The sequence below is a fragment of the Pogona vitticeps genome, chromosome 1 (genome assembly GCF_051106095.1).
Source record: "Pogona vitticeps strain Pit_001003342236 chromosome 1, PviZW2.1, whole genome shotgun sequence".
Lineage (NCBI taxonomy): Eukaryota > Metazoa > Chordata > Lepidosauria > Squamata > Agamidae > Pogona > Pogona vitticeps.
This window is the reverse complement of record NC_135783.1, coordinates 83,597,632-83,719,379: the sequence shown is the minus strand read 5'-3', so window position 1 is coordinate 83,719,379 and position 121,748 is coordinate 83,597,632. Positions and strand designations below refer to the sequence as shown.

Here is a 121,748-nt window from a genome sequence, read left to right as displayed (position 1 = left end):
GAAAGAGTTGGTTCACAATAAGAAAAAATAATACACCGTATAACAAAGAAGAGCTTGTCTCCATCTAGTGTCCATTATTCTGCTTTAACCAAGCAGTCCTATTGAATGTGAGGAGGTACATTTTCTGAATGGAAGAGTGGGTATAGAAATAGGTGTCGTGGGGGAAAAGTAATTTCCATAGATTCCGTCAATCAAACAACAAGTAAAATGAAGCCATGAGCACTCTCTCCCTCTGTATATATACCGTAGTACATGCATTAAGACAGTATTCATCATATTGCATGTAAAATCAGAATCGTGATATATTTGAAACATTTTTTCTATAGAATCATTCCAATAATTAAGTTAACTATTGTAATAAGCCTGATACGAAAATATGGAGATGGAGCAAGGACAGAATGAGAGAAAAAGAAATCTGGGAGTTCTTTTCTCTCCCTACAACTTCCTAGGAATATGTACGTTGTAGAGCACCTATAAATTTTGGTATACACAAGGTCAGTTTGGGGGCCACTGTAGGCAGCAAATTTGGCATGTTATGAAAGGGCAGAAATAAAAAAAACCCAACAATTTGTTACTACTGTATTTTTATTGTCAGGTATATGGGATTTTCTACATGATACATGATGTACCAATACAGGCACATATGTCAGTCCCAGGCTTTGCCATTTGCACTTCAGGGCTGGTGCTAATGCAACCTGGATGGCAGGCCCTGGAGGCATTTGTCTTAGAGTTCAGTTCAGTGCTTCACCTTCCCTGATCCCACCTGCCACTTCCATGGGCAGGCAGTGGAGCCAGGTTTGAGGGTAATGGTGAATCCTGTCTCTGCAGTTTCACAAGTATCCTTATGTGTCTGCTTTGGGGAGACACTTTAAACCCATGTGAACTTAAATTAGTGTCTCAGATGTGTGTATATTCAGATACCATTTTCCTTCCTTCCTTCCTTCCTTCCTTCCTTCCTTCCTTCCTTCCTTCCTTCCTTCCTTCCTTCCTTCCTTCCTTCCTTCCTTCCTTCCTTCCTTCCTTCCTTCCTTCCTTCCTTCCTTCCTTCCTTCCTTCCTTCCTTCCTTCCTTCCTAGAAATAGCCCTCAGTGAGTCTAAGAGACATCAGTTTTAAAAGGTGCTACTGAATTCTTCTTACTGATTCAGTTGTCTTCAGATTTATCAGCAGGAGTTGAAATTTAGTTGAGATTCAGATTGTTGGTGTTCATAATAACAATAATCTTGCAACTGCAGAGCTGGAAGGGACCCTATGGATTGAGTCCAGACTCTGTCAAAGAGGCACAGTGGGGAATTTAAGGATCACTGGGGGGCGGGAATGAAGATTTAATTTTAATATGTTACCCAATTTAGAATTCACTCAGAATTTCCTTTTTCAGCTCCAGGTGAAAATCACTATTGTAACTCCTTCTCACACATTTTCAAACAGCTGGGAAGAATATTGAAACAGAGAATTGCAATCGTGTGCCAGCCACTTTGCTAAAACAGAAAGGATCTCGGACTCGAGTGATGAGATTATCCAGTGAGACAAGGATCAGTGAAGCATGAGGGCTGAAGTCTTTCAATGGTGCTTTTGTGCTTCGGCTTGTCCCTCAGAGATAGAGTCCTGTATCAGCAAAATGGAGATGATATTGAACTGTAGGGCAAAGCGGTGGAGAGTCAAATACTTTACAGCAGTCACAGCTCTCCATAGAGTGAGGTGGACAGGAGTCCCTGCTTTAGATAGGAGAGCCTCAACTTGATGTTTTTCTAAGGAGAGAGCCATATTTGACGGGCTGTCCAGTCAAAGTCCAACATAAAGGGAAAGAACCCGGAGAACAGCAATTAGCAGATTGAGAAAACAGATTGGGCAGGAACATTGGACACCTAGTCATCCTGTGCAATTCTGTTTTAAATTTTTATTATGCATTTCTTCTTCTTTATAATTGTCATCACCATCATCATTGGCTGCCCTACCATAATTCTGGCTTTTTTGTTTCAATGCACTAGCAGTGGTAATGAATTTAGGGGCAAAGACATTCAGGTGCAGTTGCAGAATGAGCCCAGTCACCGAGTTCATCTTTAGCAACCTTCTCTGAGAGCTGCTTCATTCTGAGGAGGAACATGGATTCTAAGGCAATGGCCTTCTCATCAGTGCTTTTAAATATGGGAAACTGTGCAACTCATAGGAGACTTCTCTTAGCACTTATTTCCTAGAACCAGAAAATGCATATTTTTCAATGACACCTTCCATGCTAGTGAAGAGATCTGGGGAGCTGTAGTTCAAAAAAGTAAGATTTCCAGGCTCTGCAAGGTACATAGATAAACAATTCGGATGAACAAAAATAAGAAAAGCAAAATAAAACAATAGAACTGAAAAGACTCCCAGAGATTTCTGACTGGAATTGAAACCCTTCTTCCCAGAAGGCCTGTTGTTCTGGGCTTGCCTTAGAAAGAGGCCATACAACTCAGCAAGGACTGCCTCCGGGATAGTGGACCCTCACCTCGCCATATAAGCATCAAAGACAAAGACTTTAAGGCACCGTGAAGATAGTACGCTTCTCCTGGGAGAAAAAAAAAAGCTCGTTGGGACAAAGGCGGCCTATATATGAGACAAATGAGATAAATAAAATTTTAAAGTGTTGATGAACTTAACTGAGGTTGGGGTGGGGGGGGGAAGAGATAAGACAGAGAAAAATAAAATATTGTGGCACTGTGATCATGAAAGCTTACACTGAACAAAATCTGATAGTCTTTAAAATACCACAATATTTTGCTTCCCCCACTCTTTAATTTTGCCAAGTGACTAAAATGGCTGTTTCTTTGGAAATAGCTTTGAAGGACTTTTACAAGCTTTTAATGATTTCCAGCAGCTCTTGAAAATTCTGCTGAATTTGAAATGTTTTTGCTCATTGTTTTGTTGATTAACACTTCAATTGGATTATTGTTTGTGGGTTTTAAGGGTGGGCAGTAAGTGGACCATGACAGTGGGGGGCACCTCACCCAAAAATTTCAGGAGTGTGCCTTAGTCCATTACTGGTTTACATATTTGTCAGCCACTCTGGGGTTATTTTCTTTTAACTGAAAGAAATGGAAAGTTTTAAGGTAAATTAATGTATAAGGAGAGGCTTTGGCAATTGATTGTAACAATGAACTTTAATATTAGACACAAGACTCACTGGAAGAAGAAATACATTTCATAGGAGGAATTTCCAAAATTGTGAGGTATATAAGATATTTCTAAGAAACAAAGCATGCAGAAAACAGTGTGTATATTTTAAAATGCCAGAGGCCAAAATGCAAATAGTTGAAAAACGCATATGCACAAGTATGCTTTAGTGAATGGAGAAAAGTTGCATAAATTAGATCAAATATACACATAAATGAATGTTATAGGAAAGAATGCAGTAAAAAAGGTGCCCAGATTTCACAGTGGGATGAAAACAATAATCTGAGACAAAGAAAAAAATGCAGGTAGGATTCTTGGAAATACAACAAAATAAAGATTGTCGATACACCCAGTCACTGGTATAGAGTCTAAAGATGGTCTCTACTTCAAAGACAGTCTGTTGACATCTAATCAATAAACTGCTTAAACTGCAGCTTTGTTAAGAGTTCAGCACATGGTTACAAAGGGAATTTACCACATGTTATCAAAGAAATGCAACAATATAGTCATTTTACAGTTCAACAGAACTTAACTTTGGAAAGATATGCCCTATTTTTGCAAACTGTTTGTTCAGGGAGAAGGGTTAGAATGAAAGCAAAATTATCTTACTTTTGTTCTTTGAATAGTTATCAAAAAGGAAATGTTTGGCTCACACTGACATTCCCTTCTCATGTTTATCCCTCCATTACCACAAAATACTTCCGTGATTATGCTACTAATAAATTGCTGAGTGGGGAAACTATTTAAAAACAAAAGTATTGCAAAAGAAAAAAGGGTGGGAAGGCCAGAAAGCACTCTTTAATCTTTTTCTCATTGGTAAAGCTTAGCACCAAGCCGGTCATATGCAGTCCATTTTTATTGACCCTAAAAAGGGCACTAACTCAAAGTTTGTTCTATAATAATTGTGTGCCATCAATTCTGACTTATGCTGACCCATTTCATGGCTGCCCATTAATAAATATTGTCAGTCACCCTATAACAGATTTGATAGAATTAGAGTGACAAACCCCTTCATGGATTGATGCCTTGTTTTGGCGAAGGGGCTTGAGTAATTCAGAGAAGCTATGGAGGATGCCATGCAGGGACACCCAAGATGGACAGGTCATAGTGGAGAGTTCAGACTAAACGTGATCCACCTGGAGCAGGAACTGGCAAGCCACTCCAGTATCTTTGCCAAGAAAACTCCATGGACAGAAACAAAAGGCTAAAAGATATGACGCTGGAAGATGAGACTCTCAACTCGGAAGGTGTCCAACATGCTAATGAGGAGGAGTGGAAGACAAGAACAAGTAGCTCCAGAGCTAATGAAGTGGTTGAGCCAACGCCGAAAGGACGCTCAGCTGTGGATGCCCCTGGAAGTGAAAGGAAAGTCTGATGAGACAAAGAAAAAGACGGCATAGGAACCTGTAATGTAAAGTAATGTAAGATCTATGAAGCTTGGGAAGCTGGATGTGGTCAAACAGGAGATGGCAAGAATAAACATTGACATCCTGGGTGTGAGTGAACTAAAATAGACGGGAATGGGTGAATTCAATTGAAATGATTATCATATTTACTATTGTGGGCAAGAATCTCATAGAAGAAATGGAGTAGCTCTCATACTCAACAAAAGAGTTGGAAAAGCTGTACTGGGATACAGTCTCAAAAATGATAGAATGATTTCAATACGAACCCGAGGCAGACTTTTCAACATCACAGTAAACCAAGTTTATGCACCAACCACTGATGCTGAAGAAGCATAAATTGACCAATTTTATGAAGATTTACAACACCTTCTAGAACTGACACCAAAGAAAGATGTTCTTTTCATTATAAGGGACTGGAATGCTAAAGTAGGGAGTCAAGAGAAAAAAAGGAACAACAGGGAAGTTTGGCCTTGGAGTTCAAAACGAAGCAGGGCAAAGGCTAATAGAGTTTTGTCAAGAGAACGAGCTGGTCATCACAAACACTCTTTTCCAACAACACAAGAGGTGACTCTACCCATGGATATCACCAGATGGGCAATACTGAAATCAGATTGATTATGTTCTCTGCAGCCAAAGATGGAGAATACAGTCAGTAAAAACAAGACCTGGAGCTGATTGTGGCTCTGAGCATCAGCTTCTTATAGAACAACTCAAGCTTAAACTGAAGAGAGTAGGAAAAATCACTGGGCTAGTCAGGTATAAGCTAAACCAGATCCTTTTTGAATACACAGTGGAAGTGAAGAACAGATTTAAGGAACTCAATTTAGTGGATAGAGTGCCTGAGGAACTATGGATGGAAACTCATAACATTGTACAGGAGGCAGCAACAAAAACCATCCCAAAGAAAAGGATATGCAAGAAAGCACAGTGGCTGTCCAACGAGACCTTACAAATAGCAGAGAAGAGAAGGCAAACAAAATGCAAGGGAGATAGAGAAAGGTACAGAAAATGGAATGCAGACTTCCAAAGAATAGCAAGGACAGACAATGAACAGTGCAAAGAAATAGAGGAAAATAACAGAAAGGGAAAAACCAGAGATCTGTTCAAGAAAATTGGAGATGTTAAAGAATATTTTGTGCAAAGATGGACATGATAAAGGACAAAAATGATAAGGATCTAACAGAAGCAGAAGACATCAAGAAGAGGTGGCAAGAATGCACAGAAGAATCTGGATGTTATGGACAATCCAGTTAGTGTGGTTGCTGACCTTGAGCCAGACATCCTGGAGAGTGAAGTCAAGTGGGCCTTAGAAAGCTTGTCTAACAACAAGGCCAATGGAGGTGACGACATTCTAGCTGAACTATTTAAAATCTTAAAAGATGACGCTGTTAAGATGTTACACTCAATATGCCAGCGAGTTTGGAAAACTCAGTAGTGGCCAGAGAATTGGAAAAGATCAGTCTATATCCCAAACCCAAAGAAGGGCAGTGCCAAAGAATGCTCCAACTACCGTACAATTGCACTCATTTCACATGCTAGCAAGGTTATGCTCAAAATCCTACAAGGTAGGCTTCAGTAGTATGTGGACCGAGAACTCCCAGAAGTACAAGTAGGATTTTGAAGGGGAAGAGGAACTAGAGGCCAAATTGCTAACATGTGCTAGATTATGGAGAAAGCCAGAGAGTTCCAGAAAAATATCTACTTCTGCTTCATTGACTACGCAAAAGCCTTTGACTCTGTGGACCACAGTCAAACTATGGCAAGTTCTAAAGAAATGGGAGTGCCTGACCACCTTATCTATCACCTGAGAAATCTCTATGTGGGACAGGAAGTAACAGTTAGAATTGGATATGGAACAACTGATTGGTTCAAAATTGGGAAAGGAGTACGACAAGGCTGTATATTGTATCCCTGCTTATTTATATGCAGAATACCTCATGTCAAAGGCTGGACTGGAGGAATCCCAAGCCAGAATTAAGACTGCTGGAAGAAATATCAACAACCTCAGATTTGCAGATGATACCACTCTGATGGCAGAAGGTGAGGAGGAATTAAAGAACCTCTTAATGAGGGAGAAAGAGGAGAGCACCAAAAAAGGTCTGAAGCTCAAGATCAAAAAAACTAAGATCATGGCCACTGGTCCCATCACCTCCTGGCAAATAGAAGGAGACTATGGAGGCAGTGACAGATTTTACATTCTTGGGCTCCATGATCACTGCAGATGGTGACAGCAGCCATGAAATTAAAAGAGGCATGCTTCTTGGGAGGAAAGTGATGACAAACCTCAACAGCATCTTAAAAAGCAGAGACATCACCTTGCCAACAAAGCCCCGCATAGTCAAAGCTATGGTTTTTCCAGCGGCAATGTATGGAAGTGAGAGCTGGACCACAAAGAAGGCTGACTGCCGAAGAATTGATGCTTTTGAATTGTGGTGCTGGAGAAGGCTCTTGAGAGTCCCCTGGACTGCAAGGAGTTCAAACCTATCCATTTTGAAGGAAATCAAGTCTGAGTGCTCACTGGAAGTACAGATCCTGAAGCTGGGGCTCCAATACTTTGGCCATCTGATGAGAAGAGAAGACTCCCTGGAAAAGACCCTGATGTTGGGAAAATGTGAAGGCAAGAGGAAAAGGGGACGACAGTGGACAAGATGGTTGGACAGTGTCATTGAAGCAACCAACATGAATTTAACCCAACTCCAGGACGCAGTGGAAGACAGAAGGGCCTGGCGTGCTCTGGTCCAGCACGGGGTCACAAAGAGATGGACACGACTTAATGACTAAACAACAACAACAACAATAATGACAGAGTCCCACAGGTCCTGATGTGAGTGCACAAACCAGAAATTCCGTTCAATTCAACTTTATTAACAAAACCAGCCCTGTAACATACCATATGTCAACCATCTGTGAACCTTCCATTCTTCATCAAAGTACACCAGATTCACATCTGTTCCCAGGTTTGAGATTGGTGAGTGGTTACTTGCCCCTCCCCTAATTTTCCATCAATGGGTTGAGTCCTACTAGTGTCCTTACAACTGTCCATGGCCACAGCGTGCAGTCCACCAACCCCAAATGACAAGCCCCTCAGCTTCTAGGTGCCAGAGTTGTCCAAACTATCTTTGCCCTTTCCAATTCCAAAGTTTTATCAGAGTGTGTGGGGGGTGCCTTTGGCTCAGGGTCAACAGCAGGTTGATTGCACTGCTATTGCACTATGGGATCCCTTGGCCAACTAAGGCCACTCTGCAGCCTGCATCCAGGTTTCTCCTTTCTCCCCTTCCTCTGCCTCTATAATGCTCTGCTACCACATGCCTTCATCGCCTCTAACTGTTCCTCACTTTGATTCATCCTCCCTACACTTTATACCTTCACTTCCCCCTCCTCTCCCAATGCTACGGTGTCCTCCATTTCTATAGGCAACTCTGGTGGGGTCATTGTGGGGTGATCTTCCAGGGATAATGTAGCCCCAGGAAGGTTACCCTGGGCTTAACTGGTGTGGAAGACACAGGGGTCAGCCCAGCATCAGGGCCTTCTGGGACTCCTTTACAGTGTGTTTTTTCTCTCTCCAGCAATCAGTTTGCTTGCTTGCAATTATTGGAAGGGAATGAATGCAGGGAAATTAATGTGATATGTCTGCAATGAGTTGGAAAAAAAGCACAATTTTTGTGGTAATTTGGTCCTTGTGCTCTGGACTGTGCCACATTCTGTGTTGTACCTACTGTGGGAACTCTTGTGTTGGTCCAAATACTTTGCATGCTTTACTAAGCTCTCAGATTTCATGTTGGTAAAACAAAATGAATAAAATAAGTCTTTCAGTCCTTCCTGTACTTTCACTGTCTTTAGGAAAATAATACCTGGGCCAGAGAACCAAGGTTTCTGAAAAGAGGCAGACAGACAGACAGGAAAAAACCCAAGGTCATTCATTTCTGGGGTAGCTTTTGTTCTTTGCACAGTTTAAAGAAAATGCCAAAACATTTCTAGATGTAACAAATGAAATGCAAAACTCTAGTCCATAAATATGCTGAGTAATCACAACTGCACATTCATTAGTTTCCCCCACAATTTTTTCTATAGTTAAGCATACAAATATTTCTTGCAAATATAGATTGCATGAATCTCTGTTTGGAGGTCCGGCCCAATTCGTTGCTGAATTCGCACAGGAGTTGTGCAGGCATGGTGCCCTCTCCTCTTCCCTGCATGCTCACCCATTGCTTGGGTGACACACACTTCCCTCCCTGCCTCTTCAATGTGACTACGCACTCACTTTTTTTCAGTGTCTCTTCCCTTTTCTGCCTTCTCTGTCAGCCGCCCACGCAGTCCCTGCTCTGCCTCTTTGTCTCAGTGGATGGCTGACAGAGAAGGCAGAAGAGGGAAGAGCATGCTGCAAAAGGTGAGTGGATAGTCATGCTGGCAAGGTGGGGAGGGAAGCGCATGTTGCCTGAGGAATGGGCAAGCATGCAGGGAGGCACCATGCCTGCACAGTACCTATTTGAGTGTGGCTACGAATTGAGCCAGACCTCTGAACTGATGTTTGTGCCCATCTCTAGTTGAAAATATCCTTATCTCTCCACCTATATTGGCAGGAGGACTCTGCATGCTTCTTCCTGTGCTACTCTTTTAATATCTTTGCCAGATCCTTAATGGATATCTCTAAGAAACCAAGATTGATCAGATTTGGGGATTAGAGGGCCTATATTGTAGAATGTCTGATGAATTCCCTGCTCACTTAGCCATCTGTAACACATCACAGTATGGCATGGTGGAGGGAAAACAAAAACAACCACTGTTCTGGGAGCTTTAGGAGAGTAAGTTTTTAGAGCCTTCCCCTTTGCCATTTGCCCTTCTGTACACTAGCTGTCACAAAGAGCCGGACACAACTTAATGACTAAACAACAACACTAGCTGTCCAACCATCTCATCCTCTGTCATCCCCTTCTCCTCTTGCCTTCACACTTTCCCAACATCAGGGTATTTTCCAAGGAGTCTTCTCTTCCCATCAGATGGCCAAAATATTGGAGCCCCATCTTCAGGATCTGTACTTCCAGTGAGCACTCAGACTTGATTTCCTTCAAAATGGATAGGTTTAAACTCCTTGCAGTCCAGGGGACTCTCAAGAGTCTCTTCCAGCACCACAATTCAAAAGCAACAATTCTTTGGCGTTCAGCTTTCTTTATGGTCCAGCTCTCACTTCCATATATTGCTACTGGAAAAACCATAGCTTTGACTATGCGGACCTTTGTTGGCAAGGTGATGTCTCTGCTTTTTAAGATGCTGTTGAGGTTTGTCATTGCTTTCCTCCCAAGAAGCAGGCCTCTTTTAATTTTGTGGCTGCTGTCACCATCTGCAGTGATCATGGAGCCCAAGAAAGTAAAATCTGTCACTGCCTCCATATAGTCTCCTTCTATTTGCCAGGAGGTGATGGGACCAGTGGCCATGATCTTAGTTTTTTTGATCTTGAGCTTCAGACCTTTTTTGGTGCTCTCCTCTTTCACCCTCATTAAGAGGTTCTTTAATTCCTCCTCACTTTCTGCCATCAGAGTGGTATCATCTGCAAATCTGAGGTTCTTGATATTTCTTCCAGCAGTCTTAACTCTGGCTTGGGATTCCTACAGTCCAGCCCTTCGCATGATGTATTCTGAATATAAATTAAATAGGAAGGTAGACAATATACAGCTATATTTAGATTAAAAACATCTACTTTATAGTCCCATGTTAATATTGCATATGACAATGATAGTGTTCTCATTCTGTATGTTCATGCTTAGTTATTTATACTATGGGGTAGAGCTCTGTTGAGCTCTATTGTAGTGCAAGCATCTATACATGGAGTTCTTATTTGATTGCTGCTTTGCTGTCATACAAGCATATAATGCTTCATTGGGAGCAAGAGAGCTTCCTCTTGTGCAAGTTAGTACAGGGTACCATCATGTACATGCCTTGCAGAAGCACAACTACTCATGAAATGGACCTTGGTTGAAGAGAACATGATTCTGTTGAACTTTTGCATTCATAATTCTGTTGCAAATCTCAGCACACAATGCTTCATTGAGCATCACTATAAGAAGCCTTGCAGCTCTAGTTTCAAGCCATTGCTCTGACAGTGGGAAAGGAACATGTTGTCTTCCGTTAATTTATTTATTTAAGGTCAAAGACCAAATAAATTTGTTAGCTATGTTATTGTTTGGTTTCCTGTTGTGAGCTCTTCTAGGATTCTTGGAAGGAAGAGTGGATACTGAATGGTGTAAATAAATAGGTCTGCTAATTAGATAGCTGGGTCAGGTGAGACAAGCAGGAAGCAACTGTCCTTTAGTCATGTTACTGTAAGTATCACTGTGGTTAAAAGGGGGAAACTGGCTGAACTGGCTGAACTGTTGAATTAAAAACAGTTGGGAAAGCTTAGTGGAAAAACACACATGCAGACCACATCAGTGATAATGCACTGCATCAGGCTTCCTTTCAAAACATCTAATGAGCACAGCGGGAGCCACAGCAAAATAAACTTCCTAACGGAGATATATTTTAGGGCAGGACTACTTGTCCAGTGGTCAGTCATGATCTCAATGAGTTCAGCAGGGCACTTGCTGTGTACATGTTCCCTCAGACTGTAGTGATGTCTGGATATTTCCAGAGATCATATTTTCTGAATTTTAAGCCTACTGATTGTGTACGTGTCACAGGAAGAAATCATTTCCATGTTCATGTCCTCTTAGTAAATCCAAACAATAAAGGCTGCACGTTCAAGGATGAGTAATTTGGAAACTTACTGGACTAAGACATTTTGCCACCTGAGGCAAGCAACAAATATCCTTCCACCAACCACTATGCCACATTACAGAACACTTAAAGCCAGATGTGTTATTTTGGTTTCTGAGGCAGAAAATTTCACAGGGACCTCCCCTTGCTACCTTGCAGTATAATAATAACAAAACCATTTGCTGCTCTTTTGTGACAATAAATCTGCTGCCTGTGGGGGCCACCTCACTCAGCCAAATGGTATATCAACCAGGGCTGAAACTGCAGTGGTTGCAGGAAGGCCTATTTTGTGCAATAATTCTTGTTTACTGGTTGGTTTAATGTTATAGCACAAACCCAGCTCAGGGAAGCTACTAGGTAAAAAAAAAAAAAGGAGATCTAAAAACAAGCTAGAGCAGTGTATTCTTGGCAAATGTCAAAAGATTGCAGATATGGTATGATGCGGTTGGAAAGCTCCAAAGGATAAAGAACCATCTCCGTGTACACTGAAGCTAAGCTCTGACACTCAAGGAAGAAGCCCTGTTAAATTCAGTGGAACTGACTTCCAAATGCACCCTCATAAGAGTGTGTTACTGACCTCTGTTTAGGCTGTTAAATACTTGAAGATATTGTAAAGCAATATTTCTTTATTTTTTGCAATTTTTAAGAGAAAATTAAAGGTATTTTCTACAGTTTCTTTATTGTTTATTACATTTATGCCTCACATTTCCACTAAAAAAATGTTCAAGGCTAGTTCCAACATATCTGGAACTCTCTGATTGCCCTTTGGTCAAAACAATGCAATTAGTTTGTCTGTTTGCTAAGCGCATGTGCACATAATACTTACAATGTGGGGAGATTACCTATATTTCTACAGAAAAGTTTTTAGAAACCCCAAGCCTCTCTGTTTTTATCATATGCTCCCAGACTTCCAAAATGATGCAGAATAAACATTTAGAGATTCCTATATTCCTCTGTATGCCTGGTCAACAAGAAGTCCCACTGACTTTAATGCATGTATTCCCAAATGGGTGGAATATTAATCCAGCACACTCCTATGCACGTCTGCTCAGAGATATGTCCCACTGAGTATGAGTCCACTTACTTTCAGAAAGAAAAATATAGGATCACTCTAAATGAGGGATGGACAGCCTGTGATCTGCATGGGCCACCACTGCCACCCCTGCCCCAGCTCCCCAACACTCCCTATTTTTTAAAAAAATGATAAAAATGTCCCATCTGTCCTTAGGAGGTATGGTTGACAATTTTGTTACGCTTCCCCCCCCCCCCCCCCGCAAATGACTGTGAAGCAGTAATGGTGAAATACAATTCGAACATGTCACTTTGTTCGAAGCCCTTATTAGGATGGCTATAAACCTGAGGCAATTTGATAGCATATAAGAGCAACAGCAACAACAGAGGGTATAAGGGGGCTTTTTCAGTCTGTGTGTGCATTTTTTTAAACTATGTTTGGTGTAGAATTTTTATTGTTTTCCTTCAGGAAATGGTGTTTTTTTATGGTGGACCGTGATGGAAGCTGGGGCAGCTCATGCCACCATTTTCTGTTGCGGCAGGAGGTTTCCCAAAAGTGGTAGCTTCTTTCTGTGCTTGGCTGCCCTTGGCCAATGGGAAAGCCAGGACTGAGCCATGTCTGGGTGAAGTGACTATATAAAATAACGTGTTTTTTATTTAAAAAAATGCAATGATACCCACAGGCTAGGTTCAAGAGCATACTCAGCTACTGTTTTTTTTTGCAGGGCTGCTACCGAAGAAGAGTTGAGGTGGACAGCACAGAGAATGGCACCGTCAGCAAGAGGCCACATGGTCAGGAGACACAGTTACTGCAAACAACCACACTATTCCACATCCCAATAAGTGTGGTATGTCCAAAGAGGTGACTGGCAGCAGCCATGTTTTGCTCAGCCAGGCACAGACAGTGCAGGAGGTGTCAGAGACGGTGGAGCATCTTGGAGCACAGCCATCAGCTAGAGAAGCCCAGACTCTCTGGACACAGTGGCTTGAGAAGCCTCTTCCCCCCCCCAACCCCCACCAGGACCACGGCAATGAAGAAAAGGGAAGAAAGTGGGCAGACTAGCATTGAAAACATTTTTTCAAACATTCATATATAAGCGATTTTTCAAATATCTGCCAGACTGTGTGTAAAATTCTATTTCATGTTAGTTACTTCCCTCTGGTACTTTTTCTTTTTCTAATAGACACATCTATTTGTTCTAAACTGCACGTCTCCATGAGCAATTTGACTTCTCCCTTTGGTCACTTTCAGCCCCAAAACAAGCTAACTGATAAAGAGCTGATTTACCTGAAATTTATTTTATGGATTCTGGTCCACAGCAATGTGGACTGTATGATTAATTTTAGCAGATGGGTCTTTCAGGTGGTTTAGGCATGCTATGAATGTGGCTGGCACATTGCAAAAGGAACAGGATGCATGCTTTCAGATATCTAATATTACATGCACATGATTAGTGTGGTCCACATGTTCTTTGCAAGAGGTTGGTGCCGTCTTGATGTGGCGTGGGCCTCACTGATGTGGTTTGCCAGATGAATGTTTCCCATTTGTTTTTGTTCAAGGAGGGGTCAATCTGGAGCTCTTTTCAGCCCAAACGGCTGTATAATCACCACCGCTAGGAGTTTCTGATGAGATCTTAGCATATTACCAACAGCGTGAGACAGACATTTTAGAAATAGCCAGTCCTTGAAGAACTACTAAAAGTCCGAGGGCTTTTTTTTAATGGCAGGGGGGCACTTCAATGTTCACCTGAGTCCCAGAAGAAACGACCACCCACCTGAAGAGTGAAATGACTGCTTAAAAAAAAAAATCTGTTGAAATCAGGTGAAAATGCTGGTGTTTTGCCAGCGCCAGCTGCGATGAAAAGCACCCTACCTGACTGAATTCCCATCTTTATTATTTTTGTGGGAAGATGAGTCGAAATGAACGTGAATTGGTAACTGTGTAAGCGGAGTCCTTTTCAAAGAGGCATTTCTTTCCCACTGGTAGCTTGCTTGCTGAAAACGTACAAAGAAAATGTCTGTTGGAGCGAAAAACACGGAACAGGGTCCATGTGATGTGATATTTTGATTCCCCCCACAAGGAAAGAGAAGTGAAAGAATTAACCCCCTGAATGTTTCCTGAGTTTTGCTTCCCCCCCTCCTCTTTAATGAGTTGCTTGGAATGTTTATGCAGTTGGCTTTTAATCCATTGACAAGCATCTCTCTTCGTCTTCTGCACCACAGAGTGGCCAGGATCCAAAGGACAGCACAGGTCACATGCCAAAGGGGGATTTGAGCCTGTATTTCTTAAAAATCCATTAAAGATCTGTTCAAAAGCCATGTGTGCTGTTGCCTAAGGATCTACTCTTCAGATGGGAGAGAAAATGTTGAACCAGACATGCTTAAACCTGTTGGCATCCTTAAACTTGCAGTTTGGATCTTGGTTGAATGAATTCCCAATGTCACTTTTCTTCTGTAATGCCCTTTCCTCACTGATGAAAATTTACCAGTGGAGGGGTGTCCCCATGCTGTTTTGCACTTCTAGTGTTTAAAAACAGCCCCTTAAACATCTATTTCCCCTACAAAACATCTGTGATTTGCATAAAATAATTACTTTTAAAAAATAATTTTATTTTTTTTAAATTTCCAAAACAAATCCAAGAATACAAAATGCTTACTAATACAATCTAAAACACAGTGCACCCCCATATCCACGGGACCCTTTGGAGAAATACTTTTATTGCGAATCTCCTTTCCAAAATTGTATTGATTGTTGCTCAGAGTCTTTCCCCTTTCCTTTCACTAATACAAATTCAATAAATCTACCCCAAATAGCATAAAAATATTTAAACTTATTTCCCCTCTTTTCATCTTAAGTTCAGTAGTCAATTTATCATTTAACACAATGTTCCATACTTCATTATACCAATCTTCTAATTTAATATCATTTTTATCTTTCCAGAATCTAGCTATTAATATTCTAGCATTTGTCATAAAATTAGAAGTCAGTTCCTTTGAGCAATAATCAAGTTCTATCTTATCAAAAATTGACAGCAAAGCAATTTTAACGTTAAGTTATTTCCTTAAAATCAATTTCCAAAATTTCTGAATCAATTTACACTCCCACCAGATATGATAATACGTGCCAATTTCTTCATCATATTTCCAACAGGCCTTAGAATAGTCTGAATTTATTATGTTCAGTTTCACCTGAGTCATGTACCACCTTAAACTAATTTTATTTTTTCCCCCTTTATTCTTACTGACATTAATCTTAAAACTCTTATCTTCCAAATTTTTGTCCAATCCTCTGTTTTAATTTCTGTCTTTAAAGCATGTTCCCAAATTTATTTCAAACCCTCTATTTCAGTCTCTTTTTCCTCTTGTTCCAAAATTAGGTTATAAATTCTACTTACTAATCACTTCCTCAAAGCATCTTTCTGCATGTCTTCATGTGATGATAGAAATTGTTCATACTTAGTACATGCTCTACATTTGCCATTTGTCCAACTATCTAATTGGGTATAATTATACCATGATAGTTTATTAGTTTGAAGTTTAACTATAATCTGATCCTTCGATCTCATTTTAATCATCCAATCCTTCAGTTTGGCAACTTTTTAATCTTTAAACAAATCAGCTAAACCCTTCAAGTTTTCTGGGAAATTTTCTATTTCGGTCACACATTTGATGGTAAGGGGGCAAAGTTTATTTATGATACCAATACATTGTTTACTAGTTCTTACACTTATATTATCATGGTATGTATAGAGTGTTGGTAACTTATAAACTTTATAGAAAGAGCAGCAGTATTAGAACAGAACTGAGCTATCTGCTGGGCCAGTCAACTCACCTCAAAAACAGGGTGGGAGGTCCTGGTCTTGCAGCTGGAGCCTACTGTTCTTTCATTGATCTCACTGGTCTCTGTGATAACTTTATCTATTCTTCCTTGTGCGTAGTTGGAAAGAGTGTGTTTGTTTAATGCACTTGTGTACATTTAAAGAAATGCCAAATTTAGGATTCCAGGTGAGGCAAACACACCACTTTGCCTCCACCAGTCCTCTGATTTTTAAGTTGTTTGTCTCTGTCAGGAACAGAAATAAGAGAGAGAGAGGGAGCATACTTAAGACTTAAGGAAGAAAAAGTTCTGTGCAATAGTTATGCACAGAAGTTTGTAGATTAATGGTTCCCTGAAGAATTAAACTCAGCTTTTTCCTAATGGTTATCCTGTAAATTATGAGAGAACTACAGAAGCTTTTTCAGTGTTGATTTTACAGAAACTTGAGGGTTACAAAAGTTAGTTAGGAAGGACAGTTGTTAAACTGAAAAACAAGATGATGTGTTGTCTCACTTAGTCCTGGGATAAATTAGCTGTGGAGATTGTGCTGTAGAAGGCCATGCTGTTTGAAATGCATTTTTCTCTGTTCTCTGGCTGCATTCTGTAAAAACTCTAGTAGGACTTTCTCCTTCCTTTCTCATGAGAACATTTAAGTAATATCGCTATGGAGCTGAAATTAAGCTGGAGTCCTTCCTTCCTTTGTATGTGTTCTTTTGCACTTTTTAGAGGTGTCAGGTTGGATTGCTCTACCCTGTTTCGTTCTTAGTTGGGTTCTTCTAAAAAGCCTATAGTGGCTAAATCCTTTGAGTTTCACAAAAACAGTGGTCATTATCAAGATGTTGTCATTCTGTGGAATTTTCTTGAGCTACTTCATCTACATCAGGGCCATTCGTTTAATAGGCTGTATCTAAGGGATCTTGTAGCTGATTTTGCATCCTTTTCTTTGAATTGCCAACTTTTCAATAGCCTTAGAGAAACAGCTGAATTACTGGCCAGAGATGATTTGGTTTAGCAGCACAGAAGGATCCGTGACAGACCTCCAAGGAGCTTCTTCCACAACTTTCCTGCCAATTGGACTGTCTATGATACATTCTTGTTGAAGCTTGAGACCACACTCATGTTCTGAAAGCTCTTTCAGCAATTTCAAACCAAGCTTGTCCTGAGTTTTATGTGCCATAGTACAGGAAGCAAGTTTTTTTTTAATGTGTTGGAGTAGGCTTGTTTCTGCAGACAGAAGCATGCAAAAGAACTGCTGCAAAAGAAACTCCAAAGATACACAGGTAATATACTTTCACCATCTTTTCTTGAGGGAGTATTAAGATATGTAATGAGCCCAATGCAACTTATGTGGTCATCCTAAATAGTGGTCGAAGCATTTAAAATACCAGGTTATTAATTCAAATATATACATATGAACAATGTACAAATTATCCTACAAATGAATTCAGAGTTGGCAGAGGAAAATATATCATAAACAGCAGTGCTCATACTTCATAAACAGCTACACTGTTAGCTAGCTCCATGGGTGGCCTGAGGTTCAGAGGTGAGAGAAATGCCAAAATGCGCAACATAAGGGCAAACGAAATGCCATAGAAGTCTATAGGGCAACTACTCTGACCATATTGTGTCTAAGGGCTATAGCAAGAGATGGCAAAATGACTTTTAGTTTCTGTGATAGAAGATGCCAATGGTAACTTGCCAAAGTTGGTACACCTTGTCAACACTAAACAATTGACAGTTTGTAATTATTGTATCTTCCAAATCTCTTACCTGAAGCAAACTTCTTCACCTTGCTTAGTCCACTAAAATATCTGCATCAAAATAGGCAATCAGACATTTTCCCTAATGGATTGATACTATGAGAGGATATTTCCTAGAAGGAGAAATGGAAGCAGTTCTGCTGAGAGAATAGGTTTTTCATGCTTCTTCCTTCCTCATTTATTACCTGGAATAGGTATTCCATCAAGCTGCAACAGAGAGAGGGATGAGAAGCAGGGCCATCCAGCAACCCTGCTGAGAAGCAAGAGCCATTTGACTCTTCTCCTTGAACTGTTTCCTTTCCGGATGGTCCTTATCAAAATTACTGTATACCTTTAAAAACTGGAGCCTAGGATCACTTGTTTTCCTCTTCCTTCCTTGCCCCCCCCTTTTCCTTTTTTTCTGCAGTGTCTTTAAAATGGTAAACCTAAAGGCAAGGCCCTCTTTTTTATTTGATGTTCTATCTGAAAGTTACTTTTGTGGAAGAGTAGAGTAAAATGCTTTTAAATAAATAAATCCTTCTAAATGTACTGCAGTAAAACTTCTGAGTAACCACTGAAATCCTGTTGACGCATGAACTTATGGAAGTGTGCATGGCATTATGCTCAAGCAATATGTGTTGTGCAATTTGATAGCATAACTGATCACTTACTGAATAGTGCAACAGTCATGCAACGTGTCTGCAAAGCTGGTTCATGAATACTGTTTCTGCCTTGGGACATTTTTCTTCACTACTTGTGCAATTTCAAGTTACATGGGCATAGCTGTGGAACAAGATTCCAACCACTGCCATCTTTAATATGTCATTTTTGCATTGTTTAGACAGTCTTATTGACATGAGGAGAAAATTATAAAATCTTGCAAGATTCTTCATCTCCAACCAAGAGCGAGACAAGGATTCAAATATCTGTGCAATTTGCACAAAATGTCTCTAATATTCTTTTCATTTAGGAAGCAAAGCAAATACATACATTAAACAAAGAATGAGCTGACTGTGAAGAAAGATGGAAACAAACTATTTGGCACATTAAATTCTTAAACAAAGCTGCACTCATCCTTGTTTTGGACTGTTATGCCATGCACTCCGTTTTTGTAATTGTGCAATTTTGTGCTGTTTTCATTTCACAGTTTTGTGCAAAAGGAGTCATTCTTACCAATATAAGAACTTTATTGAGTGTGCAAGGAAATTCCTCACTATCCTTGCTGGCAATGAGAAGCATGTCATAGTTTCTTGACCTTGCATGTGACAATGAGACTTGTGAGGAGTTATATCTGTGTTTGTCATGTATGCTTGCTTTCTACACAATGCAGTTTGTTACACTGTTGGATCTTCTTCCAGAGCTGATGAAACTACTTAGTTATATGAAAGAACAATAAGAGCAGCCCAAATGACAGCAGGAACAGTAACCTGTAAACTGTCAATGTGAATGCAAATTGCAGCCTTTGAGGAAAGAAACAAGCCACTCTTTGATGATGGGGGTATGGTATGCCAACTTTACAGCTATTTTCCAGAGATAAATGGGTGTCTGGAAAGGAGTGTCTGTGAAAACATTCTTCTGCTGATTATCTCACTGTCTTGAAGGAGCAGGATAGAGACAGGAAGGAAATATTCACCAAGCATCAAAACACTGAGGTGGCCAATCAACAAATGAAGTTCTTATTGGCATGGGAACTTTCACTGCTCAATAGGGTCACTATAGTCCAGGAGATGGAAGAAAATTTGTTGGGACCCTGTTCTGTTTGGCTGCATTGACTCTGGAGATGTACATTTTCCAAGAATGACAGAACACCATTTTGTCCAAGCCAAGATACTTTCTCTCGCCATGGCAATGTGGGAAGCTGAATATGCAAGCCATGTGAACTTGTACCAAGCCAGTAGATAAACAGATTTTGGTTTCCAATACTAACAAATTCTAACTCACCTTTCATAAACTACTGTATGAATTCATCATTAGGCATCCATATGTTTACCCTCTGGAGATGATGCTTATTGTTTCAAGGTGAAGATGTGAATACTACTAGAGAGAGTACCTGATATGAACATTGAGACCTTTCTCATGTTTCCAACCCAGAGCTTAATTTATATAATATCAGCGAATTTAATACATGATTAAGAATTATACTGTACCTTGGAAGCCTATTCCCTATAAGCCACAATAGCAGGAAAGAGACACTTTCCACCCCCTCAGATGGCAACTCTGATAGTGAAAGGTGATTCTTGGATGAAATTCCGATGGACCTTGATTGAAATCTTAGAATTTTGGAAGTTTCTTTTATTTATAGAAATGATAGGTCAACATCTATCAAGAATAGACTACTGTAACACTCTCTATGTGGGGCTTCCTTTGAGACTGATGCAGAATAAATGGGTCTTTCCTTGAGGGCACTCAAGGAGACACTCATTAGGCCCATAAGAAAGAAACCTAATTTGGCGGGGGATGAAACTGGCAATTATAGGCCCGTCGCCAATGTTTCTTTCATGAGCAAAGTGGTTGAGAAGGTGGTGGCTGACCAGCTTCAAGCACATCTGGATGAAATGGATGCCCTGGATCCATTTCAGTCGGGTTTCAGGCCGCGCCATGGTATGGAGATGGCATTGGTCGCCCTGTACAATGACTTGCTGAGGGAGGCCGACAGAGGTAAAATATCTGTGTTGGTCCTCCTCGACATCTTGGCGGCCTTCGATACCGTCGACCACGGTATCCTCCTGGGGAGGCTCTCCGAGTTGGGTATCGGTGGCTTGGCTCTGGCCTGGTGCCAATCCTTCTTGGAGGACCGCCCACAGAGAGTTCAGCCTCAAATGTGGGGTTCCACAGGGGTCGATTATCTCCCCAATGCTGTTCAACATCTATATGAGGCCACTGGGTGAGGTCATCAGGGGGTGTGGAGCATCGTGTCATCAATATGCTGATGACACTCAGCTCTACATCTCCTTTTCACCAACTGCAGGTGATGCCATCCTGTCCCTCCAGCGCTGCCTGGAGACCGTACTGCAATGAATGTGGGAGAACGGGTTCAGGCTGAACCCAGACAAGACGGAAGTTCTGAGGGTAGGTAGTCCTGTGGCTGGCAGCTTGGGTGACTCTCTCTCCTTTGGGGGGGTGACCCTGGCCGCGAAGAGTGGGGTTCGCAGCCTGGGGGTTAACCTGGACCCAACGCTCACCATGGAAATACAGGTGGCGTCAGTAGTCCGCTCCACCTTTTTCCATCTTTGGCGGATTGCCTGGCTGTGACCTTACCTAGACACGGGGGCACTCACTACCTTAGTACATGTGCTCATAATCTCTAGATTAGACCACTGTAACACGCTCTATGTGGGGCTGCCTCTGAAGCTGACACGGAATCTTCAGGTGGTGCAGAATGCAGCGGCCAGACTCCTTACTGGAGTGAGGAAATACCAACATATCTCTCCTACTCTGGCCATGCTGCACTGGCTGCCCATCCGATTCCACGTTGACTTCAAAGTGTTAATGCTTACATATAAGGCCCTAAACAGTTTAGGACCTCGATACTTGGCGGAACGTCTTCTCCCACCTAGATCTACTCGGATCACCCACACAAGCCAGGAGGTGAGACTGAGGAGCCTAACGCCGAGGGAGGCCCGGAAGGAAAGGACACGAAATCGGGCCTTCTCGGCGGTGGCTCCTCACCTCTGGAATAACCTTCCTCTGGTGATTCGTGCGGCCCCTATGCTGGGCACTTTCAAGAGTCAATTAAAAACATGGTTATATGTTTAGGCCTTCCCTTCTGTCAATATTTAACTCTTTTTTCCTTCCTTATTTGTTCTATTAGTGTATGTGCTTCGATTGATTGTAATACTATTATGTTTTACTATAAACACTTTTATTGGAAGCCGCCCAGAGTGGTCGACCAGACCAGATGGGCGGGATATAAATCAAATAAATAAATAATAATAATAACACCAAGAGAGGCCAGGTGGGAAAAAAAACAGAAATCTAGGATTCTTGGCAGTGGCCCTCACCTTTGGAACAACATATTTGTTGAGATCCACTTGGTTCCCTTGCTGAGGGCCTTCAAGACTAACTTGAAAACATGGCTATACAGGCAGGCCTTCCCTGCAACCATTACCTAGCCTATCTCCCCTTTTCTTCTTTTTCTTTTCTCTCCTCCTCGTCCTCCTCCTTTCTTTTTTTCTTTCCCATCTTGGATTAATCTGGATTTTATCTTAGGTTATTTTTATATTATATGTAAACTGCCCAGAGTAGACACGTTCTAGATGAGCGGTAAATAAAAAAAAATAAAAAAAACAAAAAAAAAAACAAAAAACAAAAAACAAAAAACAAAAAACAAAAAACAAACAAACAAACAAACAAACAAACAAACACACACACACACACACACACACACATACATACATACATACATACATACATACATACATACATACATACATACATACATACATACATACATACATACATACATACAGTCAAGTCAATTCTGACTTTTGGCAGCTCTTATTAGGGATTTCCCAGTAGAGAATTTACAGAAGTGTTTCACCCTTCTCTTCTGGGGGTATCTTGGGACTGTGCAGCTTTGCCTGTTACTAAACAGGCTGTCTTTTCTCCCTGGAGTCACAGTGCAGAATCAAACTCCCAAGCTCTGGCCCCCCAGCCAGACACCTAAACCACTGAAATATCCAGCCAGCTAAATGATAGATAGATCATAATAAGTTGGGTAGTGGTGGTGGTTTGGTTAAGACTGGTACAAGGGGGCGCTGATAAGTATTGAGGCTTTCCCAGAAAAAAATGAGCTAAGAAGCTATAAATTGCAGGATGTATTGGCCAATTTGTCTGTATTCAGTGGTGCAAAAAAAAAAAATCAACTACCTATGATTTTAACTTATGTTCAGCTCCAAAATGAACATGGCAGCACCTCCAGAAAAGTTCCATGTGGAAGAGCATAGGACTATAATCAAGTTCCTGTTTCTCCAAGGGAAAGGTGCAAAGCAGATCCATGATGAAATGTCACAAACTATGGGTGACAGTGGCCCTTCATATGCAACAGTTCAACGTTGGGTTGTCAATTTTAAAACTGGCCATTTCGGTGTTGAAAGTGAGAAACCCAGCGGAAGGCCTGTTTCTGTCTCTGTGCCTGCAAATGTGAAAGCCATCCATGACATGATCATGGAGGACCACCGAATGTCAGCCAAAAGTATTGCTATATATCCGAGAATATCACGTGTGAAAGTTGGTGCCATTATCTACAACAACTTAGAAATGAGAAAGCTGGCAGCAAAGTGGATCCCCAAACTTTTGACAACCAAACAAAAGAGGAAACATGTGGACTCATCCGTGGCTGTTTTGGAACATTTTGCAAGAAATGAGTCAGATTTCCTGGGCAAATTGGAAACTGGTGATGAGACAGGGATCTACTGTTATGATCCTGAGACAAAGGAACAGTCTAAGGAATGGAGGCACACTGGTTCCCCCAGGCCAAAGAAGTTCCGAGTGCAAAGGTCAGTTGAGAAGCAAATGGCAACAGTTTTTTGGGATAAGAAGAGAGTTCTGCTGGTGGACTACCTCCAACAGGGTTCAACCATCAATGCAAAATATTACTGTGCTTTATTGATGAACTTGAGGCAAAACATCAAGGAAAAATGTTGAGGAAAGCTCTCCAAATGTGTCATCCTGTTGCATGGCAATGCCTTGTCACACACTGCAGGTGAAACAATGGCAAAACTGATGTCCTTAGGCTTTCAAGTGATGTACCATCCACCCTATTCTCCTGACCTGGCTCCTTCTGACTATTATCTGTTCCCCAAACTAAAAAAACAAAAACAAAACAACAACACCTAAACGGATAACGATTTGGGAGTGTTCTGGAGGCAACTAATGCTGCAAATGTGTGGTTACACCAGCAGGTCGGAATAATTTCATTTGCAAGGATTTAAGAAGCTGCAGGACAGATGTCGCAAGTGCATTGACTTCTTGTAGAATAGTGTAGCAGTTACAGCTTCCTAGCTCAATTTTTTTCTGGGAAAGGGTGAATACTTATCAGCACCCCTCGTATATGCTTGTTTTTGTAAAGAGATGTTATAATTCATATGCCATATTTGGGAGCATGTGAAAAATAGGTGCCCATCTGGGTAACCCCTGCAAGAAGAAGAAGAAGCCAATGAACTGAAATGTTTCTAATATACTTCAGTCTATAAAATGGTTATCTCTGTTTCTTTTCAGAAATTGCCATCACTGAAATGAGTACATGCCCAATCAGCCAGATTCTAGATTGTACTCTGGGCTACTGTCCAATGTGTACATTTTCCAGATAGTGTAAAGGATGTACATGCGTCACTTGCACAGGGAAGTGAAATAGTTCAGATTGTTATAATTGCCTTTTGACTGATGTATATGATTGGCATATCAAACATGACTCACAAGAGGATGTCAAAATTTCACAGCAAATATTGAGTCTGCTAGCTACAACATGTCTTTTTTCTTCTTTTCCTGTATTTGTACTGAAGGACAAGCAATAATGAAAAAGCATGTAGAGTATTTATAAGGGGAAAGCTGAGCCATTTTAAAGGTACATAGGGGTGTAAGTACTGTATTAAGTTTCTATAACATCTGGCTACCAAGCTGTATTGTGAAAAGTGATTTTTTTTTAAAAAAAAAAACTGACCAAGAAAGTACATCGTGCAAGTAGCTTTAAGCAGCCAATGATGGCTCCAAGGCTGCCTGAAGTGAACCAGAAACCATTATTCTTGCCCCAGATCAAGGTAGTCATGGCTGTTACAAAATTATTTTGGCATCTGAAGCAGAAAGACCCTGAGGTGCTTTCTAAAGTCCCATTCCCATCTCCAGCAGTGGAAGTATACTGATAAATAACTAGTGATTATCAACTATCATAAAAAATAAGCTAGTTGAGGTAGCTACCTCAGCCTGTCTCATGGTAAGGCCAGGCCTGGAAAAGTAAAGAGAGGCTGTGCTTATTCTTCTACAGTAATTTCCAATTCTGAATTTGGGGCTTCTGCACCTCCTTCTTTAACATGACTGAGGAACTGAGGGGACAAGTTTCTCAGGTCAAGAGGAGAAGAGTGGGTCTCTTTCAGACCATCTAAACTAACAGAAGATGGATTGTTTGCTCTCCTGCTGCTTGTTTTGAGCCTCCAAGTGGCTGAGCCAAACTGTTAAGCACAGTGAAGCACCTGCCCCTGGCAACAGACTTCAGGGTTAATTTAAAAATTAATGATTTCATTTTAAAAATTATTTTTCTGCCTCATGTGCCAAAATCATTTGGCCTTGGCAGTCACCCATCACTCTCTCTATGACAATTGACAAGTATTTGTGTTGAGTAGATAAGTTTATCCTTTCAAGAGACATGAAGCAGAAAAACTAGCACTTGGCTGTTTCTACTGCAAACTGTTTAAGCTGGGATATAAACAAGACAAATCAAAATCCACCTGGTCTTGATTATTGGTCCCTGAAATCACTTACTGCCTTGAGAGCACCATACTGTAGGTTTGCAGCACTGTACCTGGGGCCTGTGGGCTTGCTTGGAGGGCAGTCATGAGAGACTCCGAGTTGCCTTCCAGTATTCACCACAGATGCTCTTCTTCACAGAATCCTCTGAGGAATATCATATTCTTCCATGTAAAGGTGGCTCTGAATAGCAGCTATTGATAGCCTATGTATTTGTCTAATCCTCCTTTAAAGTCTTTTAGATTGGTGGCAGCCAATTTCATTACACACTGTGTGAAGTACTTTGTCTCCTTAAAGTGCCCTTGATGATCTTGGACACTGGAATGATGAAAGAAAAGAAAACCTATTTTCCTGATGTCCATGCATAATTGTATCAACCCCCCTCCCCCCCTTACTTATCTTTTTCTAAACAGCCAGGGGCCATAGCTTGCTATCAAGTGCTTGTTTCCCACCCACTTAGGCAGCGTATTACTCAAGGAAATTGCTAAGTTGCCATATACTTCTGTGCATCAGTTCCTTCAGTTCTAGCCTGCTACCCTTTCTACTTAAAGCGATTGCCATCATTTTGGATGATGGCCCATGGATGTGCACATATTCTAGCTTTGTACGTACATGTGTTCTAACAACTAAAAGGTGCATAGACTTTACAGTCCTTCTGAAAACACAAATCTTCATTAATTCATCTAAAAATATTCATCCCCATGTTAATGCTCATGTGTTGAATCAGTGTGACCTGTTTATTATTAGAACAATCATCTCAGTAAAGCACCCGGCAGAAAAACATTCCCAGCAAGATGACAATCTTCTCAAAAACACATCTGGCATAACATTACAATGTGACATACCTCTGTATGGCACATCGGAGGTATTGTGTTGTCTCTGTGAATCCCATATGCTTGTGCAAAAAACCAAAAAAAAAGTTTTAAAAATTATATATATGTAAGTTATAACACTAAATTTATGGACAACATATAAAGAAGATTCCTTAAAGGAAAGCAATTGCAAGCAGGTTTTATGCCTGCTTCTCAAACCTGAGATGACACAGTTTCAAACTGTGAGCCCAGTTCCCAGAAAACTGACCTAGTTTCAGCTCAGACAGAGCCATCTGAGAGTGATTGTTCTGCCAGCAGGTCATGACTCTCTTCTGAATGTTCTATTTCAGTGTAATTCTTTTGTTTGGGAGGGTAATACTCATGGCCTACTAGCAAGTTTCCAGCTGCTCAAACTGGAGAACCTTCCATAACCCTGTTCTTTGAAAGCCAAACAGCCATTATACCCAGTGAGATACAGATCTTACAGACAAGATTTTTGCATGAGAGAGATCAGCTGATGGGCCAAAGAGTGAAGAAATCAATATAATTTAAGGATAAACCCATGAACAAATAGTATCTCTGCCCTGGCACTACCAGCCTTCTCGAACACATGGTTGTACCATAGAAAAGACCTCTGTAACCAGCTTCCCTTTCAATTTTAGAATACAACACTGAGAATTCTTTTGGCCATGCTTGCTGGGTCTGATGGAAGTTGAAGTCCAAAATCTCAGGAGGACACCAGATTGAGAAAACCTGGCATAGAGGCTTCCCATGAAATCAGTTTCATCTTCATGGCAAACAGATTTCACTCCCTCCTTTCAAGTCCCAGAATTCTGAATTCTTGCTGCAAAACCCAAATGTAAGGTTGTTTTAGCTTGCCACCTTCAAACTTCCCTACCACTTGGGATATCCATCCATTCTTACAGAAGATCTATCTTTTAAAACATTTTAAAATCAATTGCCAAAATCCTGTTGCTTAGTGTAGTAAATTGCACTAGAGTAGGCCCACTGAATCAACTGAACTTGCAGAAGAGTTGACTCATCCAATCCCTATTGATTTAATGGGCCTATTATTGTGCAATTTACCACACTAACCAACAGGAGTTTGGCAAATGACTGCCTTACTATAGTTACTTTTATGGTGTAAACCACATTGGGGCTAGGCAGACAGAACATGTTAAAGCAATCCTGTACTGGCTGTATTAAGTTACCCATACATTTTAAAGAACAATTCCAAGTGTTGGCCTGTTTGGACCTTTAACACCCTAAAAGGTTTGGGTCCTGGTTATTTAAAGCAGTGGTCCCCAACCTTGGGCCTCCAGATGTTCTTGGACTTCAACTCCCAGAAATACTGGCCAGCAGAGGTGGTGGTGAAGGCTTCTGGAAGTTGTAGTCCAATAACATCTGGAGGTCCAAGGTTGGGAACCACTGATTTAAAGGGCCATTCTGGCCCCATGTGTCTGCTCACGTTAAGATCAAGTACAAAGGCTCTGCTCATCAGCATTCTGCCACAATCAGTAATGTTGGTGAGAACTACAGATACAGCTTCCTTGGTGGTGGCCCCTACCTTGTACAGTTCCCTCCTGAGAAAGATACAGCTGGGCTTTCAGGAGAGAGATAAAAGCTTTTGATAGAAAACATATATTATTAGCTATGCACATATATTTTGAAATTGAATTTTATTGAAGCAGGTTTATTTAAAGTTGTTTACATTTGATATGATGTGTTACATTTGAACTGTTTTGTGCTTTGGAAGAATGACAACTAAGAAATTAATTGAAAAAATAAAATAAAAGCAGCATGAAAGCATCTCAGTAATTCTATTACAGAAGGAATGCAAGAGTGCAATTCAAAGCATTAGGAACTTGGAAGAATATAAAATCTATATTATGATGCCTACTTTTAAACCTTGAAAAGAAAAGAACATGCACAGTGCTGGATAAGGCACAACATTAACATACTTTTTGTCAATATTAAGGGTGGGGAATCTTTGGCCTTCCAGATGTTTTAGTCTATAACTCCCATGGGCCTCACCCCCTTAGTTAATGGCAAGGGATGGTGTGAGTTGTAGTTCAAACAGTCTGGAAGATCAAAGATTCCCCTCTAGGTCAGATGATTTATGCTTACAGTAAAAATGGGGGAGTGGTCCAAACTGACAGTGAGGTGTGATGATGGAGGATAATTGGGGTTAACGTGGTAGGCAATTTCTAGCAGCAGTATGTGTAACGTACTGTGCAAATGTTATGTAAACTACAGTGAGAGTAGATAATTTCAAGTCTATTAACAAAGCAAATGCACTGTTAATAACCAACATAGCCAGGAAAATTGAATTACAGCAATGCACTTCAAAAACAAGATGATCAAAGAACAAGACTTTGGGCTCCATCCATGATTCATTCTAAGCAGCAGAGGGAATTCGCCACTCCAAAGTCATCTGCCGCATATTGAAATGTCTGAAGAAAAATACATTGACCCAGACAATAAAACAGTTTCTGTCTCTTCTCTGAAGGCGTGAGAAGCAGTCAACGAACATGCAAAAAATGTTTGTTGTTGTTTCTGCTGTATTTTTGAAAACAAGATGTGATCCAAGGTATGTGTTTTCAATCTTGCGTGCCATCACCCGATCCCAAGTGATGTACCTCTCCATGTTCATTACAGTGTACAAACTTTCTATTCATAGATTTCCTCCTAAGTATAATTTTTGAAGGGTAAGCTGGAATTTCCTTGTGTGGCCTATGGCAATCTTTTACCTGAGGGCTTGCTCCAAATAAATGTTTACATTCTTCTGGCATCTTCTTTCAGATGTAAAGGTATGAGGTATGTGTGCCTTCTGTTAAATAACTGTCTGCATTTACATGTTCAAGTGGTAAAAGGTACATAGCGTTCTTACACCGTACTGGCAGCAGGAATGTCCAGCCCTATTTCCTCTCATAAATATTTCATCATAGACCAGACTTTAAAAATATGCCAGCTAAAACTCTGGACCAGCCCTTCCCTCTTCAGGTACGAGAACTCAGAAAGTTTGAAATAAATACCACAAGAGAGTTGGGCCTACCGGTGGGAGGTCAGCTATGGTGACCACAACCTCCTTTTTGGATTAAAAGAAGATCATTTCATTTGGAGACTGTTACATGGGCAGTGTGGTGATGGGTGGCAGTAGAAGAGCTGAATATTTCAGAGAAGACATCAAAGGAGGAAGAAGGGAGAAGAATTTGGAAGGAATGTTGAGGTGGGAGGCTCTCTTTCGTGTTATTTCAGCTAATACAAACAAACATCCCCATCAGCATTTTTTTAAGTTGCAAAATAAAACAGCAATGTACAGTTATGAGGGAAAAACAAATCACCTATTATAAATAAAGGAAATACATTCATAGTCTGAAATGGTACCAGAATCCTGTTTATGATTTATATATGTGTAAGTTGTGGCAGCAGTTAGGGACTAATTAATGAGCTGCTAGATGAGCAAAGGGTTACATCAGGCATCTGATCAATTAGTGGCAGTTTGGCACTGTGATTTACACACTTCCACTTTTTTGTTGTTATGGACCATCATGTTGTATCTCACTTACGGTGACACTATGAAGGAGCGATATCCAGAATGTCCTCTCTTCAAAAACCCTGTTCAGCTCTTGTAAACTGAAGGCAACAACTTCCTTTAGGAAGTCAATTAATCTCAGATCTAGTCTTCCTCTTGTCCTGCTGCTTTCAACCTTTCCCAGAATGTGTCCTTTCCAGAGAATCTTACCTTTTTATGATGTGCCCGAAGGTGGACAGTGTCAGTTTTATCATGTTTGCCTCCAGAGATAGTTCAGGCTTGATTTGGTCTAACATCCACTTGTTTTCCTTTCTGGACAGGGTATGCACAAAACTCTCCTCCAGCACCGTATCTCAGACAAACCATTCTCATTCATTTACTGTCCTTTATTACAGTCAAAGACCAGCAAGACCAGAACAATATAAAATAAATACATACAATTACATTACAATTGCAATTTCATAAAACTAAGCAGAATTATACATTCTTCCATTAAAATAATGATAAATCAAGCCCTTCTTTCAAATTCATAACATCATAATCAGTTAAGCTGACTCTATATCTTTAAAACAGGTGAAACCTCAGCCAATGTTGTGTTATGAAAGGATTATATTGGCCGTCTTAGATCGCAACATGAACATCATACCTTTGCTTCCTTCCAAGAAGCAAATGGGGCCTATGGTAGTGCAGAAGGATGCTGTAAGTGAAGGTCTCACAGGACTCCTTCTTGACAACAATGGGCAAGTGTCCAGCCCCGAGGTAGCATGGCCCCTATGGCCATGGATCTTGGCTGGCCATGGTTTGACCACCACCAGGCCTCTAGCCTCCTATCTCTTGTCAGCCTTTAGTCCAGAGGTGTCCCCAGCATGTCATCTTCCCCAGACTGTAACCTTGTGATCCGTGGTTCTGAGGGTTCAGACATGCTATTCCCCGCTTGTACTCCATGGGGAACTCACTGATCCATCTTCATTTTGCACTACCCACCAGTGTGACCAAAGCAAACCACCCTATCAAAGGCCTCAAAACCCTTTGCCAGTATGGGGTACATGAAAAATCCCCACATACAACTGCCAATCAGCTAACGGGTCAAAAATTTCTATTTGGCCCCAGTGACGACCAGCGAAGCTCATACTAGCTAATCGGGTGGGTAGGCGGGATGCAGGAGTTAAAAGAGGCTGATTGGGGAAGGAGTGCCTGTTATATATGGCACTCCTCCCTGTCCCTTCCCAGATAGCGAGGCCGTGAAACCACATCTTGCGCTATTCTGGGCGAGAGGGTAAAGACGCCCCACACTGCAAAGTTCCTTGCCGGCGGAGCGCACCAATTGCTGTGGTGCAGAAGTTGGCCACTTGTCTTGTAATATAAGGGATATTGTCAGACAGCAGCAACTGTACATAATACTCCTCTGATTTCCCAGGAGATTTACAGATAGTAGGAAGTAAAAGCTCCATATATAAATCCCAATAGCAAGTACAATATAAGAGAACATGCCCAACTGTTTTGACTTTGTCACTATTATAAGGGCAGATATAATCTGTTGGGAACAATCCTCAAAATCTTCCCTCCAGATGCTTAAAAGGTAATACATTAAATCAGGCTAATGTACAAGTCCTTGTGGCTTTAGATGAGATAGTAGTGGCTAAATACGAGGAGGTGATAAAAGCAGATTTCTTAAGAAAGTTAGATTTCCCCAGTTGGCCAACATGGTCCTGTAATTCTATATCCCAGACCCTTAACTTTACCACTTTAATGGCAGCCGTGAGACCCATTGCTATAAGTGTACTGGGAGAAAAGCCAATTTTCAATATCTCTTCAGTTATATGCTTCTTCCACTCCAACTGAAAAGTATCTAGTAACATCAGTGGGGCCAAGCCTTCCAATGAATAAATAAGTTTAAGCCAGTACTTTACTATAAAGATTTTGGCCCACACTTTAATGGAGACTAACCCGACCTCTAAGTAAAGAGCCATATTGGAAGTACAAGGTGGAACTCTCAGGATGGCTCTCACAAATTTGGCCTGGTCTTCAGAGGCCATAAGTTAGCATAGGTGAACAATTGAGAGCCATAAAGCATTTGTGAAATAATCCTGACCTTAAAAGCTTGTATCGCTGATGGAACATATTTACCCCCATCAGTATGGAAAAATCTGGTTAGTGCCACGGTAATTTCTGGGCACTCATTGCTGTATGATTTACATGCATAAGTCAGAATCCGGATGAATGGAAGACTATGCCAAGATATTTGTAGCATGATACTTGCTCTATAGGGTGTCCATTGAGAGACCATTTATGTTTTATTCTCCTTCTATTGACAACCATAATCTTGGTTTTGCCATAGTTAATTATCAGTTGTTCTTTATTGCAGTAGGAGGAGAAGATTCTCAAAAGTCTTCTAAAGCCTACTGACGTTGTTGACAATAAAATGGCATCATCAGCATAAAGTAGTATCAAAATTGGGTGAGAGGCAAGCTTAGGTTGATGAAAGTTAAATTCCCAACTAAGCCATTGATATAAAAATTAAACAAAATGGGGCTAGTATGCACCCTTGTCTCACTCCATTAATCACAAAAACTTGGTTGGCTAAGATCCCAGCTGAGTTGCATGGAACCCACAAGTGTGTATTTTCATGAATTCGCTGCATCAGAAGGAGAAGCCATTTATCAATACATGTGATCTTGAATTTAGGCCACAGGCTTTCTCTTGGTAGGAGGTCAAATGCAGATTTAATGTCTATAAAGGCTGCATATTGGGCACCACTTTTAAGGGAGGAGTATTTTGTGAGGTGGTTTTAATTTTTTTCTTGTCAGCATTCTTTACTGTCTGCATTTCACACCTGTACATAGTTACTATGAATACAATAGTGTAGATGACCTTGGTCTTGCTCTCCAGTGACACAGCTTTATACTTGATGATCTTTTCTAATTTCTTCATTGCTACCATTCCAAGGTTGAGATTTCTTCTGATTTCTTGGCTGCAGTCTCCATTTGGATTGATGACTGAACCAAGGTATATAAAATCTTTAACCACTACAATTTCTGCATTGTGAATATTAGTGTAGTTCTTAAATAGTCACGATTTTTGTCTTTTTAATTTTCAGTGTAGTCCTGCTTTGGCAGTTTGTTCTTTCACTTCCACTAAAAGTTGTTTCAGGTTATTCTGCTTTTTACCAGTAAGATGGTGTCATTTACATATCTTATATTATTGATGTTTCTTTCAACAATTTTTACTCTTCCTTCTTCTGATCTAGTCTGGCTATCTGTGTATGTTCTCCATGTACTATGGACTGAATGTATGAAGGGACAAAATGCACCCTGGTCTGACACCTTTGCCTATAGAAAACCATTCTGTCTCTTCATATTCTGTCCTAACGGTAGCTAACGGACAGTCAAATTCTGAGGCACACTTACTGCTTTTTTGAACAATTCATAGTTTCTCATAATCCACACAGTCCAAGGCTTTGCTGTAGTCTATAAAGCATAGACTTCTGAAATTCTTTGGTGTGCTCCAGTAGCCAGCAGATATCTGCAATGGGATTTCAAATTCTTCTTCCTTTTGGGAATCCAGCTAGGACATCTGGCATTTCTTGTTCTATGCTCCACTTGTTTTCTTCACTTTGCTGTTTCACTTACGCATGTGTAAATCACCAGTAGGATTCTGGCTATCTATTACCCAGTTGTGTTTTTATGACACACTATTTTGAAATGTGCACTATAGTAAGTGTTCACTGACGTGGGACCCTAAAGAAAAATTAAATTTTATTGATTATTCAGCCTGAAACAGCACAAAACATCCCACAAGCATATAGACTGGGAAATGAGAGTACAGCTGCTATAATCGCCAGCAGGATAACAGGATAAGTATCAATTGTATTTTTGTATGTCTATGGTTTATATACAATCAATAAAAGTAACCCTCCTCTCTATTTGATTTGAAGGAAGACTGTTTTCCAAAAGCTGTGGAGAACTAAGGAGTACACAAACAATTTGGTTTGGACATGTTGAATTAGGAATCTCTAGGAAATAAGGCAGAGAGAACTGCTGTGGCTTGAAAACATATAACATGGGTCTTCTGGAATCTCTAGATCAGGGTAGGCCAGCTCCAGAGATCAGAGGGCTGACTCTGCTTGTCCCTGGACATTGCAGGTCCATGTCCAAACCTACTGCGGATGCAGGAGCTCTGCAGGTACTCTGGTGAATGTGCAAATGCAGCAACCAGACAGTTTTTACTTATATGTTGGGTAAGATTTCCATAAAGCTACACTAATTCAAGGAATAGAGGAGGCCACTATCCTGCCATCTAGTTAAAAAGATTATGTAGTAGATCTTGGAGACCTGCGGTTGGCCAGAGTATGTAGCATTGAACTAGTCAAAAAACATGATCTGGCGTATGACACATTCCTGTATGAGAAGACAGAGAGCTGACAAGAATGACAGAATAATTGCAGAAACTCTTTTGACAAGGAGAGGACTGAGTTCATGGTTAAATTACTGTCTTATTAAAATTCCACTGTTGCATTGTCCTAAAGAAGCATCCTGACACAGACCAGCTGTCGTGATGCATGTCTTTTTGCTGTGGTACCTATATCCTCTATCAGTGTGTAAGGGCTGTTCAGGATAACACCGCAAGTGCAAGAAGGGCTATTATAAAAAGCCATGTTCATGCACTGAGCTCTCTGCAACACTCCTCTAACAATTTTATCAGTACCTCTGTGGTGCCACTAGTGTTCTAGTGCACCACCATATTTGCTCCAACACACTGGATCTGTGGGGTTTCATCTAATCAAGCTTTTCAGGATTCAGAGCTTTCCCCAGCTTCCAATCCAGAAGGATGAGAAAGATATCTTAGTTGCCTTATCTGGGTTGCTTGAAAAGCATTTGGAGGACAAAATCACCCATTGGCTGCAAGTTAAATGCTACCAGTTTTGCATTCAGGATTAGGGGGTTGATCAGTCCTGTTTTATTGCACAAGCCCTTAAATGGCTCTTATAGTCACAATGTTTTGCCTAACATCTCACCCAAGTCTGTCCTCTTGTAATATTATCCCATTGGATCTTGCCCAACCTTCTTATCAGTAGAAAATATCTTTATTCAAAATGCAGTCCAGAAGTTTAAATTGTCGGATTGAAGTGAAATTACTTTGGAAAGGAGGATATAATTTCAGTTTCCTCAAATCAGTGGGAATATTAAATACTTGGGGGGGGGGGAAGAATGCAGCCCTTTCTTTGATGCTATTATTAGCTGCTAAAAATATTTTCAAGAATTAACTACACTTGCTACAGCTAACTTTCACAGCAACAACTATAAAGAAGGAAATCTCATTTGTCAGATTTTGCACTTGACTTTCTCTTTCTGGTGGAAACAATGAAGCATATTCTAATACAGATTTCCTTTTTTAAAAGGTCATTAGCTGAGCTGATTTACCACTGATTTATCCAGTCTAAAACTTTTCCACTGAGAAATGAGATGGGATAATCAACTAAGTGCTGAACAAAGGAGTGTATACATTCTTAGCATTGCTTTAATTTATGCAACAACTTATAGGGATACAAGGTAAAATTTGAAGTTTGGTTGGGCCAAACTATGTACATGCACATGCAGACTTCCAGTTACAAAAGCTACGCAGCAGATCTGACAAGGTACTGTACTGTTCTGATTCAACCAGATGCACTACCAGCATCTGGTCAGGTCACAGTGGCAGCTGGGGTTATGTACTGTATATGTTAATGTTGAACAGGATACCAATCAATTAATATAAAAGCATTGCTCTACAGCAGTGGTCCTCAACCTTGGCCTCCAGATGTTCTTGGACTACATCTCCCAGAAGCCTTCACCACCATCTCTGCTGGCCAGGATTTCTGGGAGTTGAACTCCAAAAACATCTGGAGGCCCAAGGTTGAGGACCACTGCTCTACAGATTTTGCTTCACGTGTCCATTCCACTTAAAACATTACAGTGGATAAATCCATTCCCAAATGGAACTCCCCAGCACCATTTGCCCTGGTAATTTTGTCACTGGAGGTGGGGGAAGATCTCCCTGGCTCCACAATCCAAGGAGCACACGCTACCCTCTAAATTCCATTGGTGAGTTTGTATATCCCCCACATCATTCCTGGTTTAGGGGTGTCCACTTCTGATAACCATTTTGGCATTAAGTAACAGAATGTAGCATATACGTTATGACGGCAGTTGAAGTCTGTGCATCATGGCCACTGACTGGCAATCACTGGGGGAAAAAAATCAGAAGTTTGAGTTTATCCCAGCTGGCATTTAACCCAGGAACTTATAGTCCACAAATGTATATTTCAAAAGCATGGAATAAATCTCTAAAAATACAGTATTAAATTGAAAAATTTATTAAAGAAAATGACTTTCTTAGCCTCTAACCTTTTTAAAAAACACACATGAAAAATTATTAAATAACGTTCTCACCCAGCAAAGCCAGCCTTGTTCCCATTTACTTCTATGGAGGGAAATCCATGATGATTGTTGTTGGTTTTGTGTGTGTGTGTGTGTGTGTGTGTGTGTGTGTGTGTGTGTGTGTGTGTGTGTGTGTGTGTGTGTGTGTGTGTGTGTGTGTGTGTGTGTGTGTGTGTGTGTGTGTGTGTGTGTTTGTTGTGTGTGTGTTTGTTGTCTCCAGGGGCCAGTAGCACCAATTTTTTTCCGGAATGTCCATTATTGTTGCACCTACTGTAACTCCAAGGGCTTGCAACTCTCAATTTAGTAAGCTGCCTCCATGACAATAATGGCATTGTTTTGACTAAAATTTTGCAAAGCCTGGAGGTATAAAAGCCTATAGCATGAAGCATCTCATATGATAAAGTCTTGGAGGACTAGAGTCTTGGAAAACAAGGATATTGTAATTACAGGTAGTGTTTGCTATAGGACCTACGTTTTTTGTTTATGCTTTGTTATCATTTTTAAAATATGTTCAACTCTCAGGAATGTTATGGCATAGTGACCTCACACAGTTGGAGAACTGGCTAATTGTTTGGAAATTACAATAATAAACTGTTGTTCAAGCCTCATTTTTAAAAACACTTTTATTTCCAGGGTTACTTTTTCTACATGCCCCTTAATTATTCCTTATCACATCTTGACATACTCAAAATTGATTTGATTAGACGTTGCATAATCATTGGATTATATTCACTTTCTGTTACCACTGCAAGTGAATGTTTATTATTTACATAAAGAAGCTGTGGAATTTCCACTGAAGACTTTTAGGGAAAAAGAATTTATCAGGGTTGATTTAAAGTATATACCAAGTCTGGATTGCTTTTGTAAGGGCTCCATTTAATTCTTATGTATCAGTCTTTCAAAGTCCTGAAATATCTTACAACCTTTACTGGCTCATTCATTGATACGGATATTTCATATATTGTATTTGCGAAGGCTTTCACAGCTGGGATCTAATGGTTGTTTTGGGTTTTTCCGGGTTCTTTGGCTCTGTTCTGAAGGTTGTTCTTCCTAATGTTTCGCCAGTCTCTGTGGCCGGCATCTCCAGAGGACAGCACTCTGTGTTCTGGTGTAGTTTGCTTGGGAGTTGAATATTTATGGCTGTGAGATAGGCTTTTGTCCTTTTCAGGAGATGGGTAATTAGTGTGTCTTGTTGTGGGTGTATTGTTGTGATCGGGAGGAGAGATTGTCATAACCTTGAGCAAGGAAACAAACAAAACCTTGACAAAATGTTAAGCATGTTTGTTCAAGAATGTTGGCCATTGCAATGTTTGGTTAGAACTGAACAAATCCAAATGAGAAAAGTCATCAGGAAACTTATTCTAATTGACATAAGCTCTAAAAAATTGTATTTATATTCACATTTGCACTCACAGATGCTGTGGTCTGATACAGGGATGTGATGGGTCCTCATAACATTTTTCACTCTTTGCAACTTTTCACGCCATCTATTGCTGAGCCACAACACGTGGCAGGTTCCACATGGGAGAAGGCTGATCTAAGACAGATGGCTGACCATCAATGTGTGCCTTTTTAAATTAAGAAAATATATGTGAAATGTTTTTTTTAACCAGGTATGTGACCGTACAATAAAGATTAACTGTAACTAAACTGAAATTAAGAAAATATCACCAGAACCTCCTGAAACAAACAAATGGAAAGAATCCATAGCACTTGTGAGGAATGGTAGCAGAGGACAAGATTATAAAGAAATAAAAGCATTACGGTGTGAGAAAGGTGTTAGTCCATTGACTCACAACATTAGCAATTACTGTAACTCATCAAAATGTATTCATTCATTTTAATTGAATTTAATTAAAATATTTTAGTGATTTAAATGTTTTACTAAGCTATCTTCTGGACAAAGTCCAATGAGAATAAATGACAGTTTCATATTTCATTGACTGAGGATTCATTCCTTATCTAAACATTAATTAAACATTACTAAGTTTTGGAAACAGCCTTGATTTGGAGGATATTTGTTTTGTTGTGGTGGTTTGCCTTTTACTAGTGCTTTCCTGTGTCTTGGATTATTGTCCCAGACCCTCCTTCTTCCAGACTGATCTTCCGATAGTGGGCCAATTCACCTGTGTTTCTATTTCAGATCACATATGCAATTCTGAGGTAGTTCATTCTTTGCATGAGGATCACATTGCTGGAGGTTACACATGCGGAGAGATATTTGTCTGCAATTATCTCCAACTTTCAGACAAGGAATATTTCAAGGAAATATTTTTTCACAGTGGAAATGGTACAGTTCTCGGCTAGGAAGATGGATTTTTCAGTGAGGAGGACAGTTTAAGCACATGACAGCCAATGCATTAACTCACATTTAAATCAAGTTGTGAGTTCAATTAACTAGGAACATATGTTTCTGTTTACACATTAAGATTTTTTTCTGTGAAATCTTACAGGTTTCCCCAGAGTGGGCTGTGCTATTCTTTATCTTAGTCCCCAGACTCATAAGGATATTTCTGCAGCATAGTGCTATGAAAATTATAACACAATCCTTGATTGTGCCCTTCACTTTCCTTCAAGGCATTGCTTCTAGTGCAAAATACTTACTTTTAAAAATTTTCAGTACTCCAGTTTGGGTATGTGGCAGCTGTTGTGCACACTTGCTGTAGCATTACCACCCTCTTAAGGTACATCTTGGTATTTCTTCCTGAAGGAAAGAAAGGGTTGCATATAAAACCGTCTGTCTCCTAGAATATGTGGAGGCAAGTTATCACTGAAACATTTGCATTACAAGTCTAAAGTAACAACAACAACAACAACAACAACAACAACAACAACAACAACAACAACAACAACAACAACAACAGTTGAATGTTGACTTAGAACTCTCTGACGTAGCATCACTCATAGCAATTATAATGGCTATCTGTAATTGCCAAGGCTTGGCCTTTCTCTTAGGCAAAATAAGGCAATCACCTCAGGCAGCAGATACTAACAGGTGGCAACAAGATGCTCACAAAAGGATCTGTGTGCCTTTTAAGCTGCATTGCTTCCAATAAGTTAATTTGCTGCCTTTAGATAGAGTGGAGGACGTTGGCTCATTATCAGTGTTGATGAAAGATACAACTGCAAGTCCAGTAAATATTCTCTACATGAGTTGGGGAAAGAGATCTATTATGTTCTACGTCCCCAGCAGCAAAATATTGTGGGCCAGGTGTGGCTATTGCCAAACAATCCTTACCTACAGCCTCTGAGGGGAGCTACCAGGACTGTTGGTGAGTCCTAATTCAGTCTTGAAAGTGCTGGGTGCTGACATCCACTTTGTGTGGAAGACACTTGAAAATTACCAAGTCACCTTCAGCAAAGCTCATCATTTGGATGCAAAATGTATGTCTTGCAACCTCTTTGGAACACCCACACAAGGTTCTTCTCACAAATCTCAATATTTATCAAGAAACATTTACAGCCCATGGACATCATTGAAAACAGGACCATATTATCAAAAACATTAGAGAGACATTCCAAAGGTTTATATAACTTTTCACTAAACATGAAGCAAATTCCATTTTTTTTTCCTTTTTGGACTACAACTCCCAGAAAACTACAGACAATATGGCCACTGTTTTTGTCCTGCAAAACTAAACTCAGTCTATCCACTGTTCAAGATGCACATAGATTAGCATCTACTAAGAACAGACAAAACAGGACGGGTATCAGAACCTTGACAGACTCTCCACAGAACTGGGGGCTGTGCTTGAATTGTGTGGGTCACCTGTGACTTATTATTACTGCACACTTTAATTTTGTTAGTCTGATCTTGAATCTTCCAGTTTCTCCAGTCATTGCACTCAAATAGCTTTTCTGGGCTTAAAATAGCTTTCCCTGCATCATGTGACCACACAGTACAAGGTGTACATACACTAAAACCAGGTTGAACTTTGGAGCACTGGGACACAAATAAGTAATAAAGTGGAATGGTGTTCTTCCAAAAGTATCACAGGAAGGGGAAATGAAGTCTGTAGAAAAGAAAACCATATTAAGCAAACAAACGTTCAAAGGTCTGAGTGGAACATGCCATGGAAGTCTTACCAGTCACTTGAACCAACTTGAAGCACATAGAGTTCTCTCTCATTGATTCCCGCAAGAAATACTAGTAAGCAAATATTTACTTCCCGATCTGGGGTCATGGTGATGAATATAAACACTTTGTGCATTACTTATTCCTGATTAGAAGGGAAACATTTTAGCTTTCAGGATTCATTTAGTGCTAATAATATAAACACTGGTGTGTGTGTGTGTGTGTGTGTGTGTGTGTGTGTGTGTGTGTGTGTGTGTGTGTGTGTGTGTGTGTGTGTACACAACAGTGACAATCCAATTAAAAAAAATATAGATGAGTCTCCTGCTATGTATTCAAAATCATTTCGCCCCAGACCAAACAGATCACTTTAGGTCCTCTTTGCCCTCTTGCCCTCCCATACATAGTCAGGCTATGGTCACACCAAAATCAGCGGTATCTTTTTGGCCAGTGGTCACGTGTTTTCAACACATAACTGGATGGGAGGGGAAAAGCTGAGGTGGCTTTTCATCAATGGGAAAAGAATGGAATCAGGTTCTGTGATTGAAATAGACCATTATGGTTTCCAACAGCAAACTGGAAACCAGAATTATTAGCATTTCAGGGAAGGCCAAATGTTTTTGTCAGAGGAAATTAGTCATATTCCAAAATAAATAAGCCATCTGACCTTTACAGAGCTCTGTAGCTGTTCAGAATCTAAGCAGGTGCATTTCCCCCTCATCACGGCAAGACTGAAGTGGAAAAAACCCAGCATTGTTGAACAGAGCTCTTATAGAAGTGAAAGCATGATTTTTTTGGTAAGGTTCATGGTTTATTATATTTCTTATATACTACAGTATATCACAGAAGTGAGTACACCACCACACATTTCATAAATTTTTTAGTATCTTTAATATCTTTAGTATCTTTTCATGTGACAACACTGAAGAAATGACACTTGGCTACAATGTAAAGCAGTGAGTCTACAGCTTGTATTACAGTGTAAATATGCTGCCCCCTCAAAAAAACGCAACACACAACCATTAATGTCTAAACCACTGGCAACAAAAGTGAGTACACCCCTAAGTGACAATGTCCCAACTGGGCACAAAATGTCAATATTTTGTGTGGCCACCATTATTTTCCAGCATTGCTTTAACCCTCTTGGGCATAGAATTCACCAGAGCTTCACAGGTTGCCACTGGAGTCCTCTTCCACTCCTCCATGATGACATCACAGAGCTAGTGGATGTTAGAGACCTTGCTCACCTCCACCTTCCATTTCAGGATGCCCCACAGATGCTCCATAGGGTTTAGGTCTGGAGACATGCTTGGCTAGTCCATCACCTTTACCCTCAGCTTCTTTAGTAAGGCAGTGGTCATTTTGGAGGTGTGTTTTTAGAGGTCGTTATCATGTTGGAATACTGCCCTGCAGCCCAGTCTCCGAAGGGAGGGGATCATGCTCTGCTTCAGTATGTCACAGTACATGTTGGCATACATGGTTCCCTCAATGAACTGTAGCTCCCCAGTGCCGACAGCACCCATGCAGTCCCAGACCATGACACTCCCACCACCATGCTTGACTGTAGACATGACACACTTGTCTTTGTACTCCTCACCTGGTTGCTGCCACACACGCTTGACACCATCTGAACCAAATAAGTTTATTTTGGTCTCACTGGACCACAGGACATGGTTCCAGAAATCGAAGTCCTTAGTTGGCTTGTCTGCAGCAAACCGTATGCAGGCTTTCTTGTGCATCATCTTTAGAAGAGGCTTCCTTTTGGGATGCTAGCCCTGGAGACCAATTTGATGGTGTGTGGCATATGGTCAGAGCGCTGACAGGCTGACCTCCCACCCCTTCAACCTCTGCAGCAATGCTGGCAGCACTCATATGTTTATTTCCCAAAGCCAGCCTCTGGATATGACGCTGAGCATGGGCAGTCAACTTCTTTGGTTGACCATGGCGAGGCCTGTTCTTAGTGGAACCTGTCCTGTTAAACTGCTGTATGGTCTTGGCCACTGTGTTGCAGCTCAGTTTCATGGTTTTGGCAACCTTCTTGTAGCCTAGGCCGTCTTTATATAGAGCAACAATTTGTTTTTTCGGATTCTCAGATAGTCCATTACCATGAGGTGCCATGTGGAACTTCCAGTGACCAGTGTGAGAGAATGAGAGCGATAACACCTGCTCCCCCTTCACATGTGAGACTTGTGACATTAATGGGTCTCGTGACACCAGGGAGGGAAAATGGCTACTTGGGCCCAGTTTGGACATTGTCACTTATGGGTGTACTCAATTTTGTTACCAGCAGGTCAGACATTAATGGCTGTGTGTTGTGTTATTTTGGGGGGACAGCACATTTACACTGTTATACAAGCTATATACTCACTGCTTTACATTGTAGCCAAGTGTCATATCTTCAGTGTTGTCACATGAAAAGACATATTAAAATATTTATGAAATGTAAGTTGGTGTATTCACTTCTGTGATATACTGTATGTGGGGGAGGGGAGTCTCAGAATATCTTACAACAATTAAGATATACAAAAATTGAAAGCGAACAGCACACAGTGGGTTGATTTGGATATCATGGTCATCCATGGTCAGATCTACTTGTTTCTTTTAATGGTTCCTCAATCCACAATCACACCTATTTGTTTCACATTCCGTCACCCAATTCTAGATTAAAATTAAGAATACTGAACATTTGCTTCTAGTTTTGCATCCTATGCTAATGGAACCGGGGAACAAAGGAGTGTCCAACATGCACTAGTGATAGTAATTGTTATATCCCATACAGAGGCGAGAAAGTCTTCGATTAGGAGCTAAGCCTTCTCTGTGGTGGCCACCTCGTTATGGAATGTTCTTCCTGTGGAGATGTGTCAGGCCCAATCCCTCCTAATATTTAGAAAGCAAATAAAAACATTTATTTATTTATTTATTTATTGGACTTATATACCGCCCCATAGCGCTACAAGCACTCTCCGGGCGGTTTACAATTTTAATTATACAGGCTACACATTGCCCCCCCCAGCAAGCTGGGTACTCATTTTACTGACCTCGGAAGGATGGAAGGCTGAGTCAACCTTGAGCCGGCTACCTGGGATTTGAACCCCAGGTCATGAGCACAGTTTTAGTTGCAGTACAGCGTTTTAACCACTGCGCCACGAGAAATATAAAACCCAGAGAACATTGCTTTCCAGAGAAGCATTTCAGAATACCCTCTCTTTATAACTGTTTCTTATTTAGTCTTATTGTTGGGTGTTACATTTTGTAGTTTGTACTTTGTCTGTTACTATCATCTTGAACGTTTCACTGTATAGTTCTTATATATTATATATTTATATTTTTATATTTCTGGGTTGGTGAGGTGTGGTTGTGCTCTTTTATATTTATTTCACTGTTTGATACTGCTCAGAGTAGTGGCTATGCCACTAGATGGCGGACGTATAGAAATAAAATAAATGAATGAATGAATAAATAAATATTTTCAATTGGCATTTTTTGAAATAGGGTCACTCTATACAAAGAGTAAATTTATATATTTTCTTTTTTAAAAAATTGCACTAAACATGTAAAATTCTTAGTATCCATGACCCCAAAATTATTAAACCAGGGCTGGGCTTGTTATGCCGCAGCTGGCATCACAAAAGAAAGGGAAAAATCCAGACAAATGGAACTTGGTCTGTGCATTATACAGAAGGGTAAGAAATACAGAATATAAACAAAATTGAGACTCTAGTTTTACTATATATTACTTTAGATAAACTTCAGAGCAAATGGAAAGGCATATGCAGTCATTTCAGAAGACTCTTAAGCTAGGCTTGGGCCAGGTCTATGGTCACATAAACGCCATGTCAAAGCAGATTAAGAGTATTGTGAATGGACATCGTGCAGCACTGTTCCTTTGGTCGGAATAATATATCAAGTAATATAGAGTAAAGCCAGATCCTGCCTAAAACTATGACACAAAGTCAGTAATAACAAACACACCATGAAATTTAATTAAGCAACAAGGATCATGTATGGTTCTTGTGGGTTTTTCGGGCTGTTTGACCGTGTAGGCCAAACCTTCTTAAGGTTTTTCTTCCTAACATTTTGCCAGTCTCCATGGCTGGCATCTTCAGAGGACAGGAGTCAGAACTTTGTCCGTGTTCTGGTGCAGTTTGTTGAATAGTTGAGTATTTATAGATGTGGGAACAGCTTTTGTCCTTTTCAGGAGATTGGGTGGTTATGGTGATCAGCTTGTTTTTGTTGTTGTTGTTGTTGTGCATGTATTGTTGTGATAAGGGGGAGAGATGATCTGTCACTGTGATTGATGGGTGTCTTTACCTGGTGTTTTGTGTGCAGTGATCACTGGTCCTTGTGGCTGGGTAGAATTCGTTGACCTTTTGCGGGCTGTATTTTTCAGTGCTGGGAGCCAGGCTTTGTTGAATTTTAAACATTCTTCTTTTTTGTTGAAGCTCTGCTGATGTTTGTGGATTTTAATGGTTTCCCTGTGCAGTCTAATATAATGATTACTGGCGTTATTCAGTACTTCAGTATTTTGAAACAGAATTTCATGTCCAGCTTGTTTTAGCTGCTGATTTTTCCGGTTGTTTTAGTCTGCGGTGTCTCTCATGTTCTTTGACTCTGGTGTGAATGCTGCATTTTGTGGTTCCAATATATACCTGGCCACAACTGCAAGGTATCCAGTATACCCCTGCAGTGGTGAGGGGGTCCCTTTTGCCCTTTGCTGACCATAACATGTAGGATCATATAGTTTTTTAAGAGAGGTAGCCATGTTACTCTGTTTCAGCAGTAACAACAAAGCAAAAACTAAAGTATCATGGCCTTTCTTATTGATTCATTTCACTATGGGTTTTTGTGAATTACAGTTTACTTCTTCAGACACATCTTATGTGTGAGGAAGTGTATTGTACAGAGGTAACATATAATATGGGCTGACTGGATAATTCCATGGTATAGGTTCCCACTCTGCCTCCTGTGAGTAAAGTCAGCCTGGGTGGCCTTGGGAAAGCTTCACAATTCCAGGGTGCCCCCAGAAGAAAGGAATAGTAAACCACTTTTGAGGATTCTCTACCAGGGAATCATTGTAAAAGAGTCACTGTAAATCTGAACTTACTTGACTGCACATGATTATTATTAACACATAATGTATTCAACAGTGGTTTTCTTCAGCATATCCTGAAGAATACACAGGAAAAAGAGAAAACAATTAACAGAAATTAAATTTTTTCTTGCACCAAGATCTGTCTAGTATGGCTATTTTTTTAAAGTGTTTATTTTACACCGATGTTACACTGAAGAAGGTTACAGAGCAGAAGGAACTTCCAAGCATTCTTTCCCATTGCTTTGCTGGCTAAGGCTTCTGGCCTGATATCACAATGGTATCTGCCTGTAAGGCCAGTGAAGACACCCTTGTTTCAGAATAAGACCAACTCAGACACATGGGGGAAGTGAACTTTTAAACTTCCTCCATTTTTAAAAAACATGCAAACCTTCTCTCCCCATGCTCCCATCTGGTGTCAAAAAGGGCAGGGAGCTTCACTGGTGCCACTAGAAGATTCTACTTATTTGCATTTTTAATACACAACCTTTTTTTAAAAAAATTTTCAAAAGTGGGACATAGGCCTAAATTTCATTCCCACATATTCACTATTCCCAATACAAAGCATGCATTCTTATACTTGAGCAAAAAAGATGAGACATGTTTGTACACTATGTGTTCTACTGTGTTGTTTCACCCAAAGTCATCGCGTGGTCTCTTCCTTCACATGCTGGAAGTGTGAAGTATATTTACATAGCAATAAACCATGATTTAGTGTTACTTCCACACACAGTCTGTTCTGGAGTAAAAATGCTGGCTAGACTCCTCCCCACTAACCTAAATACTCTTGCATGTATTCTGGCACTATACGAAATTGCTGTACTAAACATTTGAATTTCCAAATTATTTTAGGTAATAGTGTTAGGACCTGTAATAATAACTGGAATACTTTTATTTTGTCTGAAATTATTCTTTAAAATATGTAATACAGTTTCACAAAGTGGTTGAAAATGAGAATTCATACATATACACAGTATATTTAAGGTGTATCAGTGTATGACTGGTGGTCTCTTCTGTTTCCTGGCATTTGCAGCTTTTACCTTCTATAACAATGGTTTCCAACTGCCTTGGATCTGCGCATCGGGCAACATACACATGGAATGAAAATAAATAAATAAATAAATAAATAAATAAATAAATAACATTCTGTCCAGATAGCCCTGCTACCTAAGGGGTGTGTATGAACAGTACAGTGCTCAAACAGTTGTGGTACCATGACATCACCAAGTGTCTAGTGCTTAATAGACTGTGTGGAGGGGGGGATACCTCCATATTTGGGGGTGCAGGTGTGATGCTACTTCAGCATCCACACATTTTATTGATTCCCAATCTGTGGGGTACAGAATTCCATGAAGGGGCACAGGACTGTGAAATGTTCATAGTCCTTCATATGAAATTTGGTTTATTTCTGCTTAAGGGATATAACATTGTTACAAACTTTTTGTGACAAGAAAGTCTAATCGTGCTTAATATTAATTTATTGTCATTTTACTTATGTCTTTATTTTTAAGAATAACTTGCAAATTTGTGAGGGGGGAAAAAGTGTTGGATAAAGGTAGTGGTGAGATTGGAAGGTGGAAAAGTTTCTCAAGAATCAAAAAAGGGGCAGAATGCAAAAAAGTCTAGGAATCACTGACCTAGGTCATCATATCACCTCTTCTGAATATTCAGTCTACTGTGATCTGCGTAAGTTGTTTTAAGAACTGGGTATCAACTGCAAATACTGGCTGTTCTCCTTCCTGCGTTATAAAGCTTCAGCCTTTACCACAGACACCCTGGCAAACTGCCCCAGATAGCCTTCTCACCACCTCGACTCGGTCATATTTACTAATTCAGTCTGGATAAACACAGCTGATCAGAAGCAGCCTGTGTATCTTGCTCAGTTCTTTCCCCTTTTCAGAGCCTCTGGCTGATAGTAGCCAACTGTCTTATTTGCCAGAGATGCAACAGAGTTGTGTGTGAACAATGTGTGCCATTGGGAGAGGATGATATGAACAGAAGCTTCCAAAACAATGTCTTTGTGAATTTTAAGGGCAAGAAGGAAACATTATGGACCTCTGTAAGTTACAAATAGGCAGATGCTAGATCAAACCAAGCCTGAACACTCTCTAGAAAAGCAAAAATGACTAAATTGAGTTTTTATTATTCTTTGGGCACATTTTGTGATGACTAAGTGGAAAAAGATAACTATGCTGGAAAAAGCTGAAGGTCACTGGGAAAGAGGAAGTTAGTCTTAAAGATGCCACAGCATTTTTGTTTTTTTGTTTTTTAATTTTTATTTAGTTATTGCCTGATATGCTTACACAGACTCAAATGGCTACCTGTTAGACCTTTTCAAAATGGCCGCCGGCTTTCAAAATGGCCCCCCGCTGTTTTCTAGGACGGATTCCTCGCTATACAGGCACCAAAAATGGCCGCCGTATGGAGGATCTTTGCTGGACGAGCAGGTATTCACCCCATTGGAACGCATTGAACCTGTTTTCAATGCGTTTCAATGGGTTTTTTTTATTTCTCTTGATGATGTTTTCGCTCTACAGCGATTTCGCTGGAACGAATTAACATCATCAAGTGAGGCACCACTTTATCTGGAGTAGACACTTTGTAGGGAGGCCAGAAAAAGGGATTCTGAAGGTAGGGTTGTTTTGTACATACAAAGGCCATATTGTCAAACAAACCTTAAATCTCAAAAGAGCCACGCAGCTCCACAGAATGGGTGACAACACCAGGTCCTAAAAGTAATACAGTAGTAGGGGCATGTTACCGTACCTCAGATCAACTGAGGTAAGAAATCAGGGAAGCATTCGAAGTATAAATGCTATAGTGATTGGTGACTTCAATTACAATCATACAGACTGGGTAAAATATATGTTGCACAAGCTGCAACTATATGAGGACCTGTAATGTTTTGCCTTGGAGAGGGGGTAATAACAAGGGCATAACAATGAATCTTTGCAAATAGCATTAATTAGCAATACTATTATTTTTTCTCATATGCTAAGGAATGCTTACACTTTACTTTTCTCACCTTTTTTTAAAGATTAGAAATACCTGAGGAAGGGTTTCAGGCCATTTTCATGTGTTTTTAAAAGAAAGCACCAAATGGTAATGAAAAGTCAGTCAATAAATTTATACTGACCATAATAGAGCTTTCAAGGTACGTGAGATATTCTGTTGTTATTATATGCCATTAAGTTGCCCCAAGATGACAACCCCATGAATGAGTGATCTTCAAATTGTCTTGTCCTCAACAATCCTGTTCAACTCTTGCAAACTCAAGCCTGTAGCTTCCTTTAGTCAATCTATCTTGCAGTTGGTCTTCCTCTTTTCCTGCTGCCTTCCACCTTTCCCAGAATTGTCTTTTCCAAAGAATCCTGTCTTCTTATGATGTGCCCAAAGTAGGATAGCTTAAGTTTCAACATCTTTGCTCCAGAGATAATTCAGGATTGGTTTGATCTAGGACCCATTTATTTGTCTTTCTGACAGTCCAGGGTATCTACAAAGCTGTCCTCCAGCACCACATTGCAAATGAATTAGTTTCTTCCTGTCAGCTTTCTTAACTGTCTGGTTTTCACTTCAGTACATGGTAACTGGAAATAAGATAGAATGAATGATCTTGGCCTTTATCTCCAGTGGCTCATCCTTACACTTGACGATCTTTTCAAGTTCCTTCATTGCTGCCCTTTCAAATTTTAGTCTTCTGATTTCTTGGCTGCACTCTCAATTTGGACTGATGGTTGAACGAAGGTATACAAAATCTCTAGCCACTTCAGTTTCTTCATTGTCAATGTCAAAGTTGTGTTTTTTCCATTGTATTCATGATTTTGGTCTTGATGTTCAACTGCAATCCTACTCTGGCACTTTCTTCTTTCACTAAAAGTATTTTCAAGTCATTGCTGCTCTCTGTCAGTAAGATGGTGTAATCTGCATATCTTAAATTACTGATGTTTCTTCCACCAATTTTCACTCCTCCTTCATCTGAATCTAGTCTATCTTTCCATATGATATATTCCACATACAGATTAAACAGATAAGGGGATAAACTGCATCCTTGTATGACTCCTATGTCTATAGGAAACCATTTTGTCTGTCCATATTCTGTGCTAATGGTAGCATCTTTTCTACAGTACAAGTCCACTACATCACATTGGCTACCCAACTATCCTTTGTATCTTTTTGCCATGAAGTCATAACCGACGTATTGCAACCCTAATATGGCTTTCAAGTGAGATATTTAATTTTTCCCCAGTTCCACTCTCCCAGTCAGTTTCCATGGCTGAATGGGCATTCTGTTACTCTATCCACTACAAAAGAAAGGGAGAAAGCAATATAGAAAGTAATTTTATTAAATTCAACAACATTTAAGAATCCTGCTTATAACCTGGTTGGCCTTGGATTTTGCATCCTGACTATCCTATACCATTTCCTATAAAGAATTACATTAAACCAAACAGAACATGTATACATCACTAACCTTTATGAATGTGTGGCCCTTCTCACACTTGCCAGAAACACATATCACTATTGCGGAACTGGGTTGATAAGTAAGACTACACTTGCTGCACTTGCTGTTTTAACACAGCTATCAATATTTTTGTGTACATACTAATGTATAAAACAAATAAATGGCTACCAGTTTCTCCAGAAAACAAACAAGGTGTGAAAATAGAGCTACGGTCGTTCTGCTTTTATTCTTGGCCATTAATCAAAACTAAACAATTTTGGTTTGTTGTTAACAATTTGAGTTTAAAGCACATATTCCCCAAATACATTGTACCCAGGGTGCAACTTTACCCTGAAGATCCTTGCCTAAGAACATTTATAAACTGGACATGAACTATTTCCTCAGTCTCGATGTTTTAAGCAGCGATTGGGCCTCAAGTCCCCCAAGCTCTGAGAGAGGGCAATATTGTTCATGCTTCCGTCTGCTGCAGAGCAATTTGGTGCTGTTATCAGAAGGTGGCAGCAGTGACTCAGAAATGCTAATCCACCTTCAAGAAGGTCCCTCTGCTTTCTTCACAGTTTTTTTTGTTTTGTTTTGTTTTTTGTTTTTTTGGTGGAGGCATTTATGTTTGGATTAAATCTCTGTTGGGAACTGTGCTTGGTGAATAAAGATTTGATGTGGGGCTGCTTCCCTTTTCTACATTTTTTTAAAGAGCCCAATAAACTTTAACAGAGAAAATGTCTCAGTGAGACTCCAGTATTAAATATGTAAATCAGAACTTACTGTAATTCTGGCAGAAGAGTTGAAATGAAGTGTTTTCTGAAGGAAGACAGTTGAGTGAGAAAGATTTTTCAGTCATTGCTAGATCATACAGTGTAAATAGACAAAGAGAATTGGATATGGTAGGGAAATGCAAAGTACAGACAAACAGAAATACAGGAAAATATATATTATGAAGTAAATGATGGCTGTTGCAAGATAATATTTAAAAATTAAATACGCAAAGGCCAAAATCCCATTGCTTAGTGTAGTAAATCACAGTACAGCAACCCCATTGAATCAATGGGGATTTGGTGAATCAACTCCTCCACAGATTCCATTGATTCTAGTGGACTGTTTTATTGTTTAGGACCTTGCTATCTTTCAGAGCACCTGTCCCTTAGGTCATCCTCCCCCCCCCCCCCCACTTTCACTTCTCAATCCTCAATGCTATGGATGGGCCACTCCAAGACAGTAGTCATCAAACATATAATATATATATGTTTAATTTTTTATGCTGTATATTACCCAGCCACTACACCCAGAGTAGGGGTTTGTTCACTAAAGGACCAGGGTATAAGTAGAAGGAAGGAAGGAAGGAAGGAAGGAAGGAAGGAAGGAAGGAAGGAAGAATTGTGACTTACTTTAGCACAGTAAGTTGTAGTAAGAGTAAGCCCAATTTGAATCAATGGAACTTATGGAGGAGCTTGCTCACTAAATTTCCATTAATTCAATGGTCCTACTCTAACACAATATACTATGCTAAGCAACAGGATTCTGGCCTGTGGATATTTGTAAAATGTTTTGTCTTGAAGGCTGATTGGAATAAATATTATGTAAGGACTCTGTGCTGCAAGGTCAGAAGACCTGCAGTGGTAAGAGTGAATTCATGCAACGGAATGAGCCCCTGTTGCTTGTCCCAGCTCCTGCCAACCTAGCAGTTTGAAAGCATGCAAAATGCAAAATGCGAGTAGATAAATAGGTACCACCTTGGTGGGAAGGTAACAGCATTCTGTGTCTAGTCACGTTGGCCATGTGACCACAGAAGATTGTCTTCGGACAAACACTAGCTCTATGGGTTGGAAACAGAGATGAGCACCGCCCCCTAGAGTCAGACACGACTGGACAAATCATCAAGGGGAACTGTTACCTTTACCTTTAACTAAGGACTTGTGAGTGTTCTCTTCTCTTTGATCTGTCAAATCAGAGAGGCTTTAAAGATCAACCCAACTTATGAAATATAAAACATTTGCAATTTGCATATCAAAGCATCTCTGTCTCCTCCAATCCCAATCCTCCCCTACTTTCCACAAAGCTATTGGAAAGTCAGAAACATCCTGACATGTCTGGAGAAGTTGCCTCATCCTCATAATCGCAAATCCCTGTTCAAAGAGAAAGGCATACTAATGTGTGTGTGCCCATATGAATACAGGGCACCTCTGAGTTCATCCTGATTCTTGTTTATGTAATACTTCTAGGAAGCACATAAACATCCCATTCTCGCCACACAGACTAGAATTTCAGTCAGTTTTTGTTCTGCACTAGGTTGAGAAGTTGCAATTACAACATCCCCTTAAATATACATACTGTACAACCATACCACAACTGAAATCTCTGTGATTCTTACCTTGAACACAGTATCTGGGAGCCCTATATATATAGGGCTCCCAGATACTGTGTCCAAGGTAAGAATCACAGAGATTTCAGTTGTGGTACGGTCTCTTGTAGCAGGATAATTAAATATTTCTGTGTAGCAGTGGAAACTGCCAATTGTCTTGTATAAAAAACTCCAATTCAATGTGGGCGAACCTTCCTGCATAGTCATGACACCAGGTGGATATAAAAATATTCAGGTAGGCTTTATTAAGATAGAATGCCTTTTTTCTGTTTTAATTTGTTGCCTTTCTTATTTGACTTCTGACACATGGTAGAAGTGCAAATTGTTACAGCTGCTAAGTGCTATGAATAACATTTTTTCTTCCACAGTAGTCTAAATTGTGGGGTGATTCTTACACCTATTTCAATAATAAATGATCTCAATACTAAAAAATGTGGCAGGTATTGTAGTCTTTTGTACACTGGAAATCCAAGACTCTCAGGAAATATTCCTGTTCAGAATTGACTTGACGGCACATTGTTATTAGAAGTTCTGAAGACAGGGAAACTTAAGGAGGAAGACAAAGGAGTTCATTGAAGTTCTCAGAGTATGTCAAATTGTATGATATTTTTAAAGGAAAATTGTCATCATTGTTAAAAAAAGGCATAGGAAAAATCTGAAATTAATTAAATTTTGTAGATCGGAGAATCAAAAATTGCAGTAGTTTAATCCCTCTTCATTTTCTTTATGGTTGGTTATGCAACTATGAAAGCAATTTGCAGACACAAAAAACCAATGTATCAAAATATCCCAGGTTCTGGATTGCTCACACTTAGAAACAGTGTTACTGCATCTGTGTCTCCTTGGCATTCAGCTCTGCATTATTTATCCAGCAATATGTAATGCCATATTTTGTAGCTTGCCAGTAGTCCATGTTTTCCATTAGGCCGTTTTCATACTCATAAAACAATTACATAATATTCCTAGGTCAGGAAAAGTGTATTTGCTGAGGATATAACCCTTTACCTCAGAACTACTTACTTTCTTCCACCAATGCCGAAGGAAAAATTCATTAGGGTGTATTTACCGATAGCCTCAACACTTCTAAAGCCATGAAATAATCATTCCCAGGAAACAGTGGGTTAACTGTGTGGGACTGCTCCCATTTTCAATCCACTAAGCCAATTAAAAGATTTGCCTTTCCTTCAGAGACAACAATGGAAGTTCTGGTTTGGATCTAAGGAGTGCAGAGGAGACAGATTATGTCATACTGCTTTACAGAAATATCTCTGACAGACCATTTGTGACAGAAATAAGTGCACTGTTTCAGACAAAGGCTGATTGTTCTGGCTGGTCACCCAGAGCTTCATAGCACTTAAGTCTGTGAAAGCTGCCGCAACAGACATCCATCAAGGTCAAATGGCAAACTGGCAAATTGACCAAAATAAATGAGGCATGTATGTAGGCATGATGGAGGGCTTGCATTCTCATGGGGATAGGGAAACAGTAATGGATGTTACAGCTGGAAAAGTGGGTTTGAAAAGTTTAAAATAATATTCTGCCATGAAGGAGTTCCCAGATTTTGTAAGTCATACACCACAAGTCAAAGGTGAAGAATCTTTTTCAATCTAAGGGCCATATTTCCTTCTACAGTATTAACTTTCTGGTATGTGGTGGTGGGAAGTTGCATGGCACTAGTAGGCAGGGCCTAACCACTTGTATACTCGATTCAGACACATCCATTCACATATTCTCCCACCCCACCTTCAATACCCTGAGATACTAATGCTTCATATAAGAGCCATGTGTGATCTGAAAAGAGAGAGAGAAAAGGTTGCTTCTTAATGTTATTGAGTGAGTCATACATGTTGCTGTGCTTGCAGACAAGTACATACTAATGAGCACTAAAACTGTAGTGTTAGTGAAATATATTCCGACACCACATGCTGGTATCTGAGTAAGATCGGGCTATCAAAGATGGGATAGCAAAACAACAAAAAAAGAGCAGCAGTCCTGCATGGATTAAAAAAAAAAATTGTCATTCCCAAATAGAATGGAACTGCTTTGTGTGGAATAGAAAATGGGATACTAAAATACTAAAATATCTGTTTATACTTTTCAGCCACCACAAAACCAGTTGTGAGAAACCTAAGCATACATCTGCAATATATTGGACAGCCCAGCTGTAGTGGGAATGTAAGAAAAATCATTGTTGGGTTAAAATTTCTTGGAAAAGAAAATTCTGATAAATTTTCCAAAAATAAAAAATCCTTTTGAAAATTATTCCAAATGCTGAATGACTTTAGCCGTGTGTCCAAAGAACATATGACAAAATTTCCACAAATGGGGAGCAGAATAGGGCAAATGTGGGTCCAGTGTTAATATTGTACCATGTTATTTTGCTACTTGCTTCTTCTACCTCTCATCTCTAACGCCAATACCTTCTTTATCCAACCTGTGCAAAGTGACAACCTTGTTTCTGCCAGCGTTGTTTCTGCAGGAGACATGAAATGACGTTAAAATTGCACTTTTCCAGAACCCAAGGGCCTTCTGCTCTAGAATATGGGATAAAATGTTCCTCCACAATTTCGTCACACACAAAATCTTCTTGTCATTCCTCTCCTATAGCATGTATAATTCCTATAGCAATTTATAACACATAAATTGAAAAGAGTATTTTTGGGAGCCATATTTTTCAGGGCTAAACAGATTGCCTAATATGAGCTCTTACATTAGTGCAATCTTTCTATACTTTCCTATACTTTTAGAAGTATTTATATTTTCATCAGGATCTGAATATGAAACAAACTGAAGGTGTGGTTTTGTCATTGATGAAACAAATTATTTCCCCAGATGTGGAAGTAACAGAAATTGAAAGAGAAAACTGGAAGCAGAAAGTTATGCTGTTTCCCAAACTGTCCCTCTTTTCCGTTTCTTCAGCCACAGCTCAGTGAGAAAATCCAAGGACGCAAGGAGATTATGAAAATCAAAGCCTTCAGGCAACTTCCAACCAGTATGAGAGAAAGATTATAGGTTTTCAAGGACTCAAAATGAGTTTGAAAGAAAAATTGTATGTTACTCATCTCACATTCATCTTCGCATCATTTTTGTAAGGCTTCAAAGTCTTGTCCAGAAACAAGCTGAACAAAAGAAACAATGTTTCTCAAAACCAATAAAAAGTAAAACAACATCTTCCAATCAGCATCCCATTTACCTTTCTTCCTGACCCTGTCAGAACCTCATCAGGAGGGTTTTGAGCTGAAATAGAAGGGGGAGGGAGATGCATGCTCAGAAGTAATGTTCTGTGAAGGCTTTGGCACAATAAGGGGAACACATCAGGCAGTTCTAATGGGGTCCAATAATATTCTTCATTAAAATGTATGAAGGAAAGCAGGTCACTAATCACACCGTCTCTGGTTTCTATATATAAATGCCAGGGGTGTGGGGAATAAACCAGAAGAACTGGAAATCTTAGTTCAGGAGGGTAAATATGACTTGACAGGAATAACTGAAACTTGGCAGGAAGACTCCCATGACTGGAATATTGCAACTGAAAGATAGAAATTGTGCAGAAAGAACAGAAAGAATAGAAAGGGAAGTCGAGATGCACTATATTTTAGTAGAGATGAGCACAAACTGCTGATTTGGCTGTTTGTGCCACTTCATTTAGTGGCTGAACAGATGATCAGTGCTTCTGAGCCCAGCCTTCTCCAGCAGGCATCCACTCAGAGTCAGAGCCTGGAAGAGATGGGACAGGGAATCCAGGGCGCTGCCTCTGAGTGGGCACCTGCTGGAGGAGGCGGGACTCAGAAGTGCCAAATGCCTGTTCAACTGCTAAACAAACCAGCACGAACCACCAAACCGGCAGTTCACGCCCATCTCTATATTTCAATCAACTTGGTATCTGTTGGAAAGCCAAGCTGGCCAAATATGGCACTTCCATGAAATTTGTGGCGTGTGTTGCTGATAATTTTCTCCTATAAAAAGTGGAGGAAAAAAAACTAGAAGATTATTGATCCTTGACTTGATTCTAACCAATAGAGGTGACTTGGCAGAAGAAGTGGCAGTAAGCGGAAGGAAAGTGACCATTTTCTACTTGAGTTTCTGATTTCATAGGACATAAAAGCAGAGTTTAACCATACATGAATCCTGGATTTTAGGAAAGCCAATTTTAATAAACGCAGAACAATGATAAGTAAGGTTACATGGCAGGAGATTCTAACAAGGAGTTCAAGATGGCTGGGAGATTTTTAAAAAGGAAATTCTAAAGGCAAAGCTAAAAACAATTGCAAAGATGGGGAAAAGAGATGGAAGAAAGGAAAAATGATTAATATGGATTGTTGTTGCAGGTTTTTCGGGTTGGGATTGACAGCTATAAATACTCAACTATCCCACAAACTGCACCGGAGCACAGACAGACTTCTGACTCCTGTCCTCTGAAGATGCTGGCCACAGAGACTGGTGAAATGTTAGGAAGAAAAACCTCAAGAACACAGCCAGACAGCCTGAAAAACCTACAACAGCCATTGGATCCCAGCCGTGAAAGCTTTCGAGAATACATTAATCTGGATTGACAACAAGCTCTGAGAGAATCTGAAAACAAAAATAGGACTGTCTGTTTTTTCCCCTGAAATCATATGGGATGGATTGAAGTGTCAGACAATTGGAGGAGGGTTAATGTAGTCCCTGTCTTCAAAAAGGAAGAGTCTGGGAATTACAGACCAGTCAGCCTAACATCAGTCCCACAAAATTTTTTGGAACAGATTATAAGGTGGTCACTCTGAAACCATCTTTGAAAACAATGTAGTAATAACCAGAAGACAAAACAGATTTGTCAAGAACAAATCATGCTAGACTAGTTTTACCTCATTTTTTGATCAGGTAAACTTCCTGCTGGATGGTGGGAACACTGTGTAGACATAATATATTTTGATGTCAGTAAAGATTTTGACAAAGTGCCCCATGATACTTTGATTAGTAAACTAACTAGGTGAGGCCTGGATAGAATAACTATCAGGTGGATAAGCCCGTTGTTACAGAATCATACTCAGAAAATACTAATCAATGACTGCTTCTCAAACTGAGAGGAGGTAGCAAGTGGGGGGACACAACATCTTCAACATTTTTATTAATGGCTTGAATGAAAGGGTGCAGGAAATACTTATCAAATTTGCAGATGACACAAATTTGGGTGGAATAGAAGATAGAAACAAAATTTTAAAAATACCTTGATAGGCTTGAGCACTGGACTAAAAACAACAGAATGAAATTTAAGAGGGCTAACTGCAAAGTTCTACACCTGGGGGGGAAGTCTCAAACAAACACTTGCAAGATAGGAGGTACTTAGCTCAGTAATATTACAAGTAAGAAGGATCTTGGAATTGTTGTAGATCACAAGCTGAATATGAGCCAACAGTGTGATGTGGCTGCAAAAAAGGCCAGTGCTATTTTAGGAAACCTAACTGAAGTATATTCTCCAAATCCTGAGAGATACTAGTCTCCCTCTATTCAGCATTCTTTTAGACTGGCTTCGAGCAAGAAGGATGAGCTGGGGACTGGAAGTCGAGTCCTAGGTGGAAAGACTGAAAGAATTGGGCATGTTTAGCTTTGAGAAAAGAAAACTGAGGGGAGATATGATAGCACTTTTCAAATATTTGAAAGGCTGTCATACAGAGGAGGGGCACAATCCATTCTCAGTCATCCCAGAGTGATCATCCCAAAGCCAACAGTGTGATGTGGTTGCAGAAAAGGCAAATGCTACTGTAATCTTCCTTAACATAAGTATTGTCCCAAATCATGTGGAGCACTAGAGTTCCCCTTTATGTGTCACTGGCCAATGATCATCTAATCACTAGTTTTCCTCTGAAGCCTTCCCCAGCTGGCTCCCTGATATTTAGCATCTTGTATCTAAGATATAGATTTGAAGCTCTGACCATTGTAAAAGAAATAGTGCACGCACAGACATGTGTTGTTTGTTTTGCGGAAACCAGGAGAGGTTTCAGCACCCCACTTGCTGCCCTGCTGCAAATTGTCTCTTCCAAACGATGCTGTGAAATGCAGAGGCAACTGTAAACTGTAAACCTAATGTTACACACAGCTGTATCATAAGATGTCATTTACCTGCAAAAGTTCTGCACCATTAACAGAGGCATAAATCACAAATAATCATGCAGCACCAGGTAATTTTTTCCTAACCTTTGCCAAAAAAGAAAGAAAATCAAGCCTTAAAGGGTAAATAATTGCAGCCAGGATGAACACAATTGAGGGAAAACAAAACTGTTGCTTTTGTTTTTGTAAGACAGAACATATTCCTGTACTTCTAAGCCAGGTGGCAGTAATGGCTCATTCCTATAATAACCATTGGGAAAAATCAGAACAATATGATAGGAGGTTAGCAACATGTTATCCATTGTAATAAAGGTGCTGCTGTGTTACTTGTGCCCTGTATTTTAACACAGAAATTGTGAAGGAGAAAGAAAATGCTAGAGATTAATTTTCTTCTGAACTAGCAGCATTTTGACCTATTAAAACAGACTGCCATGCATCTTAGAAACACTGTTAGTAACACTATTAAAATCACCGTAATTCCATTGCTTCCAATGTTATTCCAAACATGCATGGTGGTGGGAGAAGTGGAATTGAGCCCATTCACAGCTTTTCTCCTTGGCAGCTACCTTTAAAGTGCATAAACACTTCCACCCATTACTGTGGCTTTGCACACAGTTGGGACAGTGCATTTGCATCCACATCAGCTCCCATCCCTAAGCATGTTTAGGAAAAAATTTGAACAAAGAATATGCCGTTATGCTGATATCTCATGGACAGAGGAGTGACTGTAAAACAGTCTTCTGTTAAGGTGTTTCTAAGATATGTTCAGTTTTTTAAAAAATAATCAGTATGTCTTTAAAAACAAGATGACAGTATAGCGACTGAAGAAGTGTAACTTTTCTGCTTGATGATGCTGTGATAAGGAAAACATCCTATGTTGCAACCTTGCTAGTCACTTTTAGATAAAGAAACACTATTTTAAGAGGAAAAGGTGGCTGTATCATAAAGTTTGTGTCTCCAGAATAGATACAGGCTCAAATCCCGTTGAGTAGCTATGCGGGTGGAGCTCAATGCTTGCATCAGCTGCAACAGTGACAAGGTAGAAGTGCAGTCCAAGAAGCAGTTCTGTTGACAAGCGTGACAGGATCCGTGTGACTCATTTGTGCAGTAGAATTGCTCAGTCTGCATAGCCTGGGGGGGGGGGTAACACACAAACTTTACATTGTGTGGTGACAAACAGGATTCCAGCAATTGATGCAGCCATTATATCTGCCTCTTTCTCTTTCTCTTCATCCGTTCCCTGAGGTCTTGGCCCAATTCATATGGATAATTCCATATATGGACATATAAACTTCTATGACTGACATGTCAGTTCAGTCAGAAGTTCAGTCAGACATGTTGTAAAAAGTTCCTTCACTGATTGAAGAAGACTTAAATCAGGTATACATAGATGGAGATTTATCGTGCTTCTGATCTGAACATCAGTTCTACTTCTGCACTTGCTTTTAAAAGTAGGGGAAGGAATTAAAATGCAGTCATAATTCACCCTGATGCACACATTCAGAATTCAGTTTGCTATTTCAGAGTCAGATAGCAGCTGATTCTCTGCAACTGTTTTCAAATGGTCAGGAAAGAAATATAATATTTTCAGTCTCAAGCCATCTCTCTTTTGAAACACTGTCACAGTCTATATGTGTGTTTGTGACATATTTTTGTATTTATCCCAACCAACTCAATCTTCACACTCATTTTTACTAGGAGGAGAATATTTAAAATATCTGAAGTGAGTCCTCTCAAATAATACACATTACCATGGCATTTATAATACGGCACAACTAAAGCCTTGCAAATGCGCCTGTTTAAGGCTCATGAGTAGATTTAAAACAGAAATGTAAAGGAATTCCAATTTAAAAGCACAAATGGCATTTGACCTAATTCTTGCCAGTGTTAATGCTATCCTCAGGATTATATATAGCGAACAAAAACAAACAGGAATCTGGTAAACCTTTCCGATCCTGGCAAAATTGTAAGCAGTGGCAGAATAATAAAAGAGGAAATTAATCTCTGGAGCTATTGTCAACGGCTTAATTTTGTTGAAGTTCAGCTTCATTTAGGGGAAAGGATTTGACTCCTGCATTATTTGTAGCATTCCAAAGGATCAGACAGACTTATGTAACTCTTGTTATACTCTTTTTGGTTAGAATATAAATCTTAACTAGCAAGCACAACCTTATTTTGTATATATGTGTTTTCGGAATATTATAATGCACTAACTCCATAATGCGCATGCAGATGCCTTATCATTTCATCTGGCATAAGAAATAGCCCATATGGATTTTACCCTTACATTTCAAAATTCTAAATGCAGCAAGAATTCTTTCAATAAAGGAAGACCACAACCTGTCAACGTAGCCACCTGTCATAATTGTTTGTTTTCACCATAGATCCAAGATCAAGAGTCCTTTTTTCTCACAACCCAGACAGAATGAGTTTAACAACAACCCACAAGGGACATTTATTCTCTAACACATAAACTGATGATACTGGTATTTATCCTGCTTCTCCCATAACATAAGGCGTATACTTTGTCATAAGGCTTGACAAAAAAAAAATTACTTCCTGTATTTTTTTTAATGCAACCAAACACAATTGGTTTATTTTTTTGCTCCGCACTGTGCAGCATTGCACTGGTATCGGTTCTATCCATGGAGAACATTATACCATGTTGTTATTTATGGGTGCATCTCATAGTGTGCAGAGCTTTGTTTCTCCTCAGCATTCCTTCACTTCTCTATGACCAACAACCTCTCTCTCTTTATCTTCTTCTCTCTGACTCCTTATGACAGATGGTGAAGAACTAGGAATCAACAAAAGCAACACTTTCCCGTTCCATGTACTTTCTGCCCCCCTCTCTCAATTCATTACTCCATGTAACAGGAAGGCTGCTTTTGCTGCCTTCGCCTCTTTCTTTTTTAATCTTACACCAGTTTTGCCCTTAGGTAGAATTTGTTGGTAGTATAATTCTACTGCATGCAAATCTACCAATCATTATAATTGTGTGTCTGGCAGAGCTGATGCAGTAGATCTTGCTTAGGTGTTGACAAGCCCTCTATGTTCATAGGACTATCGTTAACTGTGGCCTTAAGAAAGGCCCCATGATGGCTACATGTAAGCCATTGTCAAAGTTATGGCAGAACATCTTCTAACAGGTGCATTAGAAGAACTTGGCATATATTATGACAGAAATAATTCTCAACTGAAACCCAACCTTACTAAGACTCAAATATATGCCTTTCAGCTGAGAAACAAGCAGGCATTTTGGAAACTTACGGTTACCTGGAAGGGCATTCAGCTAGATTATTGTGTTGACATCAGATACCTTAGTATTACTTTGAATCATATGCTGACTTACAAGAAACATTGATGAAGTACAAAGCAAAAGGTCTCTGCAGAGAATCGTGTTCTTTGAAATTGGGAACCAGCCGGGGCACACAACCACAAACACTATGAACTATAGCCTTGGCCTTATGCTGTTCTGCAGGTGAATATGCCAGCCCAGTGTGGTATAGTTCAGCTCAGGCAAAACAGGTAGATATAGCACTCAATGGAAGCTGTAGAATTATTACTGGAGATGTGAAGCCAACTCTTACTGATAAAACCAATTATCTAGCAAGCATTGCACCAAATGGCATATGAACAGAGGTATCAGCTTACAGTGAAAGACTCGAAACACCTACGTCAAGTGAGCATCCACTCTTTGTCTGCTCTCCTGCCCCTCCCAGATTAAAATCAAGGAAAGCAGGGGGTTTTCAAATGATCTGTGAATCTCTAAACAACAGCAGAGAATATAAAGAGTACAATGCAAGTACAAATGAAGTACAATGAAGCACAACAGACACAATGAGAGTACAATATAAGAGTTATCTGCCTTTTAAAGGAAAGGAATCCCATTTAATTCTAGCCCCTAATCACACAGAAAACTGGGTTATTTGGAAACCATTTAATAGATTACAGACTGGAATTAGCAGAAACAAGGTGAACCTAAGAAAAAGGAGCTTTTACACCAACATAGTCCTTTTTGAGGGCAGGCAAGAACAACCACTTCACACTTATGTCAGTATATTTTATGCTGGTCTACATGCATCATGGAAGAGTTGATGCTAACTGCCTCAAATGCTTTTCCTGTTACCTGTTATTAGGCAAAGTGATCTGAAATTTTTCTTAATTGTACTGTGGTGCTCCTGAGATGGATGAACAAAGACTCACAATAATAAAAAAACCAAATGGAAGGATAGATATTTTTAAATGGATGATGTGATGCTGTGAAACAAGTAGAATGGTACTTTGGGATGGTGTTCATGGTGGGTGGGTGAAAGAAGGAAGAAAGGGTAAAAATGGTAAAGTCAAACTGAAGTACGTAAGAAAAACGAGGAGGGCACCAAGGGCAGGGGTCAAGTGTGGAGTTCATCAAGAAATATCCAATAATGGTGATTTTCACACATCTGGATGAAAATACCATGTTAAAATGAGAGATAAGTAACAAATGGATAACTTGGAATAACAGCAGCATGTTGACATGCCCCTATTTACAACTCTTCATATTTATTTACATTAACAGCTCAGAAAAATGATAAAGTGTTTTATATAACATACTCCAGCCAATTAAACAAAAGTCATGCCAGATTATATACACCCAATAGTCAATGACTAAATCTGATGTTTAGAAAGGCATATTCTGTTTTTCTGGATATACATTTAAAACCACCTCCTTTCTATCCATTCACAGTTACATAGATGGGGCAATGCCTTTTGCTCTTGATGTGCCTAAAGAAAATTGCAAATGAGTTTTAAAAAATAACCTCCAGAAGCATTACAGTTATGACAAGTGAAGTAAAAAAAAGAAAGAAAGAAAGAAAGAAAGAAAGAGGTTGCTTAAATGGCTACAATCTAATCATGCTTCCCTGGAGATAAGTTTAATTGAGATCAATGGCTTAACTTTCAAGTAAAAATTCCTAACTGGCTAAATCCAACATTTGGCCCACTATAAAATAATCACTATTATCAATTACATTTATTGTGATTGATAAGTCCGATACATTAATGAGTCTCCTTTAAATAGGAATAAGGCAAAGGTAAAGGTTCCCCTTGACATTTAGTCCAGTCGTGTCCGACTCTAGGGCCTGGTGCTCATTCCCGTTTCCAAGCCATAGAGCCAGCGTTTGTCCATAGATAGCTTCCGTGGCCAGTGCGACTAGACATGGAATGCTGTTACATTCCCACTGTGGTGGTACCTATTTATCTACTTGCATTTGCGTGCTTTTGAACTGCTAGTTGGCAGGAGCTGGAACAAGTGACTCTATCATGGGGATTAGATTTTACGACTGCTGATCTTCTGACCTTGCAACACAGAGACTTCTGCGGTTTAACCAGCAGCAGCACCACGTCCCTCTAGATAGGAATAACAATGTTTATAAGGATTGCTGAAACCAATCTGTTCCTTTATAAATAATTCAGGATAAACAGATGTGGCACACATATATAGTATGTAGACAGCAATCCCAGGTGATGACATTTAGCACAACCTATGCTGTGCCTGCAGGGCTGAAGAAATAATAATTGCCAATCTGAGGAAGGGGAATTTCACAGGGCTCCACTGGCAGACAATGACAGGAGAAGAGACACTGAATTACACTATGTTCATGCTGGAGACTAAATGTTTCCATGGGGTTTGTTGTAGGAGTAATAGAGCGTTTATGTGATTGAGGCTAGCAATCACATGAAGAATCATAACCTGTATATCCCAAGACTATAAGTAAAATAACTTTGCAGACTTCAGAATAATTGTTACATAGATCAGGTTTAGTTTATTATACTGGTATCCAAATACAGAGCAGCTTTTGGAGTCACAAAGTGATGTGCCAGGATGAATAAAAAGGAAGTATATGCATCAGCTTAATTATGTCTTGCAAATGAGTGATTTTATGTATATAATACACCATAATTATACTTTAAAAACAGTAATTTTTCCCTTTTAAATGAGGTGAACAATATTTTGAAACAAATTTAGTTTATTAATATGTAAAAAAATAAATCTACATGAGCAACAGTGCAAACATTTCAGGACTTACATGGCACAGAAATCATAAGTGAATACAATCAGAATTATTATACAATAGGCCCAATATTCCTTTGAGTAGTAGCTGAAATGTAGAGAACAATCAAGAGGGTTAAAAATAGACTGCAGTTTAAAGAGGATGTTGAGCTACATATAACTGGCTCTGCCTTGTACGGTCTTTCTATTTCAGGTGGTAAAGCCATCATTCCTTGTATCTGAAATTTAAAATTAAATAGAATTATCCACTGCATGTACCACAGACTCTCATGATGAGTTTTATAGCTAATTTGAACTTAGCTGATAGCTGCTCATCTCTGCTTGAGCTACATTATCAGTATATTATCATCCACAGAGAAATACCAATATGAATAATACAATAATATATAATATGATAGTGTGTTCAGACATATATCCTCTGCCAGTTCCTGATGTCATTTACACTTAGTTATTTCCATGCCATCTTCTTTCCATAAATTGAAATTACTAAGATCTAAGTACCTGTCACTACATACTGTCATTTCCAGCTGAGGACAAAGCTATGAATTCAGCTGCTGTTGTAAACAGACCTGTTCAGGCACTACAGAGTGGCCTGGCAGCCAGATGAGCAATATAAAAATTGAATGAATAAAAGAAAATAAAATACATACTCAGCGTCTTGGTTTTTTAAAATCACCTTAACTACAGGAAATAAGATTTAAAAGTTCCTGAGCTATTAGAAGCATTATAAAATGTGGTCAATACTAGAAAAATAGATTATAATTTATTAGACCATTAAAATATCAGAAATAGATAGGTGTTCCAAAACAAATTAACAAAAAAGTGTGTGTGTGTGTGTGTGTGTGTGTGTGTGTGTGTGTGTGTGTGTGTGTGTGTGTGTGTGTGTGTGTGTGTGTGTGTGTGTGTGTGTGTGTGTGTGTGTGTGTGTGTGTGTTCAAATTTCACAGGACTCAGGCAGAGTTTGGTGGTAGGTGAGCAAAGAGAGGATAGTCAAAAAACCATCTGCACTAGATGTTGGAACTGGAGGACCTGGTATCAGAAGTAAAAGTCCAGATGCAGACTGAAAAATTAAAGAATGGGTTTGAGGGTGGAGGGTGGTATCACCTATAATCTCAGGGGACATAGAATTCACTCTCTTTTTCCACCTTAATAGATAAAGGGATTATATTCACTTAGTCAGTCTTCCTTTCATTGTCTCATGTATATAGTTCATTGTAATGTTGTTTATAAGCTGACTGGATAGCACAGTGAGTTGTGCACCTGATGGTAGAGTTGAGATTCCCCACTGTGCCCTCCAGGAGAAACAGCCAAGCTATGTAGCTTTGGGTAAACTGCATAGTCACAGAACATCTCCAGAGAAATGGAATGATAAACCATTTTTGTGCACTCTGTTAGCTTGGAATCCAGAAAAATATCTACTTCTGCTTCATTGACTATGCAAAAGCCTTTGACTGTGTGGACCACAACAAACTATGGCAAGTTCTTAAAGAAATGGGAGTGCCTGACCACCTTATCTATCTACTGAGAAACCTATATGTGGGACAGGAAGCAACAGTTAGAACTGGATATGGAACAACTGATTGGTTCAAAATTGGGAAAGGAGTACGACAAGGCTGTATATTGTCCCCCAGCTTATTCAACTTATATGCAGAATACATCATGCGGAAGGCTGGACTGGAGGAATCCCAAGCCGGAATTAAGATTGCCGGAAGAAATATCAACAACCTCCGATATGCAGATGACACCACTCTGATGGCAGAAAGTGAGGAGGAATTAAAGAACCTTGTAATGAGGGTGAAAGAGGAGAGTGCAAAAAACGGTCTGAAACTCAACATCAAAAAAACTAAGATCATGGCCACTGGTCTCATCACCTCCTGGGAAATAGAAGGGGAAGATATGGAGGCAGTGACAGATTTTATTTTCCTGGGCTCCATGATCACTGCAGATGGAGACAGCAGCCACGAAATTAAAAGACGCCTGCTTCTTGGGAGGAAAGCAATGACAAATCTTGACAGCATCTTAAAAAGCAGAGACATCACCTTGCCAACAAAAGTCCGAATAGTGAAAACTATGGTTTTTCCTGTCGTGATGTATGGAAGTGAGAGCTGGACCATAAAGAAAGCAGACCACCGAAGAATTGATGCCTTTGAATTGTGGTGCTGGAGGAGACTCTTGAGAGTCCCCTGGACTGCAAGGAGAACAAACCTATCAATTCTAAAGGAAATCAACCCTGAGTGCTCACTGGAAGGACAGATCCTGAAGCTGAGGCTCCAGTACTTTGGCCATCTAATGAGAAGAAAAGACTCCCTGAAAAAAGACCCTGATGTTGGGAAAGTGTGATGACAAGAGGAGAAGGGGACGACCGAGGATGAGATGGCTGGACAGTGTCTGCGAAGCAACCAACATGAATTTGACACAACTCCGGGAGGCAGTAGAAGATAGGAGGGCCTGGCGTGCTCTGGTCCATGGGGTCACGAAGAGTCAGACACGACTAAACGACTAAACGGATTAGCTTGGAAACCCTGGAAAGGGCTGCCATAAGTTGGAATCAGCATGACAGCATGTAATTATTATTAATTCTGTCTATAATGCTAACTGCTGTTTAAAAGAATATCACCTTTATCTGATACAGCAAGGTGTATTTTGACTACAGAGCTACCAATTCTCATAACATGATGAATTAATAAATGAAAAATAAACAAACCACATAGTCTGTAGGTATACTACTGGAAGTTGTTTTTAAAAAGGGATCACACTTACCGTCCACTCTGCGTTATCAGTCTTGGTGCATCTTACATTCACTGGCAACTGAAGAACATAGTCATTGTAGGAAATTCCTTGTTCTCGGGACCATTTAAACTTGTTCATTGCATCCATGAAAGAAAGATTTTTGTATTGCTTTGGACTTTTGATAATGAAAGGCCAAGTCCTACATTTAAAAGCAAACATAGATAATTCTTATTTTTATTGAAGCTTCTGCATCTCAACAAAGGAAAATATATTTTATTTAAAAAATGCACCCATTATCCTAACAACTTTCAATGGCTTATCCATTGATCCAAGTGATCAGGAAATCAGGCCAAGACATGAGACAGGAATCTTAACCTGGTAGTCTGCATGTTAGTAGAGATCCTAGTGCGCATTATTTCTCCTTCATTTAAAGGTCATTTAAATTGAAGCACAGCACAGAAACAAACATTATCAGTGGAAACAAACATAGCACAAAGCCATGGAAGAATGAGAGAACAGAAGGGTGGTGTCCTTTCATCCCTTGTTACTGTCCATATTTTTTTACCTACAGCCATGCTTGCTTAGACAGTGTTCTCATCGGCAGCGGAACACTGTCTAAGCAAGCATGGCTGTAGGTTTTGCCTTATAGTCCATTCTGTAGAGCATTTTTTCCAGTGCTTTCTAAGTTCATCAGATAATTAATAATAAGGCATATCATGTGCAAGTGACGTCTGTATACTTCACCAATGAAAGCACTTGCAAAACATGAACTCTCAATTAGGTATTCCAAAGTAAGACTATCAAGTTTTCAGTTTTATTCAGAAAGCAGCATTTGCTTCTTCTCTTTTAGTTATCAAAAACCTCAAGCAAAATATCCATTTTTGTTCAGGTTTTTATTATGAAGAACATTCAGGAGATCCCATGGCTTGTTAGCATATTTTATTTCTGAGATCCCAAAGATGAAGGTGCAGTCTTTAAACCAGGACATGTTTTCCCCCCTAGCTGCCAGGAGAGATTATAGAAAGATAGTAAGAGCAAGACTGCAGGTATAGTCATAGGTTGCCTGTCCCTAAAAAAAGAAATGATACCTATGTGTTAATCATTTTGCAGTATAAAGTTCAAGGGAGAAAAATTCTCAACATCATCTCTAGAAGCCAACTATGCATTGTGTCCTCAATCATAAAACTTCAAAATTACAACCATCCACAAGTTTACAATTTCTAAATGTTATGAATCACTTACACAGTTGAATTCTAGAGATGTTTTTAAAGTAAAAAAGAAATACTAATCAGGCTTCGTGCTTGAATTTACTCAACATGACTTGGGCATTACTGCATCATAATATTGCAGTTTTTCAGTCTTTTATTATGTCTCCCGCACAGTAATTATTTGGAAAGAAAGTGGTAGGCGAGCTTCCTCTGGTTTAGTTCAGAGTGGGCTGGGGATTGGGGGATTATTTTCTAGATTATTCTCCTATCACCGCTCAGTTACGAATGGCTTTAACTTGTTGTTCCAATCATTCTTCCTAAATGTAACTCTCTGAGCTCTGCTTTCTCAGCCTATCCCTACGTTCAGCTCCAGCTATGTTCCTAAGGTCACCAGAAACAGAATGGGTCTAGATGCCTACTAGAAAGTCTTCTTTTAGCCTCCTTGCTATCCAGGAGCTCACTTTCTCCTGCTTGTCTTCCACTAGTCTTACCTGGCAAGAAAACTGACAAAGAGACTTTGCACTGGGAAAGCATCAAGAGTTCTATCTTTACAGAATATATCAGTATCCCTTAAATGCAATTTAAGAATCAAAGAATCATAGTTACAGACTTGGAAATTAATTAATTGGAATTAATTTCTAGTTTGATTTACAATGCTAATTAAACTAGAAATTAATTCATGTATATTGTTTATATCTCACCTTTCCCACAATAAACGGCCATATGGTCCAACCCCTTTCCAATGTCATCCAGAAGCACAATCTGCTTCAAAGTGGTGGTGCTTAGTCTTAAAGCTCTAAATAGCTTAAGATATAAATGCCTGAAGGCGAGCCTCTTCACGTAGGAGCTGGTCTCAACACAAAGGGCAGCAGGCCATCCCCTTTTCCAACTATCATCTCCATTAGAAGTGAGTTTTGTTTCCACTGAGGAAAGGACTTTCTCAGCATCAGTGCCCTAAATGTGATAAGCCCATCCAAGGGAAGCATGACTGATGTTAATTCTGCTGTCTTAATAAGTTTTTGTTATTTATTTAATTTTATAAACCACTGTAAAAGCCTTGGTAAAAGGTGGCATAGAAGAGTTTTGAAATAAAGACACATATCAGCCAGTACCATCAAGAACAGTAGTCATGAACAATGTTTCAAGAATGTCATTGAAACAATAGCCAACACAAGGTCAGTTTCCCACCATATGGTACATCCTACTTACCTCACTGGTCTGTATATTTCCTTAACACCAATAAACTGAAGTTGTTCCATTATGTCTGGAATACTTGCACATCGAGTGAGATTTATTCTTGGGTAATACAGAAGGTACGATAGGCACATTTCACTTCTGGTGCTAAGTCCTCCCTAAAAATTTAACATAAGACTGACAATGTAGGCCTCAGGATTTCTCAGGTGGACTTTGTTGGGGTGACATCTAAGATGTTCCTTACAATGCTATCAATAATAGTATACACAAATATACTGTACCAAGTACAAGTAGGTAAATACATCAAATCCACAAGTCATAGGAGCAAGCCCTTATTAATGTATTTGAAGATTGTGAAATGGTTTGTTCTTTTCATTGTAGCTCAATTAACAACAAATATGGGGCTTATTTACAACAGGTCCCGAGCTCTTAATTTTAAGATTAAATAGTACGAAAAATAGTTAATTTTTTCTTTCTGGCAAGAAACCTTTCTTCTGCTACTCTCTGAACTTGTGCAGTGCATGGACATTCTGGTAAGTCAAAACAAAGTGAAAAAAACTGATCCTTTAACTGACGTTTCTGAGTTTGCTCTCAAACCTGCCTACTGCTGCCCCATCATACTGTATATACCTTTTACTGTGGTCAGAACAGTGGTTACCCATACCTGACAGGAATCAGGCCCCTTTAGCTCTCTCCACCCCCACTTGCTTAGACCACAAACTGTCAATAGTTACTTCCACTGTGAAAGACACGTTCAGAAAAACTAAAATGACAGCAGGAAAAAAATGTGGCACTTAAGGAAAAAGAACACTATTCATTAAACAAAAACATGAACACTATATATGTGATGTGATTGTGTTGGGGGAGCTAATATAAGAGTAAGCAAAGATTTCCCCAGACTCTTTTATCCAAACCTGCTTATCTAACCTCACAAACAGTTGTTTTATCATCATCAAGTGCATTATGTGCCAAATCTTGTTGATTAGCATCATAAACAGGCTCACTGAATCAACAGGGTTTTGGTGAGTCAACTCCTCTGTAAGTTCCATTGTTGCAAGTTGGCCTATTTTAACTGTGACTGACTTTAACATAGTAAGTCACAGGATATTTGAATCAGTGGAACTCTTCAAAGCAGTGGCTTTTCAATTTTTCTGGATGAACTTCTGTTCTTACTATGGGAAGTAAGAGATTGTATATTCTGATGATCCCAAAACCCTTGACTCCACTATGTAGCTATCCAATGCAACAGGGTACAGTATTTTACACAAGGTTGTACAAAGACTACAGAATCAGATAAAGAGGGAGTTCTGTTCAAGACAAGGACTGTGAAACAACTTTTCATTGCATTTCCTGCCTTATTTCTTTTCACATCCAGGATCTCCTAGCCAGCAAAACTTCCTCAATTTCTTCCCCCCAAAGTCCTGCATGTTAAAGTTCTTTGATAATATGCAGGCATAATGCCATTCTCTGTAGGTTTCCTTATTAAATTTTTATACTACATGACATAGGATTTAGAATTTATGGTTATGTTGCCTGTCTGCTCTGCCCTCTAGGTTCTAAACAGAAGCATTTGCCCTTTGCACCAAATTCCTGCATTAACTTAAGTTTGATTTGTGCTTGACCTATTATACTCCACACACTTTTTGTAGCACTTTGTTGCACTTGTCTATTTTGGTGGTCAGTTTTAAATGGCTGAGTACCATCCCATGCATAGCTGATTAACACCACCATCTGAAACTGACCATTCAAAACAGCCTGAAATTGACAAGAGCAACGAAGAGATAGAAAAAGCCTACAGAGGATAATAATTCAGGCACAAGCAGCACAGGAAATTCAATAAAAATACAGGAATAGGTAATACTATTATTGGACCATTAAGAAAATTCTACAAACAACAACAACAACAACAACAACAACATCAACACATTTTAATGGTCCAATAAAGGTATCACCTATTTCTGCATTTGTATTGTTTTGAAGGCCATACAGCCTTGTCCTGATTTTTTCAGGAAATACAATCTCGCACAGGAAATCAGTGAGAAGGACAACAACCTCAGTGTTCAGCATTTATCCCTAGCCCTGTTCTGGAAAATTTCTTAGTCTTTGTGTGGATCCTGGAAGAATTACCAACTAGAGTGAAATGTTAAAAATCACCAAGGGATGTAAGCAGGGGTTTGTGATGGACAGAAAGGAATGTTTTAAACATGAAAAATGGCACAAGGGGAAAGGGTAACCCCACTCCTACAGCAAGGGTGAGTAATTTATGGCCTTCCTATGTCAGACTCCTTTTATCCCCCATGAGGTCAATGAAAAGGGCCACACGTACTTCTCTGTCTTATGCACAGTGGCTTTAGCACCATTGGAATTGTTATAGAAAGATAAGAATAAGAACTCAGCATCTCCAACATAACATATAAATTAGCATTATGAAATTCCTAGGTTACCTACAACAGACTTATCATGGCCTTGTGACTGAAAGAATGGTTGCTCTAGACACATTGATTAGAGGACACTGTAATCCATCTGAAACCATGTTGTTAAGTTGCTTACCCAAGTCATATGTAATCGATCCAGGGTACTGTAATGACATTCAGTGACTAAATTATCTCCCTGAAACACAATAATAAAGAAATTCAGTATTACAAATTCTGGTACTTGAGTAGTGGTCTTATCAGATTTGAATAAATAGTATAACAGAATGAAAAGATAGATGAAAACAATGAAAGAGATGATAAGTAGAATGTACAATAGAAGCAGTGGACCAACAAGATTTTCTTAAAACATTACAGGAACATGATTGGGGAATGGAAATAAGTACTGAGATGTGGAAGAATATATGGAATAAAGAAATATTAAAATGTATGTCTACAAGGATAAAGGAAAACCTTTACAACTTAGTTTGGAGATGGTATTTAATTCCAGTGAAATTAAATCATATAGATACTAATTATTCTAAGTTGTGCTCGACAAAATAAGTACTCATTTTCACATGTGTTTGGGTTGTGAGAATATACTGAAATTCTGGTGGTTGGAAATAAGTGCAGTAATTGAAATAATTAAGCTAAATATAGAGGCTTGCCCTAAAACAGCTCTTTTATCAATATTTGACAAGGAGCAATGGAGCTGGACAAAAAAAAAATACCGTATTTCACACTTATTAACAGCAAGATTAATGATATCATGGAACAGGAAAGTAAAAGTTGATTTTCTAAATGGTAAAAAAAGTTTTGAATATAGTTATTGATAAGTTAATGTTTAATATTAAATTAAAGAAGAGTTTGGTAAATAAGAATATTTTTATCGATATCTAGGGAGAATTTATCAATTTTGTGCTAATAAATGGGAAGGATTGTGCACCTCTGCAAGAATCAATTCAGTTTAGAAGGAAAAGGGAGCTCCTTAATGAAGAAAACACTGGTTATATCTCCAGGTGGTCCTGGAAGGGCACATTATGTATTATTGTACTGTTTATGTGGTTTTGTGTTATTAAGGTTTTTTAAAGTTATGCCTCTTTTTGTTGTTTGCATTTTTTAAAATGAATCAAAATAAAATTCTTTTAAAAATAAAATCATAAATTATGTGGGTTTTAAAGGGACTGCCTCTCTCACTATAGGCCTGCTATAAAGATTTGCAGATGTCATCCTCCAAAGGACACCTGCTTCTTTAAGCCCCCATTTGTAGCACATGCAGAGAAGAGCTTTCTTCTTTGTCTCTCCTAAACTGGGGAGGCCTTCCTTCTGATACAAGCTGCTGGTCTCAGTGACTTCCTCCAAGGCACCTTATGAGGAGACAAAGCAACTGCTAACTGATGCTCTCTAATATATGTCTTCTCCTCATCAGCATTCCTTTTTCTCTTGTGCTTGATGGGAGTATTATTGTAGAAGTATACCAATGTCTGGAAAAGGACAGAGCTCAGAAAAGTTTTTTTATTATTATTATTACAACTTCCAGTTAACATCCTTCAGCTGGCATGGTTTCTGGTGATGCTGGCTGGGAGATTCTGGAAGTGGAACTAGGAAAAAGAATAACATTTTAATATTCTGCAAACTGTTAAAGTTTAGACTGGAGCTGTGAGATATATGACTGACAGCTGTTTCACCCGTGTTTCACCCATGTTTGCCAACAGACAGGTCACCACCATGTAACATTATGCAGCTGCTGGTCACTGTTTTATTTTCAAAAAATTATTTGCAGTAGTTGGGGGGGGGAGACTTAAAGCTGTTTACAGTAGCAGCTGCAGCATACAAACAAGTTACTCCTGAGAAGGGAGATAACTCATAGAGAATTATTGGGTAGTTACTACATAGCCAGCAGTGATGTGAGTAAGTATTACGAGGTGTAATAATGTCAACACATACCAATAATACTAAAATTGGCACTATAGAATATACCACTAATTAAAACAACAATCATATACTATTGATATTTTGTAGTCTACTTAGGACTTTGAAGAAAGATATTCAAAATAGTGCTTAATTATTTCACGTTAATGATATTGCTACAGGCAGTAAATTTTCCGTCTTGCAAGCACATAACACAGTTTGTCAAGACGAGACATCTTGAGAACCCTGAGGTTGATCTGGCAGGCTGGAATTGACAAATGCTGACAGATTTATCTGAGGAGGAGTCTTACAGTCTCAAGTTGATGCAACTAATATTTTACTCCTATAGCAACCCAAATATCTTATCAGGAACAAAAACAGCAATAGCTGAAAGGAGAAGTTTATCCACTAAATATAATTAGATACAAATAAAATCTGTGAACTTAAAATATTATAATTCAGAGTTAAATAAAGATAAAGGAGAACAAATAACGTCTGAGAATGAACAGCATAGAATGATGAAAGACCCCACAAATTTCTGTTCCACTCAAGCCATAATCAACTGCAATCTAATCCAGATAAACATGTTCTCTCAGTTGTCCTCATGTGGAAGATGACAGTGAGTGGAGGCTCTCTATGAAATTGGGAATCCTGAAAAAAAATCCTCTCTGTGTTTATTTAAATGGCCAACTGAATAGGGCTAGTTCCTCATATTTCCAGTCTTAAGTTTGTCTGTCCCACTTCTGCATCATTTTGACTTCTTTCTTAAAAAATATTTGTACAAAATTTCTACTTCTTTCATGGAAATGTGTGTGCATGTATACATTCTTCTAATCTATACATTCTAAATGTGTTTGCATGTATAGGTTCTTCTAGTCTATACATTCATTTGTATCTAGTTTAATGCATTTCCATCCAGATTTTTTTATATTGGAGTGCAGCATCTCAAACTCAGTGAAAAGTGCAAGTTTGGGAACTACGTTTTGGTTCTTGTATTGGTTCACAAGTGTGAAATAAGATGAATATTTACTAAAACACAAATCAAGCACATTTCTTTCCCATCAATAAAAAGGGGTAGCCATGACTCACTACACTCAAAGCCAAACTAAAATTTCATGCAAATATATGTAGGCATAGCATGATTATCCCTGGATACTTTAACTGCTTTCCTGCTGGCCATTTCTCTTCTCTCAATGGCTTTTCTCCCTGCCTGAATCAAGATGCAGTTCTTACAGTGGCAAACATAGGCATTTACATTTTCAGGGACATGTGAGGATAAATCTGGTCTACATAAATAATAAAACAAAGTTAATGAAAGAGGGGTGGAGAGTCATACAGGCAAGATGATCCTTTCTTTTTTTAAGTACTGGAATTCCTGGAAATTGAAGTCAAACTCATCATCATAGGCCAGGAGCTGCTGTTCATCACCGTTGCGGAAATGGCGCATCCGTATAGCTCTACCAGCAAGATGGGCATGGAGAAGAACTGCAAATACATGGATTCCACTTGGCTTTTCAGCATTGAGGGCCTGGAAAAGATCAGTGAAATTTATCAGCTTACCCTGAACAGTGTGTAAGAAAGCAAATCAATAGACAATTGAATTTATCTACACTTTTCACATAATGTCCAGGTAAAATTTTAAAATAATTTATTCACAGAGTTCATTCAAAAATCAAGCATAGGCAGGAATATTAAATACTGAAACATAATAATTGTACAGCGAAGAAGAATTTAGATATCCTATGGCAAAAGCATGTGTCTTAAGTAGAGGTAACAAAGGAGTGCACAGACTGACAGAACAAGGTTGAATTTATAGCCTAGGAAACCTCACGAATTTGGTCTAGAAGCAGCAGTAACAGCCTCTTTAAAGCCCTTTGTGTCTTCTCAGAAGACCCTCAGATCTTTGCAAAGATCTGAAGATGAGGAGGGAATTTAGAGGGTTGGAGAACCACTTCAGCTGTTGTTGAATTACAGTTTATGTCATGATAGACAGTTGGGCATCCTGGCCTGGCTAGTACTAATGGGAATAATATCCAATATGTTTCAGTGCAGAAATGGGGCTTTTATTTCTTTTGGGCAGCCTTTCAAGAGAAAACTGCTCCTACTGGTGACTGGGAGTTCTGCAAGCATTCATGGGAGTCTCAAGGGAGTATGGGTAGAGTAGTTTCACTGCCTATTAAACCATATACAGGTGGCATCCTAAAGAAGTACCCATCTCATGGTCCTTTGAGACCGCCATAAACCCTTGAACTTCTAGGCATCAACAGGAGTAGTTTCCTTGTTCTTGAAAGGTTAATATAATGATGATGTGCACATGGAAGTGAGTGCAGCCTCTCTTTAAAATACTGGTTTTGGGTGCAGCTTTCAGAATTCTGCCTGTGAGGACTTCTGGTGAATTCTGGGAGTTGCAATTCAAAAGAAAGAAAAGTCCCATGCCTAAGATTTTAGGGGTAGATGGGGAGATTTTACTTCTAATTTTTAAAAAGTACCGTTTACTTATTGCTTTTACTTGACTCAAACATCAAAATAAACAAACCATCCATGAAACTTCCATGGTTTAGCCTGCCACAAACAGGATCTATCAGGAAACATGGACCGATATAATGCTCCCACAGTAAGCTAGAGTTTCCATAAATCCCTGGCTTACTATGAACATGCAAATTTTCACATTGTGAAAACAATATACACAATTAAAGGATGAAATTACTTCCTGCAGCTTGGAAATCCAGCTGCAAGAAAAGCTGATAAAATAATGGCGTAGAGTTAAAGCCAATACTTATTAGCTGTAGGTCAGTATGAGCATATTCCACAGTGACTAGCATCACTGCAGATGTTATCAGAGAAGGAATACAAAAATACACAGTCTGAATTTTTTACTATTTTCCTGTTCCCCAATGTCAAGTATTCAGTTCTTTAGCTCTAAATCTTCTATCTTGGAGTTCCAGATCAGCTATTTGTTTCACATGGAATTCTCATCCAGGAAAGCATATCATTTTAATCTTGACACTTTTCAACATTTCTTCTGTTTCTTTGAGCCCAGATCATTAATCTAGATTTGTAGACTTAGAGCTAGTAATAAAGGATAGGAAATTAAGGTTAATTATATATTAAAACATTTTTTGTTCTTCTGTATAGTAATTGCCTGAACTAACCACATCTGGAAGACAGCTGGTACAAAATCTCTTTCTTTTCTAAGTGAAAGATCCCCATAGAAGCAATGGAATGGCAAATACACATTATTATGCTTTGATGTACATGACTGAAATTCCGTGAAATGCACAATATTCAAACATTAATCTCAGTTTACAATAAACCTAACGAAGAAATGTTTGAACATTTTTAGTATGGGCTGACCAATAATTTAGTTGCATTCACCAGCAGCCATGTACATCCTTATCACCATCTTCCTGCACAATTTCAGCCCACAGAAACCAGGCAGGATCCTCACCCTTCCCCCTTCCTATTTTTCTATTCACTATTTTGAAACTGAAGGCCAGAAGATTCAGATTTCATGGCACTAAGAACTTACATGTTGCTGGATAGGATCCAAAGAAATGAGATAGATGCCTGTGACTTCATGGAGTCTTAAGAGTCTGACTATTTATTTGATCAGTTCCAAGGCTGAAGAAATAAGCCTTCTAATACTTACAGAGGATAGTGGAATTGAAGGAACACCTACCTATATGTGCTGCTTTGCCATGTACACACATAATCTGATGCAGGGCCTAGGTAAAAGGTAAAGGTAAAGGTTCCCCTTGACAATTTTTGTCCAGTCGTGTTCGACTCTAGCGGGCGGTACTCATCCCCGTTTCCAAGCCATAGAGCCAGTGTTTTTGTCGGAAGACAATCTTCCGTGGTCACATGGCCAGTGCGACTTAGACACGGAATGCTGTTACCTTCCCACCGAGGTGGTCCCTATTGATCTACTCACATTTGCATGCTTTCGAACCGCATAGGTTGGCGGAAGCTGGGACAAGCGATGGGCGCTCACTCCATCGCGTGGATTCGATCTTACGACTGCTTGGTCTTCTGACCCTGCAGTGCAGGCTTCTGCGGTTTAGCCCGCAGTGCCACCACGTCCCTACTGTGGCAGGGCCTACTGTGCTACAAATGTTCATTACTTCCTTGAGAAGGAAGCAAGTGAAATGTATTGTTCTCGGTTAAGGGAGAACATCTCAGGGGAAAAAAAAGGCACAAGACAGGATACATACTTCTTCAAGGCATTCCAGAGTGCAGTGACCCTCTGACATGAATTCAGGCATGCCTGGCGGGATGTTGTGAAAAAGGCTAACCCAGAGACCTGCTTCAATAACTCCCGCATCGTATCTCCTTAAATCTGGAGTATAAAATAGCCTCAGTCCAGAGTTATCAATCATTCCTGAAAACAAAAGACCCGTTGTCAACAGCTGCTACAAATCAGTATAAATATCCTATCACTTTTCAAGCTGCAATGGGACCAAAATGCTACATTTATTCAAGAAAATAAGAGAAGGGAGACATTGTACTTAAAGCAGGACAAACAGGACACAGAAATCAAGAAAGCTTTAAATAAAACTTAGTCACAAGAGGGTGTCTGCCTACAGCAGGCTGGCAGTCGTATTACTCTGTTCTGTGCAAAAGATATATGCTTATTATTTATATTGCCCTTGTTAAGGGATTTCTAGATAGCATTTTAACAACATAATCCAACAGCAGTTGTCAAACAATTGTTGTGGGGTACTGTGCAGGGTTTGTTGTTTTTAGCAAGGAAGCTGATCTCATATCATAATTATGGTGTGCATTTCTTTACAACATTGGTTATAATGAACCCATTTCTGTTCCATGTCAGCTCCTTTCCATGGAGGTTTTATTCCTTCCTTCTTTCTTTGGAGGTGTTTCGTATTACACTGCTCAATCAAGAATGTTCTTGTGTCACTCTAGTTGAGTAGAAAAAGATTATCTTAAAGAGGGGAAGGAGTTATGAGCACCAGCAAAGTGACTCTTTTCTCCAATAGCAGTGCCAACATTTTGTCCTAATATATTGGCAAAGGCTTTCAGAGCTGGGATCTAATAGTTGTTGTGGGTTTTTCGGGCTCTTTGGCTGTGTTCTGAAGGTTGTTCTTCCTAACGTTTTGCCAGTCTCTGTGGCTGGCATCTTCAGAGGACAGCAACCTGTGCTCTGGTGCTCTGTCCTAATCTTTTTCTTCTTCTTTTAATCTGACATTACATAATATAATAATTTCAGCATCATTCTTTGAAGGCTAAACATTCATTCCCTAAGACTGCATTCATTTAAAAAAGCAGTGAACAAACTTATCACTCTGTAGGAAGACTTCCACTCTACACATCAATTTTGTGTAGATAAAATGTTGTACAGTTGGCATAGGATCAGGGCCACTATTAAAGAAATGCTGAAATATTTTCAGTGGATAGAAAGTTTCTCAGTCACATTGTACATGAGCAAGGAAATCAGACCATGGCTATGTAAGCAAAGTATACACTATTCTATAGCTGTGCCAGCATTGCCCAAATATCCAGAACAAACAAGTTAGCATTAGCAGAAATTTCAATGTAGAACCACATGGCCCAGAGTCATTGATCTTCATAGCGTAGAACAAATGATGTTGCAGTTTCTTCATATGCCACAAGAAGAATGTAAAAAAGTAGGATTAAAGAGTAATTAAAAGCAATAGAACTAACAGTCCATATTTACTCAGAAATAAATCTCATGCTATATAATGGGGCTAACTCCCACTTAAGTAAGGAAGCATAGACCTTTAAACAAGAGCAGCTTGTGGGTCTGAACAAGGTGGTGCTTCTCCTCAAACTTTTACAGCAAAGTGTTTTGCCTACAAGTGGGGTCTTGACTTGAGAACTTAATCCATATTGGAAGGCGGTTCTCAAGTCAAAATTTTCTCAGGTCAAATCTGCATTTCCCATAGGAATGCATTGAGAACCATTTGATCCGTATCTGCTCTTTTCCGTCCATAGAAACTAATGGGAAGCTGCTATTCTGCCTTCGACCACTAGAGGGGGATATTTTGTTTTTTTTTTCCCCCTTGGGTCAAGAAAGGTTCAGGGAAGGCAGGGAAAATACAGTCCAGGCAGTACAGTACCAGGCAGTCTGAAGACTGTCTCCCAATCCACTCTCTAAACGCTGGGAGGAGTGAGGAAGCAGACAGGCACCCTTTTCACTGGCCAACAGGTAACTGAAAGTTCAAATTTTGCACTTTCCCTGCCTCCCACGTGGTTTTTTTTCAGTTCTTAACTCAAATCTAAGTATGTAAGTCAAGTCAATATTTTCCTATGAGAGCGGTTCTTAAGTCAAAATGTTCTTAACTCAAGCTGTTCTTAAGTCAAGACCCCACTATACTTGAACATAAAGTGCATAGTTAAATGTAAATCCCAATGAACCAACAACTGGGAATGAACTGGAACCACTCCCGTACCCCAGAAAAACAAACTAGTTTTTCCAGTTCATGCCTGTGGGGAGGGGAACGTAATGCCCCTCTCACCTCCCCACCTGGTCCTGCCGCCTCCTCCTTTTCCTTCGCCACCACCATCGTCTTCCTAGCACCTATAGAATAAATCTGACTAAATGGCATAGCTCCTGGCGGCAGGGAGGAAGAGAGGGAGGGCAATGGTGGAAGCTTTCCGTGCACACTGGAGGTTCAGCAGTAGATGATAGCACTGAGCTCTTAATTTCCCTCAATTTTATATTGTTTTCACTATATATTTTAAAACATTTTTTCACAACAATAGAAATATGTAAAAATACTTTAAAATATTTGGATTCAAGTTCAATCGGATGGGCTTCAAACCAGCTTGAACCAAAGTGGTTGTGATTTGTAAGACAAATAATTAAGACTGAATCAGAGCAGATGGTATTAGCACATCACTAGTACATACTGAGAAGTAACCTTTGTGAACTTAAGGCACAAGACTGTCCTCTTTTTTTCATAATATACTCACGCCTACAAAATACAGACATAGCACACAAAAAAACCTGTTTTATAAAAATCTGTACGCAACCTCAGATTTTGGTCTGCAAATAATAAAAGCTACATTTAAAGCACCGTGGTGATACAGATTATCATCTTTCATACTTACATCCTCCAACTCTCCCAATCTCTGATTATTGTAGAAATCCCCTTGAGCATAATAATTTCAAATACACTTCCAGTTCATATCAGATAGGCACTGAAATCTTGTTGCATAGTTATGCACACAATGTAGCTTTCAGAGGCAAATTGCCATGAGCTAAGAAATCTCTACAGGCATTATTTGTCACACTCTGAGTCATAACAGCTCAGTATTCAACAAATAATGTCTACAGAGATTTCTTAATTTACAGCAGTTTGGTGCAACAGGATTTCAGTCAGTTTTTTTTCCACATGCAAGGGCATATGTACAGTAAATGTAACTCTTCAGATGTTCACATAAAAGATTTTTGTCAGCATTGTCACTCTAAGGAAATACTATAGCACTTCATATCCAGGTACCTAATTTCACTTACTCTGAATGAACAACTTACTGTAGATGAAAAACAACTTACTGTGGAAGAAAAACAAGGTTTAGAACATTTTATTAATTTTATTCTGTCAGAAGTTGAAATGGAGTGAAGAAACATACCTTCCACATATGATGGATTGTCATAATGGACTTCCATAAGTACATACTGAGGGTCTAGTGCTGTCCCAATGGATAAACCAACATGAGGAGGGTATGTAAAGCCCTATAATTTCAAATTTGCAAACATACATTAATATTTTTAATAAACATATAGGCCAGAATCTAATGGATTCTGCTGGATCCCACCATTTCTGCAAAAACTGGTCCTCCATTCCTTTTTCAGTTTGCAATTGCTATGCCTCCTAAAATCATGATGTGGAGGACAAAGAAAACCTCTGGAACATGTTTGTTTTTTGGGGTTGGTTGGTTGGTGTTTTTTCTTTCTTTTTTTGAGAAATAGGAGTGGAAGAAAATCTCAATTCTAATTGTGCTGGATACTGAAGTATACTGCTGCTTCTTGGCTGAAGTACATTATTTTGGGAAAATACTAATTATCACTTTTCCTCAAAAATTCCTTTAAGCTACTTATCCTGCGCTCACTGTTTCCAAGAGAATGAATTAGTGAAATCTTCATTGTGGGCACTTCCAAACCAACAACAGTGACAAGCTATGAACAGTGTTGTCGATCTAGTTAAGAGTAGCCTCCACAAGTGATTCCTCAGCCCTACGCTTTGGCTACTTATATTCTGGTGTAAAATTTCAATTGAGCCTTTGATATGATTTAATTCACTGGTCTGGGTACATTTTTTAATAACAACATTTCATAATGCTGCATTTATTTGTTTGTTTGTTTATCTCCCACCTTTCTCCTTAAAAAGAACCTAAGGCAGCTTATGCAATTAAAAAGACAATATTTAAAAGCTAAAACTGCAAGTATACAAATATTTAAAGGTTTAAGAAATAATTAAACAAGTATTATATTAAAAAGGGTAAGTAAGATCAGTACTAAAACATATTAAAACAACACAGAACAACAGTCCATTAAAAAAACGTATCTCAGACCACTAGTCAATAAGAAAAAGCCTGCCTGAAGAGAAAGCTCTTTGCCTGCTTGTGGAAGGACAATAAAGATGGGGCCAGTCTAGTGTGGCGTTTACCCCGTGGCCCCGGCTTGTTTCACCAAACCCAGAGCTCACAAAGGTATCCTAACACGCTTCTTGACACACTGCCACCAGTTGATCTCTTTATCAACTTATATTTCTTATGAAAGACTAAGGTCCATCCAGTATTGACTTTTTAAAAGAAACACGTGTGTTGATTACATGTGATTTAAGGAATAATTCTTAAGCACATTCTTAAAGTTACACAAAGCTTCAGTATTTTAATTTGATCTCTTATGTCTTAATGAATACAAATCACACTCTGACTAATCACTCCTTAAACATTCTCTGCCTCAAACCACCCAACTCCTTCTCCCCTCTCTGTCTCTGACTCCACTTCTTCAGCAACCCCCTTTGGCCCTATCTCACAACCACATTAATGTACAACTTATGAATAATGCATAACTTAGGGTGGACGCCACACCTAGCTTCCCAGGGCAGGGAGTTCCAGAGTCTGGGAGTAGCAACAGAGAAGGCCCTTTCCTGTGTCCCCCACCAAGCACACCTGTGAGGGTGGTGGGACTGAAAGAAAGACCTCTCCTGGTGATCTTAATGCCTGGGCAGGCTCATAAAGGGAGCTGCAGTCTTTTAGATAGCTTGGTCCCAAGCTGTTTAGGGCTTTTAAAACCAGCACTTTGAATTGTACCCAGAAACAGACAGGCAGCCAGTGGAGCTGCTGTAACAGGGGAGTTATATGTTCCCTGTAACCAGCCCCAGTTAGCAATCTGGCTGTAGCAGATTGGACCTTCTGGAGTTTTTGAACATTTTCCAAAGGCAGCCCAAAGTAGAGCATTACAGTAATCCAGCTGAGATGTAACTAGGTCATGGGTCACCATGGCCAAATCAGACCTCTCAAGAAATGGGCACATCTGGCACACTAGTTTTAAATGTGCAAAGACGCTCCTTTCTTAAGTTTGTTTCCTTAATAGTAAAAGAACAAATACCTTTAATCCAACCCACTATGTCTATATGAGAAACAAATTAAAATAACTCTTTACCTCTCCTCCAATGGCCCAAGCAAAAATGACTGTTTCACAGGTGAGGAATGAATCCGGCATGTTTGGATGATAGCACTCATGACCATAATCCAGCACACTATCATTCAGACTGCTGCTACACTGATAAAGTAGAATGTGATGTACTATGTTCTCATGGCCCTTCTGTATCAGAGGTTCAACCTGTTAACATAATAGAAGACATATTCCTTTATTTCTGTTTCATCTTGACAGCATCTGAAGCATGTCAAGCACTGGTGAAAATATTAACAGTACACGCATTAATTCCCCTCTTGAAAGCAACTTTAACAGGGGGAGGCAGTTTAATTGTGCCGGGGAAGCTGAGAGAAATACCTCTAAAGTTGTTAAAGAATTAAAGAAAAGCCTCAATAGATTACTGCTAATACTGTTAAAAAAATTTAACAACAGAAGGAAAAATAGAAGTTAACAGAAATTAGGTCAAATCCTAAAAGCAACTTTTCAGTGACTTCTACAAAAGCACAAAGATACAGTAACTATTGTAATAATCATTGCAAAGAAACAGTAGATAACAACTAAAAAGAAAAGAGATTTCTTCCATAGGAGCCAAGAAATCAAAGCAAACATTAAACCAAAATTAGAAATGCTGAAGAATCAAAGGGGAAATATTTTATCTGAACAGGTTCAAATAAAGCCAGAATACTGAATAACTAGGCAAAATAAATTCAAGAATGACAGACACATTAAGAAAAGTTTTCAAAATGAAGAATGTGCATTTTTAGAAAGAGGTGAAAGCTGTTCTCAAAACATTTGGAAGAAATAAATAATCAGGAGAAGACAGAATACCAAGAGAGCTATTTCAAATTACAGAGAATTGAATCTTTCCAAATTCTAATAAGAATAAATCTGCAAATATAGAAAACAAAACAATGGCCCATAAACTGGAAACATGCAACATACATTCAAATTGGCAAGAAAAGAGCCATCAAAGACTGCAGTAACTATAGGACCACTAGACTAATTTTACATGTAAAGAAATAAAATATTTTCTAACAAAAAAAACACATCACTATATGTGCAGTAAAAATGCTCAGTTCCGAAAAGGATGACGCATTGCAGATCATATTGCAAATATATAGCTACTGGAAAGTATCAAAGAATTTCAGAAGAAATCTGTTTGTTTAATAAAGTACAGCAAAGCACTAAACTGCACAGAACATGAGAAATTATAAATTGTTCTAAAAGAAATGGACAAAAAATAACATTTGAAACTACTGTGAGGAGAGAATATGGAGGAAAAGAATGCTTCCCAGTTGGCAAAGGTATCAGAAAAGGATGCATTTTGTCTCCCTTTTTATTTAAATCATAAGCAAAGCACATCATACTGAAAGGTGAATTAGGTTCAAAAGAAAAAAGAATGAAAATCAACGGAACAAACTTTATTAATTTTAAGATATGAAAATAACATATTAGTAGCAAAAGTTAAAGAAGAAATGCAAAAGCAGTATTACAACTTCTGCTCAAAATGCAGAATTTCCAAGATCTACATGTCCATAGAGGAACCACAGATGACAAAATTCTGTTCTGTGAGTGGAAATCTATACACAGGACAATAAGCTCTCATCCAGTGGCTTCAGTTTGCTTCTCATTTTTCCACTTTACTCTCTTGCATGCTTACTCATAGAATATTAGAATCACAGAAAATGAAGTTAGAAGGGGCCTACAAGGCCATCAAGCCCAACCCCTTGCTGAAAGCATATCTGCCAGGAGATTGTCTAAGTTTTTCTTGAATGCCTCCAGTGTTGGAGCACTCACCAACTCCCAAGGTAACTGGTTCCATTGCTGTACTGCTCTAACAGCTAAAAAGTTTTTTCTGATATTCAACTGAAATCTGGCTTCCTGTAACTTGAGCCCATTGTTGCGTGTCCCGCAGTCTGGGATGATTGAAAATAGATCTTGCCTCTCCTCTGTATGAAAGCCTTTCAAATATTTGAAAAGTGCTATCATATCACCTCTCAGTATTCTTTTCTCAAGGCTCTCTTATTTTTACTCTCATTCCTGTTGTGGGCCATACCAGGAAATTCCTGATAATGCAGGCCAGCATTTCCAGATGGAAATACTGTTATAGACTTTTGACTTTTGATTAAAAAGCTTAGAGCTGTGCAGCAGAAGTGCAGGGACTTACTTAGCTTCAAGTCTCTCCAAAGTTGACCACCCTTTTTGTTTCTGATCAACTGGCACTTACTGTCTCAATAACTCACTCTGAGACATTGGTAAGAGAAAGAATAAAAAGGCTTCATTTACTGACAGCTGAACAGATCAAAAGCAGCATAATGCACAAAATATATGACTGCTTACAGGAGCAAACCCAAACATACTTATATTCTACGTACATGCAGCAAACAAATAAAGAGTCCTTTGGGATATACATGTGTAAAAATTATGATTGGAGATTGTGATATGAAATGGCAAGAAGTAAAAAAAAGCCAATACTAATCTGACAATATACATTTATATGGATGTGGTAACTGAAATCAGTAACTTTATCATCATCATCATCATGCTAGATCTGCAGAGCTGGAAGAGACCCTGTGGAGCATCAGGTCCATCCCCTTGTCAAGGAGGCACGGTGAGGAATCAAACTCCCAATCTCTGGGAGTCAGATGCCTAAACCACTGAGCTATCCAGCAGTTCCACTGATTCCATAGCTCAGCTTACAGTACTGGGAAAGAACCTAAAGGCTTTATATCTCCCTTATTAAGGCACTTGATACAGAAACATGTAGTATAAAGGCAAAACAGTAGATTCAAAGAGCCAGATTTAAAACACTGCTTATTTAATTTTAAAGTTCCATCAATAAAGATGCAAAAGAGCATCTAAGCTTGATGCACTTCTTTCGTCTTCTTTGCTTTTATATAAAAATATTTATACTATAACTAGCTCTGAACGTCCTTGGTTTCTATGAGCTACTTCAGAGGAGAAATGTACATTAAAGCTGCAATCATGCTAAGCTAAAATCAGTGGGAATTTGTCATTTATTTCTACAGTACAGCAAATATAAATAAAACCCACCTACACATATGCAAAATGTTTGTTTAAAGGATGACCATCCCATAAAACTGTAACAAAATCAGGAAAAAGGTTATGAGAATGTTCTATTTCTTTCAGCTTAAAATAATGTGTTGTTTGTCTCAACATGTGACACACCCATCTGCCTCCCTAGGACAGCAAAACCTGCTGTGCTTCTACTCAAAACTTCAAAAAAAGCATGACTTCCCTTCAAAGCAATAGTTCATCACCAACATTAGCCACCCACATCTTTTCATTGTTAGTTTCCTAACATTAATATTAATTTTGACAAGTATTCTTTTGTTCAGTTCTGTTTCAGCTTTTAAAAGAAATGAAAAAGAAAACTTTCTGAAAACAAACAGTTTAGGAGTAACTCTGTTCTGTCTTTGAAATGGAATAAATCAATTCTTTCTTTGCAATGTGGGAAGCTTTGTAGTTTCATGGTGTAGAAGAGAGTGGAATTATAAAGAAATCTGTAAAGTAATCTGAGAATAATTAGATGAGTAGTGAACAATTGCATCTATATCTGGATATATAAATATTGGGAAAGAATATATGGGATAATCCCTTATGTTATTTAGCATGTCTAATGATGCAGGCAGCTAATATGCTATAGTTTCCATGTGCAAGTTTTATATAACTGCCAGATAGCTCACTGGTATAGACATCTGAGCTGTGGAGCCAGATGTTGGGAGTTCAATTCCCCTCTTTGCCTCCTTGACAAGGACTGGACTCAAAGATCCATAACGTCCCTTCCAGGTCTGTAGTTCTAAGAAGAAGGTTATTAATATATATTATATATATAAGCGATGACAAACCTCGATAGCATCTTAAAAAGCAGAGACATCACCTTGCCAACAAAAGTCCGAATAGTCAAAGCTATGGTTTTTCCTGTCGTGATGTATGGTAGTGAGAGCTGGACCATAAAGAAAGCTGACCTCCGAAGAATTGATGCTTTTGAATTGTGGTGTTGGAGGAAGCTCTTGAGAGTCCCCTGGACTGCAAGGAGAACAAACCTATCCATTCTAAAGGAAATCAACCCTGAGTGCTCACTGGAAGGACAGATCCTGAAGCTGAGACTACAACACTTTGGCCATCTTGTAAGAAGAGAAGACACCTTGGAAAAGACACTGATGTTGGGAAAGTGTGAAGGCAGGAGGAGAAGGGGACAACAGAGGATGAGATGGTTGGACAGTGTCATCGAAGCGATCAACATGAAATTGACAGAACTCTGGGAGGCAGTGGAAGACAGGCGGGCCTGGCGTGCTCTGGTCCATGGGGTCACGAAGAGTCGGACACGATTAAATGACTAAACAACAACAAAAATTGTCTTTTTAAACAGAGCTTGGTAGTTCTGAGGAAGGGCACAGATGTAGTGTACTTTGAATTCAGCAAAGCTTTTAATATGCTCTCCCAATATATTTTTGTACCCAAGCTAGTAAAATGATGAGCAAGATGGTGTTAACTAAAGAACACTCAGTAATTGTTCCTCATAATCCTAGGGACCAGTGGCAAGTGGAGTATTTCTTACAGGTGGAAAACCTGTAAAAACACACACACACACACACAAGAAGCCACAATCACAATTCCTGTAATAAAAAAAGTGGTAAGTATGTGGTTTTGAACATCTTAATAATGACTAGGATGAAGCAGTACAAAGGATGGTCATCAAATTTTTAGATGACACCAAACTGGGGTATATAGATAACACTTCAGAAGACAGAATTCAAAATGACCTTAACAGGCTAAGAACTGGGCCAAAACATACCAAATTTGTTTCAACAGGGGGGGGGGGAATGTAAAGTTCTATAGTGAGGCCAGAAAAGTCACAAAAGTTGGATAGATGATACCTAGCTTCACGGTAGTACGTGTGAAAAGGATCTAGGAGTCTCAGTAGACCATAAACTAAGCATGAGTCAGTACTGTGACGCAATGGCAAAATAAAGCTGATGCAATTCTAACTTGTATCAACAGAAGTAGAATGTCCAGATTAGGGGAAATAATATTAAATGCTGATTTTGTTTCAGTCAAATTTCAGTTACCTGGAATACCATGCCCAATTCTGTAAATCACAGTTTAAGAAGGATACTGACAACCTGGGACATATCCAGAGATCAAGATGATAAAGGCTCCGGAAACCAAGACATATGAATGGTTGAGGGAACTAAGTATGTATTCGCGGAGGCTTTCACGGCCGGGATCTAATGGTTGTTGTGGGATTTTCAGGCTCTTCGGCCGTGTTCTGAAGGTTGTTCTTCCTAACATTTCGCCAGTCTCTGTGGCCGGCATCTTCAGAGGACAGCACTAAGGGATGTAACTAAGGCATGTCTCACTGTGCTGTCCTCTGAAGATGCCAGCCTCAGAGACTGGCAAAACGTTAGGAAGAACAACCTTCAGAACACGGAGCTAAATATGTTTGGCCTAGAGATTATACGTATAGCTGTCTTCAAATATGGGAAGAGGTCAAATGGAAGATGGAGACAAGCTGTCTTCTGTTACTCCAGCAGACATGTCAAAACTAATCTAAATTATAAGATTAAAATTATAAAAAAGAAGATTTTAAGTAAATGTTAAGGAAAAACTTCCTGATAGCAAGCGCTGTCATATAGCAAAACCGAGGTTATTTTTTAAACAGAGGTTGGAGTGCCATCTGTCAGGGATGCCTTAGATGATTATTTTCTGCATTGATGGCGGTTGGAGCAGATGAACCTTCAAACTTGTTCCATGCTTCTAAATAATTCAATATGAAAGTAGTGCATAGTAACTAAGCATACTATATATCACTGGTTCTTAACCTTGGGTTACTCAGGAGTTTTGGACTGCAATTCCCAGAAGCCTTCACTACCAACTGTGCTGGCTGGGGTTTCTGGGAGTTGCAGTTCAAAAACATCTGAGTAACAAAGGTTAAGAACCACTGCTATAGATGATTTGCAAATATTTTCATAATCTAAACACCTCAAATATCATATACTGAATTCTACTAAGCTGTGTAACAGCTGAGGTAACAGCTAAAACTATATGATTTACCTGTATGTTTTGAGTATACCATATTTTTCCGTTTATAAGATGACACTTTTGTCTAAAATATTTAGATTAAAAATGAGGGCCGTCTTATACACAGAAGTAAGGATGGGAAGAATCAAAGTGGTTTTATTCCTGCTCTCCTCCACCACTTTCTTGTGAGGAAAGTGCAAGAAAGTGGAGGGGGAAAGCAGGAATCATCAAAGTGCTTTGATTCCTGCTTTCCCCCTCCACTTTCTTGCAAGGAAAGTGGAAGGGGGAAGCATTTTCTTCACAAGAAAGTGGAGGGGGAAAGCAGGAATCAAAACACTTTGATCCCTGCCTTCCCCCTCCACTTTCTTTTGATGGAGGGGTCATGATTTGGGCTTGTTTTGCAGCCACAGGACCTGGGCACCTTGCAGTCATCAAGTCAACCATGAACTCCTCTTTATACCAAAGTATTCTAGAGTTAAATATGAGGACATATGTGCAACGTCTGAAATTGGGCCATGCAACAGGACAGTGACCTCAAGCGCTGCAGCAAATCTACAATAGAACAGCTGAAAAAGAAAAGAATAAAAGAGTTGTAATGGCCCAGTCTAAGTCCTGACCTCTACCCAATAGAAATGCTGTAGTGGAAACTTAAGAGAGCTGTGCATAAACAAATGTCTGCAAACCTCAATAAACTGAAGCAACACTGTAAAGAAGAATTCCTCCACAATGGTGTGAGAGACTGATAAAAGTCATACAGAAAATGATTACTTGTTGCTAAAGGTGGTTCTACAAGCTATTGAATCAGAAGGTGTACTTAGTTTTTCACACATGGCTTCTCCATTTTGGCTTTCTTTTTGTAAAATAAATCATGAATGTTATAATATGCCATGTGTTGTTGTTCATCTGAGGTTGTTTTTACCTAATGTTCAGACCTATTTTACTATATCCTGATGCATAAAACTGTAAAACTCAAAGAGGGTTTACTTTCTTTTTCACAAGATTGTATGTGGAATAGATTAATTCATAGGAAACTCAAATTACTGAAATAATTCAATTCCAGAGATTTTTATGAAGACAATATACATTGTGAGTACTAGATTTCCAGACAGTCTGTTAGATATAAGGACTTCCCCTGTTTCCCCAAAAAGACCTAATCTGAAAATAAGCTCTAGTATGATTTTTCAGGATGCTCATAATACAAGCCCTATCCCCAAAATAAGCCCCAGTTAAGTGAAAGCCTGCTCTCCACCATTGTGCAGCAACCAGAAGAAACTGACATGACTGTATTTGAATAAATGTAGATTGTTGTACATGAAAAAAAAATCTCCTGAATATAAGCCCTAATGCATTTTTGGAGCAAAAATTATAATACCCTGTCTTATTTTCTGGGAAACATGGTATCAGCAACAAATCACAAAACCCATTAACTAGAGAAAACAGGTAATGCGTATGTAACAGTAGCATATGTCAAATATCAGGATCAACACTTGTGTGGAATTAAAAAACAGGGAGGCAATAAGATTAGCTGGGTGCATGTGTGAAACAACATTAAAAGTACTATAAAATAAATTACATTTCAGGAGGCAATGAAATTGGGAAACATGGGAAGGTAGAGGAGTCGTATCCAGTTCCCCACATGCAGTCTGAATTGATAAATCTCCATAAACTGTGAATAAATCAGTGCTTGTGGCTAAATGCATGTCTACCACTGTTCTCCCCAATGGCAAAAAACAGGTAAATTTTTATACTTCATAAAGTATTAAGCAATTTGTTAGGGTCTCACAATTAGCTAAGGAATGTTTCTAGTATGAAATTGCACAAACACATGTTTATGACATAGGAACATAAATTCAAATCAATCCGTGAGAGCTAAGTAAAGATCTTTTTGCATAAGATCAGATTTAGAGATGGGGATATTCATCTCTGGCCCCCCTGGGGCCAGACTGACCACTTACAATTCCAACAACTCACGATAGATTAGCCAGTCCTGGCAGAAGGCAAGATTACGAGCCTCTCTGCCAGGTCCCAGGCTGGCTAATCCATCACGAGCAACAGAGAGATAGGAAGGCACTGTGGAACTCACGGCAGCAGTGGAATTGTGAGAGGAATCATTATCTGCACCTGTGGGGGGAGATGCATATTCGTATACAAACACAAATGCCCCCATCTCTAATCAGAATTCATTTGTACATCATGCATAATAGAATAGGATAAATAAATTATTCAGCTAGATATTTCTGCTAGCTAGCTGCCATTTCATAACACAGCGGTTGAATCCTATTGCTTAGTGTAGTAAATTAAAAATAAAGCAGTCCTGTTGAATGTGTGGGGATTTGGGAATCAATTCCGTTGTAAATTCCATTGATTCAATGGGCCTATTCTATTTGCAACTCACTATGCTAAACAATTTCTGCCTCTGTCTCAAAAGTTTGTTAGGTTCACATCTCTTGGCACAGCAGGTAAAAAAAATTTAACTCAGAACATCTGATACAGAAATTGAAGAACAAAATTCACTCAGTTACTGCAGTTGTAGGTGAAATGAATGAGAAATAAGGCTTATTTTTCCTGCCATTAAGTCATGTTTCCCACATCAATTTTAATAATTACATTTAATGTTAAAATTCGGAGAGAGAGATGATTTCACTGATATTTATTCAGCTTTACTGTAAATTAAATTTTACAATACTTGAAGTCCGCACAACAAATCATTGCACTTTCATGATCTACAATATCAACCTTGGGTGAAAAATCATGTTTTAATGATAATGGAATATTAAGCATGATAATGACAAGGTAGCTGCATAGGGTATACTCAGTGTTTCCACAGAAAACATTGGGCAAAATCCTCTTCATGCTGGTACAATATAAAGTTATTCTGGTGTAAAAGCCATAACTTTATGATCCTCATCAAGCCACTATGCTATGGAACTGAATAATCAGTTGCCCCTCACAATTATTATTATTTATTATTATTATTACTATTTTTTCGCTCCATAAGACGCACCTTTCCATAAGACGCACCAATTTTTTAGGAGAAGAAAACAGGAAAATATAATCTGTTTTCTTCACTCCATAAGACGCACAGACTTTCCACCCCCCTGTTTTGTGGGGGGAAAGTGCGTCTTATGGTGCGAAAAATACGGTATATGCCACCACACTACCCAAAGGTCTCTGGGCAGCTTACAATAATTTAACTACAGTAAAAAGATAAAACAATTAAAATACAATTAAAAATACAGTGCTCTAATAACTGCCATTAGGACCCACAGTTGTGGGTTTTTCGGGCTCTTTGGCCGTGTTCTGAAGGTTGTTCTTCCTAACGTTTCGCCAGTCTCTGTGGCCGGCATCTTCAGAGGACAGTGCTGTCCTCTGAAGAAGCTAGCCACAGAGACTGGTGAAACGTCAGGAAGAACAACCTTCAGAACACAGCCAAAGAGCCCGAAAAACCCACAACAACCATTAGATCCCGGCCTTGAAAGCCTTCGCGAATACATAGACCATAATTCTGCTCAGTACTAGCAAACAACTTCAGGCACAACCTTGAATTGTGTATCTGTAGCTGTGCAACAAGATATTGGCCTTTGATGGTTAGTCCTCTCCAGATTCAGCCTACTCCAGATTAGTACATCATGAACCTTTAGGACAGTGGTGTCGAACTGTGGCCCTCCAGATGTTCTTGGACTTCAACTCCCAGAAGCCTTCACCACCACCTCTGCTGGCCAGGATTTCTGGGAGTTGAAGGCCAAGAACATCTGGAGGGCCACAGTTCGACACCACTGCTTTAGGATAATCCAGGCAAGAATATGCAAATATTTGCATTTGGATTTAAAATCAAAAGATTATTCCATTAAAGTTTTCTGCATTTCACTTTTACATTTTGCTTTCACTGCACATCTTTTGTGTTCTAGATTTCACTAAAATTGCGGGTAACTATAAAATTGCTGTTTCATAATAAGTGTATAAAGGGTATCTCATTGTTAAACATATGCAAAATTTACATTCTAAGCCAAATTTGTTTTCTCTTTGCGTTTCTTGATACCAGTAACTTGTTGACTGAGACCCTCAAACCCAGCTGTTATCAAAATGCAATCAGCATGACTTGAAAGGAGTCAGAAGTATGAAGATAAACCTTATTTCTACTTCCTTTGCAATAAATTATGTGATTTCATGAAATAGTTTTGATTTAGTTTGTTCTATGTATATCATAGCCACATGAGACAAAATCTTGTCTATGTCAGTGGGAAAACATTAGCTGAAAAGTACAGATATGTATGGCTTCTGTGCATAAGTATATGTATACACTAACTTATATGGAAAGAGTAAAATATCTTTGATAATGGACCAAGAGTTATCTATTAAGATAAGTAAAGGGGGAAAAAAACATGTTCCCTAAGGGAGATTCATGCATACAGCAAGAGAGGGGGCAGTTGGAATCCAGGTACACATCTGCGTCATGCTCCTTATCTACTCTCCACTAAAATGGTTATGTCTTGTGATGTGAATGGAAATACACAGCACCCAGGAAAACTTGAGCTAGACTTGAGACAGCAAGTTTGAAAAAGTGGTGTACATTTAGGCAATACTATATTTGAAATAATTATTCCCAAATTTTTGTTTCTTTTAAAATATTTGTTAGCTGAAATCTATTGCTTACGTTTTAACTAGAGTGAGCCCGTTGTATCTGTAGGGGTTTGGTAAATTAACTCATCCATAAGTTCCAGTCTACTTGTGACTTGCTATACTAACCAACAGGACTTCAACCATAGACTCCTTACTTTCTACAATCTCAGTATGTTTTACAAATAAATGAAAACAAAACAAATATTGCAACAGAGTTTGAAAAAATCTAAAGCAATTAAAATCCAGTTTGCATTCAACAGAAAACACAATCCATGGTAGGACATAACAACTGTTATATGTACTATTATAAATCAATATCGTCTCAGTGCTAAATAATACATCTGCAAGAACTATTATGTTTTCTAGCTTCAAAGGGATTGTGGACATGAAATAACATGTAGGAGACTTTCCCAAAGGCACACATATCCAGCAACTTACCAGAAATGAATCATTATGGGTTGTAATAAACAGTGCCTGCAGATGGGACAGAGAAACCACTGTCTTTGGTGGCTGGCCAGTTCATCAAAATTACAGTCTTTTGTACATAAATGCAAACAAAGAAAATAACTATAAGTCTATTATTTGTGTTGCATGCCATGCCTTTTTTTTTTTTTTTGGAAAAGATAGTTTGAATTATTTAGTATTCGACTGATTTCGACCCCATTTAAATGATTGGGTGTGTCTGGTTTTCTTAAAGTATTGTTTGTTATTTTTAAGTAATTAAAAGGTTAATGAGAAGGTGAAATTGGAAAAGTGAGACTAGCATCTATCTCAGCTAATCTTGAAGGGCATAGTTCCAGAAAATATATTGTATGTCTACCTATCAACCTGTAATAAGAGCAACTGCTCCAATACCTTTTAATCACCTAGATAATTAAAAGGGTACTGGAGAAGTGAGAGTGGAATCCTTTGAGTCTGCTCATGAGACAAAAGGTCATAGTTCTGAATATATATACATGTCATCATATAATAAGGGCAAAAACCCCACCATAACGTCATATGTCTGGTATGGCAAATACACTTGGTAAGGCAAGAAAACTCTCCATTCAGCCACAGACCTGAGGTTGCTATAAAACTGTAAGGTGAAGGTGAAGGTTCCCCTTGATATTTAGTCCAGTTGTGTCCGATTTTAGGACACAGTGCTCATCCCCGTTTCCAAGCCATAGAGCCAGCATTTGTCCAAAGACAGTTTCCGTGGTCACATGGCCAGCGCAACTAGACACGGAACGCTGTTACCTTCCCACTGAGGTGGTACCTATTTATCTACTCGCATTTTTACATGCTTTTGAGCTGCTATGTTGGCAGGAGCTGGGACAAGCGATAGGTTCTCACTCTATTGTGTGAATTCGATCTTAGGACCGCAGGTCTTCTGACCGTGCAGCACAGAGGCTTCTGCAGTTTAACCCGCAGCGCCACCACGTCCCCTTATACAGTACTGTATATTTACAAAACTGTACTGGCTGTCATATTTCTAACAGGATGGAAAGACTTGCAATATAAGAGAGCTGAAAACGCCTTACAGTAGGATAATTTTGCAGTTTCAAGTTCTCTGTTTTTCCAACCCAACTGGGACATGGGTTATTTGTAAGTGCTTTCTAAAATCATTTGTGAAGCAAACAGACAAAGTAATGGTAGGAAAATACATGCTTCAGTATTCCATGTATTGCAGGCTATTAAGTATCAATATGAAATCCTGAACGAGATGATTAATATAGACTAAGTATGCAAGAGGCAATCAGGCTTCCTCCTGGTGTCACATCTCAGCATAAGGTCAAGACACTCAGTGTATAACTATTTCCCATCCCTTTTTGTTTGCTTGGCGTCCTTCTTTTGAAGTTACAGCTGTAGGCAGCTTAAAAAAAAAAAGCAACAGTTATCTGTCCAAAAATAATCCATTCCAGAAAAGAATTCCCCCAGCTTCCCAAAAATTGTGTTAGCAATTTTGGTCAAGTGAAAGCAAAAAACAACCCAGTGACAGGAAACACAACCTCTTCCTCTTCAACCAACAGCTCTTTTACTGACAAACTCTAACCACAACACGTAGCAAGCAACTTTTAAAGTGTTCTGGTTAGTATAGAAAGCTTTGATTCAAGATGACCAGCGTATCCATAAAGAAATGTCACTATGGACTGAAGCCCTCAAGCTCTTTTATTAATTTTTCCCCCAAGACAAAAGTTATTTTTGTGTAGAGTATTTCAAATTGTTTGTACTGACATACCTCACACTGTAGGAAATGTCAAGGGTGTCTGGATAAACTGATCTCCTAGATCCAGATTTTAGATTGAAACAACCTAGGCCGCCTTAGAGAATAAACTGCACCAGGAGGTAGGCATGGGGCTGCCTAGCCAGCTGGTGGCTTCGTTATATTATTCTCCCACGAATGAGATTCAAAGTGGTTTTCGCTAACATTGTACAAATATATAAATGAACAAAACTACTGCAAAACATGCATGCACAATTTAAAGTCCATTCTATAGAAAGCAAGGACAATTGGCAGTGGATGAAATGGCTTCTCCCTGCCAGGAAAAAGACAATAAAGAGAAAGCTGCCTTTCCTCATGACACATCAGGGGGTACCAAAGCCTATGAGTGCTCACCAAGAAAACTTATCACAGTTTGACTTCTCTACAGCTTTCTACAGTATACCATGAGGATGTTAAATGTCTTACCCTGAAAGATCCACTCCACTCCTTCTTTAACATTATTGCACACCATCTGGAGATTATGGTTCTGTTCACACATCGTATTTCAGGTTTAATCACCACAGGAAGAACAGAGGATCTTAGACCAACCATTTTCTCAACTTCCTACATGTGACTTCATCCTCCACACACACTCTCCACATGAGTCTGGAGTCAGATTTTCTAGGCCCCCAATGGACCTAGAGAATGTACATGGAAAGTGGAGTCTCTTCACTTTATCAAGTGTCATGTGTTAGAGGCTGAGAAAACACAGGTGGGGGGACTGGGCTAGACAGCTTTATACATCATGTGGTATGTATACCCCTATCATAATGTCTGGATACGGCTTCTATTTGTTCAGAAAAAAACTCTAGTCTTGCTTCTAATGGTTTATTTCTAAAGCAGCCAGCATAGTGTACAGCAGTCTAACAAGTGCATAACCAACTACTAGGCCACACAAAGAAATTCAGAATTAACAGCACCAGGAATTGAATATGTCCACCTTATTTTTCTCAGGCCTCATGATGGTAACTTTAATTTGTTAACTGCTCCCAGTGTAGACACAGGGCTTATACACACACAGTTCAGATCTGGTACAATTTACTACGGGAGCAAATGCTACCACTTTCCACCTCAGCTTCATCTTTGCACAGCTGCAGTACTAACCAAAAGGGAAATAACTTTGGTGTTAACATGATGGGGGTGGCAACACAGAAAAAAAACTTTTTTGTTTTGCTTTTTCATCGATTTACAGTAAGGTAAAAGTAAAGGTTCCCCTTGACATTTAGTCCAGTCATGTCTGACTTTAGGGCACGGTGCTCATCCCCGTTTCCAAGCCATAGTGCCAATGTTTGTCCGAAGACATTTTCCGTGGTACCTATTTATCTATTCACATTTTTACATGCTTTCGAACTGCTAGGTTGGCATAAGCTAGGACAAGTGACAGGAGCTCACTCTGTCACGTGGATTCAATCTTACAACTGCTGGTCTTCTGACCCTGCAGCACAAAGGCTTCTGCAGTTTAACCTGCAGTGCCACCACGTTCCTTGATTTATGGTAGAGAACCTCAAAAGTGTGAATGACTCATGAATGATTTAAATGAAATAGGGCACAAACATTTCATGTTTTTGCTCTGTAATTCAACCTTTTCTTCACCTGCTTCTATCAACCTTTTCTTCACCTGTTTCTGTCAAGCCCAGAAACGTGTCAACAACCAATCAGAACATCCAGGAGCAGGACAGCAGGAACTTCAAAGCTATAAAAGAGGGTGAACAGGTTTTACCCCAGGGTTTTGCTTCAGTCCTTCTTGAGCCAATCTGTGTTCTATGTCCTCCATTTTGTTTTTGGTTTGCTATGTTCTACCCCATCCTTCCTGGCTGTTGCTGAGAAAAGAAGGCGCCAAAGCAATAGAGATGAGAGCATTTTTAAAAAATTGCTATTTGGCAAATGTCTGTATATTTATTTCATTTAAAATGCATGTTTCGGTGGGGTTTTGATTAGAGATGGGCACAAACTTCTGGTTCAGTAGTTCAGTAGTTCATCACAGTTTGTTTCCCAGCCGAGCAGCTGATCCATGGTTCTGCGTCCCAGTCCTTCCAGCAGGCACCCCCTTGTGTACTGTTGCCTTCTTTTGAACTAGATAGATTCTCTGTTGCCTACTTGCTTTGCCCCAGCATTTCTGAGTTGTTTTTAAAAAGTTCTTTTTTGAGTGATATTTTACGATTTTAGTGCCAGAAAACTGAATGGAGAAAAACAAACTGAAAGAGGCTGAAAGAGCCAGTTCCTTTCACATTTTAACAAAAGGATCCATGCACAAAAGACACAAAAATGTAAAAGGTACCCCCCCCCCAAAAGAACTGAAAACAAACACAAAGGTTTTTGCTGTGTACATTATTATTGACCAGTACCTTGCTCACAGCTGCTCTCTTGCTTCTGACAAAATATGCTTGTTTACAGTCATTTTTCATGTCTACTTGGAAATTGAGTGTCATTGTTACCACAGGTCCCAATGAAGGACTTCAAATACTTACAGTACAAAGAACTGCCATCCTAAATATCTGTAATGGAAATGAAAAATGAACTTACTTTCTTACACTACAAGTTTTTTTTAATTAATGGAATGTTTTGTCAGTCACTAGACTAATGTTTGAAATGTGTTAAAGCCAGGAGCTGCTGACCATCTAGCATTTTAAGCCTTTAGACAACATGTAGTGTAGGGAGACTATGCCAGATTGTATGAACCATTGTGTGCAAGCTCCAAGCTATGCAGAAAAACAGTTTACAAACAAACTTATTTTGTAGAACTGAAAAGTACCAAAAATACCAAAAATGTTTGGAATATGAAACTACTTGTTGCTTCTTCCCCTTCAGAAAAAAAGTGATAAAATTTGCATCAACAAAATGCAAAGTAGTTCACAGAACAGTAAGTAGTTACTGTCTATCACTGAAGATAAGAAACAGTGCCTCTATTAAATGTCAAATGCTGTAGCTGCCTCTTTGGCTTTCGATCAATCATGCTAATATATTGAAGTCTCTTTGTGTTTTTCACACTGTGGGCTTTGGCATTACTATAAAGTTTCAATGTCAAAAGGCCTAGTTACCCTTGGCAGCATGATTTTTAAGAGACTCAGTTGTTTTTTAATGAAGATTACTATGAATCTAATAATTATGTTTAAATGACATCTGCTGTCCTGTCCCAGTGCAGATAAAGTATTCTGGCAATTTGTTCTTGGTCTTAGAATCTTGCACCACACACTAATTTGTGCCTGTCTGTCTTTATTGATAGCCTGTGAGCACCCTCAATCTGGTTTGCAAAGAATTGGGGAGTGTCTCCTCTCTCCGTTTTTAATCAGAAGTATTAAGAATGCTCCACCACTGGACTGCTCACTCTTGCAACTGAAGTCCAGTGATGTGAGGTAAGGAGCTAGTGGAATCCTGCTGCTATAACTGCTCTCAGACAGAAGATGAAAAAAAGAACTCCATCCACCCCATGGTCTCCCCATTGAAGAAGAGTCTACTCCCCAAGGGTTTGTAGCTAGGCATCTGCTAGCATTGGGGCATAATTCTTTTCTAACAGGTTAGGCCAGAGCTAGAACATGAAAACTTCAGGCTAGTCTCTTCTTGAGGTGAGTGAAATATAGGTGTCTGTAGATGTGAGTCTGTCAGGTGGAATTCCCAGAATAGAGAATTCAGGGAGCCGAAGTCCAAAAAATCTGAATGGCACATCTCTAGTTATGGTTTTAAATCTAATATGAATTGATTGATTGATTGATGGCAACACTTTCCACAGTTTTCTAAGTATAACATACTCAGAAATGGTTTATCAGTCCATTATTTTTGGGGTACTCTAGGACTGGGTAATTTCTCCAGTGCAAGACAGATTGGCCCACCACCTAGGAGGCACAGTGAGAAACTGAATAACATTTGCTGTTTCCTGGGAATCCTGCTTTCAGTGTTGTTAAGGAAGCTGTCATAGTAAAGTAACATAGCCACACCAGAATATCTAGTTCAGTCCTGTACATGTTGACTTCAAAGACATTTAGTGAATATAGGACTGCAGTCTAAATTGTACACATATTATCACCTTTGATAGTCTTCTGGTGGCCTAATAATGATGGAAGGTGACAGCCCCAGTAATGTTCCAAGATATGTATTTTTGGAAATTTCCAGATACTTTGTTTGACCAGTCCCTGACCTTTGAGTCAGCTGTGGAAGAAACTTTCTTTTGTATGCCCTCAGGGCAAAGTGATTGTTGTGCTCTAATGAAGTGCATAATGACTCTTGTAATCTTGAAGCTATTAAGCCAGAGATATCCACAGGTGCCACTATCTGTAAATCATATACCAAGACTATTTCTCAGATCTCCATTCTATAACTACTAGTGTTTGTGAACACCACAAGACACTCAGAATTCTGTTCAGTGGAACCATTTGCACAGCTGTCCTTTACATGAGGCATCTAACATTTTCCAGGGCATTTTTGCCATGTTTGCCCAAGGAGTTGCCCAATACTTCTTTGTTCAAGCAGAAGCCCCTTCCTTCAGGAAGAACAACCTTCAGAACACGGCCAAAGAGCCCAAAAAACCCACAACAACAACCAGATCCCAACTGTGGAAACCTTAGAGAATACACAGAAGCCCAATTCATTCCAATGGAATGATCTCAACCTGCACAACAGCAAGCTAGAGACTGTGCAGAATTCCTCCAGTGGAGTATTATGTTTCTTCAGAGTTGAACAGGTCTTTGTTGTTTTCCTGCTGACTTACATATCATGTGGAACACCCCAATTTTTCAACTTATTGCACGTATGGATAAACTGAGGTACTTTTGGACAGAAAGGATATTGATAGATGGGCTCCTATGAGAGTTTATCTGCATTCTAGGAAAACTTGGGCCAAAATAGTAAAATTATTCCCAGTGAGTGGAAATCTGAAGTTTGAAGTGGAGAATTAATGTCCATTATGACAAATTTATACAGTGCAGTATAGAAGAGCTATTGGAAACATCAAGTGCAGAAGTGTTAGACTTCTTGTTGAAAACTAGGATACCAAATGAATTTTTTTTTCAATTTATATCCCGCAACAAAAGCAAGCACAGTTCAATTCACAAACAAGCCTAACCTTCAATACTATTGTAGTTGCCTTAATATTATGCCCTGTAAATGGCTCCTGCCTGGGTGGATAATGTTTAAAAGATCACAACAGCCAAATATGGCTAATCACGTAAATCCCATTAAGAGAACTGGGATGCTCCCTTCGAGTAAGGCATTCTTCCCATCATAGGCCTTTTTGGTAATATGTATTTATGCACTTTCCTACAAGGTAATAAATTCATAGCAAATTAAAAGAGATCAGGAGAAATATATAACAGAAAGTAGAGAAAAATTAAGAACCTAGGAGTATTTAAGTCATGGAAATGTCTGCTACATCCATAACTTCATCTGGATGGGCAAAGGTAATCACATAAGTACATTCACAACATCTGTTGATTTCAGAAATTTTCCATGGCTAAGTGGGTACAGACAACAGTAGGTTCTATAAACTTGGTTAAAGATCTTTGTAATTATAAGAGCTTACATTTTTTCCAGTCCTGATAGCTGCTTGAAAATGAGTCTCTAGTTAAAACAACAACCACCACCTCTTGGTTGCAAAACATTTTCTCTTCCTTCAGTCATCTAAAGAAGTTTGTTTCTTTGATTAAATAGAATCTTACTTAGTTTTCTTTGTGCTGGCATTCACAGTGATCTTAAATCTTTTTGACTGTAACTCAAGACTGAACAAGTTAACTGTCCTGAAATACTGATATGTAGCAAAAATACTAGTATAGAGAAACTGTTTTTGTTTGGTTGGGTTTTTTTTTACTTAGCAAAAATAGAACTAAGCATTCCACTACACAAAACTGCTTAGAACAGCATCTGGACATGACAACCACTAAAAAGGATCTCAACAAGGTGAAAGAATCTTCATCAAAGTTGTTCCAGGCTGTACCCTTGTAAAAGCTCATTATATTAGTCCATTGTCCTTATCTGGATGGACAGGGGATAGGTCCTCTGACTTACATGTGGTTGTCCTGAAGTTGGTTCATGAGTTCTGGATTAATATTTTTAGAGTTATTTCAGACACTGAAAAACAAATTACTGAACCAGGTCAACTGCTTGCTTTATTCTTTATATTTATATAGACTGAAGTTCTCACATGTTATAAGACAAAGATTACATTTTATTAGGAGCAGTATGCATGGAATTAGCATTGAAAATCTGGAAAGATAGCATTTATAGAAAAATTGGAACAAGCATATATGGAATCTGATGCTAGCTGAAAGGAGGACACATCAAACTGGAAAGAAGTACACCTAAAAACCCATTTCCTTGAGATTTAATTTTGAATTATACCACACACCAACACAGGGATTACAATCTTACTCTCACTGTTATCTCACTTATCTTTCTAGGAAGACTTTTTTCATAGTTTATTGGTTTAAACAAACTATGACTAAGAAGAAAAGATGGAACAAAAAAGTGTGATACAGGCTGACAATGTGGACATACAGTGGTTTCAGTAGTTGTGGGTTTTTTGGTGGGTTTTTTTTTTGTCTGCTTGCTTAAATTGTTGTAAGAACAAGCAAAATCTGTTTGAAAGACTTTGTCACATGAATCAATTGGAATTCTTATACTTTCTATGCTATGACATGTAGTGAAGCTTGTTAATGTTTATATAAGTTACCTGTTTGGTATCTGGGACCTGATTAGATTCAAAACGAAAAGAGAGGTTTGTATTACAAAGCTCAGATGTGCGCAACATCTTTTCAACATGCATATTTTGTAATGCCAATTGTACAACCAACCCTTTGAATTCTAAAAGCTTTTGGAATTGTCCACAAGGCTCCTGAGACAACATCTTCACATTCTCTGTGACAGAGTAGCCTCCCTTCTTCAATATCTGTAAAATGTGTAGTCTTCGTGTATTCATTTAATTACACCCAAGACAGCAGGAAGAGACAAACTCACCATGTCTGCAATAATGGCTATTTAATAACTTTACAGAAAGACATGCAAATTTTAATTTTCACTATATGGGAACCAGTATTTTAGAAATACTTGCATAGCATACATAATTCATAGGCTGGTTTCTTATAGTTTAGAACACTCAAGGCTCTAGTTACTATATATAGGCAAAAATTATATGCATGGAATTATGCCTCTGGCATCTGTGGTGTCCTGCAACTTAAGCAAACCAAGGAATGAGGCAAGTGCACATCTAGCCACAAGACATGTTTGCAGGCTTAAAGAAGTGTTATTGGCTCCCTTATGAAGCCAACATATATCTCAGGTCTCAAAACTTTTAAAATGTCATAATCCATAAGTAATCTTTGTTTGATGGAAATCTATTATATTTTACAGTCCTGATGCCCAGATCTCATGAATTCACTATATCTGTGGCATTGAGTCATCCTATTTATTGGCACAAAATACCTTGAAAACCTATGTACTGCTAAGAGTTGGATCGGTTTCTTCTATTTCTTCTACTCCTTCAGTAAACAGAATGGAATCAGAAAGTATTGACTCAACGGTCCAGTCAAATGAATTGTTGAGCTAGGAATATATCCAGTGCCATCCTCCTTCTGCTTATGAAACCATTGGAGGTTATCAAAAGGAGAACTTGGAGAAAGGCCATCTTTGATAGTTCCTCATGTCCTCCTGCAAACCCCACTACTCCAAAAAAAATCTGCTCCAGAAGGCGAGAAGAGCTTGAAACAGCATGGGAGTTTTCAGATCATGGTAGAAATACTGATAAAATTAATTCCCTTCACATTCCACTAATGAAAGCCTTTGCTGGACTAAACAGCAAAGATAAGGGGCATCAATGGATACAAGCCTGACTCAGCAAGCATTAGGACATGGTCAGCAGTCACTCTTTTATAATTTAATTACATTCATTGAAGCAATAAATCTACAAGCAGCAGTCAAAAAAGCAAGTTTCATATTTTACAGTTTTCTTGGGAATTGTCCAAACGACTTTTATTTGAGGGACACAGGACAATATTCCATTGATCTCAAGCTGGCAAGAAACCATTCTGCTGTCTTCTAGCTGTGTACTAGTCAAGAGCACAGAAGCCAACATGTTGAGTGTTCTAATACTGGAGGCATTCAAGAGAAACTTAGACAACCATCTGGCAGATATTCTTTGATTTGTACTCCTGCATTGAGCAGGGGGTTGGACTTGATGGTTTAATAGGCCCCTTCCAATTTCACTATTCTATGATTCCATGGTTCTATGGCTGGAAACTCTTTAAAAAAGCTTTTTGTGGAGTTCTGGTCCCAAACATGCTGAAATTTGACAGCTAACAATATACTCCTATATTTCAAGAATCTTTGCTATTTCTAGAATAGTATAATATAAATAAAATATGACAACAACAAAAAGACAATAAAAATTATAGTTCTCAAGAAGAAAACAGGAATTCCTAGAAAGATTCTATTTTTAGCTAGAAGACCTACCTTTATCACATGATGCTTTTCATGAAGTACAGGTACTTTAAACATTTGGCACCAATATGTTGTGTCTTTGTCTGGTATAGGCACCTGTCTTAAAAGGAAAAGAAGAGGCAAATATAATATAAAAGTTTAATTTGTCATCCCTGTACTTTCAGCACACAGTTGTACCCAAGATTTGCTAACACTCAATGAAAACAAAAACCAAAGTAACTTACGTTTTGGTTTGTCAAATCAAAATATGGCAGAGAGGAAGAAATGGCAGTGTCCTTCTCAGGGTTCAATAAACGAAGACTCTTTGTTCCTCTGTTTGAACCATGGTAGTTTTGACTTCCTTCTCTGAAGTCTTTGTCATGGTATGCCCATATCACCCTCACTGTACTGTCCTGAAAAAGAATTTTTGCTGATTGGTAAAGTACGGAAGAAGACAGGCTATGATTTAAGTCTCTCTAACCTAAGATTATAATCACAGTTCACCAGAGGAAAATTTCTTTCTCCATGTTTCTAAAGAGTCATTAGTCAGATTCTGATCAGATTCTCTGAGTAATGTTTATAGTTAGCATGACTCTTTGGAGATTATCCCATTTGTAGATAGCAGTGCTAGATTTCTGGATCTAAAAGTCCTCTGCCAAAGCACATTCTATGGCCCAGAATTATAGCAGTAGCACAGTTTTATCTATACAGCCATCTAACTGAATCCAATGAGATTCTTAACCAAATGAGTACAGGACTGCAGCTTAATTTACACCATGGACATTGGTATATACTGTACTTTTATTGATTTTGCCACAGACAAAGGCATCTAGGTAGATTCTTTCCAGAATCCTAAGAGTCCTGTATTCAGGGGCTATATAAAATATCACATAAGAAAACTTGCACTTGTGCACTGAGACTTCCCCTTATTCTTTCTTGGTCCCTCAAGATTTCTTAAATGGATTTACCCAACTGACCCCACTTAAGCTTGAACATTAAAACAAACACAACTTGCAGTTGGAATATAAGTGCATATATTTTGTAGCTTATGATATGTTCTGAAAACAAATACAGTGCATTCAACATGATGTGTATCTCTGGGAACATTCAAATAAAAAATGTACACAATACTAAAATGTATACAAACAAGATGTATACTAAATGGTTGCAGCTCTGCAAAAATGTCTACATTTTAAAACATATATATTTATGTACAGAAAAAAAAATTGAAGGGATGGAATAAACATGCACATAGAAAATGTAGAACCTCAGTGAGATCAAGTTTGACCAATAGACCAACCTTTATTCTCCCTTCAAATTCACCAATCTATTGTAAACTCTGTGGTGCAGTGGGGAAGGGGGACATCAGGGATTTCACAAAAGAGTCGAATATCTATTGCCACAATGTCTCTTCCTTTGAAGAGATGTTTCACCTGGTGAATTACAGATTATCAGATGCCCAGGTGTAGCGTGGATCATGGGTACAGCATAAGCAGAGCAATGGCTCATCCACTCTGAGATTGAGTCACTCACAAGTAACTTGTGTGGCAAATTGTTTTAGGTTGTTTAGATTTCAGTCTCTTGATCACCCCACCACATCCATACTTTCTGTCCCCTCTCACCTTGCTGAATTAGATATATCATGAACTACTTTACCGTTATACTCTTGTCATTAGGGTCACAAGTATGAAGCTTCCGACTAAAACCTAGTACAGTATGGGTACTATTTTCCAAGGCATATTCCAGATAGTAGTCCTGCTGTGAGTCTTTTTTCAGTGTTCTGTCTGCAGTTGTAAAATAGTCCTGTTGAAGATTAAAATCAAATAATTATCCTGCTGTTATACTGTTTCTCTTTGAATGATCGCAATTTCTTAACCTTTTCAGATTTTTAAAAAGATATATAAAACGATATGTTGTAATTTTCCAAGCAAGTCAATTATAGGAGCAACAGGGGTGGGGTGGAATTTATTTTCACTGTATACATACTATTTATCTGAACACTTTCCCAAAAGACAGAGGGAGTGTAATTAAATAAACACAGGATTAAATTTATCTGTATGCAATCACAGTAGCATATGGGGACATACAAACAACAATATTACATTTTCAAATAAATAAATAAAAAGAAACTTAAGAATACATTGTATGCATAGCATGAAGTTACACTTCATTCATGTATGAGAAGTAGGTAAATTTTAACTTGGCCTTGCTATTAGACATTATCAATTATTAGGCTCTAATCATTAGAGAATGCATCAATCAATCTGTAAAGAAGTTTTCCAGAAGTGCACTTCTCTCATTCCCTATTTCCATCCCCCTTTTTAAATCAAGAAACAGAAGGCTTCTACCCTTAGAAACATTAGTTTCTTAATTCCCATAGAACCTATTCCTCAGTCACCAGGGAGAAAGCAAACTTAATCTACAGCTATTTCTTTTATTTTCTCAGGAGAAATATTATACAGAAATACAATATTCTTGTATATACTCCTCACATAGCAAACTGCAGAAATGTTTTAGTGCTTTTCTGAACAAAGATTATCCCAGTTCTCACCATAGCAAAGTATGATATAATGCATACACTGTAGCAGTATCATTAACCCCTTCACCTCTGAATTCTTTGTCACAATGTGCAGCTGGCTTTCTTTCTCTGTTCTTCCTTCCGCTATAAGTTTGGATATTGTCTGAGAAACTTTTGTGATGGTAAATCAAAAACATCTCCCACAGGTTTAGTGGCCAGTTAACAGTATACATTCTGATTTCCTCCTGTTAACTTTCTAAGTTTCTTCATGAGTTTGTTTTGCATTTTTCTCATAAGACTACCAGTTCCACATGAAGAGATGACCCCCACACCTCCAGCTGAGCAATCCTATACATCAGGAGATGGGAACATGTTTTCGATATTGTTGGACTGCAGCCTTCATCAGCCTTAACCACTGTAGCCAGTGGTGAAGGATGCTGGGAGAAGTGGTATAATAAAATGTTCTGAACCTCATATTCCTCACCACAGTATCCGTATTTCTTGAAAAGTAGTCTCATTAACTTCTATGAGTCATACTCTCTAGTAAGAGTGTGGCCTCAATCCTCTTAAATACTGCAGCAATAATAATTAGCTACATTCCTATTGACTTAGGTTGTGATTACACTGAAATGCTGAAGCAGAAGGATTTAATTATCAGTTGCCTCGCCTGCTGTGAGGCAAAATCAAGCCAGGTTTACATGGCTTGAGTGACATGGATATCATTGTCAGCAAAACTGCTTTAGATACAACTTCTGTTCTCATTGTAAGAGCAAATTATGTGGCTTTACATCACTCAGAGTGTTTCCAATATATAACCATGCAGTTCTAGACACATTGGTGAAAGGCAATGTGAGTGAAAGAACAGTGGTGATGACAGAACACCATGTGAACTAAAGGGAGCTTAACAGGAACTTAAATTCTTGCTTACCACAAAAAATGAAGGTGATTGATGTGCTGCTTGTCATGGATTTATGCTATCTATATCATGACAAACTGTAGCATATTATTATTATGACTGAATAAAGCATTTCTCTAAAATTTCCACAAGCAATTATGGGCTGGTGGGTGGAGTCAAACAATTAGTTGCCTTTCATTCACTGGAAGACATTTGGAAATTGAAGCAACACATGGTAAGTTGATTTTACAGAGCTATAAAATATGTGGTATATAATTTCCTACAGATGAAGGCACTGATGATGAATTGCTCCTCACATGCTGTTGACCCAGCTCTTGCTCTCTCAAAAGGGATTTGAAGTTGATATGGTTCCTGATTGGTGCTATACAGAATGGCAGGGAGAGTAATTTCTTATAGATGTAGTAAAAAGATGTAAATGGGCCCTGTTTTATCCTTGAAGAATGTAAGCACAGCTGCAACCAGTATAACCTGGGGGGGGGGAGGGAGAAGAGAAATCGCAGCTGTCATTGTATGCTTGAACAGGTGTTTATATGAAGAAACCCTCCAGTTACATGACAGTTTGCAAAATAGTCTGCCTTCTTCTATCAGTGAAGCAAATTGGAACAAAGCATTCAACTGCTTTGGGCTTCCCAGTGCAAAGAACCACAAGATTATTTAATAGTTTGATAACACAGTTGTATTAGTCCACATGGGCTATTATGCTTGTGAAGTGTTAGTTACGTTCCAAATAACTAGAAATCTGTGCTGATAACTGCAGTTGTGTATGAGTGAGTCAGACTGGAACTGTGGTTTTTCTTCTTGATAGCTCAGTGATTTAGGTATCTGGCTGCAAAGCCAGACGTTGGGAGTTCAATTCCCCATTGTGCCTCCTTCACAGGAGCTGGGCTCAGTGACCTAAGGATTCATTCCAGCTCTGCATTTTTAAGCTGATGATTATGATGACGATTTGCATGTGTCAGAAGTACTGCAATGGTGCTTTTAAAGTGGAAGGATGAGTTCACACATTCTTCAGGGAGGCTCCTCCTGTATTTTCCAGTAAAATAACTTGTGAGTTAGGACATGAAAGAAACTCATTAAAAAAAACTGCAGGTCAAACTCTGCTTAACCTGGCTAAAGGCATTCTGTGGACAAAGTGGCCAACCAGATGGCAATGGGAAGTCCATAAACAGGACATGAGAGCCACAAATTCTTCCCACTTATATTCCCTAATACGCTGCCTCTCTTACTGATATAGAGTTATCATGACTAGTGGCCTTTTATAACATTCTCTTTCATTTATCTGGCCAGTATTAATGTCATTCAGATTAAAAGATATCATTACTTCTTTTAGTAGCAAGCTCCACTTCTTAGCTATATGCTATGTAAAGAACTGGGCTAGAAAATGTTATTTTTGGACTGGAGTCCCCAGAATCACCATCCAGTAAAAAAGTAACATTTGCAAAGAAGTATTTTTTTTCTTCCTGACCAATACCTTCTAGAGTTTATGACTCAGAAATACTTATCCGTACCCACTTTCTCCACATTGTGCAGTTTACACTTCCATCATACCTCCCACTTGCCTTGTTTTCCTAAACTTAAAAGCCTCAGAAGTTCCAGCCTCAGAGGTTCACATATGGGAGCTGCTTCAGACTGTTGGTGATTTTGGTCGCCCTTTTCTGTAATATTCAAAATCTGCAATATCGAATCTAAGAAGTATATATGGTTTCCAAGTGCGGTTGAAGTAGTGTTATTTTAGAGAGGCATTGGGATTTTTGGCAGTTTTATTTTGTTGTTGTTGTTGTTGTTGTTGTTATTATTTATTATTTCTTTCTGTTATTATTTCTTTCAAATACAGAATCTGTCATTTTCACAGCTGCAAAGTCAATATTTTCATCAAGTTAGCCATCAAGCCCAAAATAATTTTCCTGATCAATCAGTGTCAACTTAATCCCCTCAACATATATGTGAAGTTAGGATTTTGTTTGTTTTGTGCATTGCTTTACATTTCTTTACACTGAACTACATTACCCATTTTAATACCCATTCACCCATTTGGAGAGATTCCTCTGGTACTCTTCTTTACCACTGTGTTGTTTTAGCCATTACATAACTTAGTGTCCCCGTTAGTCCAAGACTTTACAGTTGTTTTTTTTAAAAAAAAAAAACACCTACAGATTTTAGATTGAAAACATTAGAGGATTCCTGCTGATTAAAGAAAAAAAGCTGCCTTTCGGGGCCAAAAATTAAGATACATAAAAGGCATAGAATTCCAGCAATGAGAGTGTAAATGACAGCAGAAGGAACACAAGCCATTGTGCAATGACCCTGCAGTGACCCTGGATACCAAGTCTTATCTGGATTGCAAGAAGAGTCAATTTACAGATCCCCTTGTACCAATGACCAGCTTGTTCATTCTTTAATTCAGATTCAAAATACACCTGTATTTTCATGAAGAATGTTATCATATTTACACCTCTCCAAAAGATTAACTGACCATAAATGTAAACAGAAAGACTATACATGTACTGTGGGGAGAAGGGGTTTGATGTGACCACAAAGAACGCCAGTTGCCAGAGAACACAACAACTGCCTGATCGGCAGATGTCAGAATGAATTATCTTTCTAGGATGACAAAGTCCATGGTTAAGTCAATACAAGGAAGGCTCATGTAGCTCTGAGATGTTCTACTATTATATCAATTCCAAATATGTTTTGTGTGACATGTTCATATGGGAAAAAAAAAAAGAAATGGCATAGCATTTATGTTATGTTATATTCCTTCAGTGACAGATTTTACTTTCTTGGGCTCCATGATCACTACACATGGTGACAGCAGCCATGAAATTAAAAGATCCCTGCTTCTTGGGAGAAAAGCGATGACAAACCTAGACAGCATCTTTAAAAGCAGAGACATCACCTTGCTGACAAAGGTCAACATAGTCAAAGCTATGGTTTTTCCAGTAGTGATGTATGGAAGTGAGAGCTGGACCATAAAGAAGGCTGACCACCAAAGCAAAAAGCAAAAGCAAAGCATGCTGCTTATATACCGCCCCATAGTGCTTCAAGCACTCTCTGGGCAGTTTACAAGTTAATTATGCAGGCTACACATTGCCCCCCCCAGCAAGCTGGGTACTCATTTTACTGACCTCGGAAGGATAGAACGCTGAGTCAACATTGAGCCACTACCTGGAATTGAACCCCAGGTTGTGAGCACAGTTTTGGCTGCAGTACAGTGGTTTAACCACTGCGCCACAAGGCTCAAAGAATTGATGCTTTTGAATTGTGGTGCTGGAGGAGACTCTTGAGAGTCCCCTGGACTGCAAAGGGAACAAATCTATTCATTCTGAAGGAAATCAACCCTAAGTGCTCACTGGAAGGACAGATCCTGAAGCTGAAGCTTCAATACTACGGCCATCTCATGAGAAGAGAAAACTCCCTGGGAAAGACCTTGATCTTGGGAAAGAGTGAAGGTAAGAGGAGAAGGGGATGACCGAGGACTAGATGGTTGGACGGTGTTGTTGGAATTACCAACATGAAATTGACCCAACTCTGGGAGACAGTGGAAGACAGGAGGGCCTGGAGTGCTCTCATCCATGGGGTCACAAAGGGTCAGACATGACTTAATGACTAAACAACAACATATTCCTTCTACATTGCTGGTGATGATCCCCTGTTGAGATCCAAGGATACAAAACTGATATAAAGCTGATTTATAATTCAAAGATTTTGCAGAAACAAGTATCTAGTCCCCATGCTACTCATGTTGGAATGGAAATACATGCTAATCCCTTACCAGACTAGTAAAATTTGACTTCTACCAAGAGAAGTAACAAAATTGGTAGATAACTTCATTTTTCCTCAGCCTGCTCTGATTTCCTATGTTATACTGGAGTTAAAAAACCGGAGCATAGAAAATAATTGTGCTTGTGAAGGTGGAATGAAGTGATCTGGCACTCTTTACTACTCACTTGGCTGTGTGGAATTCCTGGCCACCTGTGGCTACCAGGGACATTGTTACAGGGCATTGTTACAAGGACATTATAGAGGAAATAAACTGACATAGCTATGAAAGGACCGTACTGTCAGATTTGAATTTTGGAATTAGGATTGAAGTTACATTGTTGGTTTTCATAAACACAGGTGTCAATACGCAGACACCCAAACAAACAAGAGCTTTTTTTTCTATCTAAAAAGTAGCAACCGGAAACTGGTTTTGTACGTGCCGTTTACCAAACAATTCTTATCCTCCACCCTATTCTGAAAATAAGGGTAATTTTTAATAAAACACAAACCAAATTAATCTTTCTCTGTTGGCATCTTGATGTTACTACTGTGTTTCACATGGGGCTTCTGTTTCAATATCTAACATGGTGAAACAGAACTTGAAAGACAATTACCTCCTTGTAAACAGATTAATCAGGCTGAAGGGTGCAATTATGTTATGGAGACAGAAAGAAAAAAAACTTCACAAAGGGGTTGCCACATTCTTTGAAAGTGTGGCTGAGAGGAGAGCAAATGGGGAATGATGCATTAGTGGCCAAGCATTCCAGAAGTTCAGAGATTAGAGTGGGAACCCGGCATTAACTATTTGGAAAGTGCAAGACTCATGTCTAAATAAGAGAGGTCTCTCAAGCATGCTTAATTGTTCTTCTATGAACGGTGTGAAAAGAGTGAGAGTTGAGCTAAAGACTTTCAGAAAGCTTACAGAACTGCAGAGTGCCTGCTACAGTTAATCGCAGGCACTTTTTTAGGCCATTGGTAGTAATGCAACTGCAAACTGGTGAGGCTATTGTGATTACGTTGAAGCCCTGGGAAAAAAACCCCATACATATCTTAGTGCAGTGAAGCAGAGATGCTTGATGGAATAAAGATGGGTGCTGCCTCAGAGAAATTGCTCAATCCATTCATGTTTGCAATTATTTTACCCTTGCGATATTGCCAAAGTAAGTTTTTCAGGAGATTACTTTGCCACGGGAGTGCTCAAGGCAGCTCTGACTTTTGCATCCAACTCTAAAATAAAAATGAAGAACTATAGCCTTTTCTTTTGTGCTCATGAATTGACACAGCTTGCATTTTCTTGCTCAGTATAGTGATATACTTGCTCAGTTGTAGCTTCCTCATCAGTCTCCACCCCTGTCTGGATTTGTGCATCCCCACCCGCAGCACGTAGTAGCTGAGAGGTCCATTTTGCAGAGAGTAATCCTTCTTTATGAATGCCTGTTTTGTGCAAGTTATACAAGAAGGTTGCATTGTAAAATCCTTCTGTTGAACTCTTGCACAGAAATAGTCCTACTTGAGGCATAAATCCATTTGTGAGTAGCTCATCATTAGTAGTTGAAAGTGCTGCATTCTTTACACTGCATGCTCATTAGCTGACACCCAAAATTAAGAATATTTGTTTTTAGAACTGATTCAGAGACATTGTAGATAAATACTTGGAACTTATTTTAAAAGGGCCAGGAAACAGTGAGCTGAACTGTTTGCTGCTTTCAAAGGCATGCAAGCCAACAATAATAAAACAGAAAAGATGAAAGACGACAAGGGGAGAGAGGTAACAGTGGTACACACTTTATTTCTCTGTTAGTGCTTATCTGAAGAAATGTCATATGACATTGGGTAGCTTAGAAAAATAATCACATCTTTCAGAACCTCCTTTTGCTGTATTAGCTCATGGAATCATGGTTGCATATATTTCAACTTCAATTAGAAATCACTCTCCCATATTTTAGTACTGCAACTGGTATGGTAGAATAGGAAGAATGCTAATTTTCAAGAGCATTTCTTGCTTGTAATAATTTCATTCATACAATTGTTTGGAAAACGATGAATTAAATCTATGCATGGGATACCGAGTGTGGTGTAATGGATAGAGTAACAGACTGGGACTCAGGAGACAGAATCAATGTTGCTGCTAAGCTGCGCACATGTGCACTTGCCCAGAGCTCCATCAGGGTTGTGCATGGGCAGCCGGTTTGTTTACTTCCTGTTTCAAATGAAGACCCACCCACTTCTGCATTCATGGAGTGAGACTCTCGTGCAGCAGGACAGAAACTTAGAGGGAACATTGGTTAGAACCTCTGTTCAGCCATAAAAACTAACTGGGGGTATAGAACTGGTAAAACTACTCTTTAAATACCTCGTTTACATTGAAATCCCTGTTAGGCTTTCTAGAAGTCATTTCCAACTTGAAGGCACGTAACAACAAATGCATGCACATCTATCTATCTATCTATCTATCTATCTATCTATCTATCTATCTATCTATCTATCTATCTATCTATCTATCTATCTATCTATCTATCTATCTATCTATCTATCTATCTATCTATCTCATTCTTAAAAAAAAAGACATGAGGCATCTTAAATTCTATGAGAAAAACTGAAATGTTTAAGCAACAGTAACAAATACGTATCCTCACCTAAATACCAAACAGGGTATTAAATAATTGTGGGTGTGAAATGCAACCATACACCACTGTCTCTTAGAGACTTGCATTAATGTTTCATTGTGTAATCTCTGTATTCTACTTCATATGTCTGAAAAAGTGGACAAACCTTCATGAAAGCTTTCTTTAAAATATCACAGTCTTTAAGGTATCACATTTTCATCTTTTTTTTTCTTTTGTTTTTGCCTGATATTCAGTATTTCAGGCATTGATCTCAGAAGATAGCCAGGTTCATGCTAGGAAAGGCATTGACAGATATTGAGATCCCGATTTCTAAGGCTTTATAGATTAAAAACCAGCAGATTAAATTGGTTCCAGGAATGTACTGGGAACTAGTTAAACCTCAACAGATTAAGAATTATATAAACAGACCTTCAGGCCCCCATGATCAGTGTGCTTGTTATAATCTGTATTAGTTATATTTTAAAAGCAGTTCTACTATATACATAGCACGTTATTTTGTTTTAAATCTGTGAGAAATCCCATCTTAACAGTACATGATACTTAATGATTTTTGCTAGTGAAGGCCCATCCTAAAAAGTGAGAAGTTTACTCAACTGGAAGGTTTTGAGGATTTTTCTTCATAACATTTGAAACCCAAGCATTATATTTTGGAGACAAATTCTTCAAAAGATATAAATGAGTACAATATTGGTTTATTTCAGTGGCCAAGAAGGGATTTCAACTCTGGTCTCCTAATCCAATCCTATCCACTACACCAGTGGTCCCCAACCGTGGGCCTCCAGATGTTCTTGGACTACAACTCCCAGAAGCCTTCACCACCATCTCTGCTGGCCAGGGTTTCTGGGAGTTGAAGTCCAAGAACATCTGGAGGCCCAAGGTTGGGGATCACTGCACTACACCACACTGGTTCATACTGAAATAAATGGGAACACTTAATTCTGTGTGATGCTGCAGTCAAGTACTTTAAGATCATTTACGTATCTATTAAAGCCAAACATCTAAAAATTAATTTATAATGTAATTCATTATCACATATCTGAGCAATAATGACTATGTAACTTCATTACTGATGATCTGTAACTGCAACTTGATGTCAGCATCAAGTAGATATCTTGTATCTACATGCTTGTTTACAATTTCAAATAATTCAGATAATACAAGACTTCCTGTTTCATAAACCCTCCTGATTCTTTTTCATCAAAGCTTACCCTGCTATAATACCCTGCTATAATACAGATTACAGAATCTACTTGTTTTATGTTTTTAACCATAAAACTTGCAACCTTATGCATAACTACTCAAACATTAAGTTGCACTGCATTCAGTAAGACTTATACCTTAATGTGTAGAGCAGTGCTCTTCAACAAAGTGCCCTTCAGATGGGAAGAACTGCAATTCCCACCAGGAAATCATGATTAATTTATTTGGTAGAAATAGTTAGAGGATTAGGTTTGCAGTTTGTTGAATCCATCTTAAAAGACAGGATTGGCTAAATTTCTGTTTAATCGTGTTGTCTTCTTTTCCTTTTTTTCCCTTAATCATTATAGATGACAGAATGCCAATTCTGTCATTGAAAAGTAGGAAGATAAATAACATGTTGCTGTCTTTCAAGAAGCATGAAAACCTGTGCAAAAGCAGTCTAGGCTTTGATAAGTATGGGAACTGTCCAGTGCTCTTTCAGACAGCATCGTATTACTGGGAACCAGCCCATCTTGGGACTACTCAGTCAGTCAGACAGCTGCTGCCTTCAGAAACTGAATGAATGGAGATAACCATAGACACCAGGAACGGCTCTTAAAATTTATTTCTAGTACAGTATAGTAATATAGCTTTGTGAGTTAGGTATCCAGCTGCAGAGCTTCATTTGGGAGTTTGATTCCCCGCTGTGCCTCCCAGCATGTGTTGCCTTGGGCAAACTGCACCGTCTCAGGGCTCCTCCAGATGAAGGGAATAATAAACCGGTTCTTAATATCCCATCCCTTGGGGAAAATAACCATAGGAATGGTCACCATATGTCAGAACCGACTTGATGGCACACATATTAGACAGCAGTAATAGATGGCACCCCTGTGCCAAATATTGTTTCTATCCAGATCTAAGTATTTAAGGGTTGCAGTACAAAATCTCAAGAGTCATGTGAATTACAGAGCCAAAATAGGAGTCACAGTCGATGCAGATCACAGAGTTATGGCTTTTAGTGACATGCCATTTGTTTTTGTCATCAGTGTGTTTGCCAGTCTATCGAGCAATATGACTGCCATTACTGTATTAATCTGCCATGCCAGATCCCTCAGAAGGAAAGACCTTCCCATAGGAACTGACAAGATGCCAAAAAGATTTGGCAAAAGGGGGTATTAGAGATGTGAAAGAGCTATCGATGAAAGGTGAATGCTGCGTTACTGACAGTATGAACAATATTAATTCCTCCTACTTTGAGAATCTGCATATGTGATGTCTGAACATATTCAAGCGAACACTGATGCTTGTCACCATTACATCCAGGAGCTGAACACTGATGCTTGTCACCATTACATCCAGGAGCTGTGACTCCTACAGATAGGTTGCAATCCTATATAACTAAGTGGAATTGAACATAGTCAGACATATATAAGAAAAAAACCAGAGGATTGCTCTATCAGTGTGAGGTGAGAAATTGGTAGATCTGGACCTTAAGTGGGGCTTCTCTTTTTCCTTCAGTGGACACAATCTACCTTGGCCACTTCCAGATTCTCATCCTGCATAGGACCAAAATAGCCACACATGGCTCGACCCAAAAACGTGTGAGTTCAGAATTCTGTTTCAGTACCAGAATAAAAATCTGAATGATAAGGCGATGCGTAAAAGACGCCACACATTAAAAACCATTTAACCCTTCAGCTCTTTGTCAGATGGCTCGTCCGCACCCAGTAAAAATAAAGTGCACAAGACCACAACTCCCCAGCATATTTCAATCTATCTCATTGTATTACTTCTGTATATGAAGTCTCTTAATGACCTGTTCCGCGTTTCTCACTTTTTTACCCTTTAGCCTTTAAGAAGTCGATCCTTTAAGAAATACTGGCACTAGGTAACAAAACGAGAAGTAAACTCCAGTACGAGGTCACGTGCCAATAAATGCTCGTTTCTTGTCACGCACTGCCACACTGTCCCTTTAAATGCATAAGTTTTTTTAATTTTCTTCCCGCGAAACGGACAGTGCTTCTGAGCAGGCACAAAGTGCCCTGCTTCCCCTACCACGAGGAGCGCCCGCCCAGCCTCCTTGCATTTGTGGGACCTGTAACTCGCCCCTGGGACCTCCTCCGCCTTCCAGATGACCCAGGTCGAACACGCTCGCCGCCCAGCCTCGTCCCTCGCGGCGAGGGTTCCTGACCTTTCCCGCCCCGGGGGGCTCTTTTCTTCTCGGCCCCGTCGCTCCCCTCCAAGGGCGCCCCCCCACCTCTCACCTGCAGGTAAGGCTTGCCCCGGTCGAGGCCGCCCACCACAATGTCAGCCGAAGCCATGGCTCCCGTGGGAGAGAAGCCGAAGCCCACGTAGCCCTGCGTGCGCACCTCGAGGCGGAACGCGATGGCACCGCTCTCCGGTGCCCACGAGAGTCGATAGCGGGACGCCCCGTCTAGCACGGCGCTGTGCGGATAGCGCCGCCCGCCCGCAGCGGGCAGCCCCGCTAAGAAAAGCAGCCAGAGCGGTGGCGGGGGCAAGGGGCGCATCCTCTTTCCTCCTCCTCCTCCTCAGCGACCCCCGCGCGCTCCGGGACGCCGCGGCCGAATGGGCGCCGGCGCGCACCTCCTCAACGCCTGGCTGAGGCAGCGCCTTGGACGGAGCCCGGTGGTGGTGGCGGTGGTGCTGTTGCCGCCGCTGCCGCTGCCGGCTCTTGGCGCCTCCACCGGTGGCTGCGCCTGCTAATTGGAGGGGGCGGGAGCCGGTCACCCCGCCCCTGCCGTGCCTGCCCTCAAGAGCTGAACCGAGAGGGGTCGGCGCGCGCCGGCACGAGAAAGCCTGGCTGGGACCCAAGCGGCGAAGGAAAGCGGGCAGCGGGCTGAGACCGCGGCGCTTCTGAGGAGAGAAGGGGCGGTGTGTGTGTGTTGTGTGTGTGTGTGGGGGGAGGGGGTACCGGGCAGGCTGGTGGTGCCCCGGCAAAAAAGGCGAGTGCCTCAAAACGACGAAAAGTTGGCCGCGTGAGAGGCAGACATTCAATACTGCAATTTGTCCCCAACTCCTTGGGGGGAACCTGAACCTGTTGCCCAAGCTGTCAAGAGAAACCATGCTGAGGGAGCAGGGATAGTCCGGCCACGAGGTGCAGCGCCCCCAGATCAAAGGGAGGGAGGGGTTAACAACCAAAGACGCGGCGCAGAGTGAGGTGACCCTTGGCACTGAAACTGAGAGGGCACAAAAGTTTGCTGCTGGAGGCGTAGACCTCACCATGGATATTTGCACGATCCCACTCACCCTGGGCACATATAGTCCTCCATCTGCTCCACAAATGCGGAAGAAATGGACTCCCTAACCAAAATAAGTGGTTGTGTGATCACACATCAGCGCTCTTCTCTTTCTCTGTTATCTATCTCTCCTGTCATATGCCAGTCTCCTGTCACTGGAGCTGAACAAAGGAGATGCAGAAGCTTCAGGCATCAGGTTGGCTAGTTATTGCCGTTAACAGCCAAGAGCCTTGTCGTCTCTTGAAAAGCTAGCACATTTTGTTGTGCATAAGCTCAACCCACTGGACCTTGTGGGCACCAGTCCACTTCATCAGCTCATTTTTAGTCTCCAAGACTCCTAAATTTCACAAGAACACATTGCTAGTTCACTTGTTATTCCCCAGTATCCCACGTGGCTGGTTGAAAGATTAGAAAGATCAGTAGTCAGCACACATGCACACACATGTTACTGATGTGTATGTTGACAGATGCACAAAATTTTGTCATGATGCTGCAATCTCTGTGCTGCTGGAATTTTCCAGGTGTCACATGCACTGATTTGGCACATTTGATATATGGAGATACAATAAACTCCTGTAAATGAGCCCTTTCTTTACTAGTTTGACCAGCTACTGTGAGTGATAGCCCAAAAGAGCGACCACAACACAATTTTTTTATCAGTTTGTTTTTTTCGGTACTACTCTATCCCAAGCTGCCAAAGCCACCCAGGTAGTTTAGTACAGCATGGAGCTAGCCAAGGGGCAAGTTACAGCCTTGGAATGAGTCACATTGCATCATGCAGTCAGCAGGGTGGGAACCTTAGTTGTTATTATTAGGATGTTTTATGCTGTTGTATCTTGAGGGCTAAGGGCAGGTCACAACACAGTGAAAACTGCATCCCAAAAGGCTTTTAAAAATACACATGGAAAAAACATTGACCATGCATTTTCATAAAATCCTTAATCACCTTTCAGCCTCCCCACCATACTTGCAATGAGGATAGAATTAAGAACATGGGAAACTATTGGTTTTTATTGCTTATTTCTCTGAAATGTGACATATTTTTATCCTCCAAAGAAAGGGAAACCCTACCTGCTAATAAAATCTACCCCTCCACAAGGGGGAAGGAAATTACAAGCACTTTTCCCTTCTGAAAAACCAGCATTTAAAGAATCCTAACATCAAAACTTGTCTGATTTTTTAAAATCTCAGAAAGATCTACTATAAACACAAAATCCATCAAATTCCATTAAAAGTGTTAAGTTTTAGTTATCTGTGGATTTCCTATCATAAAGCATCAGAATTCTGAATCTTGCCTTGGACTTAGCTGTGGGCCAATCTGTACAGCCTCCAGATCCATGCAAGTTGAATCTGAATTGCTGAGTAGGAGTCTGAACTGAATCTTGTAGTCATTATACAGTGCTATAACATGCTGCTTTTAAATTCATCTATGATGTTCTCAGAGAGTCCCAGATGCATACACATCTTTCTGAACTGTTTTTAAAGGGGCAGATCCTAATTGAAAAAGTTATTTCATGGAAGGTGTCTCAAGTGCTGAGCATAATACCTCAGAATGCTGAACACTCACAATCAATAGAGGGACTGTAATAATCACTGTACTGATTGCTATATATAAATAGCAATCTTGGTAACTAGTAGGATTAGTATAGGTTGCACAGTCCAAAAAATTGACTGTAGTGCAAGCTTTCTCGCATCTCCAAGATACTAATTTCTGCCTTTAGCCCCTTCCACTTTGCTTCTGACACAGTTGTGGCAGAAGGTGCTATCTTGAATGAGCCTAAGTTTCTGGACACAGCAAAGAGACAATTTATTGTAAAGAGAAAGCATTTTAAGAGGCTGGATATTTTATAATCATCACTTTCAAACAGCATGGACTATCACACACCATAAAGGGTGAGCAGAGAAATTCCAAAAAGGCCCATTCAGTTCATGTTTTCAGAAATCAAAATAACGTTCGGTAATAGGATCTAACCAACAAGAAGGAAGCTGACATAAGGGCACATATGTAAAGGGAAATGGAGAGATGCCACTTCTGGCCACAAAGTACACTTTTCACAATTTGTTTTGCAAACAAAATGATGTCACCATAAAATTAAGAACATAGGTACCCTTGCTAAATTTTAGAAATCACATCAGGAGGTATTTTTCTATGCCATGTGTGCGGTATGGAGTGTGCAAACAGAACTATACATGCCATACTACTAAAATAAGGCATGAGATCACATGTTTCCACCTAGCCTTTTAAACCCACTCTTTGAAATCATCTCTTAAAGCTGTGCCATGCAGATATTTTCAGCTGAAATGGTTCCTGCTTCCTTTCAAACACCTTCCTTCATAGCTTATAGTTCAATGGGGCAGATTTTCTGAAAATGTCTCTGAAATATGAGCATCCCCTGAGCCTTCAAAGAGCATTGCCTCCAAGCTATCAAGCTTTTTCACACACTTGTGTCCTTAGTTTAAAACTGATGTATCCATCAGTGGCCTGTGTGCTAATTTGTTTGGAAGCTAGCAAGCATTGTGGAATTATATCCAAAGAAGTAGGAAAGAACTTCTGGATGGAAGCAGAGAGGGTCAGTTTTAAGTAGTAGAGGGGGGAAGCTCTAAATAAATACAGTCCAAATTGGATTGCTGCTAATATCAGCAGGCCATAACTCTGGAAGTGCGGTTTACACTGAATTTCACAGTTAAAACTGACTTGAGGCTATAAGAGGATATACAGAATGGATATCCAAGGGTTTTAAAATTAAGCCTGGATTACAGAAGGATCTACTCAGTGCATTAATTCTCAATAATCACAGTTCCTGTACTGCTGTTCTAATGCATCCAAGATTATCTTTTTTCCAGATCTTCGATCTAAGCATTCTCAGAACAGATT

At 39.4% G+C, this 121,748-nt stretch overlaps 1 protein-coding gene and 2 long non-coding RNA genes across 4 annotated transcripts; 2 read left to right on the top strand and 1 right to left on the bottom strand.

The window, feature by feature from the left end:
* Window positions 1–8,757: 8,757 nt before the first annotated feature.
* On the top strand, window positions 8,758–18,735 carry LOC144585970 (uncharacterized). Its single transcript, XR_013540623.1, has 2 exons — window positions 8,758–8,938; window positions 13,038–18,735. It is a non-coding gene; the product is annotated as an uncharacterized LOC144585970 (long non-coding RNA).
* A 35,435-nt stretch (window positions 18,736–54,170) lies between these two features.
* LOC140706463 (uncharacterized) lies at window positions 54,171–59,082 on the top strand. The gene is made up of 2 exons (XR_013540622.1): window positions 54,171–54,246; window positions 56,400–59,082. It is a non-coding gene; the product is annotated as an uncharacterized LOC140706463 (long non-coding RNA).
* Window positions 59,083–63,936: 4,854 nt separating this feature from the next.
* Window positions 63,937–118,288, bottom strand: MOXD1 (monooxygenase DBH like 1). 2 transcript variants are annotated; one of them, XM_020779916.3, is made up of 12 exons: window positions 117,881–118,288; window positions 106,271–106,417; window positions 104,860–105,027; window positions 104,648–104,731; window positions 83,314–83,493; window positions 81,276–81,378; window positions 77,876–78,042; window positions 75,001–75,192; window positions 71,893–71,952; window positions 69,358–69,500; window positions 66,971–67,139; window positions 63,937–64,428 (listed from the first exon to the last, which is right to left on the bottom strand). In XM_020779916.3, exons 1-12 carry the CDS (start codon window positions 118,142–118,144, stop codon window positions 64,264–64,266), a joined length of 1,842 nt encoding a protein of 613 aa, XP_020635575.3. In that variant the 5' UTR covers window positions 118,145–118,288; the 3' UTR covers window positions 63,937–64,263. The 2 variants fall into 2 exon arrangements, with proteins under 2 accessions (XP_020635575.3, XP_020635605.3); XM_020779946.3 differs by lacking the exon at window positions 117,881–118,288 and adding an exon at window positions 107,166–107,243.
* Window positions 118,289–121,748: the final 3,460 nt, after the last annotated feature.

Bases quoted from the DNA above. Each gene is read 5' to 3' on its own strand.
- MOXD1 (XM_020779916.3), bottom strand. From the start codon at position 118,144: ATGCGCCCCTTGCCCCCGCCACCGCTCTGGCTGCTTTTCTTAGCGGGG. The intron at 106,418-117,880 runs GTGAGAGGTGGG...AATCTTCAACAG, and splicing joins GGGGCAAGCCTTACCTGCAG to GACTATTTTACAACTGCAGA. The intron at 81,379-83,313 runs GTAAAGAGTTAT...TTGAAATTATAG, and splicing joins CTTGGGCCATTGGAGGAGAG to GGCTTTACATACCCTCCTCA.